This window comes from Rhinopithecus roxellana, chromosome 2 (genome assembly GCF_007565055.1).
Source record: "Rhinopithecus roxellana isolate Shanxi Qingling chromosome 2, ASM756505v1, whole genome shotgun sequence".
Classification (NCBI taxonomy): domain Eukaryota; kingdom Metazoa; phylum Chordata; class Mammalia; order Primates; family Cercopithecidae; genus Rhinopithecus; species Rhinopithecus roxellana.
The window spans coordinates 151,609,639-151,753,817 of NC_044550.1; the positions used below are offsets into that span (position 1 = coordinate 151,609,639).

Sequence of the window (144,179 nt, forward strand, 5' to 3'; positions counted from 1 at the left end):
TGCCTGATCCTGCACATAGGAATAAAATTATAAAAGGTATTATTGGATGGATTTACCTAACTGGACAACAGAGAGTAGTATTCTTATGACATGTACACTAAAATATTTAGGCATAAAGAACCAGGAGGAATGCAACTTACTCTCAAATAGTTTGGAAAATAATATTTTATTATATACATATATGTATATATTTGTATGTGTGGGTGTATATATATGTACATGTGTATTTGTGGGTATATATATACACACGTATATATATACACACACACATATATATACACACACATATATATATAGAGAGAGAGAGAGAGAAAGCACAAATAGAAAGCAAATAAGGCAAATATTAAAAACAGGTGAATCTGGGTAAAGGCTATTGATTGTGTTTTATGTACTATTCCTATTCTTGCAAATTTTCTATAAGTTGAAAGTTATTTTCAAATAAATTTCTTTAAAAACTGCATTGGTTTATTGGACAACTTCACTGCACTGAGACTAGTTGACGTGGTTTTTGAGTTTGCAAGTGTTACAGATAAATTGAATAAATGAATGAAAAGCCTGCACAGACCATTCTATCTAGTTACTGAGAAGTACTCCAATCCCAGCCATATAGATAGATTTAATGAGAAGGATGTCCCCAGCAACCCTGTCAGACTCCTGTCATACAGAATTAGCATAGATTTGCAAGTCATTTGTAGTATTCCTTAAGTTTGAGGACAGATAAAGCCAGCGAAGTTTGCATAGCTTTTCTTATGATTTGTCAGCTCAATCACTGAGCACCTACTATGTGCCAGGCCCTGTTTTAGGCACTGAAGGTAGTGAAAATATATATGCTACCTGAACTCCAAAAGGGAACATAAAAACGTAACTAAAAACAATATAATTCAACCAATGTTTATTTTATGAATGCTTATTGACTGAATTCTAATACAATTCAACAGACTCCAAAGGACCACTGTATATAAAGACAACAAAGCTATGAGAGCTCTGTCTTCCTAACTCTTAATGATCCAGAATTACCATGCTAAGGAAGCATGTGTTTTATTTATTGTTGTTGCCCACTACTAATATATTCAGCACAATCTCATCATAACAGCTTCCTGTGGAATCCACACCAAAAAGGACAAAAAGAATAAGTGCACGCTGGGATCGTGGCGGTCGGGAGGCAGGACTAGATTGCAGCTCTCACTCGGAAGGACAGAGCAGCGTGTGGGGGCTTGCATCATGAATTTTTGCTCTGGATGGACTGCAGGAATAAATCGGGAAACCTGAGAGGACCCACAGACCACCTGAAGGAAGTGGCTTGCTCCTGCAGGACCCTGGAGACACCCCAAATACTCAGCTGCCCCAAGACCTGTCCAAGGAGAGTCTGAACTCAGACACGCCTAGCCCTGCCCCCACCCAATGTTCCTTCCCTACCCACCCTGGTAACTGAAGACAAAGGGCTTATACTCTTGGGATTTCTAGGCCCTGCCCCCACCCCTTCCTCCCCATACTACCACAGCTGATGTTCTCCGGAAAGCGCCACCACCTGGCAGGAGGCCAACAAACACAAAAATAGTACATTAAACCACCAAAGCTAAGAACTCTAACAGAGTCCATTTCAAGCCCCCTGCCACCTCCACCAAAACAGTTGCTGATATCCATGGCTGAGATACCCACAGACGGTTCACATCACAGGATTCTGTGCAGACAACCCCCAGTACCAGCCCAGAGCCTGGTAGACTTGCTGGGTGGCTAGATCCAGAAGGGAGGTAACAATCACTACAGCTCAGCTCTCAGGAAGCCACATCCATAGGAAAAGGGGGAGAGTACTACATCAAGAGAACACCCTGTGAGACAAAAAAATCTGAACAACAGCCTTCAGTCCAAGATCTTCCCTCTGACAGAGACTACCCAAATGAGAAGGAACCAGAAAACCAACTCTGGTAATACGACAAAACACCAAAAAAAATCACACTAGCTCACCAACAATGGTTTCAAACCGAGAAGAAATCCCTGATTTACTTGAAAAAGAATTCAAGAGGTTAGGCCAGGTGCTGTGGTTCATGCCTGTAATCCCAGCACTTTGGGAGGCTGAGGTGAGCAGATCACCTGAGGTCAAGGGTTCGAGACCAGCCTAGCTAACATGGTGAAACCCCATTTCTACTACAAATACTAAAAATTTGCCGGGCATGGTGGCATACACCTGTAATCCCAGCTACTCAGGAGGCTGAGGCAAGAGAATCACCTGAACCCAGGAGGTGGAGGTTTCAGTGAGCCAAGATCACACAATTGTGCTCTAGGTTGGGCAAGAAGAGTGAAACTCCATCTGAAAAAATGAAAAGAATTCAGGAGGTTAGTTATTAAGCTAATCAATCAGGGAGGCACCAGAGAAATGTGAAGCCCAATGCAAGGAAATTTTTTAAATGATACAAGAAGTGAAGGGAAAAATATTCAAGGAAATAGATAGCATAAATAATAAAACAACCAAAACTTCAGGAAACAATGGACACACTTACAGAAATGCAAAATGCTCTGGAAGATCTCAGCAATAGAATTGAACAGGTAGGAAGAAAGAAATGCAGAGCTCGAAAATAGAGTCTTCAAATTAACTCAATCTAACAAAGACAAAGAAAAAAGAATAAGAAGATATGAACAAAGCCTCCAAGAAGTCTGGGATTATGTTAAAATGGCCAAACCTAAGAATGATTGGTGTTCCTGATGAAGAGAAATCTAAAAGTTTAGAAAACATATTTGGGGGAATAGTTGAAGAAAACTTCTCCAGCCTTGTTAGAGACCTAGACATTCAAATACAAGAAGCACAAAGAACATCTGGGAAATTCATTGCCAAAAGATCATCCCCTAGGCAATTGTCATCAGGTTATCTAAAGTTAAGATGAAGGAAAGAATCTTCAGAGCGGTGAGACAAAAGCACCAGGTAACCTATATAAAGCAAAACCTATCAGGTTAACAGCAGATTTCTCAGCAGAAACCCTACAAGCTAGAAGGGACTGGGGACCTATCTTCAGCCTCCTCAAATGAAACAATTATCAGCCAAGAATTTTGTATCCAGCAAAACTAAGCTTCATATGTAAAGGAAAGATACAGTCTTTTTTAGACAAACAAATGGTGAAAGAATTTGCCACTACCAAGTGACCACTACAAGAACTGCTAGAAGGAGCTCTAAATCTTGAAACAAATCCTGGAAACACATCAAAACAGAATCTCTTTAAAGCATAAATCTCACAAAACCTATAAAACAAAAGCACAATTTAAAAAACAATTAACAAAAAACAAAAAACCAAGGTATATAGGCAATAAGTAGCATGATGAATGGAATGGTACCTCACATCTGTAACACTGAATGTAAATTGCCTAAATGCTCCACTTAAAAGATACGGAATTGCAGAATGGATAAGAATGCACCAACTAACTATCTGCTGCCTTCAAGAGACTCACCTAACACATAAGGACTCCCACAGACTTAAGGTAAAGGGGTGGAAAAAGACATTTCATGCAAGTGGACACCAAAAGCGAGCAGGAGTGGCTATTCTTATATCAGACAAAACATACTTTAAAGCAACAGCTGTTTAAAAAGACAAAGAGGGACATTATATAATGATAAAAGGCCTTGTGCAACAGGGAAATATCACAATCCTAAACATATATGCACCTAACACTGGAGGTCCTAAGTTTATAAAGGAATTACTAACAGACCTAAGAAATGAGAGAGACAGCAACACAATAATAGGAGGGGATTTCAATACTCCACTGACAGCACTCAACAGGTCATCAAGACAGAAAGTCAACAGAGAAACAATGGATTTAAACTATACCTTGGAACAAATGGACTTAACAGATATATACAGAACATTCCATCCAACAACTGCAGAATGTACATTCTATTCAACAGCATATGGAACATTCTCCAAGATAGACAATATGATAGGCCACAAAATGAGCCTCAATAAATTTAAGAAAATTCAAATTATAAAAAGTACTCTTTCAGACCACAGTGGAATAAAACTGGAAATCAACTCTGAAAGGACCCTCCAAAGCTATGCAAATACATGGAAATTAAATAACCTGCTCCTGAATGATCCTTGGGTCAACAATGAAATCAAGATGGAAATTTTAAAATTCTTTGAACTGAAAAACAATAGTGACACAATGTATCAAAACCTCTGGGACACAGAAAAGGCATGCTAAGAGAAAAGCTCATAGCCCTAAATGCCTACATCAAAAAGTCTGAAAGAGCACAAACAGATAATCTAAGGTCACATCTGAAGGAACTAGAGATACAAGAACAAATCAAACGCAAACACAGCAGAAAAAAGGAAGGAACCAAAGTCAGAGCAGAACTAAATGAAATTGAAACAAACAAACAAAAAATACAAAAGATAAATGAAAAAAAAAAGCTGGTTCTTTGAAAAGATATAAAAAACTGACAGACCATTAGCAAGATTAACCAAGAAGAGAGCAAATCCTAATAAGCTCAATAAGAAACAAAACAAGAGATATTACAACTGACACCACTGAAATACAAAAGATCATTCAAGGCTACTATGAACATCTTTATCCACATAAGCTAGAAAACCTAGAAGAGATGGATAAATTCCTGGAAAGATACAACCCTCCTAGCTTAAATCAGGAAGAGTTAGATACCCTGAACAGACCAATAACAAGAAGTGAGATTGAAATGGTAATTTAAAAATTACCACCACCAACAAAAAAAGTCCAGAACCAGATGGATTCACAGCAGAATTCTACCAGACATTCAAAGAAGAAATGGTACCAATCACATTGACACTATTCCACAAGATAGAGAAAGAGGGAACTCTCCCTAAATCATTCTATGAAGCCAGTGTCACCCTAATACCCCAACCAGAAAAGGGTATAATCAAAAAAGAAAACTACAGACCAATATCCCTGATGAAAAGAGATACTAAAATTTTTAACAAAATACTAGCTAACTGAATCCAACAACATATCAAAAAGATAATTCACCATGATGAAGAGGGTTTCATACCAGGGATGTGGGGATGATTCAACATATGCAAGTCAATAAATGTGATACACAACATAAACAGAATTTAAAACAAAAATCACGTGATCATCTCAATAGGTGCAGAAAAAGCATTCAACAAAAATCCTGCAGTTCTTTATGATTAAAACTATCAACAAAATTGGCATACAAGGGACATACCTCAATATAATAAAAGTCATCTATGACAATCCCAGAGCCACCATAATACTGAATGGGGAAAAGTTGAAAGCATTCTCTCTGAGAACTGGAACAAGACAAGGATGCCCACTCTCACTACTCCTCTTCAACGTGGTACTGGAAGTCCTAGCCAGAGCAATCAGACAAGAGAAAGAAACAAAGGGCATCCAAATCACTAAAGAGGAAGTCAGACTGTTGTTGTTTGCTGATGATATGATCATTTACCTAGAAAACCCTGAAGACTCCTCCAGAAAGCTCCTAGAACCTATAATAAAAGAATTCAGCAAAATTTCTGGACACAAAATTAATCTACACAAATCAGTAGCTCTTCTACACACCAACAGCAACCAAGTGGAGAATCAAATCAAGAGCTCAACCCCTTTTACAGTAGCTGCAAAAAAACCCCATAAAATTCTTAGGAATATACCTAACCAAGGAGGTGAAAGACCTCTACAAGGAAAACTACAAAACACTGCTGAAAGAAATCATAGATGACACAAACAAATGCAAACACATCCCATGCTCAAGGATGGGTAGAATCAATATTGTGAAAATGACCATACTGCCTAAAGCAGTCTACAAATTTAACACAATTCCCATCAAAATACCACCATCATTCTTCACACAATTGGGAAAAACAGTTCTAAAATTCATATGGAACCAAAAAAGAGCCCTTATAGCCAAAGCAACACTAAGAAAAAAGAGCAAATCTGGAGGCATCACACTACCTGATTTCAAACTATACTATAAGGTCATAGTCACCAAAACAGCATGGTACTGGTATGAAAATAGGCACATAGACCAATGGAACAGATTAGAGAACGCAGAAATAAACCCAAATACTTACAGCCAACTGATCTTCAACAAAGCAAACAAAAACATAAAGTGGGGAAAGAACACCCTAGTCAACAAATGGTGCTGGGATAATTAGCTAGCCACATGTAGGAGAATGAAACTGGATCCTCATCTCTCACCTTATACAAAAATCAACTCAAAATGGATTAAGGCCTTAAATCTAAGACCTGAAACTATAAAAATCCTAAAAGATAACATTGTAAAAATCCTTCTAGACATTAGCTTATGCAAGGATTCATGACCAAGAAACCAAAAGCAAATGCAATAAAAACAAAGATAAATTGCTGGAACTTAATTAAACTAAAGAGTTTTTGCATGGCAAAAGGAATGATCAGCAGAGTAAACAGACAACCTACAGAGTGGGAAAAAATCTTCACAATCTATACATCTGACAAAGGACTAATATCCAGAATCTACATGAAATTTAAAAAAAATCCACAAGAAAAAAAACAAAAAATCCCATCAAAAAGTGGGCTAAGAACATGAATAGACAATTCTCAAAAGAAGATACACAAATGGCCAACAAACATATGAAAAAATGCTCAGCATCACTAATGGTCACGGAAATGCAAATCCAAACCACAAAGCGATACCACCTTACTCCTGCAAGAATGGCCATAGTCAAAAAGTAGTAGAAGTTTGCATGGATGTGGTGAACAAGGAATACTTCTACACTGCTGGTGGGAATGTAAACTAGTACAACCACCATGGAAAACAGTGTAGAGATTCCTTAAAGAACTAAAAGTAGAACTATCATTTGATCCAGCAATTCCACTACTGGTATCTCTACCCAGAGGGAAAGAATTCATTATATGAAAGCAGCACAATTTATAATTGTGAAAACATGGAACCAACCCAAATGTCCATTACTCAACAAGTGGATAAAGAAATATACATACATATATATATATATATACACATATATATATATATATATATATATATATATATATATATATATATATATATCACAGTTATATGATTGTATATATGATGGAATACCACTCAGCCATTAAAAGGAATGAATTAATGGCATTTTCAGTGACCTGGATGAGATTGGAGACTATTATTCTAAGTGAAGCAACTCAGAAAAGGAAAACCAAACAATTGTATGTTCTCACTCATAAGTGGTAGCTAAGCTGTGAAGATGCAAAGGCCTAAGAATGGCACAATGGCCTTTGGGGACTCAGAAGAAAAGGGTGGGAAGAGGGTGAGAGATAAAAGACTACAAGTAGAGTGGAGTGCATAGTGCTCTGGTGATGTCTGCTCTAAAATCTCACAAATCACCACGAAAGAACTTACTCATGTAACCAAATACTACCTGTTCCTCAATAACCTATGGAAATGAAAAAAAAAAATTTAAAGAATAAGTGCACGCATTAATTGAGCAATTACTTAATAGCAGGCACTTAAAATAGATATCCCTTCTTGTGGGTTGAATTGTGTCCCACACAATTGTGTCAAAGATATGTTGTTCACACATATCTTTGTGAATTGTGTCAAAGATATGTTGAAGTCCTGAACATGACCTTATTTGGAAAATAAGATCTCTGCAGATGAGGAAGGTCATACTGAATTGGGGTTGCCCCCAACCCAGTGACTAGTATATTTATAAAAGAAAGGAGGAGACTGAACATAGAGATACAAAAACAAACAGAAAACGGAGAAGAGAATATCCTTTGATGTCAGAGTCAGAGACTGGAGCTTCAGGCCAAGAAATGCCAATGATTGCCAGGAAGGAGTTTTTTTCTAGAATCTTCAGAGGGAGGTTGGCCTTGCTGACAACTTGATTTTGGACTTCTAGCCCCTGGATCTGTGAGAACATACATTTCTGCTGTTTCAAGCTATCTAATTTGTGGTACCTTGTTACAGTAGCCTGAAAAAACTAATATGCTCCTGTTTTACAGTTGAGGACACTGTAACTCAAAGACATTATGCAACTTGCTCCAGTTTATGCAGCTAGTAATTTGCAGAAGCAAAAGTCAAAGCAAAGCTGACTGGCTCTAAAGTCCATCCTGCCATTTTCTATCTCTGACCTTGACTTCTCTCCCAAGTCAAGCCTATAACATCTAAATATCTACTTTATATCACTACTTGGATAACTAATAGGAACCTCATCCATGTCAAAATTAACATGTCAATAGTGAACTCTTGATTTTTCCCTTCCTCTTTCACCCCCGGTCTCCCCATCCCATCCCAGTAGCTTCCATCACCATCCAGTAAATGTTTTAACTGGAAAACTAGAGTCGCCTTTGATTAGCCCCATTCCCTAATCCCTTATATTTAAATCATCAGGAAGTGTTGTTTATTTTACCTCCAATGAACCTGAATCTAACCATTTTTTACCTCCTTCACTGCAGACATGCTGGTCAAGTCAACATCATCTCTCAACATTATCTCTTGCAGGAGAGTCCCGACTTCACTTTTGCCCCTTTATAATTTACTCTCTACCTTGTAGCCAGGGAGACCTTTTAAAAATATAAGTTTGATCATATCACTTCCTGTTTAAAGTCCACCAATGAATTCCCATTGCACTTAAATAAAAAGATAACTCTTGCTAAGTTAAAGTGGACAGTTGTCATTTCCTTTGTTGTCTAGAATCCTAATCCACATTCTACCCTTGGGAAATTCCCCACCTTTTGAGTTTTGGGTGGTAGACTTTGCTTTTCACTCAAGAATACCCTATATACTCACTTTCCTAGGCTTTCATATTCTGAAGGAATAGGCTCATGACCACTCAGCCAATCAGTTGCACTTGCTCATTTTGATGGTTAATTTCACATGTCAACTTGACTGAGCCATGGGTGCCCAGATATTTGGTTAAACATTATCCTGGGTGTGTCTGCGAAGGTGTTTTTGAATGAGATTAACATTAACATTAGAATGTTAATCTTCCCACCACTCCATCCAGGTGTTGGGCAGAGGCAACAAGGCTGCTGTTTAGTGATGGCAAGGGTGGTAGTACAACACTGGCGTTGCAAGTATCCAGCTACTGCCTGTGATCTAATCTCTTTTCCATATCCTTCCCTGGCAATCCTGTGGGACACCTAAGCTCCTTTCAACAAATTACTTTTCTGATATAATCAGCCAGTCAGTCTCTGTCACTTACAAAATGGACTTACACGCATGACTTAGAAGGGCTTGTATATCCTGGTCACTGCCTCCTTCCCCAGCTTCATCACATACCACCCTCTCCACTCTGTCCCTACTCTCCATCTGTTGGGGTCTTTTTACTCTAAACTCTTCCCATCTCCAATCTTTGGCATTTGCCCTTCTGGCTGCTGGAATTCCCTTCCCCAGGTCTTTCTGTGGCTTCTTACTATTATTGAAGACCCAGCTCAAAGGGCTCTTCTTCAGGGAGGACTTCACTATGTGATTTGAAGCAAATTCTTTCCCCATAAAAATCCCTGTGTTAATAACTGTCTTAATTTCTCTATAGCACTAGTAATCTAAAAGTAACTATAGCGCTACTATCTAAAAGTAACTCTTTCATGTTTTGACTTGTTATGGTCTACCTGCCCCCTTAGAAATCATCCCAAAAGGGCAAGGACCTTGTCTGTCTTGTCAACGTTGCATCCCCTTGAATGCAGTCGATGTGCAGGAATCATTTGCAGAATGAAAAAAGAAAATGAAAGCCCCTCTCGGGAGATGCCCAGGCCAGACTTCTCAAAGGCCTTCTGCCCCAGCTCCAGGCTTACACTTCATGCCCAAGCATTAATTTCTGAGTGTAGAAAACTCATGAATTTTTCCTTCTGAAGATTCAGGCTTTATCCCCTTCAGGGTGTCAGCAGGGGTGGTTCTGTTCATATCAATGACTGCCATTTAAACCCTGAAAACTGCTAGAATGTTTGACAGTGAGAAGTTAGAAGACCAAAAGCCATGATCACCCCAAGCTACACATGTCATAAAGAGAGCCCTGGCTATGTTGGAACAAAGGGGCAACCACTGGTATCATTCTCTGAGAAGCAACAATAACAAAAAAGATTTACTTCTCTGTTCTTGTCTGTCCTAAGCCTATTACTATGCTTCTTGCCAGGGGCAAGGGGACAGAGAGAAGAAGAAGGTCTGGTTTTTCAGGCCTTGGAAAAGTATCTGTAGAGCCAGCTTGGTTGAGTGGGCAGGAGGTGGAAGAACAGGGATTCAGGAAAATTAAAAAGGGGAAGAAACAGAGGATGCAAAGAGCAGGTCTCAGGAGGCTAAAGAGAGATAGAGGAAAGGAGAGGAGAAAGCAAAGAGTAGAAGAAAGATGGAGGAGGGAAAAGGGAATTGGGGTCAAAAAAAGGAGAAGGAAAGAAAGGAGAACAAAACATTACAAAAAATGTGAGATAGAGAAGAAGATGGCAGGAGGCCAGAGACAGAGAATAAGGGAGAACAAGTACAGGGAGCCGGGGCTGCCGCATTGCCCTCCCCCGCCAGCCCCACCCCTTTTCTTTAATTCCACTAAGAGCAAGTTTCCTCACTGAGTTATTGAAAAATTCTGTTTTTGTGTTCTCATTGTTCAATTCCCACCTATGAGTGAGAATATGCAGTGTTAGGAAGGGGAACATCACATACCGGGGCCTGTTGTGTGGTGGGGGGTAGTGGGGAGGGATAGCATTAGGAGATATACCTAATGGGTTAATGGGTGCAGCACACCAACATGGCACATGTATATATATGTAACTTACCTGCATGTTGTGCACATTTACCCTAGAATATAAAGTATAATTTTTTAAAAAAAGAAATAATAAAAATACAAACATGGGAAATTCTTAATCTACAAAAAAAAAAAAAAAAAAAAAAAGGAAAAGAAAAATTCTGTTTTCAATCTGGATCCCAGATTAATCTGTTTTTATCTGTCCTTCTTTTCTCTACCCTGCAAACTCCAGTTCAATGCCCACAGTAAGCTGCAAGCCTATGCAATGCATTTACATGTCAGACACTGTTTTAGTACCTTACCTACATTAACTCTTAATCCTCACCACAACTGTTGACCCCAGTACAATTTACTCCATTTTTTCAGATAGGAAAACTGAGACACAGAAAACTTAAATATCTTGCTCAAAGTTACACAACTGATAAAGTGATGAAGCTGGGATCCAATTCTATGCAGTCTAGCTTCAAAGTCTATCACCTCAAACATCTTCTCACTGATAAATATTTATTGAGTAGCTACTATATGACAGGCACCATAAAGTTTCTTCTGACCGCCCAGGCAAAAGAAATTGTTCACTTCTCTAGGCTTTTAAGGCATTGTGTATACCTACCCCGATCCCATTGCAGTAAATTATATATTTATAATCTCTATCTCCCAGGAACCCATATACTTCTTAAGGACGCTGTCTATGACTTCTTTATCAATGTATGTCTGCCACCTACTCTTGTGCCTCACACAGGGCAGGTATGCAGAAAATGTTTGTTGCATAGAAGACTGTGGTGGTTAAAAAAATTAATGTTATCTGCTGTGACTTTGGAGCTAGTGGCTTAGATTCTAGAATTGTGGGCTTTACCTGACTAGTATGGAAAACGACAGAGCAGCCGTGAAGGCAGCCGAAAGAGAAGTGTAAGATTGCCTGCCTGTGTCCTGATTCATTTACCTCAAACATGTGCACCCCAAGGCAAGATTACAAGAAAAAAAATAAAAAAGAAAACAAGGCTGAGGGATTGGCAAAGCCAGAGTAGGAGGCATTGCACCATCAACTTCTGTTTCCCAAGGAGCTATGCACAGCCTAGGAGGGTTAGTCCTGTTACAGCATTTTTGGGTTCTGAGCCCATGGCTGGGGCTGCAGCCATCATTTGCTGGCATCTAATAGAGAACCTCGATGGCACAGCATGCACCACCTGTTCTCAGAAGATTCACCTGCATTCACAGAAGCAAAGAACCTAGAGATCAATCTGTCTAGTGGTTTTCAAAACCTTTTCTTGCTTTGAGTGCCGAATTCTTTCTTCTTACCCAATCTATAAACCAGATAAATGTCAGATAGCTCTAGTTAAAACAAGGTTAGAGATCTATCCACCCCCATCCTCATGCCCACTGAATATGTTGAAAACCATTGCTATATCACGGTCATCTCATTTCAAAGATGACAAATCCAGCTCCCATAAACCTTAAATGACCTGTGCAAAGTCCCCCAGCTGCTTGGCAGCGTATTGGTGGGATTAGACAGACCCGAAGAAGGTTTTCCTTCATTATGACGTTCTGCTTCCTTTCTTTCTAATCTTCTAAAAATAACAATTAAAATAATGCTGTATATTTTCTAATTTGTACAATTTTCAGGGCATTCTCTGAATCTTGCAGCCAAAATGCCGCTACTTGTTAGGACCAGCCTCGTACTAGATTAGACAAACGGCAAGGCCTTGAGTTATGTTCTATTCATTTATATAACACTTGACACGTCTGAGAACTCTTTTTCAGATGTGGCAGTACAATTTGTTGAGAGGTTAATTTGTGTGGCAGGCAGAAGTTGCCAGAAGACAACACCTGTTCCTTTTTGTAGCCTTCATTTTTTAAAACCTGGGCTTATAGAATGCATTATGCTAGGTTTTCTCAGAGGGGATAAGGGATATTTGGGGAAATTTCCTGAGACTCGCAAGGAAATAGGAGTTTTGCGATGCAGCAGGTAAGTGGGGCTCATGCATTGTGACACCTCAATACTCTGGGAATACTGTGAAAAACAAAGAAGAGCCAGGCCCCAGGTTTATTGAGTAGCTACTCAATAAACCTGTTTATTGACAGGCCCCATAAAATCTCTTCCAACTCCCCAGACAAAACTAATCATTCCCTTCTCTATGCTTTTAAGGCATTCTGTATACCTACCCCTGATCCCATTGTAATAAATTATGTATTTATGATCTCTATTTCCCAGGAGCCCATCTACTTCTTAAGGATGTTGTCTGTGCCTCATTTATCAATGTATGTCTGGCACCAAAGACCTGGCTCCCCAGCTGGTACGGGAGCAACAGAAATGCCTGGTTTCAAGGGACCATGCATGACTTTTAAATGAAGATCTTACATTACTATGGACCAAAGGCAAAGAACTGTCTCTCCTCTCTTACTGTGTAAGTCCTCTCTGGGGAAGAGAGGAAGCCCAATAATGACTTAGATTAAATCTCTTGCCAGCTTGGTAAGGGGCAAGATGGGGGTGTACAGCAGATACAATGTGATTTAGAAACATAAATGCCACATGTCTTTTAAAGGCAAAAATAAAGAGATCCTTATCCCTAGAATATAATGTGAGGTAGTTAGGGAAGGTGTTACTGTTATTCTCATTATATTAGTGAGAAAACTGGGTCTCAGCCTTGTTTCATGTCCCATGGCTAGAAGAATCAGTGCTCAGCTCTAGTTTATTAATTTCCAGTCTCCTCTTTCCTCCAAGTATTACTCTTAATATTTGTGTGAGGGAAAAAATAGGTATCTTGGATATAATGTAAGGAGAGGATATGCTACTTTTATTTTTTAAAAGGTGAAGGGATTCAGAGCATCTTTCTGATTATATCCCTACCCACCCTACCTTAGACCAGAAAGGATTTATGGCGACTCACAAAAATACTTATAGTTGGATTGGCTCTTAGCGTTCATTGCAGCCTTCTTCTAGTTTGGTTGCAGTGCTGCAGAGTGCTTGACAAGAAAGTATTTCCTGGACTCTCTTGAAGCTAGGGTTCTTACTGTGAATTCAATTCCACCTGTCAGCAGTACTTATCTGAGGTGTAGCAGGAGGAAGTGAGGTGGAGGCGGTAATTTCCCTCCTGCTTCAGCTGCTGTTGCTGGGAAACACGGGCACTGGGAAGGGTGTTTTTCTGTATTACATTGCACAGCTCCTAGTTTTATGGGCATGAAAAAGCAGAGGCAGCAACCTGAGCAACAGTAGTTTTCTCACCTTTGGGATATAGCTATGAGGTGAGCTTTTGAGATCAACGATTCCAGTGGTGGCCTCCCAATTTTCATATCCTGGCTGTGTCAGAGGCAGCAGCAGCCCTTGTGGTCAGTTTAGCAGTGTTTTTCCAGAAGATATTCTTGGAGAACCAGCCTAGAACCCACCATTCCAGCCCCTGATTAAGCACCTAATTCTACACTAAATCCCTCTCTGCTTGAGATAGAAAGGTCGCAGGTTTGATGTCTGTATCTTGCATGATACATACAGTTACATAAAATAACATAAATCTTTAAAACAAATAAAGGAAAATGAAATGAGGGAGGAAACAAGGAGCCAAGCACAAGATTAATACAAAATGTGTATCATCAAATGGTCTCCATTTGCAAGGGGTAAATCACTCATTTGGCTCCAAGCTCTCTAGGAGTAACTACAAAGAGAAAAAAACATTATTTGATTCACAAAATCCAATAAGCCAAAACATTCTGTTTCATGAGATTTCTTTCATGAGTCTTAAAAGTGCTGTTAGTGAAAATAATACAATAAAAATTATCTGGGTCTAGTAACTCACTGACTGATTGAAAACAAAAACAAAAGCCAAAAAAAAAAAAAATCACTCAGTAATACCTTAAACCTTTTATTTAAATTAATTCTATGAACATACATTCATTCTCCAATCTTTCAATGCCCTTTCTTTGATTAAAAGTCCTCTGATTTGAACTATGGTGCCATTTTTCTTATATACATCACATCCACAATACATCATCTATGATTTTGAATTTCAGTTTATTTAAATTGGAGTGTGAAGTTATATAATTTGTGAAGCATTTTGATTATATATTTCTTCTAGGCTTTTAAATAGTATTTTCCTCATTAAACTTTTTTTATTTGTATATATGCATGGAGTACAGGTACAATTTGCTACATTGATGTGTTGCATTGCAGTGAAGTTAGGACCTTCAGTGCATCCATTACTAGAGCAATGTGCATTGTATCCCCCAAAGCAACCTCCTACTATGCGCCCCCTCAAACCTCAACCCCTCCAAGTCTTCACTGTCTGTCATTTCACACTCTGCTTCCATGTGTACATATTATTTAGCTCCCACTTATAGGTGAGAACATGTGGTATTTGTCTTTCTGTGTCTGAGCTGTTTCACTTAAGATAATGGCCTCCAGTTCCATCCACGTTGCTGCAAAACATGTGATTTTATTTTTTTGTGGCGGAATAGTATTCAATTGTGTATATATACCACGTTTTCTTTATCTAGTCTTCTATTGATGGACACTTAGATTGATTACTTATCTTTGCTATTGTGAATAGTGATGAGATAAACATATGAGTACAGGTATCTTTTGATGTAATCTCTTTTTCTTTTTCTTTCTTTGAAACAGTCTCATTCAGTGCAGGTTGAGGTACAGTAGCATGATCTCGGCTCACTGCAACCTCCGTTTCCTGGGCTCAAGTGATCCTCCCACCTCAGCCTCCCAAGTAGCTGGGACCACAGGTGAGAGCCACCATGTGGCTAATTTTTGAATTTTTTGTAGAGATGGGGGTCTCACCATGTTGTCCAGGCTGATGTTGAATTCCTGAACTCAAGCAGTTCACGTGCCTCAGCCTCCCAAAGTGCTGGGATTACAAGCATTCGCCACCAAGTCTGGCCTGATTTCCTTTTCTTTGATTAGATACCCAGTAGTGGGATTGCTGGATAGAATAAAAGTTCTATTTTTAGTTCTTTGAGAAATCTCCATACTGTTTTCCATAGAGGTTGTACTAATTTACATTCCCACCAATAGTGTATGAGTTCCCTTTTCTCTACATCCTCACTGACATCTGTTATTTTTTGTCATCTTTATAATAGTCATTCTGATTAGTATAAGATGATGTCTCATTGTGGTTTTAATTTGCATTTCTCTGATGACTGGTGATATTGAACATTTTTTCATATTCTTGTCCATTTATTTGTTTTCTTTTGAAAAATGTCTATTCATGTCCTTTGCCCATTTGTGAATGTGATTATTTGTTGTTGTTGTTGTTCCTTTAAATTCTGTATTTTAGAGAATTACATGACTTCCTTAAAGACTTTATGGCTAATAGATGGCAGAGGTGGAATGAAAACTCAACTCTTCTGGACTCCAAACAATAAACATTAATCATAATAATGTTCTTCTTTAACAATTTCTTTAATCTGTGGTGAAAGCTGATGGATTAAACCCAAAGCATAATTTGGCAAAAGCATTTCTAGGGTTATGGTACAAAATAACCCAACCCATACACACAGCTTTCTTACGTTCATGAATAGAACTTGAATTTCAAAAGAGAGGGCAGATGAACTGATTATTCTTTAGATAATTGTGCGTAAGTATTGTTTCTATCAACCAGGCTTTTGATGGATTTTGAATGCCAGGGAGTTGGTGCTTATACTGCCTGACAAGTACCTGGAGTGCAGCTATTTTCATTGCCGTTAAGAGCAGGCTAATGCTTTACCAATCAGCCCAAACTGGAGTAAGGATTGATTGACATTCTTGGGAGGAGGGGGGTTGCATTCATTGGAGAGCAGTTCAAAAGGAAAGTGATAACCTATTGTTATCTGAAGGGTGAATGTCTAATGCAACCCTGGTGTGGTTTGGCTCTATTTTAATCATAGGCAGACAATCTATAGAAGTATGTGTGTGATGGGAAAATAACTCCTTTTCTTCCCATTTCCTTTAGACATCTACAAAAAGCTAATAATCTTACTTCTAAAATACATTCAATAAAAATCAGTCCAGGCACACTAATATTCCTTCTACTTTCTCAGTTCATTCTTACTTACCAAAGCATATTGTATTTTGAGGTTTAATTAACATTTAATGAGCACATATGCCTCAACTGGCACTACACTAGGCCCTCTCATATAAATTATCTTTACTTACTAAACTGACCAAAATAGAATATCACATACTTCCCCCTGACTTAGCTTTTAGTCCAAACAAACAAATGTATGCCATCCTCTACATTTGGTAGAAGTGGACCAAAAATGATAAGATCTTAGACTGCCAATAGCCAATGTGACAAGTTCTTACCTGAAAATATCAGGTTTGTGGTAGATCCATACTGTGGAAAGTTGTAAATTTAATCTATATGTGATGATATGGAGTGATAATCATAATACATTGTAAGTTAAAATGCTAGTTGCAGAATATATACATGCAATGCATATATATATGCAATGCAATGTTAGTTGCATATATATGTGTATATATATAACATACATATATAATGTTGACATAAAAGGAAAGGAAGAAACTGAGGCAAAATTAATATAAGCAGAGAATTTATTTGGGCCAAGGTTGAGGACTGCAACTCAGAAGCAAAGATTCAAGTTGCCATGAATGTATACTTCAATTAGTGGAAGTTACAAATGGATTTTTAAAGGAAAAAGACAAAAAGAGGGACAGGGAGTGGGCTGATAGGACACTCATTGTTTGTCAGGAATTCTCATTGGTTTACAGAAATAACATTGATTAGTGATTGGCTATATATTGTTAAACTATAGAGTGTGGGTTATAGTGTTTGATGTGGCATTATTAGATTAATTTATAGGCAATGGCAAGCAGTTTCGATGGATGAATGCATAGCTCACAAAGCACGGAAGTAGGATGTGATTGTTTCTCATTTTAATGACTTTTTAGGCCTAAAAGTTAGAAAGGACTCACATTCCTCAGATAAAAATTCTTTGCCTTCCTTAATAGAATAATCCCGTTTCCTTAAATAATAGATATAAATATATGCACAAGAACAGAAAGATATTATATCAAAGTTAACATTGATTACCTAAAGGAAAATAAGAGCTGAGCAGATCTTTTGAATATAATAGCATTTTACATAAAAGTTAAAAAGAAATTTAAAAACAAGAGCCTTAGTGCTGGAGAAATCTCAGAAACTTGTAGACAGGGAACGTGTGCTTCCTTCCATATCTTCCTGTTTGAGTCAATAGAAGAGGCTGAGTTTAAGAGACTGGGGAATTCCCCCAAGGTGCCCCAGGGACTGGACGTCTTTCAGTAAGAGGAGACCTCAGCCACAGTCAACCACGTCACTACAAGGTGGGATTTTAAGCTGCTGAACTGCAGGGAACTTCCAGTGGTTTCCCAAATGTGCTCTGTGAAAGACTAGAGTCTGCGGGGTAGCTGTGGAGGAAGAGCTGGGCGGGCAAGTGGACTTCAGGGACCCCTATCGTTATTGTCTATTTTGCTTATTGGGACTTAATTTGGGGTTCAGCAGTAACAACAGTGGAAATTTTCTGCTTCCATTGAGAGGGAATTTGGAGTTAAACAAAATTTACTTAAACTCCTTGAGTCTTAGTTTCCACATCTTTGCAATATAGATAACTCCCTATCTCCTAGGGCTGTTGTGAGGATAGGATGAAATAATGCAAGTTAAGTGTTTAATGCTTAATAAATGGTTGCTTAAGAAAGGAGGTCAGGTAAGTGGTAAATAGTAGCACAACTAAGGCAAGAGGATGGGCTTGGGACTTCTTACAACCTGGGTCCCCAACAGGGACCGGTACTGGTCCTGTTTCTAACTGAAACCTGTTAGAAACCAGGCTTCATTGCAAGGGCAAGGGAGCATTACTGCCTGAGCTCAGCTTCCTGTCAGATCAGCAGCAACTTTAGATTCTCATAGGAGCATGAACCTTATTGTTAACCAGTACCTGCGAGGGATCTAGGTTGCCCAATTCTTATGAGAATCTAATGCCTGATGATCTGAGGTGGAACAGTTTCATCCCAAAACCATTCTCCTCACCCCGTCCATGAAAATATTGTCTTCCACAAAATTGGTCCCTGGTGCTAAAAAGGTTAAGGACTGCTGCCTTACACTGTACCATTGTCTTCTACTTTCCCTGTCATCTTTAGATATCATGCATTTCAGAGACAGTTCAATTGTCACCAACATGTGCTCTGGGTGCCTATTTATCCTTGGAGCTTCCTCATTGTCTGCCTGAAAAAGCCATCTCATTTTGCAAGGTCAGGAATCTAAATCCTTGTCAGCCTAGGAGAAAAGAAAGGCATTCAAGTCCCATGAAAGTCATGTGTAGGAGGCATCTGTGTGGAGAAGACGCCCTCTTGCATCCTAGGCCAGGGAAAAATATGAGGCCTGTATGGAACCCGGCTGACCTAGGTAGTCTGTCTTGATTAGAATGGGAAAACAAGTACATAGAGAGGCAGTTTGACATAGTGGTTCAGAACCCAAACTCTGAAGCCAGGTTCCTTAGATTCCAGTCCTGCCTTGGCCACTTACTAGCTTTGTAACATTTGGCAGGCTGTTTGACATCTCTGTGCCTTATTTTCCTCATCTGTAAAATAATAACTATTACATATGGTTTTTGAGAGGATTAGACTAATGAATGTATGTAAAGCACTGAGAACATACGAGCTATATATGGGTGCTATGTAAGAGTTAGCACACAAAATACAATTCCCCATGCCTATGTCCAAGCAGACAGAACTTAACCACAGCATTCTTTCTCACTGAACCTTTTGGAAGCCTCTGTATCCTTCTCAACAAAGTCACTTCATGTCTTTGCTAATGAACCAGATCACTCAATAAAAACTATTATCACATCATGCTATCATGCCAGCTGGACTATCTGAATGTAGCAGTAGAGAAATTCAGTTCACACATACCCGCTTTCTATACCAAACACTCCATAGGAGTGAAATGCACCCTGATTAGAAGCAAATTATGCCATATGAGAGGGTTTGGCACTCAGGCCACCCAGGTGGCCTGTTGTGTGGACACAAGTGTTTTCAGTTTCCCTAGGATGCCTATTCATATCCTGAGACAAGCAGCCATGAAGAAAGTCCTTTTGCCTGTCCTCATTCTTCATTTGCTATAGAACAAGAGTGGCTGCTAAGCCACAGACCACAAAGGAAAAGGTCAGTATCATAAAATACACCACAGTCCTGCTGATGTGCTCAAAAAGGCACGCACACTTCAAAGTCAGCCAAGGATGGAGACACACAGCTGAGTCACTTGAGAACATTTATTTCAACTAGGAGCGTTTACCCTGAGGACTTGGCCCTTGTGAAGTTAAACCCTTCATAGAAGAACCCACATCATAGAAGCCGCATTCAACCAATGAACATGGAATCAACAATGGAGGAGACATATGGGTAACAGCTTGTTAATTTATAATCAACAATAACAACTGTTGGATCGAGAGAGAGGTGGTATTTTCACCCACACTCTCATTGATCTGAAATTCTTGATTGGCTCTATCTAGTGCTCCTCTCCACACTTCAGACTCCACACCCCTCTGTAAATCCAGCATTTTGTTTTTCTCACTAGGCTCAAATGAAAAAGATTATTCTTTGAAACAGAGGGATAAATGTCCCTGAAGGACATGGGGAAGTTCACATGGCACACCAGGAAGTGGGCAGATCACAAACCTGTGACATCAACAGATAATTCTGAAGCCTATATTAGCATTTATTTCAACTACATTCTCACCAACATTTTAGAGGAGTTAGTAGTAAGTAGCAAAGTGGCTGATTTGATTTCCTTACCTTCTCTTGTATTTTTATTTATCTTACTTTTATTTTTGATAGAGATGCGGTCTCGTTGTGTTGCCCAGGCTTGTCTCATACTCCTGGGCTGAAGCAATCCTTCCCCTTGGCCTCCCAAAGTGTTGCGATTATAGGTGTGAACCACCATGCTCAGCCTTCTCTTGTATTTTTAAAAGTGAAATGAAATGGCTAAAAGATCATCCAACACTGAGAAAAAGACAAGAAAGGACTTGCTCATCTTGGTGAAGTTGCTGCTTAAAATCCGATGACTCAGGGGTCAAACTAGACCTTACCTCTCAATTCCATTGCCCATAACCGTGAAGTTTAGGGCAAGATAGCAAGTCTCTCAGAGGCCAAGTTTTCTCACCTTTAAATGGAGACAAATAATACCTACCTTCCAGGATTGTTGTGAGGCTCAAATAAAGTAATGCATATAACACACCCAATAAAGATCCAGGGACATAATAGGCATTATAAAAATGGTAGCTCTCATTATCATCAGTATTATCACCACTGATAATTCTCCAACCAAGGCAACTTGTTGATTATCACTGTTATTTATATGACTAAAACATCTAGAAAGAGCCCAGAGACAATAAATGACTCAATGAGTGAGTAATATAAGAGAAAGTCAAATATGTGGTATCATCTCACAGGGCAAAAGTAACTGAAAATTAATCCATTAAAATTATTTGAATACCTTTTCACTGCAAACAGGCATAAGGGAAATTTTGGGGATAACAGCAATGTTCTAAAGCTGGATTGTGGGAATAGTTGCACAATTCTGTAATTTAATAAAATCCTTGAATTTTATACTTACAATGGCCAGTGGAGTCTATGGTATGTTCATTATACCTCAGTAAAGATACTAAAATTGTTCTCCATGGACAGGAGCTGAAGGGGAATTCGGATAACAGGAAGAACAGTTATTACCTTGTGTGTAGCATAGAAAGACAAAAAGAAGGAAAATACGAAAGCCAGATTAAGAGGCATGGAGGATACAGCGAGACTTTAAGATGCATTGAATTGGAGTACCAGAAGGAGAAGAGAAACAAGATGGAGAAGAAAGATTTTTTAAAGATTGAACAATTTTAAAAGGACTGAGATTTTTCCAGTATTGATTAAAGACACCAATCTATAGATTCAAGAAGTCCAAATAATTTCAAATAAGATAAGTAAAGAGAAATTCAAGCTTAGACATATCATAGTGAAACTGTAAAGACCAAAGACAAAGAGAAAATGTTAGAGGCAATAATGAAAACAAAAAAATAATATCTTCAGGAGAATGACAATCTGAACAGACTTCTCAATAGCAAAAAATGGAAACTCGAAGAGGGTGGAAACGAATGTGCTGAAAAATATAACTGCCATCCTTGAGTTCTATATCTAGTGCAAATATTTTTTTAAGAATGAAGGTGAAATGACAATTTAGACATCAAAAAGTAAAGAGTTTGCCACTTGCAGATCTTCAATAAAATAGAGTTCCTCTTCCATATTTTAGTGTCTTTGAAACTGCATTTCTTTCATGTGCTGGACTTAGAATATCCAATAATTAATTAAGTGCTGTCTTTAATTTCAAGAGTCTCACAATCTAGACAAGGTTATCAGATTTAGTAAACAAAATACTGATCCATCAATTTCACTTTGAACTTCAAGTGCACAATAATTTTTTAGCATCCATATGTTCTAAATACTTAAGGGTACATACTTATATTAAATGTTGAAATTCAAATTTAACTGGATGTCCTCTATTTTATCTGGCAATTCTAGTCTATACAAACGGAGAGATGTCAGAGCCAGAGACAGAGTTGGAAATTGTAGCTTGGTAGATGACAGCCACATCTCAGGGATTAGATGAGATTGACCAGAGATTGGAGAACGTTATCAGCTGAAATAAGAAAGGACCAAACGCTGGAACTGCCACTTTTAAAGGGGTGCTGGAGGAAGACAAAGAGGAGGAGCAGCGAATGCAGGCAAGAAGGCAAGTTACAAGGAGGAGTCTTTCAATGCATAAAGCTTCATCTATTTGACAATTGAGTGGTTGCTACAGACCAGACTCTGTTCTAAACACTGCTCTAGGTAATGCAATGATTGAAGAGAGGGCTCTGAAATTGGAACTTTGGAGATCATTCAAGAGTTTTTAGAGAGCCCATTTCAGTACTCTAGGGAGGACCAGGTCACCTGCAATCAAGAGGGTTTTGAGATTTTTTTGTTCTGGATTGAATTGTGTCTCTTCCAAATTCCTATGTTGAAGTCATATCCATAACTCCTAGTACTCGAGAATATGGCCTTACTGGAAATAAGGTCTTGGGAGATGTAATTAGTTAAGATGAAGTTGTACTGGAATAGGTTGAATTCCTAATCCAATATGACTAGTGTCTTCACCAAAAGGGGGAACTTGGACACAGACACACACACAGGGAGAGCACCATGTGAAGTTGAAGTTGAAGACAGAGATGTACAAAGAATGCCAAAGACTGCCAACAAACCACCAGAAGCTGGGAGAGGCATGGGGCAGATTCTCACAGTGCTCAGAAAGAACTGACCCTGCCAACATCCTGATCTCAGACTTCTAGCCTCCAGGACTGTGGGACAATCAATTTCCATATGGAAGCCAGCCAGTTTCAACTGCTTTATTATGGCAGCCCTAGCAAACCAATACACTTTTCTTCATAAAGGTTCACTCAAAGGCTGCCCAGCTGGTGCTTCCTGAAGCCTTGCTCATCCTGAGACCTCTCCCATGGGGCGTTTTCTCATGCAGACGCCAGTGCTGCTGACCTTCTCCAAGACCAAGTGTGGGGTGACATGGTCTTCCTGTCTTCAGCTTCTGCACCTCAAGCCCAGAAACTGCTTGTCAGCTTCAGCTCCTGTCCCTACTTCTGAATAAGGAAGAACACTCCTGCTACTTTCCCTTCCTCTCCACCCTTCCCCATCTACCAACGCCTTCCTTTTCTTCTATTCTCCTCGTTCCCACAAAGCCTCTGTATAGGCCTCAGTAAGGCTGTCCAAAGGAATGTTTCTAGTTCCCCTTTCCCTTCTCCCCAGAGTGCCACCCCCTCATGTGAAATTGAGCTAACTTCACTACCTTCTGTCTTCTTCTATTTCCCCTCTTTCTTGGGCCCATTTCCTCCCAAATGGCTCTCTCTCACTCCAAACACTGATGGGATGTTTAATTATTTGTTCAAAAAGAACCACTCTTGAAGTACTGTGCTAGCAGCTTTGGGAGTGTCTGAGATGAAGAATAGCTGTCCCTCAGGAAGATGAAAACTTGGTCATCATTTAAAGGGGACAGGTAAGTCTCTCTGCAGGCTAACACCAATTGATTCATATCAGCTTGTTGGAGAAGACTGTGACTTCTAAGGCACCTGGGCTCAGTTGGAGGGTGTGATGGCAGATGAGTGATGTCTGCATGGCCAGGGTGGTTGGAGACACCAGCGTGGGAAGACCAGGTATTTGCCATCACTGAGGTACAGATCTGGATTCTAAGTCTGGCTTCATGTACTGCTCAGTGAACTTGGGCAAAACATAACTCTTGTAACCTCTTGGGCAATTTAACCCCTGAGTGTCTGGACAATTCCATATTTAAACAAGTAAATGCAATAACCCTGGCACATAATGGGAATTTTATGTTAACTGATTTTAAGTCTGGATATAGTGGGGGTGGGGAAAAGACAAGAGCCAAAATAATTGGAAAATCAATTGTAAGAGCCATAAAAAGTAAAGAGTGCTGTGGGAGTTCATCTCAACTTCCCATTGAGATGATTTTGCTGGTCTGTCTTGCTGGAGAGAAGGGACAGTATGCAGTCTGAGAATGGAAGCAGAGAAGAGCATGGGGCATACTCATGGGCCTTCGATAATGGGAGAGAAGTAGGAAGGAAGGCTGGAGCAAGAACAGAGAGTTTTGAATTCCTGGCCAAACACTGGGATTAAAAAAACAAAACAAAACAAACAAACAAAAAAAACCACCACCACCCAGAAATCTTTATGGCAATGTCAAGTTTTGAAGCACACTTGCACAATACTGTTTGCACCCAAGAGAAAGAAAATTAGAAGCAAGTTTTTGACTGTATAATTTTATATGAGTTGTGTCAGTACAGAAGCACCGCCCTCCCTGCTTAATAAGGTGAATTGGCCATGGCAAAACTTATTAGGCATATGAACGAGCTGGTCTCGACAGCTTCACATTAATACATCAAGGTAGACACTACTCCCACGAACTGAGATTTCAAGAGCTAATCTGCCTAATGTCACACAACAGTAAGTGGTAGAGACAGGGGTGGCACTGAGATTTGAACCAAGTTTGAGCCTGGGCACCAAGACCTGGTATTACTTTCCTTTGAAAAGCTAGGCTGGTGAGGAAAATTAGCTAGACTCCTAACACAGGGGCCTGTCAACTGCTTCTAACGCAAATTTCTCACACATGACAAAGGCTAAATGACAGCAAAAACATTTGGAAAGAAAAGACTTCTTTGTTTTGTGGTCAATTAGCATTCATTCCTGTCTGTAATAAAATAATGGGAATCGCCTGACTGAAATGTGGGTGTTTTTCACTGATTATTGACGCATTCCTTGCCACACAATTCCCTCTTGATTTTAAAAGGATTCCTTTTCATTACAGGTCACTTTTCACCCCTTCCCTTTCCTTTCAGGAGACATTTCTGCAGGTGTAGATGTCACATCAATAAAGGCAGTCATGACTGAGAGTGTGTGGGTGCCTAATTCATTCTTAATAGGATTATGTGATTCAGGGTGCTTCCTTTGTTTTAAGCTGAAGAACTCTCAGCCTCTGTTTGGGTTCCAGTGGTCTGGACAGTACCACTTGGGCATGCAGAATGTTTCACCCACATGACGGCACCCAGTTCATACATACTAAGCACCTCCCTCCAAGTAGAAGTGGAACCTAACTCTGTTCCAGAAGCAAGTAAGAATAAGGACTTCAGGTGGAGCATGAATATCTCATTTTGAAATAACCTGTCTTCAAAACCCAAGCCAACAAGAATACAAGCCACTTTCTTGGGATTCCTCATGTTAACTTGGTCTGTTATTTTACTGTTCATGTTTTTAGACAGTCTCTTCTGGGAGGAAACATGCCAGTCATATTAAATTAAGCCACATGAAATTGCTATTATTTGACCATTATTTTGCTGCCAAAAATGGCAGCAAATTCACATGAATACCAAAAATTCACATGAATCAATCTAATAATAATCATAGCTATGTGTAAAATTTTTAGAATGTTCACTGTATCTATTTTTCAATTTAAATAGAGACCTCAGGTTGTAAGACTAAAATGAGAAAATATCACACTATGAAAATTCTTAATATCTGTTCAATCTCTAAGTATGTAAATCCTAGTATGATCTGATAGTCTTGCACATATTTTATGAAAACTGAGTACAAAACGTTGTCAGGATGAATGCACTTTAATGCTTTAAAGTTTAATCTCACGAATCTCAACAATCAAATGATTCCACTTGATTTATATATGTACATTTTATTAGAATTCTTCAGAACTGTCAACAATTGGACAACATACAGGAATAAAACACGTGAAACACCAACATCCTTTAAACTTACGCCGCTTATGTATTTACACATAAAGTTACTGTATATATAAAAAATATTTTCAAGGACTCATGGGCTTCGGAATATTCAAAAGACATTATTGCTACATTTCAATATTTACAAAAAAAGCCACAAAATAATTTCAAACATTAAGCCACTGCAAAGAAACATCTGATGTAAGAAAAAATTATAAAAATATAAACTTTCAAGAATATTCAAGACAAAACTCTCAATGAAGTGCCCCTGAAGTACCTAGACATCTATAACTAACAACCACTTTTCTTACTATAATTGAAGTCAATAGAAACACAAAGGAATTTTTCAGACAAAGTATGGCAAACAACAATCTCTTGGGTGACAACACAACCCCAAAATCTGTTAACTTTGGAAAGGTGCGAGAGCATAGAACTCCAGTGCAAATGATTACTTCCAGATAACGGCCACAGTTCTCTAAATGTAGTCTAAGAAACATAGAAGGGGGAAACCATAAAGGCAGCATACCTGAATCTTTCAAGACAACACACAAATTCTGCCATGTACACATTTGCCTTTTATATTGGGCAGTGAGGAAGGAGTTTTTTGTTTTGTTTTTTTAAAGAGGTAAACTACAGTAATAATGTCCAGGCTGCATTCTAAAGGATAAAATTTAAATGTTTCAGTGAGACAGTAGCATTATGGAAGGTCTAAGGAACAGGTACAGTAAGATAAGTCTAAATAACAGAGTGCATTGAGTGCAGGTGGACTGCAAATACATAGGGACTGATGCCTTCCACTTCCTCCGCACCACTACGGAAGCTTCTGGTAAGCTACTCTAGATAGCTATGTGAAAAGAAACAAGAGCAGTACTAATAACGAAAGCTAAGTTACTTTTTGGGTACAAAAAGACCCTCCTGGACTCAGGGCAAAAATAACCCTCCAAATATTTGTCTACACGCATACAAACGTACACATACATATATAGATACTGGCCCGGCATCCAGGACATGCCTGTGAAGGAGGCTGAACCTAAACTTTATTTCCTGCTACATAAGAATCGAAACTAAGACGGCAGTGTTTTCTCACTTCTGTGGGAGCCATGCAGTGAATCAGTAACTTTGTCAAACAGCATCAAATCCATTGAGTACAATGCCATTCTGAAGCTGATAGACTTGTTCTGCAGAATCTATAGAATAAGTTCATCAGCTAAAAGAGGAGATTTTTAGACTGTGCTTTGTGGTTACACTGTTTCCTTAAAAAATGGTATAAACTGTTTCCTTCAAACTTATATGGCTCTTAATCTACTTCTATACACAATGGACATAATGCCAGGGTTGTATACAGAAACAAAACCTTATGGTGTTTTCCTCTCAAATGTATGAACACGGACAATTTATAGATGCGTATATACAAGTTCTGGCTAGGGAGGCCTTCTCTCCAATTCAACGCTCTAATAGCAAACTCTATTTAAAAACCAGGTCAGTAGTATAAAAGCTCATGCAGTGGTCCACAGAAGAGCATCTTTTGTTCACACTTGGGGATCATTTTTTTTCATGGCCTATGTCTCATTCCCAGCATGAAATACCAGATTTCTTAAGCCCAGGTGTTCATACTCTGTCCTTTGTTCTAATGATGTTCTGTTTTCCACATAAAGGACTTCGATTTTCAGCTTCTAATCTTGTTGCATCATCATAGTACTATGGATGGTTCTGAAGGCCAAACGTGATTACTACCATTTATTCAGGTAAACTATCAACCATATTTTTGGGCAGAACTGGAGGAGCCTTGGAAAGGACTCTGGCCCCCAGCCCCATACCTCCCTCTCTTTTTCCAAATCAGAATATTTTCTGTTCATGGTAGGAGCTACTTTGCTGTTGGGAATATATACAGTTCGAACCTTTGCAATAAGATGGTGGCTGATGACAAAAATCATCAACCACTAAAGTGTGCTCAGAAAGACAGGATTGCAGTGGGGTGCCCACTATCCTGGAGTTGGATGCAAGTCAAAAGAAAACAAAATAACCATCATGGAAGCCGAAAGAAGAGGAGATCATTCCTGGAGGGGTGACCCAAACACTCATTCTGCTCAGACGTCGTCGTGCACAAGCAGAGGTTGGGAGGAGGAAGCGGTGCTGCCGACAGAATTGATCCGCACTGAATGGTCCACCACAGGCTTCTGTCGGTTGGGGCTGCAGTTTGCTAAGTTGGAGTAAATCTGGGGAAAACAAGCGCATAGTCAATACACCAGGTCCCTACAATGAACACAGAAACAAAAGGCATACTTACAGTGTCAAGATCACCACTAACTGATGGAAACTCTTAAGAGAGAAGTGGTTTACAAGAACTTTATGGCCAAAACCCAAGTCATACTGACAAAACAAATATAAGCTTTGTTTTCCCCTTCATTTTTCCAAAGGAAATAACTTCATACAAGAAGTAGGGACAAAACATGCACAAGCTTAGCTCTTCTAATGGGGCACACCAGGGAGCAAGCACTATCGAACTTATCTAAAAAGGCTTGTAAATCTCTAAAGCCAACTACAACCCAACCACCAATGTAATTTGCTGAGAAACCCATGGCCCTTCCAGGGGTCTCCTGTCAAGAATCAAAGTAACTGGGTAGAAAATGCTGTTTAAGTTGAAACATGCTTTGACACCCAGAAGAACAAGCTTTAACCCCAAAATTATCAGTGGTGTGCTATTAGGAAAGAAAAGATAGCTCCAAGCACACAGCCCAGTAAAGAAAGCAGCTTAAAAAAATCAGAGTCAAAGTATCACTAATTCTTCCTTAAAAGCAAGCGAGGAAATAATGGATTTGAGTTTTCATTCCCCCCCACTTCCCAAATCACTGGGAGGGATCTCCCAACTTCAAACAGTTCTTCATTCTATATGGCTTGTGGGCATGACAGCTATCTGCCATTTTCTGGCTATGCTTGTTTGATCAGAAAGCTTATTTTACTGTAGTAACAAGCTGTCTTTTCTATGCGTTTATTCTATTCACATCACCCCAACCCTCCAAAGGATGAATGGCCCTGACATGTGAGAGGGAGAAAATACTGACCCCATGACCAGCATTTGAGATAGGGGAGGAAACATGGTAAATCCTTACGGAAACTTCTACTTCCACTGAGTACAAAACTCTCCACCCTTCCCCCTCAATCTCACATCCTTCTTTGGCTCAGAACAGGAGGGCTGGGCAGAAAGAACTGGTTTCCATTGCTTTACTTCCCCTACCTGAAGCCCAATTTGCAACCTAAGATGAGGAGAGAAGGGGTTGGGAGGTTAGTCCTCACCTTGAAAACCTGAGGAGGAAGACACATCTGGAACTGGGAGAAGGGGGATTCTTTGTCTGGCCAGAGTATACTCACATGGTTGGTGCTCTCTGAAATCTGCTTCTCAATTAGCTGAACAATTTGCTTGAATGTTGGTCTTTTTAGGGGATCCGCATCCCAGCAAGTCTTCATTATGTCATACCTGCAAGACAAGGGCCATTTACTATCCCTCCTCAACACCCTCAGTCTGTTTTCAAATGTATGGCATCCAGCAACTTCAGTAATAATTCCAGGGCTATGCAACTGGACATATGGACTGACATATGGATAACATAAAACACTGCATGTATGAAATGCTGCTGAAACTTTATTTTTGGTGACAAGAGATTATGAAAATAAACTACAGAAATGACATTTGACCAGCGTGTCATAAAGAAACCAAGTGACGTTTCAAACTGTGTTATGAAAACCCTCAACGGTTTCTGTCTTTAAAAAGAAAAATAAAAAGGAAAATGTGATCTAAAGGAAAAATTTTTCGACCCTTACATTTCAGCAGGTGCATGTTCAGGGCTGAGCATCCGGAAGCCTTCCTTGATCATCTTGTAGAACTTAGAATCGACTGGCATTCCAGGATAAGGGCTGCTTCCTGAGACACAGTTTGCAAAGCAGTGTTAATCACAAGGAAGCAGGACACTAATGAAACCTCAAGAAGATGCTCTGAGTCTAATGAGGGTGTCTTTGGCAAGGATCATTTTACCTAAAGAGAACAGCTCCCAAAGAAAAATCCCATAGGACCAGACGTCACTTTCAAACGTGTATACACAGTTGAAAATGCTTTCAGGTGCCATCCACTTCACAGGTAGTCGAGCCTGTAATGGAAGCACAACAGAGTCAACAACGCTAATTCAGAAGCTCAACAAAACTGAACAGAAGATATTCTTACAGATGCTGCTGTTGCTGAAATGTGGGGTGATAACTTAAGTACCATCTCACAAAAACCTTTTACCTATATAATCTCAGATGATCCCAATCACCTCTGAAATACATGGCTCACAAGTTCATTATCCCCATTTTAAGATGTGAACACTATGTCAGTACGGCATGGAGATTAAGAGCACAAACGTCAGAGACAGCCAGACATTTTAGCTCTGGCTCTATCATGGGCCTTAGGTAATGCAGAGATTTGTTAGTTTCCACTGAATATGTCCCTCTCCTTCCTTAAAAACAGAAACATGGCCTCTCACAATTAGGACTACATTTCCCAGCCTCCTTTGCTGCTAGCTAGCTGTAGTCAGGTGACTCGGTTTTGGCCACCAAGTTGTAAGTGCTGTATGGCAGCTTCAGGAAAACCTCCTTACAATACAGCTGGCATGTGCCCTCTGCCCTCTCTTCTGTAGTGCAAGGGCCTCCTGCCTTCTGGATGTGATGGCTGGCTATCTACCTGGTGCTCATCTTGGACCATGCACATGGGGGTTACACCCAGGAATGGCTAAGCATGGAAAGGAAAGACTTGGCCCAGGTACTCCATGGAATCTTTATACCAATCCTGGCCTGCTATCCTTAGACTTCTTTTATTTTGGGTTTTCTGTCAAAACCCAAAACTCTAATACACTGGGGAAGTCACTAAAATATTTGTAATTAAACCTCCTAATCTTCTGTAAAACAAAATGAACACTTTTAGTTTTATGAATTGTCCTCTATGAATTTTATGAATTGTCCCATTAAATAAGACAATGTGGGTAAAAATGCTTAGCACCACCTGACTCAGTGCTATCTGAAAAACTGCCTAGAATAAAGGCAAGTACCCAATAAACAGTAGAGGCTTGTGATCATGACTCTTTGGAGAACTCTCTCCATTAAAGTTGAGCTGAACTTTCTGTAACTATTCCTCTTAGATGCATTCTGGATTCCCAATCTTAATCTGCCATAAAAAGCTAAATCAATCCTTCTCTTAATTCACTTAGGATTGAAATCTGGGAAAGCTTTTTTTTTTTTTTTTTTTTTGGTGTTAAAGTTTTTTAAAGTTTTAAAAAAACAAAACAAAACAAAACAAACTTCCAACATCCCTTCTCTTCCTAGATGTTGTGCTGAAGTTCCTATGAGGGCTCCTAACCTGAGATCTATGGGTGTCAAATTCAGGGGCCTGTGAACTTGGAAAGGAAAAATGACATCCTTAGTTTTGCTAATTTCTAGATGAAATTTAGCATTTCTTCAAATTACTAACAAAGGTGATAAACCACAGTATTAGCTCTACCTGAGACTTTGTCATGAACATCTTCATATCCTATTAAGTTTTTACAGGTATCTCAAAATCATATTTACATTAATCACCACTCTAAAATTACAGTGGTTTTTAGAAAAAAGTAATAGCAAAACCCACAATTACTTTTGCACCAACCTAACAGAGCCTGTTACTCTCTGTAGTAAACACATGTACTGACATATCACAAATTTACTTAATAACTTGATAGCTATTACGGTTTAACTGTTTTCCTTGGTAATCCTACATATTTCATCATAGGCGTTGAAAACAGTGTTCTGATAAGGGTTCCATAGGCTTTACCAGACTCTAAAAGGGGCCATGACATGAAAAATGATGAAGAACTCATGTGAAAGGAAAGAACTTCAGAGAACCTGACACAACAAGGAGATCTCAAATGATGATGACATAAATGCAGGACAGTAACATGTTTGAGTTTCTTATCTTGTTCCAGAAATTCTCCTTACCCACTAGACAGGTGAAAGCGACGTCTGTGACTGGTTAGTTCAACTGACTTGAACTGGACTCTACAGTCTGGAAGCCTGATGGAGCCAACCCCTCTGTCAATTCAAACTAAGGTCACTAACCAATAACAAGACAGTATATAACCATCATCATGATTATTTAGATCGTAAATAAGACATCTATAAAGAATAGTAACAACATGTCTGGCACTGTCCTGAGCACTTTACATATATTAACTCGTAACTTTCTCAGTCAGGAATCACTATTATTCCCAAGGGGAAAAAAAAAAAAACCAAAGATTCAGAGGTATTGCATAACTCTTGACAAAATTACACAGCCAGGAAATAATGGAGACAGATTACAGAATTCATCAAGACTGGGCCTGGAGACTGCCACCTTCCTCCTCCTCCCTTTGGTCAATATTCAGAGGACTGGATCATTAACAACTTATCATTCTTCCTTCCAAAATTGCACGAGGATGAAGAGAAGTTGTTTTTATTATCACTCCTGATGATAATATCTAGCTTCGGGGCAGCCTTTTCAGAAATTCATGCTTTGGCCAGGAGATAAACACAGCAACACTCTTACAAAACCAAGTCGGGTACAGGCTACCAATAGAGACGCCGCTGTGATGAGGGGGACACTACATCATCATAAGGGGCCCAAAATCCACCTCCAGGAATAAATCTGACTGTAGAAATGAGCCCAGGAAGACAGGCACAGAAGAATATAAAGGGCGATATGGTTTTCCATGGCGATGAGATGCCAATCTGGAAATCACAGGCTCTGGTTTCAGTCTCTACTGCCTTGTGTCACCTCAGATAAAAAGCACTAAAATATACTATGCCTTAGTTTCTCCAACTTTTAAAATAGGAAGGTGCTGCAATTATAGGACGAGGGTTTGTTCTGAGGATTCAGTAATTGGCAATGAAATACAGCACTTTGAAAAACATTTACTATGTTCTACAAACCCACTATTACTTATGAACCTAATTAATAGCTCTCCGTGTATTCTAGGATCCAACATTCTATATAGCTAACTCTGAACATGATCTTAGATTTTAGTATTTTTCACACGGCATGTCAATCCCGCCAAAATTTATCCTGCTGTGACCTTCAATGACCTACATTTGTTACACTTGAGCAAAATCAAGTTCATTGCTATTCTCAGGCTATAATGAAAATTAAGGCTATTTCTGTTTCCTTCACATGCCCCATAATTACACAATTAGAATTAGGAATTCTATTATTGAATGTTAGTTGTAGTAATGTTCAGCATACCATGCAAATTTTGCTGAAGTACACTTAATTTGACTGCTAAAATGTGTGACATCCCTAGACAGGATTTACATTATGAAAATCATAGCAAACAATTTTTATCAAAAGTTGAAACTAAAAATCCTTTGCAGGACTGTCAAGCAGAGAATGGGTACTCACGTTTCCTTTAACCACATAATTAGAATCATTCTTGATGTCTCTGGCTAGACCAAAATCACAAATCTTTGTGATCCGACCATGAGTAAGGAGGATATTTCTGGCTGCCAAGTCTCTGTGAATACACTATTAGGTTGGAGGAGAAAAGAAAACCATTTATATTCATTTTAACTTGTAAAGAGTGAAAACTAACTTTTGAATATTAGAGTGTTGCTTATATTATAACAAATCCAATACTTTTGTTCTAAAGTATTCAGTACACCAAAAAATCAAAAGTATGCCTTGAATGATGTTCACATAATCAAGAGTCTAATTACTATAATCTGTTTCAAAAGCAATTCTAATAAATGCTATTTTCTTCTCAGGACTGCTTTCATTCATAGGGAAATACATAAGAAATAGTCATATCATATTGTTTAAACTGAAAATTCATTTTGCATGCATTTCTTTGAATGTCCTTTCACAGAGTTCCTAACATGCCTTTGCAACTTCAATCTAACATCTCCCAAGGACACATGGAAGAAGGTCTTTATTTCAGCCATCCTATATCCTTTCTTAGTTTGGTAATTGTTGGGAAATGTCACCCATGACATTTAAGGGTAGGACTGGTAACCTCATTGTTTGGTTAATCTTACTTCCTAAGGAATTCCTCTCACCCTTCTACAGACCATGCTCCTTGTTTTCATTCCATCATTCTCTTTCCATTCCTATCCTTCTCCCAAGTGTTTATTATTCTCTCTGACCCCTTATTTCCTGATACTTCATAAGCCACACATATAATATTTGGATCTAACTTCAATAAAACTCAAGTCTATGCTTCACCCTAAGCCTTGTAACTACGAGGTACCCTCTGCTTTTACTGATAAAATGATTCTGTTCTCTAGGAACATATCCTATATCCTAAAAGCCAAAAGTTTTAAATGAATTTCACTGCATATAAAAGAATATTCATAGAAAAACTCATTTAGACAGGCTTGCACTTTAAAGCTTACAAATTAGAACAGGAATTCCAAAGAGACAGCCGTTGGAACATGAAGAAACTAAATTTCCTCTGCTTTTGGTTACCACACTTCAAAATGACACTCTGCATTCTAACTATGGCTCTAAAATGCTCTGTTTTCAAGAAAAAAAAAAAAATCAAAAAAAAATCAAAAAACCAAAACACAAAACTCTTTTGAGAATCACTCCCACTTACATTCTTGGAGGCAAGGAAAGCCATGCCCTTTGCCACCTGGTAAGAAAAGCTCAGCAAGTCTTCTAAGTCTAGGGCCAACTCGTCATCCTCCATGATGGCGGGAGTCACATCTCTTTCTATGTATGAGCCTGTGAGGAAGAGAGGATTTTTCTTAGCGATTAAAACCATAAAGGTTAGGAAAGGAAAAGACGGGGCAATGACAATAGCAAAGGCTGGTAATGAATGAATTAATGTGAACTTGCAGGCAGATCACTTCTTTCGTGTCCAGCAAAGGTAGATGCTGAATCACAAAGTTAATATTTAACAATCCTAGGCTGGGTTACAAAATCCGTAGAGAGGGATGGCGAATTAATACAAAGATCCCATATCTATAGTAAGATGCTCAGGCACAAAAACAAATGCTCTGACCCCAAATTCCCACTTACAACCCTAACTGCCATTGACCATTGGCATTGCTACCGTAAAGCAGAACTGGTCTGCATCGTTGCTACTGGGAATGATGTCATATGCCACATTAGCATGATAGATATACTCTTTGTAAATAAAGTTGCTCTTGTTGCTTGATAGGTAGGTACTCACCTATTCTCGCAGATCTCCTTTTGTCAGCCTTGGTTGGGACAACATAAGAAACTCCAGGTTTCATGTCCATGTACTCATTAGTACTATCGCTGCTAGGAGAGATGAAACAAGTCATGACTGAATCAAGTGGGACATGCAGAAGGGCACTCACGGGTCAGTCTCTACCTCCTCATCCCCTTTGCTACATAATAGACTGGACCAATTTGAAGAAAATCATGTAAAGTTTGAAAGAAGAGTTTGAAAATCTTGTTCTGTAAGATACGACTTTTTAATATTTGATATTGGGGTCCATGCCCAGAAACTAGGTGTCCTTTTTTGTGTTTAATCATATAGAGGACTCAGGTTAGAAATTTCCCATCCCTTGACACAATGAATTTAACGGGAGACAGAGAGCCAAATATGGTATCCTGTATTACCTCAAACTCTCTCAATGAGCCCCAGGAGACAAGATGAAAGAAAGACAAAGAAGAGCTTCCAAGATGTGTTATGGGGGAGGCAGAGATCGTTAACATATAGTGACTGATGGAAAAAGGTTTTTTAAAAAAAATCAAGTTGGTTCAGATAAACACCAATAATTTGGATGATTTTCTGAACCATCTGGACCTCTTCAATCTGCAACATTTGGCTGGAGACTCTTCAAGATTTCTAGTACTTCCTGCTTCTGATTAGCATAGAAACACCATGACAACAATCTCCTTCAGAGTGTGCTGGTGGTTCCAATCCCATATGGGATCCCAAAGCACAAAGAACATCACACAGGATTAAACAATTTAGGCCATTATATCAGAAAGTTAAAGGATATATATAGGGCCAAGGTTTCAGAAAGAAGCGAAATGGCTCATTTCTTCATATAATGAGCACATGCCCAAGAGAAACTAACAAAAAGTGGTTGTGTACAGTTTCTACTACCACTTTACATTACTCAAGTTTATAGGATTAAAAAAAATAAAAGTTTCACCTGGGGTTTTAAACTTTAGTCAGAGGTACAAAAAATGGCTTTAAAAGGTAATTGCCCATCAATAATATTTACTGAGGTCTCCTTGAGGGCCTGGTGTTAAGAGTTCAGGAGGCAATGTCTTGCCATCGCAAGATGTAGTGGATACAAAGTGCATAAAAAGGATAGGAGAAATCTACCACACAACTGCAGCAATATACAGTATAGGGGACTGGGCGAAATAACCATGACTTCTGTTGGACTGGGTACATCTAGGAAGTCTTCTCAAATGGTGGCTCTTAACAGCATTTCCAAAGAAAGAATAGGCAAGGTATGAGAAGAATTCTTCTCTGGTTGTAAATCAAACTCGAAGCTCTTTATACATGATTCAAATTCAGAATGGCATCAATGACAAAAGAGATGAAAATAATGTCCAGAATTTTAAAAAATGTGCTGGAATAGTTACGACTTTTAATAGCATGATGAATTAAAAGGGGCAAGAGGCAAGGTATATAGGAATAATCCAGAGGTCGATGGCAAAAAGCCTACATGTAGAGATATGTTCAGAGCTCTTTGTCATTCTGCCAAAGGTTTTAAAGGGATTTTATTGTGGCAACTTGAGAGGCTTTAGCATTTTCCCTATAAACAGTATCTCACTGGAAACATGCATATAGTACCAAGCTCAACGGTATAAATGGAAATACATGCAGGACAGAACCGTAAGAGAAACAGAAATAGAATTCATTCAGTTGCATGAAACTAAAGTGTAGAAAAAAACTAAAAATGCATTTTTTAAAAATCAGCAAAAATCTAGGTTTAACACAGTTTGAATCTTTAGAAACACAATTTGAACTTTCTAAACTGTTAATCACATTTAAATGATTTAATAATTTTGATTTCATACCTCAGAGTACCTCAGTTCATTTTTTAAAGAATCAGCCTTGATTGCAAACCCTTATGACCCCATGAACTGCCTGTCAACAGCTAACTATTTATGTAAATCAGTCTTACCAGGAAGACTCCTTTGAATGCAGAAGATTCTTATAAAGTGCAGTTTCTGCATGATCTTCCTGCTTTGAACAAATAAAAGAATCACGTTTTCTTCTCAAAAAATTCAAAAGATCACCATAGCAACAATATTCTGTAATGACCAGGGTGGGCCCTAAAAGCACATAAGAAAAGGTTAGAAAGAGGTGAGATATATAGATTAATTCTGCCTCCCATAAAAATACCCAAGGGTGGTCATGGCCACTAATATTTAGCTTCAGTGGATAAGCCTACTTAGTCCCAATACAATCCTATATATTAACACTGCTTATCAAAAAAGCAGCATTACGTGGAGTAACATAAAATAAGCAAGTCTCTTTTAACCTGAATTTCTAAATGACATTAGTATTTGGGGCCAAGCGTGATTGCTGGTTTTACAGACAGAAGTTACTGCTTTCAAAGGTTCTACTATGATCAAGCTTCCTACGTGAATCCTTTGATTCACTTCTGTTTACAGCAGGGCTTCACACACTCGCTGTAACGTTATTATGGAAATAATGAAGGCACAAACTGCGGCAGAGTGGGAAAATCAGTCACATGGAGCAGCCAGCTGGGACGAGACTGGAAAGTGAGTGAAAACCTAAAATGACCTGTGTTCTGAGCACTACTAGTTGAAAAATTTTTTGGTGTTATGAATGTTTAAAACTGTAATTTGGAAGTAACAGGCAACTAATTAACTTGGGAAAGAAATTTTCTCATGAACAATTCATGATGTGGTGAAGCAACATTTATGGGGGTTGTTTGAAGACATTATATAAAGCTGTCAGCTTTACCATGGATCTCCAGAAACAGCTCATTTTACACATCTTTGTTTCTTTCAACTGAAATACTTTCTGCGAACATCACAGACTTCCTTGATGGGAACCTCAACTAAGGCTTCAAATTGGAAACTTATTTTTTACAGAAGTGAAATGTTTGCCTCATTTGGTGTATATTTGAGAACCAGTAGGCTTAGGGGCCTATTTTAAATTATAGTGTGCAAATTAATATTAACCCTTTCAGTGGCTAAATATGATCAAGAAATATATAAAGCTTACAAGGTAAGAGAAGCCTTCTGGTTGGGATGAGATATTCAAGAGGCCAATGTTGTTGATGTTACAAATACGACAATAACTAGTTTATGTCCTGGGCTGTTCTACCCCATAATGATAAAATTAAAATCTGCATTCTTAAGAACAATAAGGAAAACAAAATCTAGCAAGAGAGAACAATAGTCTGGGTAAAAAATCTTCCAAGCACTTTATAATCTAACATTGTCAAAATCATATTAAAATGTCATGTTCTGATAACTTGACAGACAATAAAAGGCAGTTTGGACATGGCTTTACCTCCAATGGTGCAGGCTCCAAGAAGATTCACAATATTCATATGATTACCAAGGTAACTCAGGACTTTGAGTTCAGACATGAGGGCTTCTCGTTCTGTTAAATGGGCACTTGCTAAAATTGGAAACATGCATTTTAGCAAAAAGCACAATTGGCAAACTGATGTCGAGTGCACGCAGTACCATACAGGAACTTACGTTTGAGCATCTTTACAGCGACAGTCATGGCCGCGTCCGACTTAATTAAGCCATAAGCAGTTGCCTCAACAACCTTCCCGAAAGCGCCAGCACCCAGGGTTTTCCCTGTAGGAAGGAAGACAACAAGGTAAGTGGTGGTGGTGCTGGTGGTGGAATTGAAGGATCATTTATGTAGTTTCAAAATCAATAAAGGAATTAAAAACAATTTTGTCTAGAGACATTTTCCTACAATGTTCTCTATGCCAAACCTATCAAAAGGGGTGCAATTTCACAGAAAACTCATTGTTTCGGGTGGAACAAAACAAAGGAAGCTACTGGAGTTCCTTAAAGTCATTGTTATGTGTACCCAAAAAGGTGACACGGAAAGCCCCTGTTTCATACTGACCAAAACTCAGCCTGTTTCTGGGAAACTCCCATTTGTGATCATAAGGAAGTTGTGTTGGGTCTATGTAAACGTAATTGTTTCCATTTATCTCCTCAACAACCTTCCACTGTACTTCATACATGGGTTTCTGTGGGGAGAAAAGGGGAAAATAGATCACCTTTTTAAGAATTATTGTCGGAGTCATTAGAGCACTCTGGAGAGAGAACAAATAAATGGTTACCTGTAAATATTTGTAGGTTAGAATCATCACAATAATGCACATCATGCCAGCTACGATTACAAAACCAATCAGCAAAGGAGTGAACAGGGTGTGGGGATGGATTTGCTCTAAAATCAAACAGAAATGTGGAATCACAAACTTTGGCAGGATGGGATCTCTACCACAGCCACTCATTCCCAAACTGACCCACCTCCCAACTCATAGCCCATGGCAGGAAGCAAAGCTATGTGACTCTCAGAGCTTCACCTTGGTTACATCGTACTCTTGTTATTCAAATGAATCTTTAAAAATATAACTTGAAACCAGAATACTGCAGAATAGAAGTTGAGATTTCTGTAGAAAAGGAATAATTTATGCTGTTTTTCAATGAAAAGCAACATCTGAATGCACTTTGTACTTCAGTCAAATTCCTGCCTTGTACAACTTTAAAAAAGAAGCTTCCTTTACGGATGGTTTATATTTTCTTCTTTACACTTCCCTGTATTTTCTAAATTTTCTACACTGAGCATGAATGTCTTTCACAACCAAAAAAAAACCATTTTTAAGGTATTCTTTTCATAGCCCTGTCTGAAAAATCGATGATGTAGAACAATGGAAGATTCTTCCCCTCGTTACTCAAAACCTGAGAAAATACGCCACTTTTTGGCACTAGTCTTTGCCGACTCAAAAAAAAAAAAAACCAAAAACCAAAAACCAAAAAAAACAAAACTCAAGAAGGCCTAAAAAGTAAGTGCCCACTTTCTTTGTCTTCCTACTTTGTACCAATTCATCAGTTTGCCCACAAGGAACTTTCAACTTACGTTAAGAGAGTTAGTCACACATGAATCAAATTTTAAATATTTTAAAGAAATAACTTGCTAACATGACTTCATAAAGGCAGTGGTAACTTTTGGATACAGTGTCTGGCAAAGTGTTAAAATAATTCATTTTAAATAACTGAAATTTTTAATTGAATTTAAATGTTAGATTGTTCTAATTCTGTTTGGGTGTAAGGTAAATATATTCCCCCCATTTGCTTTCTCTACCCCTTTTTAATGGAGACAACTGTAAATATACAACTAATTATATAAAAGAGACACACATACATATAAAATATATAAAGTAGCATGGTTAAAAGTGCTCTGGTAAAAACATATACTTAACAAGCTAGTACAAAATGAAACGTAGCGAGTTTGATGACAGTATGGTGTGATGTACGTATTACCAGAAATGACATGGTCAATGTTGGAATGAACTTAAAATCATGATTGATATGGTAGACAGAGCCTAAACATCCCCTTAAATTGGATTAAAAAGAAATATACCTTTGTTGTTACCTTTAAATGCAAAGTTAAAATAGGCAGAAGTCTTGCCCACATCGTTGTAAGCCTTACATTCAACCGTGCCATTGTGCTTGAATGCACTAGAATCTATGGAGCTCTGAACCACTAGTTTTCCAAATGGTGGCCCAGATGCGTTTAGTGTCTGCACATCCACTGGCAGTACAGAAGCAGAGCATCTAAAGGGAAGAAAACAAAAGCCCAGGTTTACTCTAGGAAAATAAATAAATACATAAGACCCTTGGGATGTGGCACACTTTTAAAACAAAGTTAGAGGTTCATAATCAACAGAAAATGTCCTTTTACAAGTGTCTAAGAATAAGCACTTTGGTGACCTAGCGAGTGAAAAAAGCACTGGGGAAGAGAAGAAAGGGCAGAGGAGGCTTTGGAGTCAGATGTGGGTTTGAATCCTGATGAGTTAAAGACTGAGTTTCTACCACTGTAAAACGGGGCTGGTAATAGCCATTGCAGGCCGGGCGCGGTGGCTCAAGCCTGTAATCCCAGCACTTTGGGAGGCCGAGACGGGCGGATCACAAGGTCAGGAGATCGAGACCACCCTGGCTAATACGGTGAAACCCCGTCTCTACTAAAGAACACAAAAAAAAAAAAAAAAAAAAATAGCCATTGCAGAGGGTTACTGAAAGGACTGGAAAGGAATTCAGTAAAACGGCAGGCATATATGCTGGTACACAGCAGATCCCTAAAATAAACAAGCTTCAAAAGGGTACGTGAATGGCTGAAAATAAATAGCATAGAGGAGGAAAGCATAAAAATCTTCAAGGGACTGGGCGCAGTAGCTCACACCTGTAATCTCAGCACTTTAGAAGGCTGAGGCGGGCAGATCACCTGAAGTCAGGAGTTCGAGACCAGACTGGCCAACACGGTGAAACTCTGTCTCTACTAAAAACACAAAAATTAGTTGGGCGTGGTGGCAGGCACCTGTAATCCCAGCTACTCGGAGGCTGAGATAGGAGAATCACTTGAAGCCAAGAGGCAGAGGTTGCAGTGAGCCAAGATCACTCCGCTGTACTCCAGCCTGGGCAACAGAGTGAGACTCCGTCTCAACAACAACAAAAAATCAAGAATGTAGACCGGGAAATAGTCAAAGTGAGGACCGAAGTTTGAGTTCTAAGCAGGAAGGCCTAGTTGTACTGTAAGTGGCTGAGACCACCACTGCAAGGGATCCTTTTCATGAGCCAGACCCCAACTTCCCTATTCTAAATACCTAGCTATTTCCTGTTTCTCTTCTTAACACCTACATACATTCACTGTTTATTCCATCTATTATGTGTCTCTACCCACTAGAACAAGCTTGTCCAACCTGCAGCCCACATGTGGCCCAGGACAGCTTTGAATGCGACCCAACACAAATTCATAAAGCTTAAAACATTATGAGTTTTGTTTGCAATTTTTATTTTAGCTCATCAGCTATCATTAGTGTTACTGTATTTTATGTGTAGCCTAAGACAGTCGTCTTCTTCCTATGTGGCCCAGGGAAGCCAAAAGATGGAACACCCCTGCACTAGAATATAAACTCAGAAAGGCAAAAAGACTTGGGTGTGTTCTGTCCATTAGAATAGTGTCCGGTACACACTCGCCACTCCCTGTGTATCTACTGAATTAATGCCTGTAACTACGGGGCTTGCTTCCGCTGTGGTCATTCCTCCCAGGGGCTCCTTAGCATTCCCCAAAAGAAAACACTCTCCTAAAACCCAGCTGAAAACAGCAATCTGATGTAACCCCTTCCAACTTGTTGTGATAAAGAGGCTTATTCCATGAAAAAGAAAATTTCTGCGATCATACTGACTATTCAATTGTGACGTTAACCTGGGCTTTTAAAGCCCGAGCATAAAATAGCAATTGATGGATGAAAACAGCTATAGTGACCCCATTTTCGTCTTCAGGTAACGCAAAAGGACAATTTAAGGCTTAAGTGTGGATGGTGAGGGGCAAGCAGCACAGTGCCAGATGTTCTCTTTTCAGGGGTTGGGCACCTAATCAAGAAGAAACCCTTTTTAAAAGCGGTCGCTTGCAAACGCCATATGTATGTTGTAATTGTGCGATCATTACTTTTTGGTAACTTGGCAATTAACTACTGAGGTAATTTTTTCATGATAACTACAGTCACATTTCCCACACACATTACCTCCTGTGTATAGAATGGAAATCTAATTACTCTGTCCTGCAAAATTGCTTTATCTACCTGCAGGCTAGAAATTGCATGATAAATCCAGAAAGATAACCACCAAAATAGAGAAGTCATTCAGTAATCATTTTTCAGCAAACAAAATTAATGTCTACCAAGAAAAATACAGCAATTATCCCTTCTAAAAAGCCACATGGCTAGAAAAAAAAAATAATCAAAACAAAGCTTTTTTTTAAAAAAAATCAGAAAACATATTTGAAATTCAAGTGAACTATAGTCCTTCCTCTATGCATTATAAGCAGTGCCAAAAATAATCATCTCACCTCTGCTCAGTTCCCGGACAAAAATACCAATCTATTGTGGGTTCTGGGAATCCTGCTGCCACACATTGGAGCATGCCATTCACGAGCCTGTCGTAAGTCAGGATTTCTGGTTTTGCTGCAGGAAAACAGAAGTGGCCATATGTCAGAGTGCCGAAAAACCTCAGCAACATTCACTTCACTCCCTGTCTAATCCCTACAACCTTCCTGAGGCTGCTGAGGAGGCTGAGGGAGCACGTTCAAAGGGCAGAATCTGAACCAGGGAGTGGAAGGTACAAGGAGGCGGCTGTCAGGGTCCAACCCAGAAAGGCTTTCCCAGTGACAGTGGCCCAGCCCCAGAGCAGATGGCTGAGGCAGAGGTCGCAGGGCCAACTGCAGAGCTTCTGCTTTCAGGGAGTGGGGATCTGAAAGACTGCTTCTAATCAAGACTCCAGAGCTCCAAAGTGCTCTATAGGTAAAAATCCACTTTAAAGGATTCCTGCCAATGGGATTTCAAGCAACTGTACCTGCCCTAGGAATTTCAAGTTATTGTGGGAACTGGAATGGATGAAATTAGGAGTTGTTAGAGGAAAAGATAAGCCCCACTCTTTGCTCTTACACAAATTGTCTCCTTTTCGGGGGTGGAAGGGTGGTGCTGATTAAAAGCTGAATCACTCTATTTACACAGAAGCTATAACATAAAGAGTAAAATACAATATGGGCTTTACTTAAAATCTTTGTTTCAAATGCAAAATATGAACAGAAAACTAGAAGAGAAAACCAGCCCAAGATTTATGTATTTGTGTATATATGAACCTGAATATATATATATATATCTGAATATATTCACTGTAACAGCAGAAATGCTCTAATTTGGTATTTCTATGTAACTACAATAACCAGCTGATACTCAAGAATTTCTAATTTTTGAAGTTATTTACAAAGTAAAAGGAAGATGCACTCGGTGGTTTCGATAGCAATACATCTGAAGGATTCTAACCCTTTGAGAATAAATAAGCTCAACAGAAGCATCAGGATGGCAGGGATGGTGATATGCTCACCCTGTACTCGGAGTACAGCATTGATTGTGCCAAGTCTAAGCACAGAATTACGGGAGCCCCATGCATAGTGGACACATCTGAATACCAGCTCTTACATTTGTCAGGTCTTTGAACTTGAGTAAGTTTCTACATCTCTCTAAATTTTTGTTTCCTCATGTGTAAAATAGGAATAATAACTGTGCCCATCTCACAGGGATATTGAGACAATTAAATGAGATGGCGCATAGAGAGAGCTAAGAATGACTTATAGAAATGAAACAGTTATTTATTATTATTATTGCTGGGCACGGTGGCTCAAGCCTACAATCTCAGCACATTTTGGGAGGCTGAGGCAGTGGATCACCTGAGGTCAGGAGTTGGAGACTAGCCTGGGCAACATGGTGAAACCGCATCTCTACTAAAAACACAAAAATTAGCTGGGCATGGTGGCATGCGCCTGTAGTCCTAGCTACTCGGTAGGCTGAGGCAGGAGGATGGCTTGAACCCGGGAGGCAGAGGTTGCAGTGACCACCACTGCACTCCAGCCTGGGTGACAGAGTAGGACTCCATCTCAAAAAGAAAATTTTTTGTTACTATTATTCCTGAGTTATTCTTTTATAATCAGAATATCTACCTTTCTTGGATAATTAATTTCACTACAAATGAAATGAACTGTATTTGCCACTCTAGTCTCCTCAATAATCTAAAAATTCCTTCTTTAAAATAGTCTGATAAGGTATATATTTTAACCCAATGCACAGGGAATTCAACATCAATTATGTTACAACTGATAGGGAAAATAAAAGCAGTGAGAAGGAAAGACTGACAGATCAGAAACTTAGGAAGTTTATTTCCCCAAAGGAAGGTAACACTGATAAACGACATCTTTGTAGAACAACCTCTCAGCACCTCACCTCCCTGGAGGCAAATGAGTAGGCAGAGATCAGAGTATCCACATGCATGACACACCCACCTGTCACTCAACCTGGCCCTGCTGATGAGCAGGCCATTTGGCTAATATACACAAAAGAGAAACTCTCCAAAACAATCTCAAGGTAAGGGCATCCTTGAGAGTTTGGATCCAATGCCAGCTTTCACAAATAGAGCAAGAAGACAAGCCATCATCTTGCGAAAGCATCCATCTGGCAAGTTTCATTTAATTATCATGGGCAACTGTGTGATCAAGCTGAAAAGTAGGACACAACACAAAAAATCAGCAGACCCTTAGGATAATGCTATTTGCTGGGGACTCTAGGTGCCATACTGTGGGTCTCTCTGGACTCAGTTTAAGTCTCACCTCCTTTTCTAAGCAAGCCTAAACTCTCTGATGCCAAGTTGGTCTCTCTCCTTTCCTTATTCCCAAAGCATTTATGAACACCTGATGCTGGTATGCAAGATCTTGGTCTGCCTCCTCCATCAGACTCGATGTTCTCGAGGGCAGAAATGACATCTTACTGATTGAGTATACTTGTAACTCCTAGCTCAGTGTGACCCACAGCAGGCGCAGAGTAAGAGGCTGTTGAATGATGAAGACCCCACCCAAAGGAACAAGTCTCTAAGATTCCAAAGGCATTCAATTATAGAATCACAAGAAGAGAACTGTGAGAACAGCCTAATGGTGACTTTTGTAAATATGGCACTATTTCTATTATTTTTGCAATAGAGGGCCATGAGATAAGAAATCCAAGTGGCTGACCACATGAATTCTTTATAACACTGAGATGAATGATGAGTGGGATCAGTCTACACTAAGATGGTAGAGATAACTGAATAGGACTCAAATAGGAGCTAAGTTCACAAACAGATGTACTCATACCTATATTCCCTTAACACTCATACTTCCTAATGCTTATAACGCTACACGGTAAATTCTTAGTGGAATTTAATATTAACTCAAGAGGCGGAGGAAGGGCTGAAAGCACGCTTTAAGATGATGTCAACAATGATTATCTCTGGGTAGTAGGATTATGAAAAGTTTCTATTTTATTCTTTTAATTCTAATTTTATTTTGCAATGAATGGGTAGCTGAAAGTGAACCTATAAAACATTGTTTAATTAAAAAATTGGAACAGCTCAAAATTACATAATCAATTCCATTTAGCTTTGGTTACAAGTGTGCTCTAACATCCAAGCCTTCTAGCGTAACACCTGGTAGCAGTTATACAACAGCCATGGATGCCAACGGTGTGGTCTGGCTGGCCTACTTGTTCCCATGTGCCGGTTAATTAAGCAGTTTTGTTAAGCTCCTATCCCAGGTGGGTCATAACCTAAGGCTAATTGAGCAGCTTTTGTCCTGTTGGCCTGAGGTTGGCCAACCAAGTTCACAGGGTCCTAAATCTTCAATATGCCTTAGACTCTCCAAGGGAAGAGGATAAATGCACATTTCTGGGCCACACCTCCAGAGATCTGGTAAGCTGAGGATATGACCCAGCAGTGTACTTTTTTAAAGGGCCTTTAAGGAATGCTTATCAAAGCCAGGACTAGAGTAGGGCACGAGAAGCACCCAGAGCCTAAAAATAAGAAGGGCACTAACCCTAAAGGGCCTATGAGCGGGTACCTGTGCGAGTACCTCCTTACATTTCACACTCTAGTTGCCTTTCTTGCCTCACCTCGGTCCAGCCTTTTCCCTAACACTGGTGCTAAGAGACCTCCTTCTGAAAAGGATGAGACATACTAGTACAGCATGAGCTGTATATGGCAAGTTGCATTATGAAAATATTTAATGCATAAAGAATGAGCCAGGTAGAAATCTAATTCCTAAAAATGAAAATCTCAGCTCATTTGCATTTTGTAAGTGCCTCAATGCACTGTGTTTGGCATTAAATATACATCTTGCTTTTAAAGATACATAACTCTGCAGTTCTCCAGGTTAAATCTGAGCTGTGGCTTCTTAGATATTCTACAATAAGCAGTATAGCAAATGACACATTCCCTAATTCCTCCCAAGTTGGAGGTTTAGATAAGCCTAAGAGGTATATAAGTTATGCATTTACTGTGGAGATAAAAAAAAAAAATACATAGCCTTTTTGCCTTTAAAAACATTGTAGACCTGAGTCATTCGGATATCTCCAACAACACCGATCAGCTTGTAGGCAGATTTCAGATGCTTGTAACTCTGCTGAGAATTTATTGCTCTTGCAATTAAAACTCCTACACATCCAGTGATTTACCCCACAGATTTGTGATCTTGGAAAATATTCCTTTTCATCACCATCCAGTCCATGTGGAAAGCAAGAACAAAATGAATTTTAAGAACACAATACAGATAACAAAGCTGAGGGCTGGTGGCTGAAAGGGAATACACAAGCCAGTGGTAGAAGGGGTCTTCCTTTCTTCATCTAAATGCAGGGAGGCATTTTTTGAGTAGAGTTCTCTCACCCCAGCCACTTTAACCAACTTCCGCTATAAATGTGCATTTGACCACATTTTATAATCAGCAGGACAAAAAACACAAACACTTAAGTATCCAAATAATAAAAGACTAAACGAAGAGGGATCGTAAGAATGAATTTCTGTTTTTAAAATTCGAGGTTTGCTGGTGTTTAATGGCAATGAAGCAGTGCTTTTCCAGAATTTGTCACTATCCCGGTTTTGGGGTCTGTGCAAAACCTACACTTGTGCCATAATACCATTATAATAAAGAAATTTAAGGCAGCTAAAATTGGAGTATAAAAATAACTCAACTTTACTTTTAAAAGGAATATTACACTTTTTAAAAAATTCCCAGAATAGATATTTTAGACATACACTGTGTCTTATACATTCTTAAAGATATCCAGAAACTGACATATGGACACTAACAGAAGTTTATTTAACAAATAAAATAAAACTCAACTACAATCTCCTGTACCTATTTACTTTAACAGTGACTGTCATTTTAAAAAGAAAAAAATCATTCTCTTAATGAAGTGATGTTCTCAACTAGGGCTCAGCAAAGTTTTACTATAAAGGGGTGAGATAAATATTTCAGGTGACTATTTTAGATTTGTGGGTCATAAGGTCTTTCCTGCAACTCAGTTCTGCAGCTGTAGGACAAATGTGCTCATAGACAATATATAATCAAATAGGCATGGCTGTTTTCAATAAAACTTTCCTTGTGGGCACTAACATTTGAGTTGTACTCTCATGTCTCATGAAATCTCCTGATTTTTTTCAACTACTCAAAAATAAATTCTATAACGTTCTTAGTTTGTGAGCCATTCAAAAACAGGTTATAGGCTGGGTACAGTGGCTCACGCCTGTAATCCCAGCACTTTGGGAGGCCAAGGCAGGAGGATCACTTGAGGTCAGGAGTTCAAGACCAGCCTGGCCAACATGGTGAAACCCTGTCTCTACTAAAAATACAAAAATAAGCCAGGCATGGTGGCGGGTGCCTGTAATACCAGCTACGCAGGAGGCTGAGGCAGGAGCAGTGCTTGAACCTGGGAAGTGGAGGTTGCAGTGAGCCAAGATTGTGCCACTGTACTTCAGTTCAGGCGACAGAGCAAGACTCTGTCTCAAAAGCAAAAAACAAAACAAAAACAAGCTACAGGCCAATTTTGGCCAGCAGACTATAGTTCTACCAACCCCTGTTCTAAATAGCAATCAAAAAGATATCCCAATCACGAGATTATGTTGAAAAATGATGAAACTACTTGGAGAGAGATTTCTTCAGCCAGAATCACTGTTCAATTTACAGGAACACTGTTGCTATATCACCCAGCCGTGGGGAAGAAGACCTGTACACACATCACAATTCCACTCTGCTTGCTGCCGAGGAGTGCAGGCATGGGACAGTCTCCTTTTTCCTACTCTGGAAAAGTAGCTAATTCATTTTGCCACATAATTCAGAAGTGGAGAAGACGAGTATTGACAGAATGCCCATGGAAACATTAAGTCCTTATTCTTGGATTAATTTAAATTTCACTACATTACAGGTGACCTAGCATACATCTGTAAATGAAGGAAGCTAATTTGATGTAAAAACAAGTGGCTCAATTGAAAAGAAAATCTCCACATAGTAGAAGTTCCACAATATAAAAGGGGCCACTCAATGCTTTTAGCAAAGTCTATGTATCCAAGTTTAGAGTCAATTCCAGCAGAAGTTTATATGGCTACATACCTAAACCTGTTTCTCCTGCTTTTCCACCATCAATATAAAAAAATAGCCAAACCACACAAACGGGGTCAACCAAGGGCTATGGATCCAGACAGGTTACCTAGTTCTCTTACAGGTTCGGTGTTTACATCAAGGCCCCTAAATTAGCAACACACCCACCAGACCAACTTTCTTATGAGATAGGGAGGAGCAGTAATGACACCAACCTTTGAGGAGGGGAAGATGTTTAGCTTAGTTCAGAGCTACATCTGCTAAATTTTTTCAGAACAGAAGAGAATCAAGTTCTACTTTAAAAGTAGGTTGCCATTATATCTTTTTTTTGTTTTCCAATGTAAACATCTATAACAATTCTTGCCTCCACAGAGATCCTCTTTATAAGGAGAAAGAGATATTAGAGTGTCACATCAAAAACAACATTCATAATTCCCAAGCAATTTGAGAACAAAATCTCATTTCAAGTTCAGGAAGAGAAAATAAAAACAGAGTTCAAACACTGTCAGATATCTCAAATGAACACACATTATCTATAAAAAGATTAATGTGAAAAGACAAGCAATGATTTTTACATAGATTAGTTACCACACTAAGAAGATCTGAAAACTATTCCTTAATTTAGAACTATCCTGAAAGATAGCACAGTACATCTACCATATCATATGTTGAAGACACAGGGCATGAAAGATAACGACAGATGATAACCTTATTAACTTCTAGTCACTTAAGCAAGGTCACTCGTTAGAGATTAAACAAGATAATTGTAAACTTTAAATAATGATCTGACACGTTTCTTTTAAAATTCAGTCACATCATTTCAAAGTCCCACCTCACTCCCGGATGTCTCAAAATTGCATCACGCATGGGCTAGAGAAATTATAAAAGATCCATACACTGAGATGCCAAAATGATGTTATAGAAAGACAGTCACAATGCTTTTGTTGCGCAGTGCCAAAAATCTAGGTTATAAAGCAATATGATCTCATTTTTATTAAAAAAAGAATGGTCTGGAGGAATATATAATAAAGAATATTAGTAATGGTAATCCATAAAAGCTAAAGAAACATAAAAAGTAAAAATAAACTTAAAATGATTTTTATTTTTGTTTATTTACATTTTCTAATTGTTCTACCCTTCACATAATGCTTTTGTAATAAGAAAAAATTGTTTTAATTTAAAAACATATGTGGTATACAAATGTTCACACAAACCAAGCTATGTTCCAGTTACTGTTGCAGCCTTAGAGCAAACTCTCAAAAGCAAGTAAATAAATCAGAAAGGAGTCTTATTCAGCACTTTATTTAATGTTTAAAAATTCTAATTATTTAATATAAGAGGAAGTCACTCTAATAGAATCCACCTAATGGGGGAAAACACTGAAAAGCAGAGACTTTCAAGCAAAAATCAACAGCAAGTCTTCAAATTTGTGGCCTCTAACACAAGTATGGTTTGGACACGCATGTTTTTGAAAGGTCCTACCATTTTTTTAAAAAATGGAAATAAAAAGCTAATAGGTTAAGTGGTGGGAAGACATTTCCATCTTCCAAAAAAGTTGAAGTTCTAGTAACTTCGCTCTTTTTTGTGAGGATCTTCCTGAAGGGCACAGTGGCCTCAAGGACCAAATCTGAGCAGTCCTTGCAGGCAAGACTGCCATTATTATTTTACTCTGGATAAGGGTACTTGGAGATTCCAGTCAGGTGGGTGACCCGGAGAGCTGGCAAACAGGTGAAGTCATCTATATGGCTGGCTTCCCAGGTCTATGATACAGTTTGAATATTTGTCTCCTTCAAATCTCATGTTTAAAAACTGATCCTGAATACTGGAGGTGGGGCCTGATGGGAGGTGTCTGTGTCATGGGGACAGATCTTTCTTTCATGATTAGTTTGGTGCTGTCCTAGAGGGAATGAGTGACTTATCGCACTATTAGTGCCCTCGAGATCTGAGTTTTAAAAACAATCTGGCACCCTTTTTCTCCTCTCTCTTTCTCTCGCCACACGACGCCTGTTCCCCTTCCCCTTCCACCACGAGTGGAAGCTTCCTGAAGCCCTCACCAGAAGCAGATGTTTCTTACAGCCTGCAGAACTCTGAGCCAAATAAAACCTCTTCTCTTTATAAATCACCCAGCCTCGGGGTTTTTTTTTTTTTTTTTTTTTTTTTTACAGCAACACAAATGCACTGACAGTAGTCTACCTGTGATCACTTCTGGTTGGCTAGCCAAAAGCTAGTTGGCTATGTGCTTTATCTGCAGGATTTTCTCCCTAGAATTGGTTCAGCCATCCATAACTGGATTTAACTATGACCAAAAATACTAAAAGGCAGCCCAGACATTGCAAACATGGTCAAAGGGTATCTTTCTCATCAAGAGGCCTTATTCTGGGTGATTTATTGCTTTGGCTGATTTTGGTATACTGTATGACCTATAAATAATTGCTAACAACAGATAGGATGTTAATTATATGATGCAATGATTTAGAAATAATACATTATTTAACATTTCCTTAAATTGTTTCTCAACTCCCTGTTAACACCCTTCCATAAATGCAGTGAAATTGGTGACTTCTGAGTTAATTTGGTGCACTTCAGCAGCCATTTGGGTATCAATCTAGCTCAACATTAAATGCATCCTAAGTAAGGCTAATGATCAAAGGGAGCCCTTCAGTTCTCAATGTCTGCCTCCCCGTCACCACCACGTGAGGATCACAGTACTCCCACCGCACTGGCTGAAGTTCGTCATTAAAGGATAAGCCTTTAAGATGGGAAAGAGATCTATTTACGATCCCTAAATACCATTTGCCACATATTTTAAATGCATAATACCGCCCTGGAAATGCTACCAGATCATGTTTTGAACTATCCACTTTAAGGTTACGGGATCTTCTTAAAATCATTCCAAAGGTTTGAAAAACAACTGGCTTATCATATCAATCATAATTTATTTCTACAATTATGTAAATTACTTTGGGATTCATATGGGTATTTAAAATTAAAGCCAAAATAAACCTACAAAATATTTACTTTACTGATTATCCTTTCAGTCCACTATGAAGTTTGTTATTTATTCAAGAAATATGAGATGGAGTGGGAAAAAAGGCCAAATGGATATATTAGGATTAAAGTGCATATTTGGCCTTTTATTTGTCCTGGATCTGGCAAAAAACCTCATTGTGTGACATTTAATATAACCAAAGAGGCCATCAGTTCCTAAATAAGTAGCATAAGCTACCCATAGCATCTTGGCAATGTCATTTTTTCTAATATTTCCAATAATTTTGGAAAGGGTAATGCCTATTAAGAGAGCACTTTGAGGTAAGGTTTCAAAATTCTACTTTTTTCCTGATTTTCATTTCCAAGAAAAACAAATCACCATTTTCACTGAAGGATATCAAACATTTCAGATTTAAGAACTTGATTTCTATACACATCTTGGATAAGCAATTCCAAAAGTAATTAGAGTAATGCAAATTCAATGCAGATATAATCACTAATTTTTGGTTTTGCTTTGTTTTTTAATGAAAATTCCTATCAGTTTCCACTAGAAGTTCTCAAAGATGGCAACCATGTTATAGCTCTTGGCCATTATAAACCACCTTAAATGTCACTGAGTCAGTTCAACACGTCCATGTAAATCATGGCTTGATTAGAGAGGTTAGAAACAGTATTAGAACATTTAAGCTTAACATGTTGTTATATACTGATTTTCTTAACATAAATTGTCAGAGCACAATATTTTTTTAAAGTCTACCATATAAGCAGTTAAAACATGCCCCTTCCCCACATTCAATATACTAAAATTTTCATGTGGAATTTTCAAAACAAATAGATTGTTCAACCGCCAAACATTTAACCAGGACAAATCAAGGATTTCACTAGCATTTCTTGCAGATGAATCTATTAAGCAATTATGCATTAGTGTCACGGAGTAAAAGTAAGCTGAATTTCGGCACTAACACTATGCATTCATTATTCTGATTTTTATCAATTCTGATTTTTGCAGAACACAATCCCTTTTGTCCTTGAAGTTGAGCTTATTTACAAAATAAACCATACAGTACACCTACATATGTAACTGGCTCAGCTAACATGATGTCAAAAAGGCCACAAGTATCCTAAGTTTAAAACTGTAAAATTATTTTAGCTTTTGATTTTAAAATTTAACATGAAAAAAATCCTACCTCAAGAGCTAAGCGATGAGGATGCAAAATCATGAGAATGATAGAATGAACTCTGGGGACCTGGGAAGAAGGGTGGAAGGCGGGTGGGGGATAAAAGACTATACATGGGTACAGTGTACACTGCTTGGGTGACAGATGCACCAAAATCTCACAAATCACAATGAAAGAACTTATCTATGTAACTAAAACCCACCTGTTCCCCAAAAACTACTGAAATAAAATTTAGAAGAATACTACCACATAATAATGTTAACTAGAATTTTTTTCAATTAAAAAAATCAACAAACAAATCAGCTAACTATATCTGTAAAGAGCAACTGCGACATACCTCAGAGACAGTTTAAAGCTCAAACATAAATGCTACTACCCCTGTCCAAACGTTTGGCAATCAAGAAATCCAACGTGTTAAGTAAGTGAAATAAATGCCTTTGTCAATTTGCTATTTGTAACAAACTGACATCAAGGAAAAGACCTTCTGAAGAGCTTAACTTGAGGTCAGGACCAACATGATCCTCATCTGTATATCCAGTGAAATACAGTGGGACCTCAGGAAGTGCTGGGTGGGTATTAAGAGACCCACACTCCAGAATGCAGAAAAGGCCTCCTACCTACAGGGAATCCAAGAAGATATCCTTTTGGAAGGTTAACAACATATCCTATCTAGTTTCAAATAGGCATGGGTTCACCAGCAGCACTGATTAAAACTGAGCCTGCTGGAATGGCAAATTAGCCTGGTAAGTAAAATAGTAGCAATTTTATCCCTGCCACAGAAAAGTCAAAAACACCTTCCTGAGGTCAGTATCTCAAGACCAACTGGCAGACCACACACTGGCAAATGGAAGCATGAAAAAGGAGGAAAAGAGACACATCTAAACGCCCCTTTGGACTTAAAGCCAGGGAAACAGCAATGACACAAAGCACCTTGCTTTATAAAATTCCCAACCACTGAGCTCTCAAAGTGAGGTCTGTGGAGTGGGCCCCACCCACGGTCTGCTGTTGTTGGTGCATAGGAGATAAATAAGAAACTCAGAAGAAGCCCTGAGGAGGAGCAATTTGACAGAGAGTAATTTTTATATCTATTGAATCTAAAACATAGAAAAACCCGAGCTTGTATTTTGTATATCGCTGTTCTTTTTCATTTCACTTTTCTAGTAATTGGTTTTTACTATATTTTACAAGAAGTATTGATCCACAATGAATTGGGAATCTTAGAAAAGAAAGTCTTTTACCACAGAAAGGTTGAGAAGCATCACACAAGAGCAGCCACAATAAAATTCTGTTATGAATATGCATATTATGCTTGCAAGGATATGGATTTACCTCCAGTCATCCCTTAAACGAGATGAACATTAAGACTTTTCAGAAGCAAGTAATTTTGTCCATGGGTAATATACTAAGCTCTGTATACTACAACTTTTTTTTTTTGAGACGGACTGTCATTCTGTCACCCAGGCCGGAGTGCAATGGTGCGATCTCAGCTCACTGCAACCTCTGTCTCCAGGATTCAAGTGATTCTCCTGCCTCAGCCTCCCAAGTACCTGGGATCACATGCACTCATCACCACACCCAGCTAAATTTTTGTATTTTTAGTAGAGAAGGGGTTTCGCCATGTTGGCCAGGCTGGTCTTGAACTCCCAACCTCAGGTTATCCACCTGTTTTGGCCTCCCAAAGTGCTGGGATTACAGGTGCGAGCTACCACGTCCAGCCTCTATATACTATTACTTTCTGATTCACATTGAAATTAATCTAGAGATACTTGAATTAAGGGCCAGTGAAATGCTATGTAATCAAAACTGTTTGCTGGAACTCAGATAATAATTAATGTTTCCCTTGGAAAGGGAGAACTTTGTGATCAAATAAGTTTGGGATATATACTTCCTATCCCATGGCCCCCTCCGGCAAAGTCACATCAGCACGTTAGGATTCTGGGAATCCTAAATTGTGTTTAATTACATGAATGTGACCTTCTTCATCTAAACTCGTATGAATGTCTTATTCAGAAAACACAATTTTTGAAATACTCATATAGTCAAAAGACTCTGGATTAGCAATCAAAAATCTGTCCAGTTATTTCTTTTCTTCATTTATAAATGGCTCACACCACCCACTCTACCATCTTTCCTGAGCTGTAGCATCAAATAAGACAATTATGTAAAATCACTTCATACAGGTTGAGCATTGTGGCTCACTCCCATAATCCCAGTGCTTTGGGAGGACAAGGCAGAAGGATCGCTTTAGTCCAGGAGGTCAAGACCAGTCTAGGCAACAAAGCAAGATCCCCGCCTCTAAAAAACATTTAAAAATTAGCTGTGTGTGGTGGTGCATGCCTGTACTCCCAGCTATTTGGTAGGCTGAAGCAGGAGGATCTCTTGAGCCCAGGAGTACAAGGATATAGTGAGCTATGATCACTCCAGCTTGGGTGACAGACACAGACGCTGGCTCAACATGTTTGTCAACATGTTTGAAAACAAAAACATGTTTGTCTCAAAATCAAACAAACAAAACATCTAGCTGGGAGCGGTGGCTCATGCCTATAATCCCAGCACTTTGGGAGGCCGAAGCAACTGATCACTTGTGGTCAGGAGTTCCAAGACCATCCTGGCCAACACGGTGAAATCCCATCTCTATTAAAAATACAGAAATCAGCTGGGTGTGGTGGCACGCCTATACTCCCAGCTACTCAGGAAGCTGTGGCAGGAGAATCACTTGAACCTGGGAGGTGGAGGTTGCAGTGAGCGGAGATTATGTCACTGCACTCCAGCTGGGGAGACAGAGCAAGAGACTCTGTCTCAAAAACAAAAAAAACCAAAACCACAACACTTTGTACAGAAAGTAAGCTCCTTTAAGACAAGGAATTGGCCCCAGTCCTTCGTTCCCACAACTCCCTATAGCCCAGCACACATAAAGTGCCCACCTCCTAAGCTCTTCTCTATGAAATATTCCAGGTGTCTCCTCATCCTCCACACACCCAGGAAAACCAATTCTGTTAGTCATTTGTTGGGCCACTCCCTTGGAATTCCTAGTCTTTGGGGGCCTCCCCTGCCCTAGCAGGTATGGTGTGGCAGGCACCTTCCTTAGAAATGCACACAGGGCCCAGAGTGGAGCCAGGAAGAAGCCCTGCACTTGGCAAAAGCTCTAGCTCATGATCGGGCTCCCTTGGCCTCAACTTCAGAGCAGACATTTCTCTAAGAAGTGGTGGGCTGTAGGAGTGGGGTAGGTGGGACCCCACAGATGCCCATGGCCATGCCCATCTCCCATCTTAAACCATCTGCTACCTTCTCCCACATACCACATGGTACTCAGTAGTGAGCCATAGGCCTGTCAATATTGCATTTGTCTCAGTGGAAGAACAATCTAAACACAAATAACATCACAGCCTCAAAAGAGATGGCACTGTAACAAAGAAATCATGTCAGGGCTCAATAGCATCTCTTTCCTAATATAGTAATTCAGCTCCTATTCAACCACTAGCCCCCCATTCCAACAATCAATAATAATACATTTTCCCTCAAACAACTGTTATGGTCAACTTCTATGGCTCCTTTGTTTACTTCAAAGGCAGCACACAGAATTTGAGCAACTTCTGCAAGGTCCTGTGGTCAGTGAAATGTAGGACAAGAAACTGGTTTTTTGACACACTCTAACCACCAAACCATGAAGTCTCTGTGAAGGTCAAGATTATCATGAAACGTTATTTACACAGAACACAAGTTGAGTCCTTGCAGCTGTTACAAACACAAGCCACAACTTTAAAAGAATAAAGAATTAAAAGATAAGGAGCCCTTCATGTTACTTACTATTCACATAAACATTAAATGCTATGGAAGCATTGACGTCAGAATTGGACACTAGGAATGTGTATGTGCCTCCTTCAGTGCCTTTTAATCTGGTTAGATGAAGTTCACTTACGTATCTACAAAGAAAAGACAATTAATCAATCACCTGTGGATAGTCTGCCTTGGAAGGCATGTCTTTTTCAGTTTCTACCTGGAAATCTATGCCTGTTTGAGGAAAAATATAACTCATTTAATTCAGTAAATATTAGCAAAATCCACATTAACAAATACACACACACGCACACACATATTCTATCTGGGACAAACACCTGTTGTGAGAGAACACAAGAGTTGGGAAAGTTAAGCACAAAGGTAACCTGACAGAGGCTGCAGCCTCTCCACTGGCCCACCACCTCTCCCTTCCCCCACCACTCCGGGCTGTCCCCATACCACTTCCTCCCCTGCCCATGGTGCTGAAGGATTCTGCTCTCCACAGTGTCCTGAACTTGCCTGCTCTGCATGCACATGCTCACTGCCCTCACACAGACACTCTGGGCCCTCAGCGAGGTCCACGCTGCTCACCTTCCTTCTTGCAACACCCCCATCTCCTGGTTTTCCTCCACCCTGGAGATTCTCAGTGCTCCTGGTAGTATTTGCTGCTCAAGCTTCTGACTTCTTGCAAGGCCCCCATATAGGGCTGTGTACACTGAGCACCCTACCATCCTGTTGGGGTTACTGGCAGGGGCTCCGATGTACATGTGTCACCCTGGGCAGCCCATGACACACACGATCCACATGGGCCACACCAACTTGCCATAGGCAGTGTTTCGATTCTCACACTGTGCGAGCTCCCTGGGCAGCCCACTCTCTCACACTGAGCTGCTCGCTGCTGGCCCACAACCTTCACGTCTTTACCTCCAGTGCAGGGTTCTCTGTACCATGTCTCCTCTACAGAGCTACTTTCACGCCCCCAAACCCTTGACTGTAGCCTTCTCCCAAGGATTGCCCTTGCGCGGTCCTTGGAAGAAGCTGACTGTACAGCCAGGTCTACAGTCAGTAAGTGACTGACAGCCAGAGAGGTGCAAAAGCCCTGCTCAGCTCCTGGTTAAGACTGAGGTTTGGGGTCATCTGAGCTACATCCTTATTTGCCTCCCTTCCCCCTCACCCCTCCTCCCCTACTCCCTGGTCAGTCTCTCTCTCCCTGCATAAGTCACTTGCCTCAGGATCCCTGTCTCAGGCTCTGCTTCTAGGGCGTTTGACCTAATATACTTCCTACCTGAACAATCCCACTCAAGATCCCATTATCAATCTTAAATCCAACAAACCGCAAACCGAAGTCACTGTCTTTCCTCAGAAACTTGCCCCTCCGCCTCCTCCTCCTCTCCCTGAATGGTATGGTCTCTCACCACCCAACCTAAAGCCATCTTCAACTCCTCCCTGCCTCTCCTGCCCTCTCAATCACCCAGAGACCTCCCAAATCTATCCTCTTCCCTCCAACCTTTAGTCCTTGGCCCGGGACGCTATCATCTCTCACCCATACTTTTCCAACAGTCAACAGTCCTGACTGGAAAAAGAGAGCAAAACCCTATCCAGGTACTTAGCCCTTATTAGCCATTCCGTCTTGGTCAAATTACTTCACCCCTCTGTACCTCTGTCTCCTCTTCTATAAAAATGGTGGGAAATAAGAATGCCTACTCACAATGTCTGTGAGGCTTCAGGTCAGTGGGTGAATATATGTAAAGTACTTAGAACCATGCTTCAGAAAAAAGCACTTATGTCTTACCTGAAGTATTACTATTGCTACTATTTTTACTATAATGTTTTGAGGGTCAAATGAGAGGTCTAATGTAAAAGAACACGGGTTCATTGCCTGAAGTGAAGCTATTTGGCTCTTAGTTTTCTTAGAGCTTTAAGAAACAATTATAAGTATTAACTTCCCTTTTTCTCTGAAGAGACTTGCTGTATCCCGAGTACATGCCAGTTACTGCTTTGAGCTAAGCTCAGATCTCTAGAAAATTGTCCTCCATTTTACAAGTGAGAAAACTGAGGCACACAGGTGTGTGTGTGTGCACACATGTGCATGCTCTAAACACACAACAAAATGAAATACTAGGATGAGGACACAGGAGGCAGCCCCAGACTTTCTTCTTTACCAGGTATCTTCTTGTGGATTTATGGGTTACAGAAATAATCTGATAAGCCCAGTGGAAAAGGTGGTAATGTGTAATCCCCTAGGGCAAGGTCTGTTTCTTACCTGATATTACTTTCATTCTCAGACTTGGGATAATCTTCCCATTTATCAGTGAAGGTTCTGTTCATATAGATCCACTGCTGGTGTTCAGGTTTGGGGAATGCCTCATATTCAACAATCAAATCTACATTTTCTCCATCATTTACAAATACTGTAGTGTTTATCATGGGGAAGATATTAATGAATCCTTTATCTAATTAGAATGAAATAAGACAGAAAGAAACCATTACCTACAACTACTGGACAAAAAAACAGAACCTCATCTTGGAATTACGAAGATAATTGATTGATTTCCAGTATTAATTGGCAGTAAGAGCATTTTAACTAGCCGTTTCCCATTTTATTCTGCTCTTGTAGAATCTGTCACAAGTGAAAAAGGATACACATTTGAAATACTGATTCTTCCATCTCCCTCTCTTAAGCAATCCTCTTAAAGATTGTCACCATCTTAAAAGTCTTCTAAATCTACTAGTCTTGATGTTTATTAGGTTAAAAAATATTTGGAATAAATAGAGAGTTCATACACAGACCCAATATAATTGTATATGTGATAAGGTATCATAAATCAAGGGAAAAAAAGCGAGCCCTAATGTTTAATAAAAATGTTCAAAGAATGTTCTTTAGTATTGAAGAAAAATAACCTTAGGTCTTCTTACCATGTATCACAGATAAATCAAAGAGCATTTTAACAATAAAATGGTATTTTTAACTAAATAACAGGATTGACTCTATGAAACTTCTACAGAGGGGGCAGTTTTCTAGGCATTTTAGAAGCAACAGAAGAAAAACATCATAAAAGACAAATTTAAATCCATAAATATTTTTAAATGTCTATATAGTAAAATAATGTAACAGGAAAAAGAGAAGAATAAAATGTAGAAAAAATGTTTAGCTAAACTAGTAATTAAAATAAGACATTACTTTTCACTTATCAAAAATAGCAAAACTAATTTTAACTAAACTCAACAATTTTGCCAGTGTGGTAAAAGTAGCATGCTGCATTACACACTGTAAATTGGCACAATTCTTTCAGGAAGCATTTAGCAATATAGATTTTTTAAAAGTATCTATTCCTTGATCAAATCTTGTAATTTCCGTATGAGAACTCTTCCTGAGATAGATAGCTACAGGCCAAAAAAAAAGTGCTATTTACACTATTAAACACTATTATAATTTTTAAAATGGCAAAACAGAGAACTAGTTAAATAAATAATGGAGTCCTTAGAAAAGGTTATATGATAATATTAAAAAGATCTTGGCCGGGCGCGGTGGCTCAAGCCTGTAATCCCAGCACTTTGGGAGGCCGAGACGGGCAGATCATGAGGTCAGGAGATCGAGACCATCCTGGCTAACACGGTGAAACCCTGTCTCTACTAAAAAATACAAAAAACTAGCCGGGCGAGGTGGCAGACGCCTGTAGACCTAGCTACGCAGGAGGAGAATGGCGTAAACCCGGGAGGCGGAGCTTGCAGTGAGCTGAGATCCGGCCACTGCACTCCAGCCTGGGCGACAGAGCGAAACTCCGTCTCAAAAAAAAAAAAAAAAAAAAAAAAATCTTGAAAAAGAAAGCAATAAAGTAATTGCTGACATTATCTTTGTGGCCACCATTTATGTGCTTACTATGTCCTAAGAACTGCTTTAAGTACTTTAGCATACCTTGTACTTAATAATTGTGACACTTAGTCTTTTTTTTTTTGTTTTGTTTTGTTTTGTTTGAAACAGGGTATCCCTCTGTTGCCCGGGCCGGAGCACAGTGGCACAATCACAGCTCACTAAAGCCTCGACCTCCTGAGTTCAAGCAGTCCTCCTGCCTCAGCCTCCCAAGTAGCTGCAACTCGGGCATGTGTCACCACGCCTGGCTAATTTTTGTATTTTTGGTAGAAATGGGGTTTCGCCATGTGGCCCAGGCTGGTTTCAAACTCCTGGGCTCAAGAGATCTGCCCGCCTCAGTCTCTCAAAGTGCTGGGATTACAGGCAGAGCCCCCAATTCAAAACCAGGTAAAATGTTAACAGCTCTTGTCAGAAAACCAAAAACAAAGAAAGGGTAACTTTGTGAGATGATGAATACGTTAATTTGCTTCACTATAGTAATCTTTTTACTATCTATATGTACCCCATAACATCATGTGTATCTTAAAAATATACAATAAAAGAAAATTATTTCTTAAAAAAAGAGTGATCCCAAAGCCTTGTTCTCTTCATCACTCCATGATGGATCCAAATCCTCCTCCCAGCCACTAAAAAATTACTTTTCTCTTTGTCTCCTCCTGTTCCTGTTCCACCCCAACCCATTCTCAAAACAAGACAAAACCAGATTCAGGTTTCACAGTCACAAGTCCTTCCAGTCATACAGTGATAATTCTTGGAAAGTGATGAATGGATTTTAAAAATCCGATTACATACAACAATGTTCTCAAAACATCCTTACTAATTGCTTTCTGGAGCTGAAGCTGATATATCAACATGCTCCCTAATCAACTTAGCAAATTAGTGCTTATGGAGTTTAATATTTTAAAAGCATAGCCTTCTATTCAAATTAATAAATGGTTCACAATCATGTTTAGGAACAAAGTAGTACACTTTCTGTGTGCTGACTATAATTGCAAGTAAAGTATCTTTTCCATGTTCAGTCTAGGGAGAAACTTTCCATTATAACATGGGCAGAAACACCAAAATTTTATGAGATTATTGTGGGATAATCAAAAAGCTTTAATATTGCCACATAAATTATTGAAGAAATTTGGTGAGGTGGGGAAAGAGATGAAAACAAATACTGCATCACTTTATTACTGTTTTTGATAAAGAATTTTGCCACCCTAGAAGTATTTAATGAAAGTCAAGCACTAGGAACATGGCTGTACTAAAAAGACAGAAAAATGGATTAAATTCAAACAATACTCAAAAGACAAAAAAAAATTGTAAACAAAGTAATTTAAAAATAACTATTAATCTCAGTAAATCAAAAGCACGAAGAAACTCACTACGCTCTGCTCTCTTTAAATAGATGCTTGCAAAATAAATATTTAGTGAAATTTCTAGAGTAGAGAAGATAAGGCTAAACCAATTGTGCATACCAGATATGATGGAGCCCGGGGACAGATTACCATGTTGTAGTTTATGCTTTGTAGAACCAAAGACCTGTGTCCCAATGTCACTCCTTCCTGAAGGTTTATGCTATTATCTTTATGCTTAGAGAATAGGTGAGATAAGGAGGTAGGGCATACTAGGGAGGAAAAGTCCAATTCAGTCCTTACCACAAGGAACTAGAGCTGATGAGTGGCAAAACAATAAACCAAGGGGCAGAGCCCCTACCAAAAGTTTCAGAGAAATACTTCAGGCTCTAAGCATTTGTGATCCTTGATAAATTCTACATCCATTTCCAAACTCAAGTCATTCAGCGAGCACTAGCTTTTTTGAAAAACCTCAACTTTTGTTTGTTTGGTGGGGAAAGGAGGGTGGGGTGCACAGAGAATAATAGGTTTGAACAATTTTAGTAACAGCTTTCCACTTTCCTCCAATAAACTGGTTGAATTTGGTTTTGTGCTTTCATTGCAAGAGGCTACAATAATTTTCATTCATTCATTCAGTGATAACAAAATTCTAAGAATCTGTTCAACATTCCATTTACATAAAAAGGAAACTATCTAGTAATTTCTTCTTTCACTACTGCCAGTAATTTAAACATTCCCATAGAGGTATTTACCTACTACTTCCAAGGTTGTTGTGACATTTGCTGATCCAAAAGTATTATTGGCATAACACATGAACACTCCAGAATCATTAACTCTCGCTGAACTGATAGTCAGCGTTGCCTGACGTTCATAATTGAAGTCACCGTGATGCCAGCTATTATATTTCTCCTGTAGTTTAGTCTGCTTGTTTCAGAAAAGGAGGAAAAAAAATAAAGATTACCATATAATTTATATTCAGAATCTTTCCTAGATAAATTAAAAATAGCAGCAATTAACTTCTCCATATTAGCTTTCATTATACACCACTTAAGTAAGAATAATAAAACGTCATGACAAGTCTGCCATTGGAACACTTCATATTACAGGATTATATTGAAAGACCGTCATTATTAATGATTAGGAAAAAATGAAAATTCATTTCTTAACCCTAGTATGTATAATTCCAAATTCTATGCAACGCTAAATTTTAAAAGTTGCTATATATGAAATATTATAGGATACTGATATTTTGTAATATGAGTCAGCATATTTTTGTCCTGTCCTGTTACATCATTTTCTATTCTATGTCCCAACAACTGAGAGCAAACACACTGCTAATATCAATAATGTTCTCTTTTATTAAAATTTATTATTTGTAAGAATGAAAACAGAATCACAATGTCAACAACTAGCTTGGAAACTCATCTTGCAGTTCTCACCCAGCAGAACCTTGTGAACCACTGATGGGAGTTTCAAGGTATAAGAGACATCTAAGAACAAGTCCCAAATTATTTAAGCATGAGCTGAAAAGAAAAGGTTGTGCATTTACCCTTGTGATAATACCATCTCACTCATTATTTGTCTGCAGACGAGACATGGAGATATTTCTCGTATTTAAAAAGTCATGGGGGAAACCATAACATAAGCTACAACAGCTTTCTGAAAAGATTAAAGAAAGTCAAATATAGCTTTCTGCATCTTCCAAATTTACTGTAATGTACACCCACTCCTATCACAATGAGAAAAAAAAAAAAACCAACTAAGTAAAGTAAAAGGAGCTAATATTGACATGGAATGAGACCAACAGTGATTCCTTGGCGAGGCTTTGGTAAACCTAATAAAGCATCTGACAGTATTATAAATCAGAAAAATCCTTCTGGAAAGGAGCGTGCCAGGATGTTCATACCCTCTGATCAACTCTAGCAAATTTAACTTGAGGAAATTGCTCAACAGAAAATAAAAGCTCCAACATGTTGGTTGTGGTAAAAACTCAGAAATGACCTAAATGTATATCAAGTATAGCATTATGACTGTAAGAGAGGTGTTTACCTATTTAAAAAGCACAAATTGAATGTACCTTAAAATTGCAATCATGTGATAATATATATGCATAGGGGAAAAGAGAAAAAAATATGAAAAAATGCAGACTATATAGCATTTATAAGGAATAGACACTTGGGACTACTGAGCAGTTGAAATCTGGTAGTCCAAAGTAAGTTGTGCTGTAAATATAAAGTATGTCCTGGATTTTGAAGCCTTAGTATTAAAAAAAATGTAAAACATCTCATTAATAATTTTTATGTTCATTACAGTATGGAATAATATTTTAGACACACTGGGTCAAATAAAATATATTATTAAAATTGATTTTACCTTTATTTTTTGTAATGCGCCTACTAGAAAATTTAAAATTACACATATGGTTCATGTATTTCTATTACACAGCATTGCTATCTATGATGGTGGGATTATACCTATTTTTTAATGTTATTATGGTTGTACAAATATTTTTACATTAAAGTAACCACACATAAAAGTTGACTGCTGAAGCTGAATGTTTCAAACTAAAAAGAACAGAAACCTGCTTTGCTGTTAATTGTGAGATCTTAGGTAAGTCAAGAGCATCACTAGGCTTGACTTTTGTTTCTAAAAGGGTATTTGGGAACAAACCTATCTTTAAAGGCTTTTCCAGTGTGTAACACTTTGTAGATTTCCTACTATCCCCTTCTAAGAGAGTCTTCTAATAATTGGCAGAAATGTACCATTTCACAGCATAAGATCAATTGTCAAGAAGATGTAAAAGCAAGGTGAAGCAACATTTTCAAACTGGCTTTTCCCAGTTCATAGTTTTACAGACTTCTCTACAAAGGCAGAGTGACAATGGACAGATAACATACCAAAGTCTCGATTTAAGGTATCTTCCTTCTAGTTCTTTCAAGAGCCCAAGAGTCCACAGCAGAACTCAAACAGGAACACTGAACTTGTCAGCGTCCAAAGGAATAGTGCAGTCATAAGAGATGCAGCATGAACATTCAAACCCAAAGCCCATAATTTAGGATACTGTCAAAGATTCTGATTATAAGTAAGTAAAAATGCGAGGGTTTAGAGGCATTAAGAAAGCTAACCAACCAAGATTAACAGTACTGAACAAACTCCAAGACTCCCCTGTGCTGAAACAATGGCAACAATGCTAAAAAGTCATTTTACCCTAAATTACATTGTGAGTTAAACTTATTCCAAAGGGTCAGAATAAAATATTATGGATTTTTGAATAATTTGATAGTGCTAATAGTATTCCAAATTAAGCCAAAAGATATCAATAAAAGATTCATGGATGAAACTTGGCAGACAGCCATGAGCCCCATCTGCAAGTCACACATTACATATTGTTTGCACGTGATTTGGTTTTCCTTAACCCTTGGAGGTGCACACTGGGATTTCCCCAAAGAGCTCCTAACACTGAAGGCTTATCTACCAACACCAGTGGATTAATTGGGAATGGCATGCAGGGCTCCTGGGAAAAATGGTTCAGAACAAAACTGCCTGGGGCAATTTAATTTCTCATCTCAAAAAAGGGTAATGTTCAAGCTATACAGAGGTTCAAATGCACACCCCGTCTAAATTGTTCTCTCATCTGAAATCAAGGATTATAGAAAGCCAATTAATATGGGATTGTATTCTGTAAGGTTAGCCAAAAATCCATACCTAAGCTAATGTTTTTATTACATTATATGATATAAAAACTAAAATGTTTCTCTGAGTCATTAGTTTGAAAGAATAAGTCTACGGTACAATCCATTCTCCCAGTCAATGGCAGGCTTCATTTAGCAAGATATCATCCACCACAGGTCTACACCAATATCATCACAATGTCTTTGCATTATGGTAATCACCATGGTTATTTGTTTAGCAAAGAGTTTTTTAAACAGGTATAAAATTGCCAAGGTTGAATACGGGGCAGGAGGAGGAAGAGGAAGAGAAAGAAAATACAGTTTTCTGGTGAATATCTGAGACTGTCTATTCTTTTTAAGTATGGAAGTGGCAATGCTTTTCAATATTTTAAATAATCTGGCCTAAACAGTATCAATAATAGTTTAAATCAAAGTATTCATGCAGTTAACCATGTTTTTTAAGTCCCTAACAGAGTTTTTCAAAGAAACAGCATGAAGCAATAACATGAATCTGAAGTTCCCTCAAGTTTCTCAAAATAAATGTATAAAATTAATTTGTTACTAATAATAAATGTATATATCTCCATGTGGAGGTATGAAAGGGGGAAATATGCAATCCCAGCACTCTCCCAGACAATCCACCTCTGACAGACACACTAACCGAGGTAGTTCCAGGACAGACTCTTCTTAAAGAGAAACCTTACCATCTCCCACAGAGACAGAACAATATGTTGAAAAGAATGAAGCAATTCACTCACCTGACTGTTTTCCCTTTTCCACGTTGAGTACACAGAACTAGACACATCTTTTATTGTGCACGTCACTGTGAATTCTTCGCCTTCCCTAAGAAGATAGCTTGCTTTGGACACAGACACAACAGGCACAGCTTTGAAGGCTAGAATGAAAAGAAATGTGGCCCCTCAAATAATTTGTTGTATTATAGCATGAAATTTTGATTTACCATTTCTCCTCAAATGTGTACAGCTTACTTTGTCATCTTTTAAATAAAATACAAAGCATGGTGCTAACCTATCTGTACTACTTGCATATCTGAAGGTATCAGCAATTAAATCATGCCTCCTTCAAGTAAATTGAGTGAAAATAACAGAAATGCCCACGGTGAGATTATAATGCTTCTGGAAAATGCTTTTTCAAAACCAAGGAGAAGCCCTAGCATAGGGAAGCTGCTTTAATCTTTACTTCAGACAACCTTGATGGTGTCATGAGGATGTGACCAACAACTACTTACATTCTTTCAAGCAAACAGGCATCTTTCTCATGCAAATCCTACCCTGTTCACTTCTGGAAATCCCAGGCTTTAAATAATCAAATTTTCCCTAATTTCAATAAGTATACTTTTTCAAAAGCCTTAGTAAAAACTGTACTCAATAGCTGAATGTCAGCTGGTGTTGAATTAGATGATACCTGAGATTTAAAACCTAGATTATCTTCCAGCTAACGAAATATTCTACATAATGGCACAACAATAACAGTCAACTAGAATTTTCCTTCTCAGATCTCAAACAGTTTGAGAATGCATTGCAACTGATCAGCTGAAGGGAAAGCCAATTCACATGTCAAAAGTAAATCAAAGAATGAATCATCTGCATGCTAATCTTTTCAACCAACATAATTCAAGCTGCCCAGTGGGTTTCTCTTGGAAGTAATACTTGATGTAATTATGAAACTTTGGGCTGACTTAAGTCAGTCCAGTCTAAATGCCAGTCGATGGCAGACACATTCGCCTCTATGAGAGGCAGTTGTGGAACCGCCACACAGGGTCAGGACCATGAAATAAACAGACTCAAAAGCAGATGACATTTTTTGAAGCTGGGGGAACTATGAAGAGCCAGCTCCCTGACTGACTACACTAAGGTGGACCAACGAGGAGAGAAGTCTTCTTTAGATGAGTGAGTTCTCAACTCCCAGAAGCAGATAAGAAACAGCCAGTACCTGGCCTCACTTTCAGGATGAATTTGTCTGACAGCACTGACTTGCCCTCCTGGTCCGCAGAACAATGCAGACAGAGCCGATGGTAGGCGCGTTTCACACTTTTGATCGTGATGCCAGCCTTGGGGTCAGGAACAAACCTCAAGTCCTTGGGAAGAGGCTTCCCCTGGCACCCCTTGAGGGAATAACTGGTCACTTCTGGGTCTGTGAGAGGACAGCGGACCAGTGTGTCATTGTCTTCTTTACCATACAAGGAGCGGTCAACAAGGAAAAGCTTGGCAGGATCTGTAGAAGCGCATATCCAAAATTAGTAGTTGGAATGGCTGGTCACAGACACTGAAAACACTTTTTAAAAGATCTAATATGTTGCCTTTCATGACTAGTGGCACAAATGGCTGCTTTTTTCTGTGTAAACAAAAGCAAAATTTATCCATCTAGTACTATTGAGAATTAACATTTATTAAACGCTTTCCATGTATCACACACTAAGCTTGGACACCATTACACTTAATCTTATTTAATCTTCAAATTGCCCCTCCCGTGATCAGTACTATCATTATTGCCATTTCATAGATGAAACTGCATCATCATAAAAGCAACCCTCCTCAAGTGACATGACCTGGAAATGGCTGATTGGAACTCAAACCCAGGTCCAACAGAGAGCAGCATTTGAGCTCTTAAAACTTCAGGAAAACTTTATTACAACTCCAGGGATCATCCACCAATAAGCCAGTGTGATGATTCCTAGTGAGAGCAGGAAAGTCTTCCTCCTTCTAACCCCTCAGTGCAGGGCCCTTTCCAGGGTTTCCCATCTCCAGAGTCTTTGGGATTCTAAAGAGAATCCAAAAAACTCTCACCAGGCCACCTAGTACCCATGACAGGTGAACCTCACTCGATTCATATTCCTCTGAAGAAACATGCAAATGTAACTTCTGGAAATCAAGTTATTTCAAATGCACAAGGGGAGCTTGTGAGCTTCAGGAATGCTGTGACAAATACCGTAGCCCGCCAGGACGCTTGTGAGTGAAAGTGAACACTATTAGTCTTTATGACAGGACACCAGGCACAGACTGGGAGTGGCTCAGGCTGACTGGGCCTCACAGAAGCCAGACAAACCTAATTCCGTATACACAATATGCTGCCACCCTCTACAGTGTAATGATAATACAGATACATGTTTAGGCCCACAGATTACATTTAAAATCTGTTTTTAAACTGTCCTTTCCATCTGAAAATCAGGTGTTTCACAAACATGAACTTGACATCATTGAAATAGGTTTGTGTTTTATCCTTAACCTTGACCAATTTTGAAAAAAAGTTTTCCAAGATAAATTACGCATCTCCCAGCTTTACTAATTTATTCTGCAAATAAATGACTTCATGATGGTTGAACTATGTATGGTCCCAGGCCATAGCTAGTTACTGTTCTATCTACTCTTTATTGGTCACTTGAGTCTAGCTTCTACAACGATGCTCGACCTTCCTTCATTGCCATAACACAGATTACTTAAGTATTCAAAGATCTTACATTTGTTATAATTAAGGATAGTTCCAAGATACAGAAGATGACTTTCCCTATAAAGAAAGTCTGTGAGCCCTGTTAGAGTGATTTAACCAATTCAACAGTTTTCCTCATTCACTCAACTGTTATGATACTTCATCGCCACCTGGAAATTGCAGAATGCCTTCCTGAATGTAAAGGACAGCACATGGGTTAGCTCAGCAATTACAGAAGCATGCCCTGAGGCGAAGTGGTGACTTACCAGGGTATATCTCTTTGCAGCTACCTACTTAGGAAAGGACAACTGATAAAGCGGAGAGGCACAGTCAAGCTTTAGAGTCAGCTTTATTCGCTCCTGACGGAGCATGTTAGAATTTGTACCATCCGGGCTCCCTAACAATTATGTAAGGAAGACAAGACAGAATGGATCATCTTATCCAAATACTGTAGTAAGGAACTGAACTCAGGAGGCACCTACGATCTCCAATCTAGAATAAAAGTATCTATTATTCATTCATAATATCATGGATAAGGCCTCTCACTCAGGCCTGTTTCAAAGACAGCCCCAGTCTAGGGACACCAAGAACTAGAAAACAGGACTCCATTTCTCCTCCCGTCACTTGGATATGCCCCTTAAGCTGTCAGTAGATCAGTTTTTACATCAACTACAAGATACACTGCTGCCCAGCATGCCTACTCTTGACAAGGCTATTAAAATCATAGACAAATCACTGAACTTGTCATAGGAAATGAGGCATAGAACTCCAACTACCATATTTATTTTTCTTTTGTTTATAAGAGGTCACAATGTTTTCTACGGACAACTCTACAAAGAACCCATGACAGACATGGGATGTTTAGCTGACCAAGTTATTTTTCTGAAATTTACTCCTTAAGAGTGGGCCACATCTTTTGAAGTGTTGGTCTGGTTAGGCCTTGAGAGGCCTTTGGTTCCCTGAAGTGTTTTTACTAAGTGGGAGTATCTAGTATCTCAAGGCATTAAAATGCAGCTTTCCCAAAGGGCCTAATTGATTCTCAGGGTTTACTCAAAGCACCAGCGCAAATGGGCTAAACCTACTGTAATCTCATTAGGAAAAGTATCACAGTCCTGCAGTCCTCCAGCTGGGGTCATACCCAAAGCCACTATGTATCATATCAAAAGATGGGGGAGAACAGTAAAGAAACATGTGTTTTAGGCTTCCTAGACCCAGCCAGAAATATTTTATCTATGGCTCAGTGATCCATATGCCATCCAAAATTAAGAGCAGGATATTAAATTCTCGAAAGCACAGCATCGCAGAAAGCCAAGCATTTACCTCTAACAAACACATAAATGGAACTGCTTAAGCCGTGTTTGTTGGTGCATGTGTATTTGCCAGTGTTGGTGGCCTCTGCCTTTTCTGTGATCCATTCATTCTGCTTATTCTCATTCGTTTCATCCAGGATCTCAAAAGTCCATTTGACAAAGCCTGGATCAATGCACAACAGCCTAATCTCGTTGCCCACGTGGACTATTAACTCTGATTTTGCTGGATGGATGGATGGTGGAGACGGTTCCCCTGGACTCACAGATGGTTGAGAAGAGCCTGCCAAGAAAAACAGAATCGTGTTGAGTATGATCGTCTTCCTTGGCGAAATAAAGCACTTATTCCAATACTGAATTCCATCTTCTGTGTACTCTACAATAAAAATAGGACAAAGCTGCCCTGCTATTTATGGCTGAAAAGAGAGTTCTGCCTAAAATTTCTTAAGTTCATCTGGAAAATTAAGTTATTTTCTCCAACCCTCAATGAATCCTGAGGGTCACATTTGGTCCCCAAGCCAGGATGTGCTGGATGCCACAGCCTTCTCTGGGTTAAACATACAACTGGGTCAAGTTTTCATTCTGAATATGGGCCATCTTCACAGTGTGGACATGCAGACACCCAGCTTAGAAACAACAGAAACAAAATCTCACACTATGGGGGGGCGGGGAACTACTGGCCTGTCACTCTCTTTGGCAGAATGTACATGACCATGACATAGAATAGCTTTTCCTTAAAACTGTGTGAATTCAGTTATTTCTATATAATTCCCTTTACATGGCAATGTTCATCAAAAGGAGAACTATTCACAAATCTCTAAACACTAAGGCAGAAAATGATACACCTGTTTTAACACCCTAATGCCTAAATAGGTTTCCCAGATAGGAAACTATTTAGTTTATAAAGATGCGAACTTTAGGCTCTGAATATGAAACCCGAACTCTAGAAATTTTACAACAGCCAGTTCATTCAGTCATGCATGCCTCCATGTAATCAAATACCTATTCATTATCATCTACAAAAGCACCATGATAGATGCTGGGGAAAAGTTCATGCTAGTGTGAGACATGATCCTTACATACATTTCAGGGTTTAAAGAACAAACTGCTGGCCAGGTGCCGTGGCTCACGCCTGTAATCCCAGCACTTTGGGAGACTGAGGTGGGAAGACCGCTTGAGCCTAGGAGTTCGAGACCAGCCTGGGCAACACAGTGAGACCCGCCCCCCCACCCAACACATCTACAAAAACTAGAAAAAACATTAGCTGGACATGGTAGTGGGCACCTGTATTCCCAGCTACATGGGAGGCTGAGGCGGGAGATCACTTAAGCCCAGGAGGTCGAGGCTGCAGCAAACTGTGATTGCAACACTGCACTCCAGCCTGAGTGACAGAGTGAGACTCTATCTCTCTTAAAAAAAAAAAAAAAAAAGAACAAACTACTGAAGTAAAACATAGCTATGAGATTTACTGTGAATCTGAAGAAGAAGAGGTGGGCTGGAGTGTAACCATATCATAAAGGCAAAGGAGGAGAAGGAGAAGACGAAAGCATGAAGAAAGGGCTGGCAGTGAAGTGAGCACAGAGCCTCTAGTCATTCAGAAACTGGCCTGGCTAAAAAACGGTGCCTTGTGGAGCACGTGACAGGTGAGACTACATGGAGTGAAACCAGATCCACCAAGGGTTCTGAACTTCTGGGTGTAAATTCTGGGAATGTACCTCAGGGACCCTGTAGATTCACTCTAGGTTTTTCAGCAGAGAAGTGACATGCACAGTGAGATCCCAGATAATCAACTAGATTCAAAGAAGTGAGTGAAAAGTGCTAGTCACAGGCAGAAGTAATGAGAACCTACAGTAAGGAATTCAGAATAAAGACGAAAAGACACCATAGATTGTCAGAGGAAGGACATGTCGGTGGGATGAAAAAGCAAAAGGTTGACTCAGGGAGGACTTCAGTGAGGAGGCAGAAGGCAAGGTCCCCAGGTGAGGTGGGCTTGGGTAGTGTGATAACAAGACTCCCTGGGGGCTCTCAGTGACCTCTTGTAGAATGGTGGGGGGAATGGTCCGGGGAATGGTTCATGCACATCAGATTTATGTCCCCTGCCACCATATGCAAGGTTGCAGATGAGGACTGATCTGAGTGAGCCACACAAGTTCAGCATGGCTGAGGATAGGGGATGAGGGCATAGTCTGAGGGGAGGGGACGTGAGAGGTGTCATTTGCTCACAGGTACAACCTGGCTGGTAATGGGACTTCTCAGCAGTGGGTTGCTTATAACCTGGAATTCAGACGATGGTAGTCCAGTAACACCTTGTGAAGTTAAAAAACAAGATCAGATCATTAAAGAAACGGGTTTGAGGAACCAACCAACCACTGATCTTAAAGGGATCTTCCAGCCAAGAGGGTGTAGGAAAGGGTCATGAGAGATTTAAGAAAAAGAACCACCAGGAAGAAAGGGGAGAGAGGCTAAGTGGCAAAGAAGGCAATGCAGTACAAAGTTTCAAAGAGAGGGTGGTGGCTTTAAGGGCAGATGCCACAGTAAGATGGCAGGAAATGAACAAAAGACCCCTAATCTGGTTACAAAGAGACCGCTGGAAATCCTAAAGTACAATTTCAGTTGAGTGGGAAGTGTCATTTGCTCCAGGGTTACAGACTGCAAATGCAGAGCTCTCCCTTGGGTAGTTCTGGCAGTGTAAGACGGAAATAGAGATCTGTAGCCGAACCAGGCTTAAAGGTAAAGAAAACAGGAGACCTCCTCGCATGTGAGATAGAAAGAAGAGCACTTATGGGTAGGGACAGACGGAAGGTGCTTTATAGGAGGGTGGAAATTGCTTCCTGCAGGTGTGTGTATAGATGACCAGTCTCAATTCCTGTTTGTTAGCCAAATATTGCCTGTGGTGGCATCCACTGTAGCCCCATTATGTCAAGCAAAGTACACCCCAGATCAAAAGACAATAAGGCCAATTATAAACACTAAATATTATTAGGCACCAACAACGTGATAAAGGCTATAGAGTGAGACGTTGAGTCCACTCAGTGCAGCATCTAAATGTGGCAGCAAGAATATGGACACGCAGTGGCCAGGATTATTTTCAGAGTTGTACAGAGCACTAAATAATAAAAACAGAGGCAGCAATAAATAGAGATGTTATTTCTATTATTTATTCTTTTTAAAAAAGGAACAGTTCCCAATGAATGTGCATGATATTGATAGCAAATTTGACCCAATAATTCTTAAAGATTTATACTGCAATCTATTTCAATCAATTCCATTTTCTCATGGGTTGATCTGATGGATATAGATAATTACAATCCAGTCAAGGAAACATCCTTGACTTCCTGAGACACACCAGGCCAATGCAGCTAAGTCTAGCTGTGTGACATAGGCAAATCACCCTAACTCTGTGTCCAAGTTTCCACACCTGGAAAATGAGGATAAAAATACCCTCATCTCATAGAATTCTTCTGAGAATCGGGTGAAGTAACACATGCAAGGAGATTAAAACAGGACTGGACAGTTTTTAATACATGCTATCATAGAAAAGCAGGAAAGCCTTTCAGCATACCAAGTGAGAGCTTGGCTCTTGAGTTAGGACTGTCTAGAGTTGCATCTGGGCTCTGATACTAAGTGCATAACCCTGAGGCAAGTTCCTACTCAGCTCTGCTCTCAGTTTCTCATCTGTAAAGTGGGGATAGTAACAGTACTTATTTTATAAGGCTGTTATGTAAAGCTCTTAGAACTATGCTTGGGTACATGGAAAACACATAATGTCAGGCACACTGATTCCAGAAATGGAACATCTTATTGGCCCTCCAAATCAGTCCAGACTCACCCACTTCCTATGTATGGGACGAGTTCCCATCATCTGCCAAATACATTCCTACCTGACTTCCCCATCTCGGGCAGCACATCCTAGCATTCTTTCCTTCAGAGCCTCCTCCACACACCCTGTATCCCTTCCATTCTTGCTGTCCTACCCGAGACCAGCCAACTACTTCACAGAGGTAACATCCTCTCCTAAAAGACTCCTCGCCAGCCGCCACCCACCCCACCCCAACTCATCCTCCCTCAAAGCTCTGAGGTCCAGACTAAAACAATACCTTTTTTTTTTTTTTTTTTTTTTAAACAACTCTACCCCCAGCCTCAAAACCACAAAAGAGGCAGCAGCAGCTAACAGTAGCAGCTCTTACAACTTTAAAGGAACTGTCATGGGGTTAACTTCTAGCTGTTTTCCCCAGACCCAACCTGCCTCTCCTTAGGCTGACTGGCTAAGGATCCTGAGAACATTCTTCATCCATTGTCATGCCCATCATTCTTTCTGCCTGTGTCCCTTGGACACATCTTATCTTGTGTAAAGCCTCACTGAAGACAGCCTCTTCATGGATGTTGTTCCCTAGCCACTCCATGTCGCTGTCCTCACTAATCTGTCCTCACTAAATCTCACCAACAAAGGCAGCCCATCACTCATTTGCCTTGTACTGATGTTCAACTGTGTCCATATCTCCTACACCCACTCCAAGGTCTGAGATCCTGCAGGTAAGGATCCTAAATCGTACTTTTCCCTCTAGCACAGTAATACAAACATTCTCTTCAATCCTGAACACATGAAAAAATAAAGAGAAGGACAGGCTCCTAAACACCCAGTCCCTATAACAGATGTCAACAGTCTACATATCTATCCCCAAAAGATGACCCATGTCAATTCTGCTGCTCCACCAAGAAAAGCCTGGCTTCATTAAATCAAAAAGCCATGCATATCTCCAAAGAGGGCCCTCTAAATTCAAGATCATGAGTTCATGCTTCACTTCTAGAGTTTTAAAAAATAATTAATTGCCACCAGAAGTATTCAGGGTTTTATTTTCAAAATAAATGATTTATAAACTCACATTATAAAATGAAAATAGGGCTTTTATTAGGGTGGGACTGTAATGTTTATTCTCTTTTTTAAATTGTCTTTAATATTGTTATAGTAGTCTCACAATTTTTAAAAACTGTAAAGATTTGTTCAAAAGAGTAGAGCTTCATATTAAGAGAATGCCTTTCAAAAAGGTATTCCGACTTAGCTTTGAAATTGCTCTGAAATTCCAAATTTTGAAAAGTGTGTGGTAGACAGCAAGTTCTTAACAAACGTTTCTTGAATTGTGTTTTATCTGCATCAGGACTTTTTGCATTAGCAAATGTACTTCCCCAATTATGTTTGGCTGAGGCTAATATTAAGGTTTGTTTTCTGTTCCCTGAACATGTGTTAATTAATGAACCCAAAAAAAGGATAGATGGCAAAACCCAACACTCTGGAGACCAGCTAGTACTATAAGGAATGATGGCTGTAAGCTAGGAGCTCCAGGAACTATTCCGTAAATACTTATTCAGTAAATACAGGTACTTGACAAGTGCTGAACCTAGCAAATGGCCTTTGCTTTCAAAGAGCTTTAAGGAGGAATGGGACACTTACGAACAGTCAACAATGCAAGATTTTAGTGATAGTTCAGAATAAAAGAAATGCCAACAAACCCTCTGCTTATAACCTCTTCAGGTACTTGCTATGTCTCCCTCATCACTAGTAGTATAAAATTCAACCAAAATAATTGAAAGCAGAAACTCAAACCCATACTTGTACACCAATGTTCCCAGCAGTATTATTCACCATAGCCAAAAGGTGGAAACAATCCAAATGTGGTCCAATAACTTATGAATGGATAAAATGTGTTATATACATACAATGGAATATTACTCAGCCAAAAAAAAGTAACATTCTATACATGCCGCACATGAATGAACCTTGCAAACAGTATGCTAGGTCAAATGTGCCAGACACAAAGGCATGTTGTATGATACCAGTTATATGACGTACCTAGGATAGGCTAATTCACAGAGACAGAAAGTAGAACAGGTTACCAAGGTGTGGGGAGGGTGTACAGAGGGGAATGGACAGTTATTATTTAATAAGTTTCTGTTTGGGATATGAAGAAGTTCTGGAAATGGTTAGTGGTGATGGTTACACAACATTGTGAAGATACTTGGTGCCACACAGAATTGGGACACTTAAAAATAGTACATCCTAAGTTACATGTATTTTACCACAATTAACTTTTTAAAAACTCAACAATTCTTTAATGCCCAGCTAAACCTAAAACTTGCCTCAGGTATCTGGACGCTTTTTTTTATCTCATCACACTGGCCTCTATTATTAGCATCTGTAAACCCCTCCATGTTGTTTTAAATCATGTCATTAAAAAATTAATTGCTTCACTATTTTTATTTAGTTTTTCTATACAGTTGAGCTTATACTAAATAAGCATTGGCAGAGGAAGGTCTTTTAACTCTCTGAGCAGAAAGACCTAGCTCTTATTTTAAACCACACTGACCTTGCCCAAGGCATTTTTAATGTCCAATGCTATTAAGTTCTTCTCTAGTGTATCTTTGCTCTTCTACTCACACCATGAGTCATGTGGTTTTATCCCCAAACCTGCTTATAGGAGTTGTATTTGATATTTTATTATGTATAAATTATATGTATAAAGTGCACATTATAGAAATTGGTGAAAAATAAGTGTGTGCTTACGGGGAGAAGGCTGCTAATTCTTCCATAACTAACAAAGGCTTTCTATGGGTCGCTCAACTAAAGAAAGCCTACTATTGAATTAATGTGGCAAACATTAGCAAATCAGGGGAGGGCCTCCTTAGCGGGGGTTCTGCATTTGGATTGTTTCACAAGTACTCCATTTAAGGACACAAAAATAAGGAATCACAAATCCTGCACTGTGGGTGTGGTGTATGGAAAGAATGGCAGCTCAGAACTTTCCTGAGAAAGACCATCGCTCAACCAAAACTCAAAGAGGAGGCTTTGGCCCTCCATCAAAAGATAGGCAACTGTCCTATCTTCTGTTTTTAAGTAAAAATAAAATATTCAAGCATACCTGTAGTATTTTTTTTAACACGTCAATTCCCAGACTAGTTGAGACTGCAATTATGGGCGCAGTGATCTGTGGAAGGAGAGACCTGTTGATGGAGCCCAAGGGTGCTCCCAGGCAATTTTCAGCAGTGGCTGGCCCAGGTCAACCATGACTGCAAGGTCTTTCTATCCTTCACAAAAGGCTAAAGCTCCAACAACTGGATTGATAGCTGGGGTTAAAAGTAAGGAAGTCCTTTCTAAACCTGTCCTCCTTTAGAAACAGATATAAGGAACTAGACAAAATAATGGCGGGGAAGAAAAGAAAATCTACCACATTAGAGAGACCTATTCTAGTTTTGGGGAAGTAGAGCAGGAAGAATTGTGACTAGGGCACAGCCTGTGCATTGCAGTTCAACTACTCTTCGGTTCACATAGTGTTTAACCACAATTCGTAATAAAAAAGCTAATGATTTGTATATCATACTGTTTCTGATATACTTTTATATCCCCATAGGAATAAACTGGATGAAAACCAAGATGGAAGGATCCCAGTAATCGCCCACAACACCCATGAGGCTTTACAAACAAAGAGATGATACTGGAAATAGCGTGCAGATGGGGGAGGGGGAGTATGAACTCAGTGAAAACCATACGAGTCCTCAAAATGCTCTTGCCCAGAAGTGAGGAGACGAAATCATCTCTGGATCACCCACACGAACCAAAGGAAGTCATGCAACAGAGTCCCAAAACTGTCCCTGTTCTACTGTGGGGAGCCCACTCCACCATCATCATTAAAGTGTGACCTTTCAACATGCATGTACTGTGTAACCGGAACGAGTGCTCATGGGGGAACTCACAGCCTTGTGCAAAGACAAAATGCTAATGAAATAAAAATATCAAGAGGTGATGCACATGCTACAGGCCTGTGCTGCCCAGAAGAATCATGAAAGGGTGGAGGGGAGAGCTGAGCCAGGAAGACTTTGTGTATGTATTTGCATGTGTATGTGTTTCTACGTGTATTCAAGGAAAAGGAAGGCGAAGACAAAGTTCTCAAAGCATGAACGGGTGCGGTGCTTCAGGAAAAGCTAGTCCTATGGGGACGCCAACCCAACCAAACTGTGAGCTCTCACAATCCAAAGTAAGGTCTCTGTCCAGTGCCAGGAATATGGCACGTGCGCAGTAAGTGCAGAGCGAAGGAATCTCTACAGTACAGAAAATGCAAAGGGGCAGAAAGGAAAGAATGGTTAAATAATTAGTGGTATCACCCTACAGAGCAATGCTTTTTCACTGAGGATGTTTATGAGTCTTTTTTTTTTTTTTTTTGGAGACGGGGTCTTGCTCTGTCGTTGCTGAGGCTGGAGTGCAGTGGCGCGATCTCGGCTCACTGCAGCCTCTGCCTCCTGGGCTCAAGCATTTCTCCCACCTCAGCCTCTCAAGTAGTTGGGATTATAGGGGTGGACCACCACACCCAGTTAATTTTTGCATTTTTAGTAGCGATGTGGTTTCACCATGTTGGCGAGTCTGGTCTTGAACTTTTGACCTCAGGTAATCCACCCGCCTCGGCCTCCCAAAGTTGATTATGAGTCTTCTTGAAGGTCGATTTCACTCAGTGGTAAATAATTTTAAAGAGTCTTTCATATTGTTTTACATATTGTAACATAGAAGGTAAAATCAAATGTATTTTTTTCAGGAGGAAATACATGAGTTTTCGAAGAAATTGAATTACTTTACAACTACACATTCCCAAATGTCCCACTCAAACCCCTGGTCCCTCCAATCTTTAAACGTATTCCATGGAAAAGTTTGAGAGCATACCTGGATGGATCACACTTTCTATTTCCAAAGATTTTTCTGGGTAAGAGAAAGTTCAGATCTATCTTTAATCCAGTAACACAGAGATTAAAGCACGTATATAGGCAGAACTCATAATTAAAATCTGCTCAGGGCCAGGCGTGGTGGCTGACACCTGTAATCCTAGCACTTTGGGAGGCAGAGGCAGGCAGATCACTTGAGTCCAGGAGTTATAGACCAGCCTAGGCAATATGGTGAGACCCCATTTCTACAAAAAATACAAAAATTAGCCGGGTGTGGTGGCACACTCCTGTAGTCCCAGGTACTCAGGAGGCTGACGTTGGTGGATCACCTGAGCCCAAGAGGTCGAGGCTACAGTGAGCTGAGATTGTGCCACGGCACTCCAGCCTGAGGAGCAGAGTAAGGTCCCATTTCAAGAAAAACAAAAAACCTTCTCAGGTTTAGTCATGAGATGAATGATAAGTAACTGTTGGACATCATTTCCTCCTTACCTTTCATTGTAATACTCCCACGTCCAGGCCTGAGAAACCAGTTCCTTTAGACAAAGCAAATTTCTGTTTAGCTGTTAAAAATTAAAGAAATGTTCTATCTGCATGCCAGTTCTCAGTACTGTATTATGTACATGATATTTAGTGATTTTACAGAATTTGGACAGTTTAAGGTTTCAAGCAATAGCACTATACCATTTTAAAATGATTAGCCATTTAAAATTCACAAAATAACAGACTTCATTACAGCATACTTAGTTTTTTTTTTTTTTTTTTTTTTTTTAAATAGCTCCTTAAGTATATTTCAAGGTTGGTCTAAAGATGATGAACTAATTGACACAGAGGAATCACAGAACAGAAAAATAAAGCTAAAGCTAGAGTGTCAGTAATTAATGGCAAACAAGGCTGGATCAGTAACAAACCAAGCACTTCTGTAACATGTCCTCATTGATGAAACGGGAATTGAGCTCCTCTCATTTTGGCCTGGGAGTACAAAGAAGGGGCTCACAGCTTGGTGGGGAAGACAGACTCATCTAATTACCATACAATAAAGCAAGTACAAGCTAAAACACAGGGCAGAGTATTATGGAGAACTGAGCTGGGAACCTAAGGCAGTGGGCAAGTGGAGAGGGCTCAGAAAAAGATTCCTAGGGCTCAAAACAAGTGATGCATGTGGCCAGGCTGAGGAGAAGAGGAGAAAAGTCTATCACTCGGGTTGGGGGAGAAGGGAGAGACATTCAAGACCAAGTATCACAGAACTAGTAGAGTCAGGGCCTAGGAGTCACAAAATCATTCAGAATTGCTGCAGGTGTGAGGCCAGAGAGGGACGGAGGGCAGGACCCCCGGAGGCCTCCTCCATCATGGTAAGGGGGTGAGCTGCAGATGTATGTTTTGGGAGGACTCCTCTGGGAGCAGTGAAGGACAGTGCAAGGGGAAAAGAACCGGAGACAAGGTCAGTCAGAGACAACCAGTCAGTGACCCAGAAAAGAGCTGACAAGGGCATCAATCAGAGGCAGTGGGGTGAAGGGGAAGGGTGGCTATATGCCAGGTAAGCCTAGGACCTTGGTTGGGCTGGCCCTGGACAGTGAAGAAGCAAGAAGGAGAAAAATATCCCTGGTTTTGTCTTACATGATGGGGAGATGGGGTGCCAATGGATTGGAGGGTAAAACAGATGTTGAGGCATTTGGCCCAGCAGGCAGCAGCATAAAGGTTCTGGAAACTGGAGGCAGGAGGTGGGGATAGGTCGAGGCCACAGATATACTCTGGAGTCTTACTGGCACACAGAGGGCGGTAGTGGTGGCCATGAAATCGCCCAGGGAGGGAGTGGAGACTACAAAGAACAGAGGGGCCACAGGGAAATGACAAGGCCCAGGGTGGCTGAAGTAGGGTAGAGATGACAATGACTCCATTGCTAAAGGAGAACCAGGAAATTCAAGATCAGACAGTGCACAGGGCCTTCTGTTAGGTTGGTGCAAAAGTAATTGCGGTTTTTGCCATTACTTTTAATGGCAAAATAGAAGGACACTAGAATCTCTGAGGACAAGGCAGTAGGTGGGGGAGCAGAGAAGGATGGGGAACCCACCCCCAAGTCTCCAGGGCACAGGACTGGCCATTGACAGCAGTGAGGACAGAGAATCACAGAACTCATACACTCATTAGCAACCCCGGCTGCATGTCAGAACCACCAGAGTTTTGCCTACAGTAGTCAAACCAGGATCTCTAGATGCAGGGCGTGGCGACTGGTACAGTAGAATCAGACCTGGTCATTGGTATGGCAGAAGTGGGACATGGAAGAAGGGAGCTTTGTCATGCTGCTGGGGGAGCAGCAACCGCGGGGGCTGACTGGTGTCAGGGAAGAGGTTGGGGGAGGAGGTAGAGGGAGGACCCTCAAAATCAGTGAGTGTGGGGGACAGTGCCTGATGGCGGCATGAAGACACAGGATGCTCCCAGAGGGCTCAGAATGAAGAGTTAGGGAGATGAACATCCACAGAGAAAGATGGCAATAAAGAAAGAAGGAACTGAGGGGAGGGATAGCCAGAGGGGTGACTAGAAGGGCTCCTAAGATGACCTGCCCAAGACTCCAGGCTGCTGCCGCTAGCCTCAGGAGCTGATATATGTGTCCATAAGGTGCAGAAGCTCATTTTGGGCTTAAGACCCCCCTTTTTTGGACCTACTCTTTTCAGGAGACTCTCAGTGGTACAAAGGAGCCCATGGTACATGTGGGTCCCACATTTCCAAGGACATGTGAGAGGAAGTGGTTCCCAGGCTCCCCAAGGCTAGAGAGGGATGTCGCACTGCACACAAAGGCACATCCTTTGCAGTGGAGGCAGTCAGGCTGCACCACCCCACCCCACCCGCGCACCTCTGTGTGGGTGTTCAACCTGGGTGGCTTCACCTGTGGTTTGGGCCCTTCCTGCCTCTGCTACTGAGTAGTTTCCTCCTCAGAGCTTTGCGAAGGGCCAAGTCAGCCCTTCAATTTTCTGCCTTAAACCACACGGACATAGTGCCAAGGTATCGTTTGTGTCGATCCCACCTTTCCTGTAGCATTTTCATGTTGTGCTTTTCTGTCTTTTATTTTTGTGATCTCTGGGCAAATCAGACGGACTTCATTCTCTGCGATGAAGCATTTCCCCACTCAGATTCCTCAAAATTGCCCAGCTAGGATATTCATTTTAGTGCAACCCTCACCTTGACTCATTCCTTCCACCAGTTCCCAATTCACAAGCGTGCCACCTGGTGGCAAAAGAAGATGCCCTCAGGCTGCTTCTGCTTTTTGAACAGCACTCCCAAGATAGAAAACATGTTAAATGTTCTGTGTGCTTCTAAGGAAACTTACTAAGAGGACCCAGCAGCAAGGACTCAAGCTTCCAATGAGTGAGTTTTAGAGACAGGACATCTGTCACAGCTTTTCTCAGGCTGGAGAAGATAAACAAAATTATTAAATGCTTGGAGTCTGGTAAATATTTAATATCTGTATATATCAGATGAAATGTATAACAGCATACTTTTGCAGGTAGTTATACTTGGGTTTTGGGGGTTTTTGTCTTCCCCTTGCTGCCGCCCCCCGCCTTTTTGTGGAGAACGAGCTCTCGCTATGCTGCCCAAGCAGATCTCGAACTCCTGCACGCTATTCTCCTGCCTCTGCCTTCCTATGTGCTGGAATTACAGGTGTGAGCCACCATGCCCGGCCATAACTGCACACTTTTAAGCAATTAGTGAAGGATGTGAAGGGGAAAAATATACTGGTAGAGACATAGCAGTTCTGGATTCTAAATCATTAGGCAAGTTACTTAGGTTATCTAGACCTCATTTTTCTCGTCTGATGAAGTAAATATTTAGTCTAAAGCCACTAACAATTCTAAGATCTGTAATTAAATGCTTAGGAGAAATAAATGCTGAGGTGATGGGATAACCCCAATCATCCTGATTTAATCATTCTACATTGTATGTTTGGAATTAAACACATAGGCCATAGGAAGGTTAAGATAGGCCGGGAATAGTAGCTCACACCTGTAATCCCAGCACTGTGGGAGGCTGAGGCAGGAGGATCACTTGAGGAGTTTGAGACCAGCATGGCTAACATGGCAAAACCTTGTCTCTACTAAAAATACAAAAATTAGCCAGGTGTGGTGTCACATGCCTGTAATCCCAGCTACTCAGGAGGCTGAGGCACAAGAATTGTTTGAACCAGGGTGGCGGAGGTTGCAGGAGGCGGAGGTTGCAGTGAGCCAAGATTGTACCACTGCACTCCAGCTTGGGTGACGGGGCAAGACTCTGTCTTTAAAAAAAAAAAAAAAAAAAAACCGTCAAGATAAAGAAATATCAGCCGGGCACAGTGGCTCACACCTGTAATCTCAGCACTTTAGGAGGCCGAGGCAGATGCATCACTTGAGGCTAGGAGTTCAAGACCAATCTTGACCAACACAGAAACTCCATCTCTACTAAAAATACCCAAAAAAATTAGCTGGATATGGTGACATGTGCCTGTAATCTCAACTTGGGAGGCTGAGGGAGGAGAATCACTTGAACCTGGGAGGTAGAGGTTGCAGTGAGCCAAGATCATGCCACTTCACTCTAGCCTGGGCAACAAAGTGAGACTCCATTTCAAAAAAAAGAAAAGAAAAGAAAAAAACAGATAAATCTCTTACATTAATACAAATTCAGTGCTTGGGCCAGGCATGGTGGCCCACGCCCGTAATCCCAGAACTTTGGGAGGTCAAGGCGGGAGGACTGCTTACCCAGGAGCTCGAGACCAGCTTGTGCAATGTGGCTAAACATCATCTCTGCAAAAAATACAAAAATTATTCGGGCATGGTGGCATGTGCCTGTACTCTCAGCTCCTTGGGAGGCTGAGGTGGGAGGATTGCTTGAGCCCAGGAAGTTGAGGCTGCAGTGAGCTGTGATCGTGCCACTACACTACAGCCTGGGAAACAAAGATAGATCCAGTCTCAAAAAAAAAAAAAAAAAAGAAAAGAAAAGAAAATTCAGTTCTTGTACATAGAAAGCACTCAAATGTTTGTGGCAAGAATGAATAGCAGTGATTCCCTTATAATATAAACATATAGCTAAACATATATGTGTTTATAATATATAACTTTTTAAATTTTTATAATATATATATATATAATATATAACTTGTTTGTTTTTGAGACAGAGTCTCACTCTGTCTCCCAGGCTGGAGTGAAGTGGCATGATCTCCGCTCACTGCAACCTCCATCCCCACTAGGTTCAAACGATTCTCCTGTCTCAGCCTCCCGAGTAGCTGGGATTACAGGCACCCGCCACCATGCCCAGTTAATTTTTGTATTTTTAGTAGAACTGGATTTTCGCCATGTTGGCCAGGCTGATCTCGAACTCCTGGCCTCAGGTGATCCACCCGCCTCGGCCTCTCAAAGTACTAGGGTTACAGGTGTGAGCCACCATGCCAGGCCTACTTTGTTTTTATACTACTCTTTGGACACAGAATTAGAATAAGGACCTAAACATGAAATTTGACTTATGGCTCTGACATCTTATAATTAACTGTGAAGATGCAAGTATCATTCGCCACTCAAAGACGTACCTTTCTCAGCTAATTATGTGGTCAAACTTCTCCTAAATATGCACACATTACCAGCAGCAAAGACCTTCATAGGACTACTAAATATATTCTCTTCTCACTCACTCATCCTAACAAAAATACAACCTAAGTCTTGAGGAAAGACCTTCCCTTTTGATCTCAGAGACTAAGAAGAAACCTTTCTCTGCCATTATGAAGTCAGTCTTTGGGGAGCTGCATAAAGTCTGGATGTGACAAGGAAAATATGCTGGGATCCACCCCTGAGTAGAAAGGAGGAACTTTCCCATTTCCAGCGGGTTCTTCCCAAGAGCCTAGCACAGTCTTCTCTACCTGCCCCCTGCCGCCGTAAATATGTAGATTTCTGTGTTTTGATTTCTGGAAAGCACATATTGAAACGTGAACCAGAAAAGCACTAAGGATTGGAATCCAATAAACACCAGAGCAAGGCCCTCACCATCTGTGAAGTTTGGGGTGGGGGTAGAGAGCTCGTCCCTTCTTTGAACATTCGCTTCCTTCACTTAAAGAACAATTCAGAACAAAGTAAAAAGAAACAGGTCAAAAGAGCATGGCAGAGGTCAGCCACACTAGTCAAAGGCTTTACCCCCGCCCCAGACCTAGGACATACAATAAGGGAGCCCTGGTGCAGTCTCCCCTCCGAGCAGATCCCCCTGGCTGCATGCTTTACAAACAGATGGGGGTAGCCGGATCCTCGCAAGAAGATCCTGCAGGAGGACCTGTCAAGTGCAAACTGCCATCATGTTAGCATTGTCCTGGACATGCGCGGGTGTGAGCGAGTGTGAGCTCCAATATTCACTGATCACCAAATTTCCTATCAGGAAACGCAGACTTCTGCAAAATGTCAATTCCCTGCAGACTCAGGAGGGAAAACGGGGTTTTGAGGAAGACAAATAAGGCTGGCGCGGTGGCTCATACCTGTAATGCCAGCACTTTGGGAGGCCGAGGCAGGTGGATCACCTGAGGTCGGGAGTTCGAGACCAGTCTGCCCAACATGGCGAAACCTCATCTCTACCAAAAACTCAAAAAAATTAGCCAAGCTTGGTGGCGGGCACCTGTAGTCCCACTTACTCAGCAGGCTGAGGCAGGAGAATTGCTTGAACCTGGGAGGCAGAGGTTGCAGTGAGACGAGATTGCGCCACTGCACTCTAACCTGGGCGACAAGAACGAAACTCCTTCTCAACAACAACAAAAAAGGACGAATGAATGAAAACTTCAAGACATAAAAAAGTGTGACAACCCTAAACTCTAGTTCTAATGTATGGCATCTAATTTGAATTATATCAAATGAAACATAAGTGAGAGACTGATTAACATTTATACATATACATATGCGTATCTGTGTGCACGTGTATATATACACATATATCTGGCAACTGGGGCATTTAAGAAATTTTTTACTATGGTAAAATATACATGACATAAAATTTACCATTTTAACCTTGCAAGTATACAGTTCAGTGGCATTAAGTACATTCATGTTGCTGTACGGCCATCACCATTATCCATTTCCAGAACTTTTTCATCATCCCAAACAGAAACATTGTACCCATTGCATAATGACTCACCATTCTCTACACCCTCCAACCCCTGATCACTATGATTCTACTTTCTGTCTGGATGAATTTCATTATCCTAGGTACCTCATATAAGTGGAATCATATAGTATTTGTCCTTTTCTCTCTTGCTTATTTAACTCAATATAATGTCTGCAAGGTTCATCTATGTTGTATCATTTGCAAAAGTTGACTTCCCTTTCAAGGCTGAATAATATTCCATTGTGTAGATGCTATATTTTTGTTTATCCATTCGTCTTGACATTTTATTTCCCTAAGGCATTTTTAAAACCTGTCTTCAATTATGATCTACGTTTTGGAAAGGCCTGATTTTCTAGCTCTTAAAAATGCTAGAAATTATACCTGACTTAGATACTTAAGCTAATTTTCATTATAATGGATAAATCAGTACATTTTGCTAGTGAATATACTCTGAAATCCTGCTTTTAATGGGCCTGTCAAATAGGGAAAATTGCACCTTCCCCTCCATCCCACACACTGAACAGAGAGAGGACATTTTTCCATCTATTTCCACTTTCAAAACTGTCACTTTATAGCCACAGGGATGGTTTATACAAAGGAAGTAAAAACAAAATTATTAATAAGAAAAACAAGTTTTATCTGAGGCTGTTGCTAGAAAAAAGGTTACTGCCCTTGATAACTGTTCTGCAAACAGACTTGTATTATCAGCAGCAGAACAGTTTACCTACAGCTCGGGATAACAAGCAGAGGCAAATCTCCTTTCTCCCCTCTTTCTGGAGTTGGTAGAAACATTCAGGGAGCCCCTTTTCACTTGCCTTTGTGTTACCTTGCCATAGAGGAGGATCTGTTTTTTAAGTGCTAGAGAGAACCAATTCCAGGAAGGCAGTGCACGTGTTTTAGAATACGAGTTTAATTTAAAGGGCTCACAAGTGAGCAGCTCACAATGTCACTCCTTGGAGCAGGGCCCTCAGCTCTAGAGGGACAGGGTAAAGGCTGCACTTGGGTGGAGACAGAGGAACTCACCCTGGGTGGTCTCAGTGTTCTCATGGAACACAAGGCTGTCTCTTTCAGGGGGTCTTCAAAGGGGCACAGCAAAGGTGGGGGAGGGGGTCATGCGAGCAACTTACTCTCAAATGGTTCAGAAACAAAATATGTATATAAAACAAAATAAATGTAGCAAGATGTTAACAACTGGTGTACTGGAGTTCTCTGTACTAATCTTGCAATTTTCCTGTAAGTTTGAAATTATTTCCAAAAAAGGAGCTTTAAAACAAAAAGTGGGTCCAGCTTTGTAACTTTATTCAGCAATATTGGAAAGTCTAGAAGGAGGATCAGACACTGGAAATTACGGTGTCTCTCTGAGCTTGGGTGAGCAGGTGAAAACAACAGGAGTATTATGAAAACAGGTATGGGTTTGGAGTCAGACATGCATGGATTCCAATTTAAGCAATGTGAGACTTTGGGAAAACTCATTTGACCTCTACAAACTTCAGTTTTGACATCTATGGGGGTAAAATAGGTTGGAATCTTCACGTGACCTTCAAATCCTTTAAAATGCTTTATACTCAAATAAAATGGTCCTGTTATTACTACTACTATAATTACTGTACTATAATTACAGCAAGAAGAGAAGGGGGTGAGGCAACGTGAAGGAGCAAGGGAGACTGCCTCACAGGGATTGGGGGAGGGAGGGGAGGGAGGGAGGGAGGAAGGAAGGAAGGAAGGAAGGAAGGAAGGAAGGGAGGAAGGAAGGGAGGAAGGAAGGGAGGGAGTCAGCCATGGAATGCATTGAAGCTAAGAAGAAAAATGGCACCTGATGAAGATAAAGGAAACAGATAACAAAGCACAAAATTATAGTTCTTCCTGCTATCAACACTGCTGGCAGATGGTAGCTACAGTATTCTGACAGTGACTGAGGAATTGTGTTTATAATTTTTCCCAAATTTACTGTGTTTTATTACATTCACTTAATCTAACTTACAATGGGTATGAGAGAGTATGTTGAGCCTCAAATGTAAAAAACAAAAACCACACAACAATCAATCAACGTGCAAATAGTCAACAGATTACCAGTTCCTCCATCAAAAGCAAGATTCCCATAAACACATCAGCCTCTTTACCCTCTAGGTCTTGAAACCCCAATCTTTCACAAAAAATGAGCCCTCATTCTCAATGTATGTATTTTTATAAGCTATTGTCAAGCTTTCTACTAAATCAGCAAGGCTGAGTTTCTTATTTTAGACAAATGTCTTAATGTTGCACAGCTGTTGCTTCTGAAGGGCAACTTCCATGCCTTTACCTTCTAGAACAGGAATAAAAAACACTGGCTTTAACCAGGCCAAAGTAAATTGACTAAAATAGGCAAAGGAGTGCATATCTTCTATCAAATAGATGTGGAAGTGGGTGGGAAGAAACACAACCCACAACCCTCTGCCTGCCATCAACTTCTGTGAGCGAAGGAGGCAGCACTTCTTGGAAGCCCCGAGGAAAGAGGAGGCAACAGTCATTCTCCCTGAAAACTTTCCAGGGGCCACCTTTACTCTTCAGGCTGCTGGCTTCTGATCCATGTATTATGAAAGTCTGCAAAAGCAAAGGAGTTCTTCCTTCCCCATATTCCTGAAATACTGATACTCAAGAACTTCTCTCTAGTGTCCCACAGGGCAGACCTCAAGTTAGAACCAAGTTATGAAATTTCACTGCCACTGTGCCAGGGACCTGCCTTTCCCATGGAATGAAATGGTGGTGGCAAACGCTCCCAGAACGAGGGTGGGGACGGGGGTGAGAGGGATGGAGAGATCTAAACCTCAGGTGACACCTCAAAATTTAATATATTAACCAGCCCATGTGTCCTAAGAACAAAGATGGGGACTGCCGCACCATTCATTCATCCAATAATAAAGCTTGCTGTGTGCTGGACCCTTGGGACAGTCAAGAGGGCAAGACTTCCCCACCCCTCACCTAAAGAGTTTATATTTAACTCCACATCAGCAATAAACCAATAATTATACAATTAGATAATTACAATGTGATGCGTTCGTACAAGCACACTGTACAATGAGAACTGATCTGACCTGCCCTGGGAGGTCAGAGAAGATTGCAAAGGAGGGGTGGGAGCTGGGCTGTGAAGTGCACTAGGAGGCCAGGGAGAAGCATGGGGCCTCTGGCAGTGGACAGAAGGGCAGCTCCTGCAGAGGCCACAGATGGGTGGATAGGAGCTGGACACCTATGGGGGTGCAGGGTGCACTTAGAGCCAAGAATGAGGCAGGTGCTGTATGCAAAATGGAGATCAAAAGGAGATACTGGAGGCTTGAAAGGGATCTATGGGGTCAGACTTTATTCCAAGAGCACTGGGCAGTCTCTGAAAGGTTTTAATCAGAGTGGGACACTATCGTATTTGTCCTCTTAAAATACCACTCTTCCCCTGCTCCCTCCACCCATGCAGGTTTCTCGAAGCCCCTACTGCAGCGCAGTCCTTCGGTACTCCAATTGTCTGTTTTCCTGTCTGGACTAACCGAAACGCATATCCATCTTTCTCTGTCTGACAAAAGGAGAGCTAAGAATTGCACCCTGGTCTGACGTTCTGACATTAAGAGGATTGAAGAATCCACGAGGGCTTTAACTTTTTAACTAGCACAGCTGACAGCTGTGACAAAGCCCAGTAATTTTTATACTCAAGGCCAGTGGTTCTCAAACTTTCGCCTGCAGCAGAATCACCTGGAGAGCTTGTTAAAACAGACTGCTGGGCCCTGCTCTCAGAGTTTCCAACTCAACGGGTCTTGGGTAGAGGCGGAGAGTTTGCATTTCTAACAAGTCCCAGGTGACCCTGATGCTGCTGGTCCAGACCACACTCGGGAACCCAGTTACCAGAAGAAACCCAGGGCATTAGCGCAGCAAACAATTTTACCAGGATCTGTATCTTGGAACTCAAAGCAAACCTGCAAAAACAGATTTTCTTGAGTGAGCAAATCTGCCTGGCTTTTACACCTAGAAATCGGCCTAGCACTGGGTCCCCCTGACAAGCTTTGGCAGCCAGTCAGGCACAGATTTCTCGAATCCCCAAGCTTTAGAAGTGGGAAATGTTGCAGAATTCTCCAGTCACAGCTACGGGACTCCAGAATAGTGACACCGGGTGGCAAATACAACTTCTGCAGCACATCAGACCTCAATCTGGTGCACTACATCTGAGAGCCCGGAGCCCACATCCACAGTCCATACTAATCCAGCGAGAGTCTCTGAGCTGCCATTTGTAGTGAGTGAAAAACAGCAACTATCCTCCTTGGACAGTCTGTGTTCTTCCACACAGCCCTATGAAATACCAGATATTTCTTGGTGAATAGTCAGATACCATTCACCAATTTTCTAAATTGCTAATCAGATAATTGCTGCAATAGTTAATTCTGCAACCATTCTACATTTGAATAAGCAAAATAGAAAATAATTAGACCAAACAATCACATTGGTTTAAAAGCACACTAATGGACAAAATTAGTTTATTCAAATTTGTTTCAACATTCATCAGAACGCTTGCTGGTCAATTTGCTTAATGAGTATTCACTTTTCCCTTAATTTTTCTTGGGTGACATTCACTTAGAGCAAAACATTAAGCCCGTTTCCCTTTGCAAAGAATTCTTAACGACCAGCCCTGTGTTTGAAATGATTTCTTCTCAATCTTTGTGGAAAACAAGAGGAAATGTCTAAAAACAATCTTGCTCTATTTTCCAGAATTTAAATAACAAAAGTTTCCAATATTTCTACTGAGAAATCTTTCCTTATTCTTTATATGGCTTTAGGATAATGGCCATCCCCAAAAGCAGAGGGGTAAAGAGGTCAATTCTAAAATTGTAACCTTTAGTAGGTAATCAATGGCCAACTGGAGGAAAACTCAAGTTGGAGGAAGGAAATTTATTATTTTTGGAAATCTAAATAAATATTATGTCAATCCCTAGCAGCATTTTTTCCAGAAATGATAATCAGAGAAAAATACACCTAATTAAGAAATGTTGTTATCTTTATCAGATGGCATTAAGTATAAATGTGGTTTAATACTTTTAAAACTATAAAATAGCACTCTCTCCTTCAGAACTCAAGGAATCTCACACCAAATGATGACAAAAGCATGTCAGTTCTTATAAATTTTCCTCAGAAATAATAGCTCAGCAGTGAGTTTCCTGGCACTCGGATGATTTCAGCCACTATATTTTGTCATAAACAATAAGCTTAGAAAGCTAATGTTAGGTAGGCCATACAGTGTTCATTTCCATAGTAATCAGTTTGCAGATAGTTAGAAATTTTTAATAACTTATTTTGGAAGCAAATTATTTTGAAAAACAGCTACTTGTGAGTTGAGATTTCAAGACAGGACTTCAGTCCAGATTTGGTCAACCCAAAGGTTGCCAAATTTTATGTTAAAATGTCAATATAGATTCTGGGAAGATGGTGGTGGCAGCATAATTATTGACTCTCCCCAACCATAAAAACTGACAAAGAGCAGACTCAAAAACCATGGACAACATCCACAACAACTCTAGATGACAAACTACCATCAGCTACAAGAACCACCATCAGGCACTCACCGGAAAGCTCAGAGGGTCGTCCTGAGAGCAGACAGAGAAAAAAGGTCCAGTTTAATTAGTGAGTGTGGAGAGGGCTGTGCCACCTGTATGTCCAATGTGCCAGAATGTTCTGGAGTGGGAGAGGTCCAATTCCTATGAATTAACAAGCCAAGGCAAAGCCCCACACTGGGGAGAAGCTCCTGGGGATGAGATCTAAGATAAGGAAATAGGGGCACGGTAAGGGAAAGTCTGGGCAGGTGAGCAGTGTGGGTAGGGACAAAAAAAAAAGTCTTAGGATATAGGAAAGTAGAGTTCATATTTTTATTACCACTTTATGAAAACAACTATGAGGTTGGGTGCAGTGGCTCATGCCTGTAATCCTAGCACTTTGGGAGGCCAAGGCGGCCAAATTGCCTGAGCTCAGGAGTTCAAGACCAGACTGGCCAACATGGTGAAACCTCATCTCTACTAAAAATACAAAAAATTAGCTGGGCGTGGTGGTGCATGCTACTCGGGAGGCTGAGGCAGGAGAATCTCTTGAACCAGGGAGGCAGAGCAAGACTCTGTCTCAAAAATAAAATAAAATAAAATGAAAACAACTAAGAGTCTCCTAGATCTCTGATGCTAGGAAACCTACACTGGCCCTCCTTTTAGGAGTATAGAAAAACTCAGTTAACAGAAAAGAATCACAGTTGAATTTCACATAGTTATTTTTAAAGAAAAATTAAGGAGCAGAATGACATCCATCATGTAAACAATAAAATCAGGCCAGAAGGGCACAAAGGAAAGCTATGACCTAATATTTCAGAAGAAGCTAAGAGAAATTAACTAAATGAAAGATGCCATGAAGAACAGCATAAATCAGAATTTTTAAAACTCAGAAATGATTGAAGAAACTTAAGATTTAAAAATGGAGGCAAAAGAACTAAGAATTAAAAATAAAGAAAATAATCATTTCAGAAATGACAAGTAAAGATAACACGAGAGCAAATAAATATGAACAGTGCCTTAAATGAACCAGAAGACACAAAGGAGGAAAATTTTTTAATTCAAACGGATTATGATGAGATTGGAAGGATTTGAGGGAAAGTGGCAGATACAGAATACAGGCAAAGAAGGTCTAACATGAATAACGGGAGTTCCTAAAGCCAACAAAGAACAGAACAAATCGTAAATGAAATCTTTACTGGAGAGGAAATAAAAAAAGAACTCTCAAAAGTACACATTAAAGCAGCACATTGTGTCTATGGGGAAAAAAAATCAACCTACAGCAGCCAATACTATAAAACTAACTAGTGGACTTTAAAGAATAAAGGTGGAAAAACATTCCTTTGGGTATCTAGGCAAACACACCAAGTTAAATGTGAGGGAAAGAAAATAAGATCATCATCAGATTTTGACACTACTTTATGGCAAAAGGCAATACAGTAAAATAATAAAGGTATCTGAGCAAAGATAAGATGGGCCAGCAATTTTATACTAGCCAACCTGACCTTTAAATATAGAGACCACACACTAGCCGTTGTGGACATATAATTCAGGAACTACTTCCCATAAGGCATCTATTAGAGGATGCGTTTCAGAAAACGAAAATGCCAGGAAAGCCATGATATGAGGACTGTCCCCCAGCATTAAACAGATATTTACCTGTACAGCTAAAACTAAATGATGGTAACAAGGGAGACAGCAGAGTATATAACTGCTGTATGCTCTGAAAAATGAGTACAGCCATCGGAAAAATGGAGAATAGGTGAAGTTCCGAAAAGTAGAATATGTTTGCTGATTGCCTTTTAGATATTAACTGGAAGTAAGAGAATATTACTTCCAATCCCCAGCTCAGGAGAGTAAAGAGAGAGCAAAGAACAAACGCTGGCTAATTTAAATGTTATGGTAGCAAACCAATGAAAAATAGCCCCCTCAAAAAGAGCAGACAAGGGTATTATTGAAAGGTATCAGTCTGAAGGCAATCATTAAAACCAAAAATACAAATCTAACAAAAAGTATGAATCTTCACAAATAACCAAAGGTACACCAAAAAGAGAAAGCAAAACAAGAGAACACACCACTTACGCAGTACCCTCATTAAAAAAAAAAACAAAAAACTGAATATGATCAAACGTCTAAGTCACCAATTTACAGGACATATTCAAAACTGGTACAGGTGAAGACCAAGGAATGCAATCAGAATGAAAAGCTGCACAGGACAACTGCAGTTTCCTTAACAAAAAAGGGGCTAACACCTACACAAAAGAAATGACTTAAAGGACATATCAACTAATTACAATGTGTAGATCTTGTTTGCTTTCTTTTAAACGTGCAAACATTTGTTTATATTTTTATTTACCTTCAATAGGAAAATGTGAATACTAGATATTCAATGACATTATGTAATTATATTTATTTGGAAAGGTTTGATATTGGCATCCATCATTATGTTCAGAAAAGAAGGTCTTTGTAGTTGAGGACTACCCACTGAAAATATTTATATATGAAATTCTATGATGCTTGAGACATGCTTGCCAATAATGGGAGATAAAGTGGGTAGAGGCTGTATTGGTAAGTGTTGAAGCTATGGGTAAGTGATGGTTATATGAGGGTTCATTACACTATCCTATTTGAAATGTTGCCATAAATAAAAATAAACATTTTTTTTAAAGTTCAGTTCTTTCATATTGAAATAAAATGGCTGCTAACACATTTTCAAACAAGCCAGGGAATATTCTAGAAGTCATAGACTCCCTGCTGCTTCTTCAACCCTTCCCTAGTCAACTGATAATAAATTTAAATAGGGTCTACTTAAATGTAGACCCTGAAATTCTCACCCAAAACAATAGGTGCTAACCAGTGATAATTACTGTAGATAAAAGGAATTGTGAAACCTGGAGCAAATATAGTTAAGCAGCTGAGTTCATAATTAGTTAAGCAGCCACCTACAGACCTAATGCTGCTAATTTCATTGAACTTGTCAACTGACACCCTGCCAAGCACCTCAAGATTCCTCTTTAATACCTTCAACCAAGGCTATGGTCACTATGGATGCCTTCCTGCCCATATTCCAAGAGGGTACCACTTTCTATCCCCAGACAGACTTTCTCTTGGATTCCTTCCTGAGAACCAGAACAATACCATCTGCAGCAAGAGTCCTACTCCAGTGCCCAAGAATTGAAAGAGAAGGAACTTTCCCTTCCTGAGGAATGCAATGGTGTCAGTTCTCAATTTGAGGCGTCCTTCATTTGAAACTGGAGAGCTTATCACTTCATGGAATTGTGAAAGGTCACCCTAAAGCGAAAATGCAAAAAGCCGGATGAAGTCACCCTGTCACCTCTCTGCTGGCACCTCACCCAGGCCAGCTACAGTAACAGGAGCATTGAAACTTGACATGCAGTAGGGCTGATGGTGGCTAACCAGCACCGTGTCAAACAGACTGACAGTTATTACAACAGTTATGATTAAAACCGAAGTCTGTCACATTTCTCCCCCAGGGAAAAGCTTTATTTTTTATATTTAGGTTTGATGAATGAACAGCTATGCAGAAATGTGATTGGACACAAAGGATCTGGCCTAAAGGTGATGGATGGAGTGGGGAAACCCAGCAAGACTGCTCTGGACAATTCCCCCTCCCCCGGGGATGGGGCAGGACCCCTCGGGAATGAAGGTTTTCCAGGAAGAAGGGAGAGAGTGACCTTGCTAGGTTTTATGACTGGCTTTGGGAGAAAGGAGTTCTAGTTTCTATGACCTGCCTTGGGGAAAAAGAATTCTGGTTTCTGTGACTCACTCTGGGGAAGAAAAGGGTGCAGGAACCAGGAGAGGACAAAGACCTGGCTTCTGACGCCTTCCAGTCTCCTCTTGGTCAGGGTAGTCTGCATGCCAGGGTGCCATGCTTTGGGGTTTAATGAGCCCTGACAGCAGGTCCTTGCAGTTTTCACAGGAAAGTTGTGATCTAAGTAATTGGCTTTCAGTCCCCAAATTCCACAGGACTTTACAGCAAAGCCTGGTTGAAATGGCCAAGTGTTAGAAGAATCTCTTTAAAGTTGAAATTCATCAAGTTCTTCAGCTGAGGGCCTAAATCCCAGATGTACGGTTAGCAAGAGTTAGGAGTTCGGTCATATTTTAAGAAAAACATGAATGAATTTTAAAAAGAGGTGCGGAACCTCCAGTCCTTGGAGAGATACCAAAGAGCATCTAGCCTGGACCCTGAAGCATCTCTCTCAGCTGTGAAAGAGCATTCCAGCACATTCCAGAACAAACAGTTCCAAACCTGCAGACTAAAGCACATTAAAGGCGCCAAAGGTCCTGAAAGTGAAGACACCTGTCACTAGTCAATCCTCTTTGGTAAATCCTCCATCAAAAACACCTGTTGAATCAAGAGGCCTGCTGCTCTGAAGTTACAGAAACTGGGGCAGGGACATGCTGGGATGGAGCTGGTGCTCAGTCCTCTGGAGGGAAGGACTGGTGGCAGGTAGTGAAAAGCGCCTCACAAAGCTTCCCTGACTCCACTCCTGCCCGTCTCCCCCAGCCCCTGAATCTCCTTTTCCTGTTGTTCTAGTTGCCTTCTCTGGCTTTCCTCTTCATTGAACTGGTGCCCTCGGACCTTCTGCATAACCTTTTCTCTTTCTTCCTTAACTAACCATAATGTGGAACTGAAATAAGTCTAAATTAAACTGCTTTCTATGAGAGCACCTCAAATTACATCTTTCTTTCTTTCTTTTTTTTTTTTTTTTTTTTTTTTTTCTTTCTGGACTCCTGGAATTTCCTCTCTCCTGGAGAGAAAAATAATTCACTAAAACATAAGCCCCAAGAGAGGGCAAAGACTTTTGCCTGGTATGTTCACTGCTATACCTCCGATGCTTCAAATTTATTCATTTGTGAATAAATCTATGGATTTCTGGTATAAGGTCAGATTAAACATATGAGACGAGACCAAAAGAATGGAGAAAGACGCTATAATGTTAAGTGCCCCCGCTGTATGGCCAGAGCTGGTGTTCCCAGTGGCCAGGATGGTGCAAAGCCACTGGCCCCCGTGGGGGACCCACCTCACTTGCAGGCACACACACATGCTCTGGGCCAGCCTCTTTGAAAGGCAGTGGTTCTGAAACCAAGATGATCTTGTTAAATAATATCCCTTGAAAATGCTGGAATGTAAATTGGGCAACACATTCAGATCTACTAAAAAAACGCACAAACCCTTCTACATATGCTGGTTTATTTTAAAAAAGCAAAGGGAGGGGGGTCCTCTTTTATCAAAGTGATGCTTTTTGGTTCGGCTAAAAATGTATATACTATTTCCCAGCAGTACATATACAGACTATACTAAGTAGAGAAACATTTAAACATTCCAATTCAGTATTTTCATTAACTATCCTAATATATTTTAGGTTAAGAATACTGGCTTAACAATGACAAAAATTCTAAAAACCAGTCCCTGTGGTGTTTTATTAACCAAATAAGTATCACCCATCTCTTGAATTGAAAATCTTTCTCAGGTACCTTCTCTCAACATCAGCCATAAAAAGAAAGTCTGCATTGTGAAAGTTAGGATGGAATTGCATTTAAAATACTTTATGAGCCAAAATTTATATCCTTTGAAAAGTACCTGTACTATCTTTACTTCAGTCTTTCCAAGTAGAATTCTCAAGATCTTTTTAACATAGTCTTATTTTTAAGCATGCACTAGCCAAGTAGAATAATAGACAGCCAACGTCTCCTGCCACCTTTCACACTTCTAAAATCTCCAGTAAATATTTTCCCCAGAAGCCAATTGAATCCCGTTCTAGAAATACTTCTTTTCCAATAAAAAGAAACACATTAACTTCCAGAGCTCTTTGTGATAATGCTCTCCTTTGTTCTAACTCTGTCAACTAATTCCTCTGCTTAAGAACCTACGTAGGCCATTATATTTAAATTACTTGGAGTCCCGGAGTTGTTTGGAAGAATTTTCTAACACCCTCTGAAATGAGTTACCTGGGGTAAAGCCAAATGAAGGTGGATATTTTGCCTCACTAAGCAATTTAAAAATAAAGGAGAACCGTTTCACCTTTTTCATTTTCCCTCTTATCTTTTTTCTTCTTGGTCAAGAATAAGGCATTCACTACTGGCAAGTGCTATCAGACACGCCTTTTTCCTTAGGTGACAGAGTTCTGCCCACCACAAACAGCCACCTCCTCCTCCCTCCCCAGACTCCCTGGGTTGGGGAGGGCAGCCACCAGTGTGTCCCTAATAGCTTTATAAAACAGGACTAGGGGGATCCGGGGAAGAATCTCAAAATGTTCCGAATCACACAGGCCCCTTATCAAGGTTTGCAGGCTTGTTTATTGCTGTCTTTGCTTCAATGAATGAACTGACATAAATAAGGTGTATTATTTTGCTAAATATTTAAAATATGTTAATAAGCAAATGAAAGGTCATCTACTGCCACAATGAGAAGTTGAGCCCACAAAATCTCTAATCTTGGCTAGGGGTGGGGAAGGTGGGTAGGGAGAAGGGAGCAGAATTAGCCTTGGACTTAAAAACAACTAAAAATACATATCTATACCGGATGTGCATTGAACACATTGAATAGGTAATACATGCGAAAGTGATATCCATACTTTTCCATTTTTAAGTTATTTCTCTGAATAGGCAACTACTCAGCCAGATTAGATTTACAAAACTCTCATCACATATAGCACTGCAGGGAAGACTTCAATTATTGAAGAATAAAAATCCAGGTGCCCTAAAAATTATCCCATCTCATCTCCCACTAGTCTCTACAGACGTTCCGTCGGTGGGAGCAGAGCCTTCTGGCTAACTCTAACCTTTGCTTCTCTTCTTCACATCTTGACCAAATTCCACCCCACTCTTCTAAGATTTAATTCAGGCCCCTATCTTCCTTTCAATTGGCCATTCAATTCAAGAAGTGATGCCTATGTCCTCCAAACCAATGGTAATGAATAGGACCCAAATTGTTAATTTAAATCTTATTATAAATCGTGTAACATTGGCGCCTACCCAGGACCATCTTCCTATAGGTCCTAGGCTCCTTAAAGGCAGGGAGATCCCATCTTAGATATCAATTTCGAAGTGACAGGTATTAATAAAATGTTATCAACCAATAGCTGCTGAATTGCAATTTCATTTCTACCACCTTCCCCACTGGACCATGGGTTGATCTCAAACGTGCCACTGAGCCATGACCACTAAATGACCAGAGGGAAAGGACAGATGGAAAGGGTAGTCAAGAGTGGTGGGTAACCAATCCATCCCTGAGTAATCAAGAGAAAAGGACTTTGGGAGCCGTCCTTCATCCTTACAGACTTTCTGCCTACCTGCTGTGTTACAGCACAGCGATTCTTAGGGTAGGGCTAAATGATTAATCACGGATTTCTGTAGACCTTGAGCTTCCTTTTATTTGTCTTCTTTTGACACTCAGTTTAAGCTATCACACAGTACAATTTCTTCTGTGGTTAGATCCCGCCACACCTAACAGATCGATAACCCATTTTGAGGCTGTGGGTTCTTTACTGGCTGTTCTCGATATAGCCGAAATTGTGACTATAGTAGTGGATTATGTTAGAGTCTAGTCAGCATTTATGAGAAACTCTGCTCCACAGCCAAGGCAGTGAGGAAAGAAAAATGGTCGGTTATTTTCCCATTTCCGAATTATTCCCAAACGATTTCAGGCAGGCCCTTAAAGGGCCGTCAAACCAACTGAGTTGGGGAGGACCTAAGAACCATTTCAAAATGACAATTACTTGGTTTTCCTCACAGCTCCAGCAAAGGCCCTATAACCGAATAAAGTCTCTGCCAACCCTTCCAATGAAAGTATTTTCCCATAAAAAAAAAAAATTGCTGGACGGAGTGGCTCACGCCTGTAATCCCAGCACTTTGGGAGGCCGAGGCGGGTGGATCACAAGGTCAAGAGATTGAGACCATCCTGGCCAACATGGTGAAACCCTGTCTCTACTAAAAATACAAAAATTAGCTGGGCGTGGTGGCGTGAGCCTGTAGTCCCAGCTACTCCGGAGGCTGAGGCAGGTGAATCACTTGAACCCGGGAGGTGGAGGCTGCAGTGAGCCAAGATCACACCACTGCACTCCAGCCTGGCGACAGAGTGAGACTCTGTCTCAAAAAAAAAAAAAAAAAAAAAAAAAAAAAAATTCAATTTCCTTCTGGGGCAATTTAAATGACTCTCATTTTGTTCTGCTCTTCACTCACACACTAAAAATATTTTAAGACTGTCATTCACTAAAACTTCCCTCACCTTATCTTCTCCAGGCTTAATAAATCCAATTTCTTTAAGTTGCCTTCAAAGGACCTATTTATTTCCCAAAGCTTTCATCAATTCTATGTCCTCCTCTATACCCAATATGGCCATTTTATTCTGAGAAAAACAAAAAACATACCTTCAACATGGCCTAATGCAGGGAAGAATCCAGGATTCTCTTCCTAGTATACCCTTCTTTTCATGAAAACTTCCTTTTCACCATATGACTGGTTCACAGTTAACACACCCTTCTTTATAATCCCCAGTGCTACCATAATATTATAGAGCCATGTTCTGTGACTTTGGGGTTTAGTTTTATTTCTTACAGAGACCTGACCCTAAGAAGAATTTCACTGACATCTTCCCTCTGTGTCTGTGAAACTGAGTTTCAAGAAAATGCAGCTCACAAATAATCAATGAACAAACAGCAGAGTCCAACATCATATTCTCTCCCTCAAATAGGCCACCCCTCCTCTTGGCTTTATTTCCACTAATTCCATAGTACCGACATTACTCCCAGTTACCTACATCCATGATAATTCCAGTTCTCCTTCCCCTCAGTCTCAACAGTGCCTGATGAAGGTGCCCATAAATAGGCTGAGTGAGTGAAGACCTGCACCTTTATCCTCCTCTTGTGTCTTAAGGGCACTTTCTTTCCAAAGCATGCACCCTAATACCCAGGTCCTATACCCCTTCACTCAGAGATAATCTAAAGAGCCCATCTTCTCCCCAGCTCCCCAACACATAGCTCATAGCCATGAATTTAACCCTCCTAAACAGTCTCCACAAAAAATCTCCCTTAGATACTTGTATGCAAATGTTCATTACAGCATTGTTTGCAACCCAAATGTCCATCAAAGGAGGAATAGGTAAACAGAATGTGATCTATACATACAATGGAATATTTTTCAGTCTTAAGGAAGAAAATTCTGACTTATACTACAACAGGGATGAACCTTGAGGATGTTACGGTACGGTACGTGAAATAAACCAGTCCAAAAAAAACAGACAAATTCAGAATGGTTCTGCATTTGTGAGGTACCTGGAATAGTCAAATTCAGAGACAGAAAGTAGAATGGTGGTTTCCAGAAGCAGGAGCTCATCTCCTTGAAAATCCTGCCCAGAGCACTTTGCACGTAAGACAACCAAATTCCACTTCGAAAACATACATAATGTTAAATTTACCGCCTTAATCATCTTTAAATGTATAGTTCAATAGTGTTAAGTACATTCACATTGTTGAACACTTTCATCTTGCAAAACTGAAATTCTGTACCTATTGAAGAGCAGCTCCCCTCTCCCTCCCCCAGCTTCTACTTTGAATCAGGGGCTGTGCTCTTGCCCTGGCCCTCCTCCACCCCAGCCTGTAACGGAGGACCAAGGCATGGGGATTGATAAGCCTGTTAAACTGAATCCAAAATGTTTACGGAGCATGTATTATGTTCAAAACTTAGTGTAAGTGCTGGAGAATAGAAAAGATGTTAAACTAATACTTATTGAACACCAACCACTGTGTCTAGCCTGGGGCAATGGCCAAGTTCAGCTTGGTCCTTGAACTCCTAGACAGAGCAGTCAAGGAAAAGCTTCTCGACTGCCTACATGAACTTACTCACCTAGAGAAAATGGCCACTTGCAGACATTCCCCCCATCTAAACTTTTATCAAGAAATTTGTATCTCTTTTGGTGGAAAGTAACCCAAGAATACAGCTAAACAAAGGGCCAAGCATATAAATATGCATTACCACTAATTGCAGTATATTAATTAAATGTAACAACTTCATCTTAATACGAAAAAAAAAAAAACTCTACATATTCTGTTTACACATTTTCAACGTTTTTCTAAGACGCAAAGCTGAAAGGGGAACCTAAGAAAATCAGCCCGATAGTGGAGTCCACACACTTCCTCTATGAGGGGCACTGTGCTAAACATATTACATGCAGAATCTCATTTAATCCTCACAGGGGCCCTATGTCATCATCTCCATTTTACAGATGAGGAAATGAAGCTTAAGGAGAGGTTAAGTGTCTTGTCCCAGAGCACACAGCAGGGAAGAGGCAGAACTGGAATAAAAATCCAGGGTGTCAATTTCAGAGCCCAAGCTTGTAATTAACTGATGCTACACGTCCTGAATAATAATTTGGCTTAAACCTTAAATTTCGCAAAAATGTTGAAAAGCTGTCAGAAAGGTATGCATGGGAAGATGTCTAACAAGTGTGTCATAACCAAAATGTAAGCATGACAGTTAAAACATAAGATGAATGGGAAAAGTACCAGACACAAATGTTTCTGTTGAAGAAATCTTATAAGATGTGTAGTTTGTTTTTCTTCCCCCCCAGAGAAAGAAAAAGTTCAAGATCTATTCAGCCTCTAAGACTAAAGATTTCCTCTTATCAAAAGCTAAATAAAACAAGACCAAAAAAATTAAAGTTTATTTTAAAAACTGTCAGCTGGGCATGGTGGCTCATGCCTGTAATCCCAGCACTTTGGGAGGCCGAGGTAGGTGGATCACCTGAGGTCAGGAGTTCGAGACCAGCCTGGCCAACATGGTGAAACCCTGCCTCTACTAAAAACACAAAAATTAGCCAGGCATGGTAGTGGGTGCCTGTACTCCCAGCTACTAGGGAGGCTGAGGCAGGAGAATCGCTTGAACCTGGGAGGTGGCGGTTTGCAGTGAGCAGAGATTGCGTCATCACACTCCAGCCTGGGTGACAAGAGCAAAACTCAATCTCGAAAACAAAAAAACTGTCAAGTTCATATTTACTGCTACCCATGCTCAAGAATCATAGAGAAGTAGTCAAGTTCTATATATACCTGAGGCATTCACTCATTTATTAGGTGCCTATCCCATCCCAAACCCTGTGCCAGGAACCTTTACAAATATCTGTAAGGCCAGGCGCAGCGGCTCATGCCTGTAATCCCAGCGCTTTGGGAGGCAGAGGTGGGCGGATCACCTGAGGTCAGGAGTTCAAGACCAGCCTGGCCAACATGGTGAAACCCCATCTCTACTAAAAATACAAACATTAGCCGAGCACGGTGGCGGGTGCCTGTAATCCCAGCTACTCAGGAGGCTGAGGCAGGAGAATCGCTTGAACCCAGGAGGCGGAGGTTACAGTGAGTCAAGACTGTGCCATTGCACTCCAGCCTGGGCAACAGGGCGAGACATTTTCTTTAAAAAAAAAAAAAAAAAAACTCTCTAATCTTTAGGGCAATCATCTTAAAAGAGGGGGCATTATTCCCATTTTAGGCACAATAATAATTCCTGTTTTACAGATGATAATTATGGCTAACACATATTGAGCCTGTACTATGAGGCACCATTCCAAAAGTTTTACATGTAGCAGCACATTGATCGGCACAGAGAGGTTAAGTAATTTCTCGAAAGTCACAGAGCTAATAAGTGGCAAAACTAGGATGAACAATGAAAGCTCAAAAAGGTTAAGCAATTTGCTCTAAGGCCACCGAGCTGTCAGTCATGAAGCCATCAGACCAACACAAGGTAGGCAGGCCTGTGTTCCTCCCACTTGTCATCTGCCTGGTTCCAGGGGCATATTTGGATTCCTGCACTCACCAGTGCCCAGTGGGAAATGTCTAAGGGATGGCAGGCCCTAGAGCCTAATGCAACCTGAAGAGCACAGGCCTCATCTGCAGGAGCCATGGCCTATAATTCTTAAAGAGGAGACATAAATAGAGATCTTGATTTTAAAATCTCTAGATTGCTTAATAACACGCCTCAATGTTTTCTGAAAAGCATCACGTAGGCCAAAGAAAACACGTCTCCGCAGGCTATCAGATTACAACTGCTCTTTACTTATTAAGAGTCTTAGGTCAAAAGATGAGCTGTATGATCATGTCCAAAAAATGTCAGAAATCAGAGCTGCTGTGCCAAGCCGACTCAACTCAATTCCTCTCTACATACAACAAAGATTTACACTGGATTTGCCCTCCAGGCAAACTTTTACCTCCTCTAACTCACTCCCAGGCCTTCCTCATTCTGGACTTATAGCTGTGGCAATCTCTATTCAAGTTACCAAAACTGCGCATGAAATTTGCATATTTGGATTCCTGCAAATGTCATTTGATCTCAACTTTTGAAAGTTACCACACATTAATGCAGCAAAAGAAAGCACTTCCCACATCCTAGCCTGCCAACTCTTAAACTAAATTCATTCTGAAGAAAACGCTGCCACAGCCTTGACCACTACTTTGAAGAGGTCCCCACACTGCAGTCCAGCTCTGAGAATTCCGCTAAAGACACCGAGGTTCATTTCTTTGTGTCCTTCTTTAATCCCCTGGAAGAGACTTGAGGAAATGAGTCAAAACCCTAAGGGTAACTTCGAAGGGCTGTCAACAACAGCAGCACAATTCATCACCACAACATCTGTACATAAATGTGCTCCAAGGGAAGCCCGCACAATACTTGGCACATTTCTGACGAGAATTTCTTTTGGAGAAAAAATGGCTTTGGATGGTATATTGCCGTTATTTCTCACCATGCTATCCAGGGTAAATAGCCAATGGCATCAGCCCTACTGGGGGTGTTCTCTTTCACACCTATGCACAAGACCATTTTTATGTTTTGGAGTGGGAAATGAATTTTTTACTGGCTTGCATCATTTTAGAAACAGCTTACCTTCATTTCTGAGGGATGCTAACTAGAATGAGACACCTAACAACTAAGCCAGCATACCACAGGGTCAAATGCCTACAACCCTTCCTCCAAGCTAAAATTTAATTAATCCTCCCTCCACAAATACTCCCCTTTCATAAGACATGCAATTCTAAATATTTTTCACCAAAATTGGGAAGGTCGTGACACTGGCCATTCTGCATTCCCAGAACTTCCAACAATCCCTGGTACATAGTAAAAACTCATTAAATATTTTTGAATGAGTCTTACTACAGATTCTGGTGAATCATGTGAATGGTTATAGAGCTGGGCACATAGAGCCAACCTCATCAGGCTTCACCACTGATGACTTGGCGCTTATCCTTAGCCAGTTTCTCCAGCTGTAAAATGTTAGGGGTAATACTACTACTACTTACTAGGCTCATTGAGACTACTAGAAATAGCAGGTAAAGCCCCAAGCAACAGGCCTAGCACACAGTTTCCAACTGAAGAGCAACAACTATGTATAACACGCATGTTACACAAAATTTAAGGCCCATTAGAAAGCATGCTATAAATGCACAGCATACATGATTTAGAGAGTCATGAGGAAAAAATATGGGGATGAGTGGGGGAAAAAACAGAATAGGGATAAATGAATTATCTGGGATATTTATTTGGGATATTTCCAGCAGGATAATAACTTAGACTGCCTTGCGTACAGCTGCTGAGAATGACTCCAGCCTCACACCTGCAGGAACGAAGCGGGGAAGGTATGATTCACCATTCCTTGCAGCTCCATCCTGTTAGGCACAGGAGCTGTAATAATGGGGTGGTGGTGGGGGGAGGAGGAGAATGACGGTTAGGACAAAGTGGGCACCTCCTAGCCCTCAAAGGGCAATGCAGAGGAATATATGGGAATTGAGGGGTGGGAAGCATAAGCCACAGCTCCTTGCTGCAGCCAGGGGCAGACCGGTCAGATGCACCCATACTCCATGAGGTCCCCGTGAGCAGGAGAGGCAGAGGAATTTCAGTGAGGCAGACAGGGACCGGGGAACAGTTGAAAAGAGTGCTGAGTCTACACTCAGAACATTGGAGGAGAATTCTGGACCCAAAGGATCCTTCATGATGCAGATGCCTCCTTGTACTCTGGAGGACACTGGGTTCCCCAGAATTTAAGCAACCTGACTTAAGTCAACCTGCCCAAGGGCACGCAGCCAAGAAATGGCAGAGAAAAGGAGAACCCAAGGGACAGAGCAAGGCTTTGTCGTTACACCACACTGGCCCCCCAGGAGACAGACCTTAAAATTCCCTTTGCCAAAAATCTATTGGGAAGAAGAAAACCATTGGTTCTTTTAATTTTGTAAAAGGGAAATATTCGATGTGGTCTTTCTAGTCTCCTACTGGGGTCTAGTTCACATACCTTAACTGATATTAAAAAGGTCAAGGCACAAAAACATAAAGACCAGATGTGTTGTTTTAAGCTAGGTGATCAAATCCTCCAGGGAATCCGAACACTCCCTCGTGACCCCTGCTGACCCCTCCTGCTGCACAGGGGTCCAGATGCAAGGCCTCTCTGCCCCCACAGGAAAGCCCTCACAATAGTTACAAGCCCAGGACGCGGGAGACTGCGCCTGGAGACTTTATAGAGAAACTGACCGGTAGTAGACAGTCTCACAACCGTTCACTGCGCCGCTTCCTTTCAAGCGCTTGATTCCAGCTAAGACTCACTTTCTATCCTCACACCATCAAGGTAACCTTAAAGGTTTGTTTTAAAAATGACCCGGGAGAGAGCAGGGCTTCAGGGGTGAGCTGGGCGACCTGCACTCGCGCGCACCAGCGACACCTGGAAAAAAGGGAACGGGAGGCAGGAATCTGACCGAGGGGCTCCAGCAGCCTGCGAATCCTTCACCTAAGACCCAAGTTCCCGCGCGGATATACCTGGTTTTTTGTTATAGCTTTAAGAACTGAGCAGGATTTGCAGAAAGTTCCACTCCATCTCCCACCCCACCCCCAGGCAGCCCTGAAGTATAGATGTCCCCTCCCCGGGGACAGGGAGGCGGGCGGTCACAAATCTCAAAAATTTCCGAAGAAAACAGGATCTGCGAATACAGGTCGCAGATACCGGGACTAGGGGCTTCCAGAGCCCGCCAGGCAGGCCGGGCACACTGGCCGGCGTGCTAGGCAGCCGGGGTCAGGGCACGCATAGTCCCAGCACGCTGTCCCTTGCCTTCCCGGAGCAGGCGGCAAACGCAGCTTCTAGCCGCCCCGGAGCGCGTGGCAGGAATGAAACTGCGCCGCGGCCGAAAGGGGCGAGCACGGGATATACGAAAGCAAAAAGTCTGCAACCTAGCGGCTGCTTTCCACACGCCCTGCCCAAGTTGTCCCTGTACCCACCACCTCCAGGCTCGCGGGAGTCCGGCCCCACAGCCGCACGCAGCGCACTCCCAGCGCAAAACCCTAACCCGGAGGCGGGGAAATCCGCAGGCTTCGATTCGTCTCCACGGGTGGCGCCGTGAGCAGAGGCGGCAGCGGGTCGGTCCCCAGCTCTGGGCACAAAGAGCGCCTGCGGTTGGAAGGCAGCAGCCGCAGAGGAGAGAAAGGGCTCTCTAACTTTGCCCTCCGCGCGGCGGAAAACCTGCAGGCAGGTCCTCCTGGGCACCGGTCACACACACGCAACTTTTAACAAAAGGAAGCTGCGGCCGCGCCTCGCACGGCGAGAGAAGGCGCTCGGTGGGAACCCCTGAGCCCCTCGCCTCCGCCCCCCGCGCAACGTCGGCACAAAAGCCACCCCAAACTCGCATGCAGCCTGCAGTCTCGCTCACGCCTAACCTCCCCTCGCTGTCCCCATTCCCTAAGAACCCCGGCTTCGCGTCCCCACCACTAGTAGCTGGGGTCTCCTCGCGCAGGTGAGCGAGGCAAGGCGCAGGAGAGTCCGAGGGCCACCTGGAGTCTCCCCCGGAGACTGGAACGCAAGGGCACGGAGGGCCCGCAGTCCTCTCTCCGGATGCACCCCGGCGTGTACCACCCTGCCGGGCACAGGCTTTGCCGAGGAGTCTTACGGTCGGGGTGCCAGCCGCGGTGACCCACCTGTCTGGACGTGGAGCAGGAAGAGCAGAACGCAGAGAAAATCCCAGGCGCCGCGAGCGCCTCTCATCGCGGTGGCTGCGCTGGGATCCGAGATCTGGTCCACGTTCCAGCTCTCGTCCAAGTGCAGCAAGCGCGGCAAAGCCGAGCCCCCAGAGCTGTGAGCGCCGAGCAGCAGCCGCTCCTCCCAGCGCCCTCCCTCTGCGCGCCGGCCACGCCCCTCCTCGCCTCCCCTCCCTCGCGCCCGCCCGGGTCTCGCTCCTTCCCGGCGGCGTCTGGCCCCTGCTCTTTCGACGTGTTAATGCCGGGGGGCTGTGCCCGCGGGGAGGCGGGCGCGCGCGCGCCCTAGCTCCCAGCTCTTGTCCCCGGAGCCCCTTTCTCTCTCCACCTCTCCACCCCTGGGATGTGGTCGGCCCGCCCGAGGCCGTTCCCGTACCAAAGAGGTGCTGCCCGCTCGCTTTGTGAAGCTGGGCACCACGCGCACGTTAGGGCACGGGCCTGCCACCTGCCAGGTGCTCCCCAGACAATAAAGGACGGCTGCCCGCCCCTCGAGCACGTTCGGGCGGGAGGAGGCTGGACGCCGCTGCTGGTGGAGGTGACACGGGGATGGGGAGGGGAGCGTTAGGAAATTGAGCCCCGACATTACCCTCCAGGCCTGTTAGGAGCGCGTGGCACCGCAGTAAAGGCTGAGCCCGGCTTAGCTAATTGTTTCTGCTCAGTTTCTCCACCTGCTTCGTAACCTGTAAGAACACAGTGGGTTCCTATTGGTCGACGTGGCCTCCACTCAAGAAGCCCCTGCCGGGACTTGTGTGGAGATTGGGGCGGTGAAGTGGGGAGGGGAGCGTTGCAAAGTTTGCTCTGGGAGCCCAGGTTTTCATACACATTTCCCTCCCTCCCCCCAACGCGGCCAACCCCAGTAATGATTTATCTGCCTCTGTATCAGACGACAGTTTTAGGGCTAGGGATCCCTGTGTTCCTCTTAACTGCCCTTGCTGGTCTCAGGAGCAAAATAAAAGTACAATGATTCTCTTAAGCCAGATTTCACTGCCCAGAAAGTGCTTTACCCACAGCCTCACGGTGGATCCTTGAACGGAAAGCAACACGGTATCTGTATAGGGGTTAATAGTTCTTCCCCACACCGACTCTTCATGCTCACGATAACAGCTTTGTGAGGAGGGTAGAGCAGGTATGTTTATTATTGTAGTGAGGGAAGACCCAGGGCTTGAACCCTTATTTGAAGACCTACTCCAAGAAAGATGAGCTTTCCCTATGGATTCTGATAAACTAAAAAGACATCCCTCTTGAGAGCTTAAGAATGGAAAATAAATGGCAGATGCCCATGAGAAAAAGGGATAGAACAGATACACCTAGACTCTTCTCTGAAGTATCATCCAAAATTTATAGTTGCCCAGCTGCCCCACTTCATTTAATGTTGAAAGCTCTCCTGTTGTTTAATAGTGTGAGGACCCAGGCTGATGTAAGAAAAATGATTTTTAAAATTAATCACTTAAAAATGATCAGTACTAGAGGATGATCAAATGATCAATGTGTATAATTGCCTCTCTTTAAATGTAAGTATTTATTCACTCAGCAAGCATTTATTTAGTGTCTGCTGTGGAGCAAGGAGGAGCTAGGTACCAGGAGTACTATTATAAATAGACAGATAAGCAGATGTGGCCCCTGCCCTCACAGTCCTTATAATGGGGACCTACATCCCAGTCTCCCAGCAAAAGGTTCGAGTCATGTGGCTGTAGGAGAACTGAAATACAAAAGGTCTCTGTGCTCTGGGCCATCAGATCTCATGTTTTTCTTAGGATGACAGATAAAAGATACCACTCAAAGCAATCATAAGTTTCTGGGATCTTGATTTATTTCTAAAATCCATTTTGAATTGAGAAAAAATCGCTATGAGTTAAAATATCAACATTATGCCTGAGAGAGAAAATTTACAATTTTCTTCTTCAATCAGCTGATATTGGAGAGGATAACATCTTCAAAAGAGTGGGTGAAAAGAGACCATATTGCAATTTAATTCTAGGCAAGAAACTTCTATCAGGAAAAAAAAAAAAAAAAAAAAAAAAAAAAAAAAAAAAACTGAATAGGGAGTTAAACAATGTTGGACTGTCATTCCAGTTTTTCATTCAGCAAATATCTTTTGAGCATCTAGGTAGGCATAAGACCTACATAAATGAGTAAGACAAAGTGTCTGCCTAGGGGAATTCACAGTCCAGCAGGGAAAATAGGTACTCAAATAAGAAACTATAATATCTGCTGACAGAATTTGTGTTCAGCCGGTACACACCAATTTGGCCTTATTGGTTGACACAATATTGAAATCCTTCTGTACTGATTACAAAAAAAAAAAAAAAAAAAAAAAAAAAAACCATCCCCTAAAACATCTCCCAACCCAACCTTGAGACACACTACATCTCCTTAGATCCAGGAATTACAATTTTAATGCTGGCCACAACAGAGAACCTCCAGTACTTGTACCTTTAGGGTTGTTAGCTGTTTTTAATAATACCCCCTGCCTGTTACATAAAGAAAGGAAGTATATATATAAGGCACTATGACATATGTGCTATAGACATATGTGCTATAATATATAAGGAACTATATTATAGATCAGCAGTGTCCAGTGGAACATGGGCAATGATGGAAATGTATATCTCAGGTAGGATGTATGGATTAATTCTATACTGTATTTTGTGATAGTCCTGGGCATGTTCAGGGATTGTGCTTTATGTATTTCATTGTTTTCATAATTATTTTAACGAGGACTCTCGATTGCAACTTATAGAAGCAGCGTAAATTAACTTAAGCAAGCAAACAAAGAAGCCTAAAATGTATTGGCTCTTATACCCAGGAAGTCCGGGGATGATAATGTTTCAGACTTTCGTAGATCCAAGGACTCAAAGTTTTCAGGACTTGAAGGGTGAGTGTGTGTGGATGCATGTGTGCACAAGTGCACATACACTTTCCTCCTTTATCCTCAACAATACTTTCCTGTGTTGTTTTGCCATCCTTGTATACACTCAGGGCGGCTCTAGGCTTACAGCTCACTAGTACCAACAGAAGTAGAGCTTTCCTGCCCCCATAAACATCTTCTATAAAAGTTTATGGGAGAAACCGAGTCTTACTGACCTGGCTTAAGTCATGAGCCCATTGGGAAGGAGCCAGAGGGATAGAGTATGCTGATTGGCCATGTCTGAGTCATGTGCCCACCCCTGAAGCCGGGGTCAGGGGTCCACTTCACACCAGTGGCCTGAGATGGGGAGGGGTGCATCCCCAAAGAAAAACTGATGCACCATCAACAGAAGAAAGAGGAATAATGCCACCCAAATACAACTAACACAGCTAAAATCTCGAACTTGAAAATATTTTATTATATTTCTGACTGTATAAGTAAAGATGCTTATTGTAGAAAATTTGGAAAATATCAAAAATTATAAAAAACAAAAAAAGCACTCAAGATACAATCACTGAAGAGTTTGTTTTAATATGTTCCTTTCTTTTTTCTCTATTTGTGAGTTTTTTTCCCTTTACATATGTAAGATCTTAATATATTTTCAGTTTTCTATCCAGCTTTTTCACAAATAACATGAGCATTATTACAGATCATTAAAAATCCTTTGGAAACATACTGTTTAATGGCAGTATAATGTTCAGTTATATGGATGTACCATAATTCTGGGTGTTTAATCATTTCTCTCTCTTTTTTTTTCCAATTTTTTTACTATCATAAATTACTTGATGATTAATGTCTTGGTGAATAAAACTTGCCTGCTTCTGATTAGTTATTAAGTATGCATTCCTACCCGGGGTTGGAATTACTACACCAAGAGTATAATCCTTTTCAAGTTTGCTTTTTAATAGCTTTTCTTGGTTTTCAGCAATCATCTGAAAGTCTTTTGTCCATAAAGTTGAAGAAATGAATAGATTAATACAATCCCCGGCCGGGCGCGGTGGCTCAAGCCTGTAATCCCAGCACTTTGGGAGGCCGAGACGGGCGGATCACGAGGTCAGGAGATCGAGACCATCCTGGCTAACACGGTGAAACCCCGTCTCTACTAAAAAAATACAAAAAACTAGCCGGGCGATGTGGCGGGCGCCTGTAGTCCCAGCTACTCGGGAGGCTGAAGCAGGAGAATGGCATAAACCCAGGAGGCGGAGCTTGCAGTGAGCTGAGATCCGACCACTGCACTCCAGCCTGGGCGGCAGAGCGAGACTCCGTCTCAAAAAAAAAAAAAAAAAAAAAAAAAAAAAATACAATCCCCCTGTTTAGATTCTATACTAACAATAGCCACTTCGCAGTTTGTGAGTCTGAAAAGAGATAATATATGGTCTTCATTCCAGCTTTCATTCAGTATTAATTGAATGAACATCTCTGTGTCAGATGTAGTATATTAGGTGCCAGGGATACCAAGTTAGACAAGACACAGATGCTGCCCTCATGGGATTTCCAGCAAATGAGGGGAGAGACTAATAAAGAGGCAAAAATCACATGGCATGAAGTACTCTAACAGAGCTATGCACAGTAATGTTTGCACACAGAGGAGCACCTGTCCGGTGAGCTCATGCGGCCTCCCAGAGAGGTGGCCATTAGACTCTGAAGGATCAGGAGTAGGGGAAAGGGAAAGGAGAGAAGAATGTTCCAGCAGTGGGAAGGACAAACTCACAGGGCTAGAGGCAGGAAACAGCATGAGGAATAGGAAGAACAAGGAGTGCTGCCCAGTCAAGGAAACGGGGCTTGGAGGGGAGTGGGGAGAGTCGAGGCCACAGAGACAGACAAGAACTGTAAATACTCGGAAATGAGAACCTCATCCTCTGAGCTACGGTGAGTCACTAAAGGACTTTAAGCTGTGGCCTGTTGTGATAAGATTTACGTTTTTGGAAAGACAGTGAAGAAACTCAGTGAAAGGTGACTTGAAAGGGGGCAAAACTTAAGGCAGGAAAAAAACGGTAAGGAGCCGAATGCAGTGATCCACCGGAGAAACGGGGAACTGAATTAAGGCCACAGAGGTGAGAATAGTGAGAGGGGATGAATAAGAAAGTCAAGAAGACTCAATAGGCCTGTGTGACCAAAAGTATTGTGGAGCTACATGTGCTGCCATCCAACAAGACATGGAGGTAGTTGGTAGTGGACAATCAAGGATTTGGAGTTGAGTCTGTTGGTTTTGAGATGCTCGTGGACTTTTTTTTTTTTTTTTTTTGAGATGGAGTCTCGCTCTATCACCAAGGCTGGAGTGCAGTGGCACGATCACGGCTCACTGCAAGCTCTGCCTCCCGGATTCACTTCATTCCCCTGCCTCAGCCTCCCGAGTAGCTGGGACTATAGGCGCCCGCCACCATGCCCGGCTAATTTTGTTTTTGTATTTTTAGTAGAGATAGGGTTTCACCGTGTTAGCCAGGATGGTCTCAATCTCCTGAGCCCGGCCTCCCAAAGTGCTGGGATTACAGGCATGAGCCACTGTGCCCAGCTGACTTTTTCAGAGACAAAGTCTCCTTCTGTTGTCCAGGCTGGAGTACAGTGGTGCCCTCATAGCTCTCTGCAGCCTCAAACTCCTGGGCTCAAGCCATCCTCCTGCCTCAGCCTCCTGAGTAGCTGGGAGTACAGATATATGCCATCACACTTGGCTAATTTTTCTAAAGAGATGAGGTCTCACTGTGTTGCCCAGGCTGATCTCAAACTCCTGAGCTAAAGTGATCCTCCCACCTCAGCCTCCCAAAGTACTGGGATTACAGACATGAGCCACTGCGCCAGGCCAGACTTCTTAACACTAGATCCGCAAGCCTGGGGCTCAGCACTGGACCAGGCTGCAGAGAGGAGACTGCAGCCTCAGATTTGCACAAGGTCACTCCGGACAAAATGTACATTACAAAGAAAGCAGAGGAAACATGTCCTCTCCTTGGGGAATACCCATAAGGGACAGGCAGAGAGTACCCCATAAAGGGGCTGGGCATGGTGGCTCACACCTGTAATCCCAGCATTTTGGGAAGCCAAGGTGGCAGATAATTTGACATCAGGACTTTGAGACCAGCCTGGCCAACATGGCAGAAACCTGTCTTTACTAAAAATACAAAAGTTAGCTGGGCGTGGTAGCAGGCCTCTGTAGTCCCAGCTACTCGGGAGGCTGAGGCAGGAGAATCACTGGAGTCTGGGAGGCAGAGGTTGCAGTGAGCCAAGATCGCACCACTGCACTTCAGCCTGGGCGACAAAGCAAGACTTTGTCTCAAAAAAACAAAGAATACTCCTTTAAGGATCCCAATAAGCAGGGGTCAGAAAGGCAAAAAAGGGCTGTGGCAAAAGGAGATTTTCAGGAAAGCTGGAGTGTTCAACTGTATCGTATCTCTTAGGGAGGTCAAATAAGATAAGGGCAGAAAAGCATCAGTGGGAGTTTGTCATCGTAATAAGAACTGACAACGTCTACCAAAGTGCTAAATTCTTTTATGTACACTGACTCATTTAATTTCCCCAAGAACTCTACCAGGTAGATACTCTTGTTCTCCCCATTTTGCAAATGAGGAAACTGAGGCCCAAGGAAGTTAAGTAACTTGCACAAAATTGGAATCCTATGCCAGGATTGGAACCCTTGACATAGCCCCTGTGCTTAATTACTGTAATATCTCACGTCCCTAAACCTACAAGTCTTTGGTAACTTTAAACCCATATTGTCACACCTACATACCCATCTACACATATACACAGTGTGTGGGGCCAGAATTCAGAATGTAATGGGTTGAGCAATACGTTAGAAGTGAAGAGTTAGGCCCAGAGATTTATTCCTTGGAAAGTTTTCAAGTTTGGTGGTATGAGGAAAGAGGGGAAGAGGCAAGAGATTAAGGGAAGATTGGAGAGCCCTGCGCGTTTGTAGGCTCTACTGAAAGCACCAGAGTAAAGAGATCTTGGGCTGGCACAGTGGCTCTTTCCTATAAGCCCAGCACTTTGAGAGGCTGAGTTGGAAGGATGGCTTGAGCCTGAAAGTTGAGACCAGCCTGGGTAACATGGCGAAATCCCGTCTCTACAAAAAAATCCAAAAATTGTCCGAGTTTGGTGGCGTGTGCTGATAGTCTCAGCTACTCAGGAGGCTGAGGTAGGAGAATCGATTGAGCCTGGGGCAACAGAGTGACACCCTGTCTCAAAAAAAAGAAAAAGAAAAAGAAAAAAAAAAAAAAAAAAACAGATCTGGAAGATCCAGGTAAGCGGGGAGGAGATTTGAAAAGGGAAATGGAAACACGATCTAAAGCCAAGATAGAAGAATGAACATTAGACACCAGAAGGAACAAGGCCAGTGAGAAATGGGAGAAGTGTGTAGGGTGAATTTAAAAATCCTAGAGTCCCATTATATATATATATATGAGTATTTAAAATATGATACTAATAGGTAACTTTTTCATAATTATCAACAATCATTCCTGAGAACTTCCTACAACAGAGGCACTGCACAGAAATACATACACACATACATACATACGTAAAGTAATAGGGCATCTTATCTAAATCCGTGTTGCTTCCCAGATTTAGGAGTATTTCTAAACTTTAGAGTTCCATAAATCTCCTTAGCACATGGTTCAGACATCTTTTAAGTCATATATCTTTTTTTGGCTTATATAACAATTATTTGTAACCTTGTCACAGCATCTTTACTAAATAACAAATTATTTGAGGAAATTGTACTGTAAGTCAACCGTGAGTCTCAAACAAAGGGCTTGCCCAAAACAAAGCCAGACAAGCCAGGCACCCAATAGGCACTGTGTTTATAAAACTGTAATTATTGACAAATTATGCATCTGGAGGCTTTTCCCTGTGGTTTTTACTTCATCAGGATTTGTTTTTGCCCCAGGAAATCCAATATATTATTATTATTGCCATAAATTTGTATAATCCAAATCTATGTTAATCTCGTAGTGAACACCATGACTCTTTATTTTTTATTATTTTCCTTCTGATCTGATAAAGAAGTTACATTACATTGCTACAGGAGAAAAACTTGGTTTTCTTCTTTTTATTCTTTTTTTCTAGATTTTTTTTTTTTTTTTTTTTTTTTTTTTTTTTGAGATGGAGTTTGGCTCTTGTTGTCCAGGCTGGAGTGCAATGGCATAATCTCGGCTCACCGCAACCTCCACCTCCCAGGTTCAAGCGATTCTCCTGCCTCAGCCTCTAGCCTCCTGAGTAGCTGGAATTACAGGCATGTGCCACCACGCCCAGCTAATTTTTTGTATTTTTAGTAGAGACGGGGTTTCTGCATGTTGGTCAGGCTGGTCTTAAACTCCTGACCTCAGGTGATCCACCTGCCTCGGCCTCCCAAAGTGCTAGGATTACAGGCATGAGCCACCTCACCCAGCCCTTCTTTTTATTCTTAAGAACAAAAGTCTTAAGTGATTGAGTAAATACAAGGAGTAAATATGTGTTTAACACAAGAAAGAGTAAAGATAAATCGAGTTTCCTGATTGGTGGGGGACTGGGGAGACAGAACTGTTTATAATCTCTATGCAATACTTAACATTTGCAACTAAATGATCTCAGATTAGGGAATGCCTCTCATTCTTTTTTTTTTTTTTTTTTTGTACGGAGTCTTGCCCTGTCGCCCAGGCTAGAGTGCAGTGGTATGATCTCGGCTCACTGCAACATCCGCCTCCGAGGTTCAAGCAATTCCTCTGCCTCAGCCTTCCAAGTAGCTGGGACTACAGGCGCCCACCACAATAACCAGCTAATTTCTGTATTTTTAGTAGAGATGGGCTTTCACCATGTTGGCCAGGCTAGTTTCAAACTCCTGACTTCATGATCTGCCTGCCTCAGCCTCCCAAATTGCTGGGATTACAGGCATGAGCCACCTGTCCCTCATTGTTGATTGACAGAAACTGTTAACACAATGGAAAAATAGCAACATGAACATGGCCTTTATTTATTTTGTTTTTGACCCATTTTTTTCATTTTATTATAATGCTGACATAATATTCTTTTCCAAATCACTTCAAAATTATCAACTCCTCTCTCTCGCAAATTCCCAGTCCAATTAGCAAATCCTTACCTATCCCATCACACTATTTTTTATAGCATCTTGCAGAGTTCCACATCCAACATTATCTATTTCTAGTCTATGGTTCTTCCCATAGGAATTCTTTTGCAATTCTTAAATGTCAAATCATTTGTTTTCTTTTTTTTTTTTTTTATTGTACTTTAAGTTCTAGGGTACGTGTGCACAATGTGCAGGTTTGTTACATATGTATACTTGTGCCATGTTGGTGTGCTGCACCCATCAACTCGTCAGCACCCATCAACTCGTCATTTGCATCAGGTGTAACTGCCAACGCCATCTCTCCCCCCTGCCCCCTCCCCATAATAGACCCCGGTGTGTGAGTGTGTGATGTTCCCCTTCCAGAGTCCAAGTGATCTCATTGTTCAATTCCCACCTATGAGTGAGAACATGCTTGGTTTTCTGTTCTTGCCATAGTTTGCTGAGAATGATGGTTTCCAGCTGCATCCATGTCCCTACAAAGGACACAAACTCATCCTTTTTTAATGACTGCATAGTATTCCATGGTGTATATGTGCCACATTTTCTTAATCCAGTCTGTCACTGATGGACATTTCGGTTGATTCCAAGTCTTTGCTATTATGAATAGTGCCGCAATAAACATACGTGTGCATGTGTCTTTATAGCAGCATGATTTATAATCCTTTGGGTATATACCCAGTAATGGGATGGCTGGGTCATATGGTATTTCTAGTTCTAGATCCAAAATTGATAGACCGCTAGCAAGACTAATAAAGAAGAAAAGAGAGAAGAATCAAATAGACGCAATAAAAAATGATAAAGGGGATATCACAACCAACCCCACAGAAATGCAAACTACCATCAGAGAATATTGTAAACACCTCTACGCAAATAAACTAGAAAACCTAGAAGAAATGGATAATTTCCTGGACACTTACACTCTCCCAACACTAAACCAGGAAGAAGCTGAATCCCTGAATAGACCAATAGCAGTCTCTGAAATTGAGGCAATAATTAATAGTCTACCAATCAAAAAAAGTCCAGGACCAGATGGATTCACAGCCGAATTCTACTGGAGGTACAAGGAGGAGCTGGTACCATTCCTTCTGAAACTATTCCAATCAATAGAAAAAGAAGGAATCCTCCCTAACTCATTTTATGAGGCCAACATCATCCTGATACCAAAGCCTGGCAGAGACACACACACACACACAAAGAGAATTTTAGAGCAATCTCCCTGATGAACATTGATGCAAAAATCCTCAATAAAATACTGGCAAACCGAATCCAGCAGCACATCAAAAAGCTTATCCACCATGATCAACTGGGCTTCATCCCTGGGATGCAAGTCTGGTTCAACATATGCAAATCAATAAACGTAGTCCAGCATATAAACAGAACCAAAGACAAACCACATGATTATCTCAATAGATGCAGAAAAGGCCTTTGACAAAATTCGACAGCCCTTCCTGCTAGGAACATGGCCTTTATTATACAGGTGCTGTAACATAAACCATTCCCAGCGACAGAAGGAGTCTGATCATCGCTTGACCACAGGCCTCCAGTGGTTAAAGTGACTCTCGAGATGGGGATATTTACTTGGCATGGCCCAGAGGCAAGAGGAAGGAGATAAATAAAGAAAGGTTGACTCTACAAGCTGTGTTTTTTAAAACACACCTGATATTTTGAGTTGCGTATAAGTAGGATGATCATATAATTTATCATCCATACTAGGACACTTCTAGTAGTGAAAAAGAACAAAAGGCATAAACTAGGCACTCCAGGATGAATGGTTATCCTCAGGATAGGGGTTGTGGAAACTTCTCTGCTGCCACCCTTTTCAGTTAGGAATCAGGTCTCTTCTATCCCTAAGGCCCTTTAGGACAGAAATGCCCTGGAAATGTGGCTGCAAGTACGGATGCTTTTGACCTCAGCTTGGGGGGAGGTTGTGAAGATTATGGTGTGTCAGGGAGAGAGAGAGAGAGCTTAAGCCAGTTGTAAAACCCCAATAGGGGGCCGGGCACGGTGGCTCACGCCTGTTATCCCAGCACTTTGTGAGGCCAAGGCAGGCGGATCACAAGGTTAGGGGTTCGAGACCAGCCTGGCCAATATGGTGAAACCCCGTCTCTACTAAAAATACAAAAATTAGCCGGGCGCGGTGGCACGTGCCTGTAGTCCCAGTTACCTGGGAGGCTGAGGCAGGAGAATCGCTTGAACCCGGGAGGCAGAGGTTGCCGTGAGCCGAGATCATGCCACTGCACTCCAACCTGGGTGACAGAGCAAGACTCTCTCCAGGAAGAGAGAGAGAGAGAGAGAAAGGAAGGAAAGAAAAACACCAATAGTATTGACTTGCATATTAAAAATAAAATTCCTGGCCAAAATAATCATCATTCTCATTATCATTATAATAATACATAATTGTATATTCATGGTATAATGATCAGAATACCCATCTTTTTACCACACAAGTGACTTTAGGACTTATTTATGGGCCATAGCCATATCAAGAAATAATACTAGCTAATGTTTATTAATTAATCCTGATGGTTCATGTGCTGATGGAAGTATTTGCTTGTATTATCTCATTTCTCCTTCAAACAACCCTTTGAGGTAGGTCTATCATTACCCCCATTTTACAGATAAGGAAAGGAAAGCACTGAAAGGTCAAGTGACTTACTTGAGGTCACCTGGTTAGGAAGTGGTGGAGGTAGGCTTGGAACCCAGGTAGCCAGCTGGGACCATGCTTGTGGTCTCAGCTACTCAGAAGGCTGAGGCAGGAGAATCACTTGAGCCCAGGAGTTCTAGATCAGCCTGGACAACATAGCAAGATTCTATCTCAAAAATAAAATAAAGTAAAATAGGCCAGGCTTGGTGGCTCACAACTGCAATCCCAGCACTTTGGGAGGCCAAGGCCAGCAGATCACTTGAGGTCAGGAATTCAAGACCAGCCTGGCCAACATGGTGAAACTCCATCTCTATTAAAAATACAAAAATTAGCTGGGTATTGTGCTGGGCACCTGTAATCCCAGCTACTCAGGAGGCTGAGGCAAGAGAATTGTTTGAACCCAGGAGGTGGAGTTTGCAGTGAGCAGAGATCACACCACTGCACTCCAGCCTGGGCGACAGAACAGGACTTCGTCTCCAAAAAAAAAAAAGAAGAAGAATAGAATAGAATAGACCCAGGCAAACCTCCACACTGCTGCCTCCCTCTGCACCACGAGACTATAATGCACTATTGTTCCATTTTAATAGTAGGTTTTCAACTTCACACTTTACTGTTTACAACCAAAGGGATTTTTTTTTAGCCACATCTGTGTCCTCTACGGTGTCTTGTACTGAATACAAGTTCAAAACTTGCTTCCTACAGACCAACTATAAAAATAAATACATGTGGCAAATGGGGTAATTTGAACACTGACAGGATATTTGATGATTTTAAGCAAGATAATTTTTAAGGTGTGATAGTAGCATTGTACTAACATTAAAAATAGAGTCTTTATAGTTTGGTGATATATTCAGTACTTGTGATGAAATCCTATGGTGCCTGGGAGTCACTTCAAAATTTTCCAGTGGATCAGGGATGAGGGGTGATAGGGAGGGGGTGGGAAGATAGATGAAGCAGGATTGGCCAAATGGTTGCTGAAGCCTGGGAGGCAGGAGGCAGAGGTTCGTTATACTTTTGTAGATGTTTAACTTTTTCCACAATAAACAGTGGTTTTAAATTGTTGACGTATTTAACCAAATGGAGAAAACCAAGGGAATGACAGGACCATAGTCAGCAAAATCTTTGCCCTGCACTCTATCAGCAAGTTTGAGCCTTGTCCAAGTCCCTTCAATGTTCTGGACCTACTGTTGTCCCTCTTAAAATGAGAGGTTTGCCCCAGACAATCACTTATCTCTGAGGTTCCATCCAGCTCTAAAATTTTAATTATCTGATATGAGGGCAATAGTTAAAGGAAAAGGCAGAATGCAGTGGCTCACACCTGGAATCCCAGCACTTTGGGAGGCCAAGGTAGGTGAATCATCCAAGGTCAGGAGTTCAAGACCAGCCTGGCCAACATGGTGAAACCCTGTCTCTACTAAAGATACAAAAATTAGCCAGGCATGGTGGCACGTTCCTGTAGTCCCAGCTGCTCAGGAGGCTGAGGCAGGAAAATGGCTTGAGGCTAAGGCAGGAAAATGGCTTGAATCAGAGGTTGCAGTGAGCTGAGCTCACCCCATTGCACTGTAGCCTGGGCAACAGAGTGAGAATCTGTCTCAGAAAGAAAGAAAGAGAGAGAAAGAAAGAAAGAAAGAAAGAAAGAAAGAAAGAAAGAAAGAAAGAAAGAAAGAAAGAAAGAAAGAAAGAAAGAAAGAAAGAAAGAAAGAAAGAAAGAAAGAAAGAAAGAAAGAAAGAAGAAAGAAAGAAGAAAGAAAGGAAGGAAGGAAGGAAGGGAAAGAGAGAGAGAGAAGGAAGGAAGGAAGGAAGGAAGGAAGGAAGGAAGGAAGGAAGGAAGGAAGGAAAAGAAAGAAAGAAAGAAAAGAAAAGAAAAGAAAAGAAAAGAAAAAAGAAAAGAAAAGAAAAGAAGAAAGAGAGAAAGAAAAAAAAAGTTAAAGGTAAAAAGAAAGTTCCCTCTTTGTCCTGGCTAGCTCTAGTGGCCAAGTGGAGCTACCGAAACCACTCCTAATTCTCTCTTCATTCCTCTTCAAACACTGCACCTTTTGCTTTCACTCCCTAGCTGTGTGACCTTGGGCAAGTTATTTAACCTCCCTGTACCTCAATTTTTTCATCTGTAAAATAGGGTGAGAATAGGATCATAACCACCTCCTAGGGCTATGATGACTATTACATGAGTTAATATATGTAAAGTGCTAAAAGCAGTGCCTGGCATATAGGAGGTACCCAATAAATGACAGATACATATTTTTTTACTATTCTAGTTTTATAGCTATTAAAACTAATCGTGGTTCAGTGAGGATATGCGATGTAGCCAGTCTATCTGTTTTAATAAACAGTGGAGAGAGTGGATGTTTAAACGCAATGTTTAAACCATAAATCCAATGTTGCTTCTACTCAAATTGCCCTCTTAGGGCATTATTATGAAAAATAGCAAATTATGAAAAATTATACTAGACAACAATCTAGGAGGATCAGGTAGTATCCCAAGACTCCAGCAGTCATCAGAAAATAAGTTAACATTTGTTGTTAACTACAAAAACTTCATCTGAGTCTCAGACTGCAGCTTCTGGGTCCTGGAGCCAGCCAGCCGATCTCCCAGACAGCTTGGAGCCCGGCACAGTGCAGTTGGAGAGCGCTGGGTGGCTGGAAGGTAGATTACACCAGCCAGCAAAAGCCAGCCCAGCAGGGAGAAGGGGACAGGGGCATTCTTTTGTTTGCATATGAAAAGCTTCTTAACCGTGTACACTGGGCCTTTTGGAAAGAACTGGGCCTCTGGGCTGACCTCAGGTGACCAGGAATTATTTTTCAAATTGTCCCTTATTATTCATAATTTTTCCAGCAGCTCTTCCATCATTGGCATCTCTGCTGTAGCATTAATCTATCTTCTCAAGAGTATTTTTTAATAATGCTTTTAGAGATGTTATGTGCCAAAGAAATAAAATTAATCTCTATTTTTTCACACAAAGTTTAAAGATATGTTGTTAAAGAAAAAGAGAAAGTCAGCCAGGCGAGGTGGCTCACGCCTGTAATCCCAGCACTTTGGGAGGTTGAGGCCGGCGGATCACCTGAGGTCAGGAGTTTGACACTGGCCTGACCAACATGGTGAAAACCCCTCTCTACTAAAAATACAAAAATTAGCCAGGCATGGTGGCACACACCTGTAATCCCAGCTACTTGGGAGGCAGCAGCAGGAGAATCGCTTGAACCTGGAAGGCAGAGGTTGCAGTGAGCCGAGATTGCGCTATTGCACTCCAGCCTGGGTGACTAAAACAAAACTGTCTCAAAAAGAAAGAAAAGAGAAAGTCACAGAATAATATGCGTAGGATAATTTGAATTAGATTAAATATTAGGTTGAATCATACCAAGATGCTGATAATGTGACTTTATGTATCTCTGAAAAGACATGAACCAAGCTGTTAATTGCTCATTTTGGCTAGGAGGGTAACATTAAGGAATGAGGGGAGGGGCTAGGTAGAGGAGTTCACTTCTTCCTCTGTTTGTTTCTGTAATGTTTGAACTTTTATTCAAACGTGTTCGTGTATTACTTTTACATTGTAAGAAATAAAAAAGTAAGTTGCTATTTGCCCAATTTAGTTATGGCAAATATTTTCTGGAATGAACTTAGGAATTAATAAATATTTATGTCAAATTAAACATTCCTATTCTCAAATGCTCTTGCATTTTGCATATATGAGGGTTACACACTTCAGATGTCACAGACTTTCAGGTTCCCACATGATTGAATCCTGTATTTTTCTCAGTGTGACTATTTATTTATTTAGGAGGGGAGGGAGGATACTTCTATTTTCATTTGTTTTTAAATGGAGAAAATATTTCTAACCCCTGAGACTGGTTAGGGGCCCTTGGACAGGTTTCACTTGTCCCCTGTGTGCTTACAGACACACACCTTGAATGTCTGTGTACTTCTCACACTGTGTTGTAATCCCCCTCTTATGTGCTCCTGTCTCCCAGCCTCCAACCTCCCCTACTACAAGCAACTGGAAAATACACACCATGTCTGTTCATTGTGACCTCTCCAGCCTCGAATGTCTAGCATAATAGGAACTCATCAACATTTGTTAAATGAATGAAAGCTTGCATGCATGGGGGAGGGAGGAAATTCTTTTTCATAAATTGTTCATTTTTATCTTAAGGAAAATATGCATCCCACAGTTATAGCAATGACAGAGCAGGACTTTAAAGAATTACTCATGTAATGGTTCAAGGGCAATGAGCTAAAAGCAAATCAGAAACTTCTTCATGTTTTGTTCAAAGCCCACTAACACTTCAACATGTATTAAATGTTAATAAGCAGCTATCTGGGTCAGTGGGTTAAGTAATAGCAATGGTAGAAGGTGAGAGGTGAAGAAATACACAGAAATTACATTCGGGGATGACTTGGCTCACCAGAGCGCAACTTGTATTAATAGCATGCAAGTGATTTAACCATGTTATCTTTTTCTCTTTTCCTCATACATCAGGCTTGGTATGGTGACAACATTCCCTTGACTCAGGCATCTACAGGGCATGGTAAAATTTAGAACACATCAGAAAGTACCCAAGGGTTAGGTATGGGGTCACCTTCTTCTCCTTAGAGAATGAGAAAAAAAGATAATCACTACATTTAACAAAACTGTTCAGAAGCTGGTTCTACAGTTTGTGGCTCATCTTTTCCCTATGCCTTGCATTTTACCATTTTTCTACACATTTTCATGAAGGCCAAGAAAAGAAACAAAGATTTTGTAAGTACAAAATTACTGCTCCTTAATAGGAATACAAAATAATAATAATTGTGAGAGCTAATTTTTTGTGCGTATTTACTGTGTGCCAGGTAGATTCCTAAAATCACTGGTTACCGTGGAGGAGTGGTTTTGCACACCAGAGGACATTTGGCAGTGCCTGGAGACATTTTCCGTTGTCACAACTAGGGGAGGAGGAGATTGGGGAGGTGAAACTGGCGTTTAGTGGATGGAGGCCAGGGTGCTGCTAAACATCTTAAAATGCACAGGACAACCTTCCACAACAAAGAATTATCCAGCCCCACATCACAATAGTGCTGAAGTTGATAAATCCTGCTTTCAATAAACTATCTCATTTAAAACCCAAAACAACCTTAGAATAGTGTCATTTCCATTTTACAGATGAGAAAAGTGAGTTACAGAAAGGCTAGGTAGGTCTGTTGCTTCAGACCACACAGTTAGTAAGCAGCACAGCAGTTTCCAGAGCAATCCTGTCTGACTCTAGAGGTCTTAACCTTGACCGCCGTGTATTGGCAGGAAAGCAGCAAATAATCTTGTGTTACACTGTGACTTTTATGATTACATGACAGAGAATTGCTGCCATAAATTCCTAGAGTCCATCACTGTCACCGTATAGGAACTTGGAGGCAGGTGTCTTCAACTCCATCTGTTCTCTTAGCTCAAAGTGTGATTTCTATGAGTTATTAATTGCTCTTTGCCATCTTTCCAACCAAAATATTCTGAGATTGTATTATTTTTACTAAGATAATATTCATCTATAATTAGTAACAGTCCTACTTAATAAAGGCATGCATAAAGTTTATAAGTAATTCTCCAAAATAATAAAAGTATTAGCAAAGTAAAAAAAATCAAATTCAGTCTTTTCTCATCCATGGAATTCTTCTTCCCATGCAAATTGGTGGGCAGAATGTGTCTGAAGTTATGTGAAATTCATGAAACAGCCTTATGTTCTTTATCAGCCATCATTTCCCACAGTTTATAGAAATAGAACATTTAAGTATGTCTCTACCAGAGCAGTACAATAATACCAGACCCAACAATAAGCCATTTCTCATGGTTATAATTGCATTTTATGCACAAGGGCTCCCTTTCCCTCCAGTGTCCCCGAAGGCCTGCCATTGGTAGATTTTGCTGAAAATCATCCATTTTCTATGAGGCTGAAATAGGTCCCATATATAATGGACCAACGTAAAACATGCTGGAAATAGTAATATGTATGTTTCGTCCCCTTCTCAATGGGTTATGCATTTTTTTTCATGGTTACTTCTTGTCATAATAAGATTTCTTGCTTATTGGTTTATTACCACATTTGACTTAATAGTTTCCATTCTATATGTCTTACAACATTTGCAGCTTTGGCAGCAAATGAGAGAAGGGATATCCAGAATCATTCAGCTCCCCAGCCCAAACCTCAAACTCCCATTACTGATTCAGTGGCCAAACTTCGTTGTATTGCTCATAAAGTACCAAAAAATTGCTTAGACTACAGTGAAAGACATAAAGGGGAAATTCATAAAGGGGGTGAGAGGAATCCCTAAATAATTAAGCTGTGCTTATTTTTTATGTATGCTTTTAATGAAAGAGTATAATAGAATAAAATAATATATATTATTTATTTTAACGGAATAATTCAATTTACTGGAAGGACTATTATTCAAATCTAACCTTAAATTAACAGTTAGCAAATGTTAATGAACAAAATATGAATGGTTTTTTTTTAGATTTAAGGCAGAAGATAATGACAAACCCAAGTCAGAAACCTCAATAGAACATTGCTTCTTCCTTGCCCCACCCATCTTCCATCATACCTGCCTCTCCAATCCATGCTGCACACTGCAGGGAGAGTTATTTTTCTAAAATAAAAATATGATATTTCAGGCTGGGCATGGTGACTCACACCTGCAATCCCAGCAATTTGTGGGGACAAGGTGAGAAAATTGCTTGAACCCAGGAACTCAAGACCAGCCTGGGGAACATAGCGAGGCCTTGTCTCTACGGAAAAAATTTAAAAATTAGCCAGGTGTGGTGGCACACACCTGTGGTCCCAGCTACTCAGAAGGCTAAGGTGGGAGCAACACTTCAGCCTGGAAGGTTAAGACTGCAGTTAGCCATGATCACAACACTGCACTCTAGCCTGGGCAACAGACTGAAATCCCACCTCAAAAACAAAAACAATGTGTTTCTGATGCCTATCTCAAAAACATTCAATGACACCCACTATTACCTAAAAATACTATTCCAATGCCATAGCATGGCATTCAAGACTGTACTCAATTTGGCTATAAATTAGCTTTCTAACCTTGTTTCTTGCCAATTCTCATTCCTTTTTATTTCTCTCATCATCCAAGAAGCTTCAACTCCAATCACAGCAGATCACTCGGGGTCCCCCAAACACATGTTGCTATTGACAGATCCTTTGCCTAAATGCTCCTTGTCATTTCACCACCCAACTCATCCTTCCAGGCCCAATCTAAATGATATCCTTCTCTTATTTACATAGCACATTGTTTATTTCTCAAAAATGGGCCCCTTTAAAACATTCAACAGTTGGCTGGGCGCGGTGGCTCATGCCTTTAATCCCAGCACTTTGGGAGGCCGAGGCAGGCGAATCAGGAGGTCAGGAGATTGAGACCATCCTGGCGAACACAGTGAAACCCATCTCTACTAAAAAAATACAAAAAATTAGCCAGGCATGGTGACGGGTGTCTGTAGTCCCAGCTACTCGGGAGGCTGAGGCAGGAGAATGGCGTGAACCCGGTAGGCAGAGCTTGCAGTGAGCCGAGATCGTGCCACTGCACTTCAGCCTGGGTGACAGAGTGAGACTCTGTCTCAAAAAAAAAAAAAAAAAAAAAAAAAATTGTCACGTGCGTAGATATCTGTAACATACACTAGCTCTGGGCTCAAATTGTATCCATCTTTTGTAATGTAGAAATGGCCATTACTGGGGACCAGGGATGCTTGATTTGAGGTAAGAGATGACAGGAAGTGTACTTTTGACACTACTTTCCCTTGGGGAAGCTAAGAATATCTGCTCTACCCACTCTGCATTTGGCATATTTTGAGTTTAAGTGGAAGTGGTGTGAAGGGCTTGTCCTGGTAAGTCAGTCCCTTTGATAACTCTGAGATCTGATTAATTCACAAGCAGTCTATATCAGTTCAATAGCATCTCAAACACATATCCCTCAACCCTAACTGCCCCATCTTTAAGCTTAAGATACTTCTGAAAAAGCTAAAAAAATTTCCCACTTTTTGTTTCCCTAGAAAAGCCACTTCCTTTCAGTAATTCTAGTCATCCAGCAATTATTGTGTTGGTACAAAGATTTTAGACTCAGTGCCATACAATTTTCATTACAACTTGCAAAAGTCTGGCAATTAACTAATCTCTTTGCTCTTGTTAGAACTTCATATAACCCATGGTACAAACATTTGGCCCAAATAAGACCCACTTGGGTATATTGTACTTAGGAATTTGTAAACGTAGAAATTTTCTAGTTTCTTTGGATCATTTCTGAAAAAGCAGCAACCACGTTCCTTCAGTCTTCTACTCTCTTGCCCCCTACCCTGCTTTTTTTTTTGAGATGAAGTCTCATTCTGTCACCAGGTTGGAGTGCCATGGCACGATCTCGGCTCGCTGCAACCTCCACCTCCAGGGTTCAAGCAATTCTCCTCCCTCAGTCTCCTGAGTAGCTGGGACTACAGGTGCGTGCCACCACACCCAGCTAATTTTTATATTTTTAGTAGAGACAGGATTTCACCATGTTGGGCAGGATGATCTCAATCTCTTGACCTCACGATCTGCCTGCCCCGGCCTCCCAGGGTGCTGGGATTACAGGTGTGAACCACCGCACAGCGCCACCTCTTCTTTAAAGATTCACTGTACCCTGAAAAAGAAACAGCAAAAATTGCTTTTCAGACTCAAAAATTAAGGAGGTGCCAATCAGGCCAGGCCTGGTTAAAGGACCCAGCTCTTAGATGTAAGCTGGAGAATCCAGAAACCTTAACCCTGAAAATGACCTAGGGGCAAGTCAAAAGTTCCAGCAGCTCCAGGCGCTGAGCAGGAAACATAAATGGATGAGCAGGCTGCTGGGATAGAGCGGAAGCTACTGTTGGAATATAAGAACTCATGGCCTATTTCAAGGGAACAAACACTACTCTACCCAGCATAGTTACAAGATAAGAACAGGAGGCCGAGTGTTGCCCAGAATTTTAAATTTTCCAAGAGAATGTGAAAATCCAGATTTTTAGAGGGTGAGATATCCCTATTTGGGACATAACTGAAATTCATTTTCAAAGACCATGTAGGCCCAAGTAGAATTAGTCTGCAGGTTGGATATGCCCTCGGGACCCTGCTTTGTAATCCTTTTCATAGGGACCATTTATCTCACCTTGTTCATTTTACAGATTGAAACTACCCTCGCAGGATTAATGAGAATTACAATCCAGGCTTTAGGCAGATTTAGTTAGGGATTGATCAGGCTGTGCTGATGCACTTTGACCCACTTCCTTGCAGCTGCCTACTAATCAAGAGTCAGGTAGCTCACTGACCACCTGGTCCTTCATTGCTCCTATAGATGGAATCTTAGACTGGACCTTTTCCCCCAAAATTGCTTTTCAGACTATGAATTCCAGCAAACACCAACCCATCTGAAGACCCTGCCAAGGAACTGACTCAGCATAAGAATGCAGATTCTATATCTCTCTCTCCAACAGTTTCACCTCTTACTTTGTGACCAATCAGCAATCCTTACACTTTAGCCCATTACACACCCAGACCCCTTAAAACCTTCATACCCCAGCCTCTCAGGGAGGTGGATTTGAGGTTTCCTCCCATCTCCTCATTTTGCTGCCCTACGATAATGAAACTCTTTCTCTGCTGCAAACCCTGGTGTCTTGGTGTGTCGAATCATGGCACGTTGGCCAACAAACCTGTAACAGTTACAAGATGGTAATGCCAAAGAAAAGATTGATTTCATACCGCCAGTTATAAGCAAAAAGATGACTAGAACCAAGTCTTCTGATTGCCAATCCCCTAAAATCATTCAACTCAGATTAAGCATTTGAATCTGAGACTATTGGAATGTAAGGACCAAATCAGACTGGGGGGCTCTTGTCTGGTTCAGATCATAGGTTCCAGGTTCACTTGAGTTTGAAGAACAAGATGACAAATCCATTTCAGGTCCCTCTAGTGTCTCTAAATCCTCTGGAACTAGCCTAGTACTTGCCTAATATGGGTGACCCTCAGATACACCTGACAAAAATACAGATTTTCAGTATTTTCATTCTAGATTTTTCAACCTAGAATGAAGGAATCAGAGGCTCCAGGGACACACATGCTTTTAATTAACTCCATCAGTGATTCTGAAGCTCAGCTGCTCTACCCTAAGGGCCCAGGTGGACCAGAAATTGCAGATTAATCCCAATCCAAGGTAGTGGTCCGTTAACGTGGTACAGTGTGCTACTATTCCAGCTAATTTTTTCCACATTTAAAAAGAATTATTTTCTAATTTCCTAAATTCTTGTTTTCTTACATTTTTAAAGAAAAAAAGAGCAAAACTTGTTGTGGAAAAAATTCTGGTTTTCAGTAGTACTGCTGGAGCAAGATATTTTTACCCAGGAATGAATCTGAACAGCTGCAAAAAACTGCTTAATTAAATCATGAATGATAAATTCCTCAAAGTTATACTTAAACATTTTATAATTTTGATAGTTCTTATTTTTTACTATAATCTGTAAACATTTCAGTGGAAGCTATGAATTATATTTCAAAATAGATGAGTAATTTTAGACTGTGACATTCCAGTTTATTTTAAGGGACAATTAGTAGCACTTACAAGAATGTATCTAATTGCTAGACTAAATCAAATTCAGCATTACTGGATGTTTTTACCCTCATCAGGCCTATTTTTTTTTTTCTCACGATGACCAAAACAAGTAAATGGAAGCAAAAAATAAAATTCTAAAAGCAAAATTATAATAAACTTAATTAACATTTTGAAGTCAACCTAAATTTACTTGAGCCAATAACTCATCGCCAATTCTCACAGATCATTTCTTATTTTGACCCTATTGCCCACATGGCCAAAGTATTTTCTGATCAAATGTAACTTCACACCCTTTATAGCAACTTGTTTCCAAAGGTCCATATTAAAACTCAGATTTCTAAAATAATGATGATGATGATGGTGATGGTGATGAAGGTGATTCTGTGCTCCTGCTAACTCATCCTCAATTGATGGAATGTGCACTTTGACTCGTCAAGGCACTAGTTGTTTGCCAACTTTCAAGGCATGTGACCTTGAGTAGATTTGAATATTGCCTTTATATTGTTTCCTCCTTTCTTTGGAAGTTGGGGGTGTGGTGTCCTTGAATAATTATGAGCCAAGTTAGTTTTTTCCTGAGAGGAAGAAATTGGTTTAACTTCTTACTCCATGCCCAGAATTTAACAAGATAGAAGATCTCGAGGGTAAATAATTTCTATTCCAGCCACTACCTACTGCACCACTTGCAGAGAGCTTTGAACAAATCTCTGAAGAACTAATCAGGCCTGACGCCATCTCAGTCTTGCACAAATATTCCCCGAGTTAGTTCTTCATTTCTGATGAATTTTCTGATGGAATTCTATATTTACCTAGTTTTAAAATCCCCCACTATTATTTTCAGGATGATTGTAACGGGGTATGATTCTTTCATCAACACAAATGGATAGAAAATGCAAATGAAGAGGAGATGAACCTCCAAAAGGGGCAGCTTGACCCCACTGTGGCACGTGGCACAGAGGGCCCCATATGACCAGATCTTCTGGCTTTTTAAGAAAAGTCACATCAGGATTTTTATATGAAGTCTCCCAATTCTAACATATTGGCAACTGATTGAATACAAGTTAAAATATTATCCAGGTCAAATAATACAATTTTCTGGGACACTGCTAGCCATTAGGCTACCAGTTTGCAAATTCTCTAAGAACCACTGCTCTGTGAGTTTGTGGTCCTAGTGCTAAATCAATTTAGAAATTTCATCCTGGATAGCTTTTCTGTAGCATCAGTACATATATAATACCTACTATATGCCAAGCACTGTTATAGATACTGGAGATACGGCAGACAAAATGAAGCTTACATTCATATTCATAGAATTCACAATAGACAAGACCACAAAACATAAGGAGCTGGATGGGAAAAATCTCAAAGAAAGTTATAACTAGACAATTTTGACACTTCAGAATGTCATATAGAGTTTAATAAAATTAAAGCTTTAAAAGCAGGCAAGGCGTGATGGTTCATACCTGTAATCCCATCACTTAGGGAGGTCAAGGCAGGAGGATTGCTTGAGATGAGAAGTTCAAGACCAGCTATGGTAACATAGCAAGACCCTGTCTGTACAAAATAATTTTTAAAAATAGGTAGGCATGGTGGCACGTACCTGTAGTCCTAGCTTCTTGGGAGGCTGAGGCAGGAGGATTGCTTGAGCCCAGGAGCTTGAGGCTGCAATGAGCTATGATTGCACCATTGCACTCCAGCCTGGGCAACAGAGCAAGACCTTCTCTCTAAAAACAACAACAACAAAACCAAGAATAAAAATTAAATAAATAAATAAAAAGAAGACTACTTCTTGGAAAATGCAGCCGTTTTCTCTATCAGAATAAAGTGTTTCTTTATTCAACAATTATTTGGTGAGTCCCTAACTTTGTGCCAAGTGACTTCCTAGACAAAAAGGGTACAAATGCAAAAGACAAAATCATGATCTTGGCTCTCTACATTCAACCACAGGAATCAGAAAATAAATCAGAAAAAAAGAAAAAGTAAAAATGATGACAATCATAATAAATGCTCTGAAAAAGTCTAAAATAGACTAATGACAAGAATGAAAAGTCTAGTTGAAATAGGATAGTCAGGCAAGTTCTCCCCGAGAAAATGTTATTTAAGCTGAAGTCTCAAGAATAAGGAGAAAGTCACTTGGAAAAAAGGGATGGGGTGGAGAAAAAGTTTCCAAGTAGAGCAGCACGCGTGAAGACCCTGAGGCCTGAAAGAGCTACTCAAGGACTTGAAATCCAGTGGGGCTAGAAGATAGTGGGCTGAGCCTGGAGAGACAAGCAGGAGCCAGACCACACATGGCCACGTGTCCACAGTAAGAATTTCAGGTTTACCCTAAGCACAAGGGAAGTTCCTAGAGAGTTTTAGTTGGGGAATGACTTGATCTAATTCACAGTTTTTGAAAAATCCTCCTGGCTGTTGTGTGTGCGGGAGGCACACAGGAATCAGGCAATCACTGACACAGGGAGATCAATGAGGAGGCCATCGTAAGTAGTGACCTCAGGAAGAGGTAAGGCTGACTGCCCTAGGATAGTGACATTGCAGATACTGAGAAGGGCACAGATGTCAGATGTTGTTTGTTTAGGGGCTTTTTCCTCAAGTCCCATGACTCTCTGTTAGGCTGTTCTTGACTTTTTCTAGGAAATAAAAATCACAAGATTTAAAGTCAACAATGTCTTCTGATATGAAAAGTCAGTGCAGGAAATGAACAGTCCACTCAGCCTAATAAAAACATCTCTGTGAACTGACTTTCACTGAGTTTAAGTCCATAAGGATGAAAGTCAGGGGTGTGATCCTGTCTGCTAAATATCTCCCTTAATGTCCAAACCCTGTGTCACAAGGAGTTACTCAGATTATAAAAGATAGAAACAGCATAGTTGCCCCTCTTAAGAAAATACTTAGTGTATGCGTTTTACTACTTACTTGCTAAAAAAAAAAAAAAAAAAAAAAAAAGACACCATAGTTGCAGAAGAAACTTTATAGCAACCCTTAACCAAATAAAACTAATGAGAAGTTAATCTTGAACAAAGTTTAAATGAGTCCAAAAAAAAAAAACTGACTTGCTATGTGACTTGGGATTCCTGTGACTTGTTTTTTTACTCTGTGGAGTAGGACGTCCACAAAGCCAGCCTGGGCCTAGTGAAGCAGTATCCCAAAGAAGTTGGGCTTGAAAATCAAGAGCATTTGAAAAGGAAAATCAGAGTGAACATCTGATTTTTTTTTCTACTTGTTGCAGAACAAAGGGCAAGATGAGGAGAGTGGCTAGGGCAAGTGCTCTCAGCTTGGAGCCTGGGCTATCTGTGAGGAGAGTGTTCTCTTAAATCTGTTCTCTATGTCTGTCAATTCCAGTACTATAGGTCCAGCTCTATTCTGATAATTCATATCTTCTGCAGCCCTATCCAGCATGGGTATGCCAGGCAGGGATGGATTGAGAAAAAAGATTGGAGACAGCGAATACTGGGGCAAATGGCAGGTTTGTAAGGGTGTTTGAATTCAGTTCCTCAAGTTTTAATTTTCTTTTTTTATTATTTGAGGTGGAGCCTCACTCTGTCACCCAGGCTGGGGTGCAGTGGCACAATCTCAGCTCACTTCAACCTCCGCCTCCTGGGTTCAAGCAATTCTCCCACCTTAGCCTCCCAAGTAGCTGGGACTGCAGATGTGCGCCACCATACCCAGCTAATTTTTTGTATTTTTAGTAGAGACGGAGTTTCACCATGTTGGCCAGGCTGGTCTCAAACTCCTGACCTCAGGTGATCCACCTGCCTTGGCCTCCCAGAGTGCTGGGATTATAGGCATGAGCCACACCACCCAACCTACAAGTTTTAATTTTTCATGTAGAAAAAAATAATTATGAAAAGATCGTATAATGCATGGAGACTTGAACCTACCTTACCACACTCTTATTTTACCTTTATGGGGGTGGGGGCTGGCAGGATTCTCAAGGAATACAAATTCCTTTAGCTGATCCCTGGAATCATTTTTCCTGAACCTCTTTTCTCCACTCAATACCCCCTGAAACTGTAGAAAACATCATCCTCTTTGACTGTTCTGTTGTCATTGTAAATGACTAAATACATAATCCAAAGAATTGGTGTAGCAAAGGATTAACCTGGTAACAGACGAAACAGAGGGTCTGTAGCCAACTTTAGGAATCCACTTTGTGTGTCTGGAGTGTTTTAAACTTCTTGGAGAATCTTTGAGGTTGGAACCTTCCCTCAATGTTGCCTTTGTGGATTATATTGTAGTTTAAGAATACTATTACAACACATACGACACCTAGTATGTGTCGGGCAGTGTCTTACTAGGTTTACTTGCTTTCTCTCATTTAGTTCTCACAATGACCTGCGAGGTCATCCAGCTAGTTAGTGGCACATCTGGGAATCTCACCTAGGCAGCTTGGCTCCAGGTTGTGTGCTCTTAACACCCCCTCTTCCCACCTTCTAACCCCCAATCCCTGTCTTTACTGATACATGTCTTAAATCATGATGAGTGTTCTTGTAGGAGTCTTCTTTTTTCTTTCCAGTCCATATTTTAAACATCTAGATTTGAGCCAAAAAGGATGAGTAGGCAAGGGATTCTGAGAATATTATTAATCACAAAATCTAACATGTACGGGACCCACTGTTCATGGGTGCAGAGATATTGACTATCCTTTTAATCCTCACAATAATTCTAAGAGATAAATCCTCCAATTTAGAGATGAGGAAGCTGAGACACAAAGATGTTAAAGGACATGCCCCAAATCACACAATGGGAAGAAGGGATTTGAATTCAGGTTTACCTGCTTGGGATCAAAACCGCTGAGCCTCTGAGGTATATAGCCTTGCTAGGACACTTACCTTCTGTTTTCTCTCTGATCTTCACTTAATGAGCCAAGAGGGTTAGCTGCTGTAGTGGATGCCATGGGACACTCTCCAGGTCTTTGCTGCATGACTGGGGCATGCATTCCCCCAGCTACTGGAAGTGTGGGTCACGGATGAGACCCCCACCCAGGATTGTCTCCATGGGAGAGAGCCACCTTGGCCAATGTCATGGCCCTCTCTGGGCAACTCACATATAATGACTAGTTCATGGAGGGATATAAAAGCCTGGCCCCTTGTCCTAACTTGAGTCAACTCTGGGTTCCCCATGGGCCTTTGTTGCATTTTCATGGCAGCTCAACTTCTCCCTCTGCCCAGACCTGCTTCTTTCATACCCCTGTACAGGTGTCCATCTTAAGACCAGGTCTTAATAAACTTTCTGCATGCATATCTCCATTGCAAAGTCAATTTTCTTAGGAATTCAGCCTGTGACAGCTGCAAGAGTCCCAGTGCCCTTTCCCAACCATCATCTCCACAATATCTACTCATGTGGTAGAGAAGGGAAAGGGGAAGTAGAACTCACACCACGCAAGGCTCAGTAGTAGACATTTTATATGGATTACCCCATAAACCCTCAAAGTAAAGAAATCAAGTAAAATATTGCTACTGATCTAGATGGCAAGGTTAGAGAGAAGTGACTTGTTTGAGGTCACAAAGTTAATAGGGAGATGAAACAAATTTTTGCATACCAAAATGTAGGTAGTGTAGTAGCCTGAATAATGGTACCCTGAAGATATCTGTGTCCTAATCCCCAGAACCTGTGAACATGTTAACCTCACATGGCAAAAGGAAGTTCGCAGATGTGATTTAATTCAGGATCTTGAGATAGGGAGACATCCTGGATTACCCAAGTGGGCCCAAAGGAGTCACAAGGGTTCTTGCAAGAGGGAAACAGAAGAGTCAGAGTCAGAGTCAGAGATGTGAAGAGGAAGTAGAGGTAGGAATGGTTTAAAACCATAGTCAAGGAACACAGGCAGCCTCTAGTAGCTGGAAAAGGCAAAGAAATTAGTTACCCACTAGAGCCTCTAGAAGGAGTGGTGCCCTGCTAACCCATTTTAGCTTTCTGACCTCAAGAGCCATGAGATAATAAATTTGTGTTGTCTGAAGCCACTGTCTGTGGTAATTTGTTGTAGCAACGACAGGAAGCATATGTAGGTCGACTTTTCCCACTCTCTCCCTCTTGCTCTCATGCATCTATGTACATGACACCTCATCTCCCCACTTTTGCCCTGGAGTGACGTTAAGCCTGATGTTTCTTCCATTTGGGGGACCCTGAGAAGTTGCATAAGCAAATATCATTCTCTGAATTGCCCCTTGAAGTGGGTCGGCCATTGGCCAGCATCTGCCTAGCTGATTCTACCTGGGGTGGCGGTGAGGAAACAGGACTGAGGAAGGGAAACCCCTCTTCCGACGCTGTTGGTAGAACCCTCCTGTACTTACCTTTGGGAGTAAGTTCATCTCTTTTAATTTTGGGTTGCTTGTTTTGCTGCCTATCACTGTATTCCCATCCCTGCCTCTCTCAGATCAGGGCTAAGCTCTCTGAGAAATCTATAGCAACTTGAAAAGAAGAACAGGAGTAAACATAACATCTTCATTCCTCTTCAAGATCAAAGATTTTCCTCACTGCTAGGAGTTACTTGGGTTTTGATTTTCTTAGGTTTACGGTGGGGTTGGGTAGAAACCATCCTGGCCTGTTAGGATGGAAAATAGCATTTACTGAGTCCCTCTTTGGTGTCTGTATGATCCTTATTTTACCGAGGAGAATATTAAGGCACTTTCTCAGTATCACAAGCTAAAAAGTGGTGGAGGAGGGATACGAACCATGTCTCTCCCACTGCAAAGCCCTTAGGGGCACTCTTTATATGCTGCCTTGACCATAAAACTTGAATTTTAGGCCAGGCGTAGTGGCTCATGCCTGTAATCCCAGAACTTTGAGAGGCCAAGGCGGGTGGATCACCTGAGGTCAGGAGTTCGAGACCAGTCTGGCCAACATAGCGAAACCTGTCTCTACTAAAAATACAAAAATTAGCCAGGCGTGGTGGTGTGCACCTGTAATCCCAGCTACTTGGGAGGCTGAGGCAGGAGAATTGCTTGAACCTGGAGTGGGACTAGGGTTAGCACCACTGCATGCCAGCCTGGGCAACAGAGCAAGACTTTGTCTCAAAAATAAAATAAAATAAAATAAAATAAAATAAAATAAAATAAAATAAAATAAAATAAAATAAATAAAACCTTGAATTTTTAGAATAATGGGTTTGTGACTACTCTTTCCCCAATATCACATCCCAGTCCACAAAACACAATGCCAGTGTTGTCTATTAAACTATAATTTTTTTTTCCTTTCCTCTCCATTGGCACCTCTGTTCTAGGTGAATCCTGTGGGGCCCCTCTGCTCATATCTCCATAAGCCACACCAGCTGGCTCTCCTGCTGGAATAAAAATGCTGTTCTCCTGCCAAGTGGTTTCATCTCCTTGAAGTCTCCTTAGCACTTCTGGATTCCGGCACCCCAGGGCTCCTGAATGAAACTCTAAACCTGTGTATCCTTCCTGCCTCTTTTCAAATTCCTAAAACTGATCTTTTCTACCCCATTTGTTTCTGAAACTGCAATGGTTGTCTGCGGACTCTTATTACTAAATGCAGACATGGCTGGGTGTGATGGCTCATGCCTGTAATCCCAACACTTTGGGAGACCAAGGAAGGTGGATTGCTTGAGTTCAGGAATTCAGGACCAGCCTGGGCAAAATGGCAAAACCCCATCTCTACAAAAAATAGAAGAATTAACTGGATGTGATAATGCACACACCTAATTCCAGCTACTTGGGAGGCTGAGGCGGGAGGATCGCTTGACCCTGGGAGGCAGAGGTTGCAGTGAGCCAAAATTGTGCCACTGTAATCCAGCTTGGGCAATTAAAGTGAGACCCTGTCTAAATAAATAAATAAATAAATAAATAAATAAATAAATAAATAAAAGAAAAGATAAAGAAATGCATACATGTTAAATTACGAAATTATAAAGCTGGCAGGGTTAGGGAGAACATCTATTTTTCAGATGAAGAAACTCAAGCCTAAGGTCACACAGTTAGTTTGGTGGCCAAGTCTACTCCTTGAGTCCATAACAGCACTCTACATGTTTCCCTACACTTTTAGTCATTTATTGGGCATATTTCTTGATAAAGAGCATGAACTCGAAACCTAGACCGCCCAGGGTTCAAAGCTGTGACCTCTGCCTCTTGCTAGCTGTGGGACTTTGGACAAGTTTCTTAACATCTCTGTGCCTCATCTTTAAACTAGCAATAATATTGGTGCCAACTTCATAGGGTTAATGTCAAAATTAAATGGTTTAATATGTGCAGTTGTACATAGTAATTGTTCAATAAGTGTTAGTTATTCATTATTTCATCCATGGGACTGAATGTTTTAAAGAAAGAATTGTCAAAACTTTCCTGCAATGGTTTGAGAGACTTACAGACATATGTGAGCATTATGGCAGAATGAGTAAAAGCATCAACGCTAAAAATGAACTATGAGAGTCTACATCCTCGTTCTGGCTCCTTTTGGCTGCAAGACTTTTGGAAGTTATTTAACTGATTTGTGCCTCAGTGTCCTCATCTCTAAAATGGGAAAAACAAAAGTATTGACAACTTAGGGTTGTTGGGAAAAATTAAACGAGATCATCTAAGCTAAGCACCTGGTCTGTAATAAACCTTTTAATAATTGTTAGCTTTCATTATATAGCAAAAAAAATAAACAATGTGAACTTCACTCCATTGCTTTCATTGCTTTCAGTTCAGTCATTTAGTAAGTCATGCAGAATTACTTAGTGAAAGTTCTGCACACAGAAAATGATTTGCAATCACTGCATTATTTAACCAATTAATTATTATGTATTGTTCAAAATAGCCCTAGGAAATTATCTGAAGTTCTCTATATTCATGATAAGTCTGAGAAACTCAAGGTCACACAGGGAGTTGATGGTAGAGTTAAGAAAGGAATTTGCAGCCACCTATTTCTGTTGTTGAACTCCCTAAGATGTGCTGCTGTTGTTGTCTTTGTTATTTGTCTGCATCAAAAACAATGCTTATCTAGTCGGGTATCAGTGGGTGACCTGACTGCTCATGTTCTTTGGAGGGCTCAGTCCAGAAGATCCCCAACCTGCTTGCATTCTTGCTAAGAGGAAGCATGATTCCAGTAGAAATCGAGGGCACAAGGCAGGTGGAACATTCTGATCTGAAACTTGTGGGTAGGATGGATGGGATATTATGATTATATTAATATAAATGGTTTTTTGTCCACGGTTGCTAGCTCCTAACTCTCATAGCCATTGTTACAGTCTTTTGTTGTAACGTTGGGGGCATTTCAAGGCTCAGGAAACAAAATATCTCTCTCTTTCTCCTATCTTCCTTTCACCTGCCCAAGGCAGAACTCTAACCTGATTATGGGTCCTATGACCCTCATTCTAAAGAGGGTCCTGCCCTATATTCTGGAGGAAGAAATCCTGCACAAAGAGGCTAAGAAGAATCTGAACAGACAGGTCTTGCTGGGTTTAGATCATACTCTTTTTGCCCAATCTCATTTCCTCACAGTTGTCCATGCTTCCATCACAGACAACAAAAGAAGTCTCCATAAAAGGCCCAAAGGACAGGGTTTGGGGAGCTTCTGGAGAGCTGAACACATGGAGGCTGACAGGAAGGCATAGCAGAACTCATCCACGCAGGAGGGTGGCACGCCCCAAATTCATGAGGACAGAAGCTCCTGTGCCTGGAGCCCTTCCAGACCTCCCCTGATGTATCTCTTTGTCTGGCTGTTTATTTGTACTTTTTAAAATATCCTTCTTGGGCCAGGTACAGTGGCTCATGCTTTTAATCCCAGCACTGTGGGAGGCTGAGATGGAGGGGATCGCTTGAGGCCAGGAGTTTGAGACCAGCCTGGGCAACATAGTGAGACCCCCATCTCTTAAAAAAATAAAATAAAATAAAATATTCTTCTTATGAAACTGGTAAACATAAGTAAGTGTTTCCCTGAGTTCTGTGAGCCGCTCTAGCAAATTAATTAAACCTGAAGAGGGGGTTGTGGGAACCCCAACTTGAAGTCACTCAGAAGTCCTGGAGGCTTGGACTTGAGACGGGGGGAGTGGGGGAACAGGTCTTGTAGGACTGAGCCCTCAACCTGTGGAATCTGACATTATCTCTGGGTAGATAGTGTCGGAACTGAATTGGAGGCCGCCGAGCTGGTATCTGTTGCTTGGGGTGTGGGGAAAACCCCCCACATCTTTGATCACAGAAGTCTTCTGTGGTGGTGGTTTGAGAGCAAAGGAAAAATGCAGTTTGAGAATGTTCTTCCCTGAAATAATGGGTAACAGTGTAAAACTTGGAAAATCAGGATAAAGAACACAGGATTTTGAAAATACTTTAAAGAGAGAAAAAGACAGTCACTCCTAGTAGAAAGAAGCCAAAAGGAAAGAATGATTCTGAAGAAAGCCTGGGCATATTGGGAGAAGCACAGTGTTAGTTAAAAATTACAAACCATGTGTCCTACCTGGGCTGTCCCTGTATTTACAGCCCATTCCTTCCCAAGGACAAGTCACTTGGCAGGGGAACTGGCCACATGTAAGGTTCTGAAGGCTTGAGCCAACTTCCCAGAGGAAAACAAAAGACCCCAGTTTAACCCAGAAGCTGTGTGGGGAAACCATCCAACTCACCTCACCCGCAGGTCCCTGAGCGGCTCCAGGGAGATCTCCCAACAATCTGGCCACCGGCAATAACTCTACCTCATTACAGCTAAATGGGTCATTTCACGGGCAAATGTATATGATAGGAATCAGGTCCCAGTCAGTACTATATCCTGAAATCCCCGCTCACCTTTCCAGGCAGATGAGCCCATTTCCCCTACAAATGTCCCACAGGCAAATCAATGGCTATAGCTTCCTTTTACACAATACCTTTGAACCAGAAGAAAAAAACAAACAAACAAAAAGCCCGGTATAAATCAAATTGTGTGAGAGAGTGTGTGTACGTAAACCCGTATGTGCAAACTGAACACTCAGGTACAACAGGGGAACTTGCTTTTTCAGATTGCCATCTTGAGTTAAAAGAGTTAGGCTCTGAGGGTTTTAAAAAATTTTTTCTAAAGAATAAACTTTTGTCTCTTGTTTTCTTGAAATGAAACATATCTTTAACCTACAAGTGCTCAGCTTTTTAAAATGATGCTAACAAAAACAGTGAAGAAATGTTGCAAAATACTGTTAATTGTCTTCCTTGCTTGACCTCTGACCTACAAATAAGGCCCTCTGGAAAAGGCCCCCATGGCACTTTCTTATAAAACTGGTTTGTTTACATAACACAGTGAGCAGAGTTTCAGGAAACTCATTCCAAGGACACCTTTTTATTCCAACTAAAGCAAGAAGTTTGGAAGAATGTGCAAGGAGCCAAGGGACTTTGTAGAGAAATTGCAAAGTCCTGACAACAAAACAGTCCTCCTATATGACTTGGGAGCTTTGTTTCCAATTTGGCCTCATTTCTTTCCCCACATTTTAAAATTGCTCCATGTGGCTGCACATGGTGACTTATGCCTGTAATACCAGCACTTTGGGAGGCCAAGGCGGGTGGATCATTTGACATCAGGAGTTCGAGACCAGCCTGACTAACATGGTGAAACCCCATTTCTACTAAAAATACAAAAAAATTAGCCAAGTACCATGGGAGGCACCTGTAGTCCCAGCTAGTAGGGAGGCTGAGGCACGAGAATTGCCTGAACCTGGGAGGTGGAGGTTGCAGTGAGTGGAGATTGCACCACTTCACTCCAGCCTGGGTGACACAGCGAGACTCCATCTCAAAAAAAAAAAAAAAAAAAAAAAAAAAAAAAAAAAAAAAAAAAAAAAAACAGAAAAAGAAAAAAAAGAATTCGATTTTCATATAAAATATTATCCCTCTTTTATCATGCTACCATAATTTGCTTCCAAAGATGTGGGTTCCTCCTGCTTTGATGACTTAGGAAAATGTGTACATTGTGAACTCAATCCACCAAACCAAACACCAGGCCCAAGGAAGGATGGCTGGCCTGTGCTAGACCCTGTATGTCAACAACCAGGCATTTCTCTCAGGCTGAGAAAGAAGAGTCAGGTATTTTAAATGTCAAGGCCTCTGTATTGAATACCCAGTATTCCCATTTTAAATTTGAGAGGCATCAGCAAAGAGCATCCTGGCATGTCTTAACAATTGCCAAGGGATGAAGGGTGATTAGATAGATGCTGGTACCCAGCTGTTCCCCAGCTCCACTGAGATCAGAGTAAGAAACAGTGTTTTAGATCACTAGGAGGGGGAAAATCGAGTGGTAATTTAGACACAAGAATAGAAAGTTTTCAGGAACTAGAAACTTTCACAGAGAAGGTACTTAATACATATGCGATCAATAACTGTTGAATGAATGAATGAATGGATGAATGAGGTTTTGGAATCATCCTTCTTTGATGTATTACACTCACTCCTAAACATATTTTAGGGATGGGCAACATGTGATTCTAATGAGCAGCTATGTCCATTAATTCTTTAAATCTCTAAGGTGGCACAGTCCCGCAAACATTTTATTGAGGGTGGCCTCTGAGGCAGGCACTGAGAATTCCTCTGAAAATCTTCATTTTAGTGGAGAGAAAGATACTTAAACACGGAGTCCTACTGACTAAGGATGCATTTATGAGGAGAAGCTACACGGAATTTAATGCAGAATATGAAACTCTGCTTCTAAATTCAACTTGTAGATTGAATACATGCATTCATTGGCACTTCTTATTAATTCATTTACTCATCAAATATTTGTTGAGTGCTTACTGTATTCCAGGCACATTCTAGAACTAGAGATATGGTAGCACACACAACAGACAACATTCCTGCCTTCCATGGGAAGAAAGCAGACAATAAATAAGTAATATGTCAGGGGGTGATAGATATCACGGGGAGAAATAAAGCAGAATAAGAGGTATAGAGAGAGTCATAGTAGGGTGTTGATTTATACAAGCTAATCAGGGACAACCACGCCAATGAAGTGACATTTGAGCCAGCAGGACTTTTGAGAAGAAAGGGAGCAAGTCATGCTGCTATTTGGGAGCAAAGCATTCCAAGAGGCAGGAATGGCAAGGGGAAAAGAATGAACTTAGAAATTTCCAAGTATGTCTAGGAAGCCAGTGCTGCTGGAACAGAGTGAGGAGGGGGAGAGTGGAAGTACATGAGGTCAAAGACAGCAGAGCAGATCTTACACCACCTTTTATCTGAGTGACATAGGAAATCACTGGGGAGATTTCCTATGGGCTATAGGGATCATGTGAAAATGACTGGTGTCTAAAACTGCAGGGGGCCAGGAGGGCAGGAGGGAGATCCGTCAGGAGGTTATCGCAGTAACAGCCATAAGGAATGATGCTGCTGTTCTGGCTTTCAGAAGGTACTAGTAGAGGTGGTGAGAAGTGGTTGGATTTTGGATATATTTTAAGAACACAGTTAACAGAATTTTCTGTGGATTAGATATAGAGTATGAAAGGAAAAACAAGAAAGGGATCTTTTCAAGGCTTGGGGATGAACCAACTGGAAAAATAGCAGTGCCATTTACTGAGATGGTGAAGGCTGTGGCTCACCAGGAGGGGAGATGGGTCTGTTTTGGACAAATTAAGTACGTGATACTTGTTAGACATCCAAGAGCAAATGTCAAGTCAGCTTTGGGCAAAACCAATGGAGACTGGAATTCAGTCCTGGCTCAGTGACTCATGCCTGTAATCCCAGCACTTTGGGAGGCCAAGGAGGGCAGATCACCCGAGGTCATGAGTTTGAGACCAGCCTGGCCAACATGGTGAAACACCCTCTCTACTAAAAATACAAAAATGAGCTGGGTGTGGTGGCAGGCACCTGTAATCCAGGCTACTTGGGAGGCTAAGGCAGGTGAGTCGCTTCCACCCAGGAGGTGGAGGTTGCAGTGAGCCAAAGCCTCGCCATTGCACTCCAGCCTGGGCAACAACAGAGAAACTCTGTTAGGAAAGGAA

General features: G+C 40.9%; 1 protein-coding gene across 4 annotated transcripts; it reads right to left on the minus strand.

The window, feature by feature from the left end:
* Positions 1-25,928: 25,928 nt before the first annotated feature.
* Positions 25,929-108,220, minus strand: KIT (KIT proto-oncogene, receptor tyrosine kinase). Of its 4 annotated transcripts, none has more exons than XM_030925234.1 (21): positions 108,073-108,220; positions 70,794-71,063; positions 67,980-68,261; positions 66,785-66,921; positions 63,108-63,276; positions 59,408-59,597; positions 57,175-57,290; positions 43,097-43,211; positions 40,625-40,806; positions 39,309-39,415; positions 39,089-39,215; positions 38,704-38,808; positions 38,510-38,620; positions 37,146-37,296; positions 35,201-35,289; positions 34,622-34,749; positions 33,430-33,552; positions 30,025-30,136; positions 29,814-29,913; positions 29,364-29,469; positions 25,929-28,210 (listed from the first exon to the last, which is right to left on the minus strand). In XM_030925234.1, exons 1-21 carry the CDS (start codon positions 108,137-108,139, stop codon positions 28,082-28,084), a joined length of 2,916 nt encoding a protein of 971 aa, XP_030781094.1. In that variant the 5' UTR covers positions 108,140-108,220; the 3' UTR covers positions 25,929-28,081. The 4 variants fall into 4 exon arrangements, with proteins under 4 accessions (XP_030781094.1, XP_010357285.1, XP_010357284.1 ...); XM_010358983.2 differs by having other exon boundaries at positions 35,201-35,292; XM_010358982.2 differs by having other exon boundaries at positions 40,613-40,806.
* Between the last annotated feature and the right edge of the window lie 35,959 nt (positions 108,221-144,179).

Coding starts and splice junctions, on each gene's coding strand:
- KIT (XM_010358981.2), bottom strand. CDS start 108,139: ATGAGAGGCGCTCGCGGCGCCTGGGATTTTCTCTGCGTTCTGCTCTTC. Junction 39,216..39,308: donor TAACCTACAAATATTTACAG/GTAACCATTTAT, acceptor TTCTCCCCACAG/AAACCCATGTATGAAGTACA. Junction 33,553..34,621: donor CTTTCCTTGCCTCCAAGAAT/GTAAGTGGGAGT, acceptor CCAACCTAATAG/TGTATTCACAGAGACTTGGC.